Consider the following 144,179-nt stretch of genomic DNA (forward strand, 5'->3'; position numbering starts at 1 on the left):
GTGCTGCCATCACGGGAGACGAGTAGCGCATCTGCTTGATACGGTCGAATGACTTCTCGCATTCACCTGACCAATGGAACTTCGTTTCCTTCCTTTTCAGCGTCGCACGTTTTCCAGGTTTTCTCCGATAGGCATGCTGTCGAATCGGTGTAGCGTTGGGTTCCAAGCGCACATCTTGGCTTAAGGTATTGGTAACCGTTGGAAGGTCCCGACAAATGGAAACATTGTCTTGTATCAAAGTAGTCAGCTTTGCTCGCTGGGGGTTCAAGTCTGCTAGAATCTGGCCATTGGCCAACTTGATCTCCGCAGTCTTGACGTCATCACAGGAAATTGAGTGTCTCTCATTTTGGACCGGTCTCTCTGGAACTATCGGCAGTCTGTCAAAATAACCTTTTAGCAAATTGATGTGACAATACCTACGTTTCCTAACCCTATCAGGAGTGTTTATCACATACCCTGTCTCATTAATCCGTTTGCGCACAACATAGGGCCCGAAATACCTGTTCTGCACAGAACCCCGTTTAATGGGAAGGTACAGCAGCACCTTATCCCCTGGTTTAAATTCCCGACTCTTAGCCTTCCTATCAAACACTGATTTTATTTTGCTCTGAGCATGGCTGAGTTGCTTCCTAGCTAGTTCGGTCGCCGGCAACCTCCTATCCCTAACTCTTTTATTCATCAATACTCTCTCAGTTAACAATGTAGTGCGAACTGCCAACAATTTTGGATCAGCCCCCTGCTCTAGAATTAACTCTTGTCTATTACAAGGTAAATCCCCTCTATCAAAGACAACTGGTTCAATTCCCCTCTGCGGGAGATCAACAGGTTCCACCACATTTAATTCCTCAGTTGACTTATCTACCATATTACTGATAACCTCATCCACTCCAATTTCATGGCTCACACACGTATCAGAAAAATCACAAATATCCTCTGCGTCTTGTGCTAACCTACTGGTCATATCCCTAGTCATTACACACGCAGGATATTTAATCTCATCAACCTCACACTCTTCTATTGGTAACGTGCTGTCTTTAATTAACAGTTGGTCACATTTCGGCTGACAACACTGACTAGTCAAATCATTTCCCAACAAAACTCCTATGTTTTCAACAGGCAAGTCCTTCACAACACCCATAATGACTGGTCCCGTCACAAACTTCGAACACAAGAAAACCTTATGTAACCTGACAACCATTTTTTTCTCCAGTAACCGAGCTTAAAGCCAAACTATGTCCTGTATCTGAATTTTCAATACCAGCTAAACACTCTTGCGTTATCAGACTCTGGCTACACCCGGTATCTCTATAGATTGATATTGCCTTAGGACACAACTCTTGTTTCACATCACAAACCATACCAGTGGACACATACGGGTTTACTTTCTCTGCCATGGGACTAACCATTAACTCTCTCGCTAACGGAGCTGACCTCACTAAACCGACCACTTGCGCATTATCGCGTTTCCTTTTAAAACAATCCCCGATAAGATGGTTATCCTTTTTACAGTAACTACAATGTGGACGAAAAGTTCGTGCATTGGCTGATAATGCAGGTCTATCCTTACTTTGCCCACCAGGTGCATTCCTTGCCTGACTAGCTGACCAACTAGATGACTCTCCCCGATAGTTACTTTCCCGGGAAAAACCTGGCTGAAATTTCTTCTTATAACCCTGTTGTAAAGAGCTACCCGGTACTGCCTGAGCTTTGTGTATTAACACGTAATCATCTGCCACTATGCCTGCCTCCTCTATCTTTTTGACATCACGATCCTCTAAATGAATACGTAAGTTAACTGGTAATCCATTTTTAATGTCCTGTAAGATCAACAACTCCCGTAACTCGGTATATGACTCTACCTGATGAGAAATCACCCATTTATCAAACATCCCTGCCTTCTTAGCCACAAACTCACTATAAGACTGACCCTGCGTTTTTCTCAACTCGCTATACCGTAAACGATAATCCTCAGGTCGTAATTCATAAGCCCTCAACACTGCAGCCTTAACTAAGTCGTACTGACTTGCTCGCTCATCACTCATTGAATTATAAGCTATACTAGCCTTCCCCTTAAACTTAGACACGGCTAACAATGTCCACTTAGACTCCGGCCAATTTAGCTGCTTAGCGGCCCGTTCAAAAAGTTGAAAGAACATGTCTACCTCCTCGTCATCAAATACCGGCACTGATCTATAAGCCTCCGACATGTTAAACCCATTTCCGACTTCTCGTCTGACTTCTTCAGTATTCAACTTTAACTCATGTTCCACTTTTAATTTTTCTAGCTGGAATTCTCTATTCCTTTCTTCTTTCTCTCTATCCCTATCTTCTCTTTCTCTCTCTTTCTCTCTATCCCTATCTTCTCTTTCTCTCTCTCTCTCTATCCCTCTCTTCTCTCTCTCTCTCCCTTTCTCTATCCCTCTCTCTATCTTCCCTATCTCTATCTCTATCTTCTCTATCTCTAGGGTGTATACTACCAAATCAAATTCCATAGACGACAATAGTAACATATGCGGCTAAAACTCCTACCTGCAACGTATCAACCGACATAAACGCCACGGATATAAATACTACCACCCCTTACACTTAAAGTGAATCAGAAAAAAATGGGGGTCAAGCTGCTCGTTTCTGAGATAACGGGTAGCGTCTATGACTACCCTAGTTTCGCACAAAATTTGAGTACTTTTTTTTACAGGTACCCCATACATGTTTCAAGCACAAGGCTACTTGACACGTTGGTACTAGATGAAATAAAATTGCACATTTATTTTACCCAGATGAAACTATTATTTTTTACAACCAACACACTCACATTTATAACCAATCACAGGACTTGTGGTGTTCACTTCTCTATCAAAAGTTGGGTGCACCTCGAACTTTGACCCAGCCGGAAGTTATTTGGTATAGTACTACCTATACTGATAACATACATTTTTCAAAAAGTGTCCAGCTACGTGTGTTTATGACAACCAGGATCTGGTGTATTCTGACATAAACTGACAACCTCACTGAAACTGTTGTTTCTACAGTGCAACCTAATATAATGTACACCTCAAAAAGCATATATATTGCATATAGTTTTGTACAAATGCAATATGTCATATTAAACAACAAAATGTTTTAAAATAAAACTCCTGAAGATATTTACTTTCAGTTGGGTGTGTGTACTCAGGTATATATGTAGAGACAACAAAGATAGTCAGAGTACCTCTACCCCTTTAAAGAATGCCATTAAAACACATGCACTTGATTGACCCCTAGATTATGAAGACCTTAACAGGCACATCAAAGAAATATCAGTATTAACAAAATACACTGTCTGAGGAAGGAAACACAAACATGACTGTACCTGTATGAAGTAATGACTTAATGTCCTGAACATTAGTGTTGGGAGGAAATCCTGTATGCTGGGTGTGGGTGTCTTCAAGTTACCAGGTGTGGGAATTTCAAATCCATCGGCCATGCTGATTTTCATAATGAACCATCAAAACCATTGGCAGCCACCAATATTCCTGACTATATTTTATTTATAGCCTACTGTAGTTGGAGGTTTTAATAGTTGTGATATCTGGAATAATCATGCAGCTTTAACACATTTATTTTTGATTAATTACTGAAAAAAACTATTTTTAAATGACAAAATTACCCGAACATCTATTTTCTTGCATTATTTTCTAATCCGGATGAATACAATATGTACATTAGATGTATTCCTACAATCTGTAATCCAGCATTTTATTTAGCTAGTAACATTAGGTAATACTGCTTTAACAATAAATAAATTATCAACTTAATCCAAGGCAGATAATCAAATCTGAAAAAATTGGTTCTGAATCTAGTATAAACTCAAAATGCTTTTCATGAGAGCTAACTAAGTGATTATTAAGAAACAAAAATGATCTGGAGATCTAAGTATATGTTTAACAACCTTATTGTTATGTACAAATAAGAACAGAAGGCACAATAGTGACAACAAATTTAATTATGTTTTTGGTAAAGTTTTTCTTCAAATTTACTTTAAATTTTGCATAAAACTACAAATTTGTCTAAAATATAACTTAGCACCCTATAAATATGTCAAAATGACAATAAAAATCAACTTCTTTACAAATTTGAGTTTTCAGAATTTCATACATAAAAAATTAACAATGTTAATGGAAACTAAAGACATTAACCCACTATTGGCACATGCTATTTTTAATATAAAAATAAATTGCTATTAAAATCTTAGTTCAGGTTGCCTATATATAATACCATATTTAAGAGCAGTTGTATATGGCAAGTCAAATACCATGTAAAAAGAAATTATTGAAATCTTTACAGTATGAATTATAGGCCAAAACCAACTTTTCTTCAGTGCTAACTTTGATTCAAACTCCATTCAGAGCCATGTACAGAGATTATTGTCAAGGTCAAGGTCATTGTGAACTTGCATGATCCAGTGATGGCTAATTAATCAACCAGTATAGTTTAATTAAATAAAATGACAAAATCATAATATTTTTTATTATGCACTGAATATGTGCTATAGGGTGTATACTACCAAATCAAATTCCATAGACGACAATAGTAACATATGCGGCTAAAACTCCTACCTGCAACGTATCAACCGACATAAACGCCACGGATATAAATACTACCACCCCTTACACTTAAAGTGAATCAGAAAAAAATGGGGGTCAAGCTGCTCGTTTCTGAGATAACGGGTAGCGTCTATGACTACCCTAGTTTCGCACAAAATTTGAGTACTTTTTTTTACAGGTACCCCATACATGTTTCAAGCACAAAGCTACTTGACACATTGGTACTAGATGAAATAAAATTGCACATTTATTTTACCCAGATGAAACTATTATTTTTTACAACCAACACACTCACATTTATAACCAATCACAGGACTTGTGGTGTTCACTTCTCTATCAAAAGTTGGGTGCACCTCGAACTTTGACCCAGCCGGAAGTTATTTGGTATAGTACTACCTATATCTTCTTTTTCTCTCTCTCTCTCTCTCTCTCTCTCTCTCTCTCTCTCTCTCTCTCTCTCTCTCTCTCTCTCTCTATCCCTCTCTCTATCTCTCTCTTCTCTCTCTCTATCTAATGCACGTTCCTCTCTTTCGTACTCAAGCTTTTTAAAAGCTAATTGTTGTTCCACACTTAACTCATTTATCTCTATCTCTGGAACAATCTCACTGTCTTCCATAACAGGCCTATCACCAAAAACTTCCTGGATAATAATTGTCTTTATATCACCTAAGGTTTTAGCTGATGTTAAATCAATTTCTCGCTCACCCGCGATTTCAACTAACTCGGCCTTACGTGCTCGCTTAATCTTCACTACACTGAGCGTAGGCCTATCCAGCAAATTCGTATCCATGTTTAGATATGACGCACTTAATATTAATTAATTTTCTAGTGAACAACGTGCTACTTCTGGTTATTTGTAAAAATAATTTATAAAGCCCCCATTTACAAACAATACCTTTTTAAATATGCATGTCCCGTTTCAGATCCCGGACGAGCGCCCCAATTTTCTACTCCTGTCACGGGGATTCTATAATTCCCGTAACTGAATAAAACACGATTATCAAAATATCTCTCCTAACTGTATATCTATTAGATCTCTCTGTAACAGGCTGTTAAACCCTAGTATGGCTCGTCTAGGTATGATCAGAGATACGATCTTATATAAGTATATATTATTATAGCACGTTAGTTCTCTAGAAAACACAACAAAAACACAATACACTTTGGAATCTGTATTAATCTACGCTGACAAATGTACAGCCGTAGTAGTAAATTAATAACAGCAATAATAACAACCCAGAACTGATCACTTAATTAGTTAATCTCTAGGTGTCTAGTTACACAATATGCGAATTACTTCACCGTTACACCACACCCACACGTGTGATAATTGAGAAACGCTTACAGGATAAGTTAATTAATAAAGGAATTACAACACCATTCCTAACTGGTTAATTTATAATTAACCCTTCCTACTCGTTCAGTAACGTGTGATAATTTAGAACGCTTCTTGGGAAACTTAATTAATAAAGGAATTACAGCTCTATTCCTAACGGGTTAATTTTTAATTAACCCTAACTACTCATTCAGTAACCTTGTAACACAGAATTAATACAATACAATAAAGACAATAACCTACAGTTTACCTAGGGTCTTCTAGGATGACTGGCTAAGCTTTATATTACCAAATACTCATATAATGTTAGAACAAAAAGTCTACGATTTACTTCGTCAGATGACCGAAGACACTGTCTAAAGAATATTGGTATAATACAGTATTAAAATATTTAAAGTCACATCAATCACATCAAGGATATACATCGAGCAGAAATGATATTTACCAAGTCCTAACGGACTACGTTCGTGATCCCCTGGAGCCGTCCTAATTCGTTCTCCTCGATATCTCTAAAACACTAGCTATTTATTATAAATCAGGATTTTGCCTGGGAGTACAAGGCGGTACCTCACGTATCATCTCATAGTCTGACTCTACTAGAGTCGGTATTATTTCTCTCTGATCGTCAGACTTACTGACGCCATCGTCGCCAAAATCACGGTTGTAAAACCGCACTCGCAGAGGTATTACGTAACTACTCGCCACATGGCCTCCGCAGCTGGACTAAGTGCATATTGGAATGTCCGATCGAGGACGGTCGCGCAGAAGTCTTACGTAACAAGTTGCCCATCTGGGCTACGGGCAATAAACTGCACACGGCCCTCTAACACAAGTAAAATCGCCACAGGCGAAAACAATTTAAGAGCATGTACCGTGACAGTTCACTAAGCGGGTTTAATCCCGCGACGTTTGAAGCTGGTTTCCTCTCTAAATATCTGTGTGGTCCTTAGCCATATGTCTAACGCCATATAACCGTAATTAAAATGTGTTGAGTGCGTTGTTAAATAAAACATTTCCTTCCTTCCTAATCCCGCGACCAAAGCACCTGTGCCGTAGAAAATACAGTGGAGACTATTTTCTACGTCAAATATTTGGTCTAAGCCATTGTTTTAAACGCCAGGGTTGCAGGATGTATTTCTAAAAGATAATCAAGGCACTGTCTTCAGCTTCTTTAGACATTAGAACAACCAAGAATACACCGGGTTTATAGATTCTTAGCCAGAAACCGAAAAGTTCAACCAGACGTAAATAGGATGTTTTCATACGATGCAATTTTAAGACATTAACTTCACAAGCCAAATCACATTTCTGGTCAAAGTTTTGAAATATTTCTTTCAGTCGTCAAAAGTAGGACGATGGTCATCAGACTCGGAAAGTGGGGATCATTCTAATAAAGGTTATTGTTTGACCTTCACAAAAGAAGAAAGGCAGGTAATCCTCGATAATGGTTTCGTCGTCTTAAATTGGGTTTGATTGTTCCAAATGATTAGGGTTAATTCGGTATCACTACACTGACCAAAGATAGCTCATTAAGCAGTATTGTTATATAATCTCAGATAATAACGTTGTTTTCAACTTTATTTCCTGTAGAACAATGTCTGTTTATTTTGCATTGTAAATTGTAACCTTTATTTTCAAGCCATAAACGTTTTCAAAATTATTATCCTGCCCATCCGGCGTTAATAATTTTGTTATCAGGTCATTTATGTACTGCATATACGTCATGGATGCTTCTAATTAAAATTAGCTCCACTATTACTCTCTCTCTCTCTCTCTCTCTCTCTCTCTCTCTCTCTCTCTCTCTCTCTCTCTCTCTCTCTCTCTCTCTCTCTCTCTCTCTGTACCTGTCATCGCTATATGTCTATCTCCTCCCCTCTCTCTACAACTCTCTCTTCTCTCTCTTTCTCTCTCTCTCTCTCTCTCTCTCTCTCTCTCTCTCTCTCTCTCTCTCTCTCTCTCTCTCTCTCTCTCTCTCTCCCTTTTCTCGACCTAAATGACAGTAATTTAAAATGTGCTGATATGTTATCAAACAAGTTTAAGTTCAGTTCTTTATTGCATTAGGTGCAGGATCTAGCTCAGTTGGTTGAATCCTCGCTTGAAGTGCTTGCGTCTCAGGATCACCTCGGTGGAACAATTCAAATGATTGGGTTTTCTCGTTCCAATCAGTGCACCACATCACAACTGGTCAAAGAACCGTGATATGTGCTTTGCTGTCTGTAGGAAAGTGCATATCAAAGATCCCTTGCTGCATTAGGAAAAATGTAGCTGGTTTCCTCTGATGACTACGTGTCAGAATTACCAAATGTTTGACATCCAATATATCCGATGATTAATTAATCAATGTGCTCTAGCGGTGTCGTCAAACAAAGCAAATGTACTTTTATTGCATTAAGTTTTACAACTTATCGGCATTATAAAAATAGTAAGAAACATTGGTGAACAGTTACTTCCATAAATACATGCAGTCGACAGTCAGATAACTAGCTATATATAAATAATTAGTTCACTAGTTACTTTCATGTAAAAGATATATTAATAAATATTTGTAGATATTCAGTAATATGAATAACAAAAATGAAAAAGTATTAATAAAAAATAATAGTTGCAACTGTAAGAAAAGCGTATTAAAGAAGCACACCTTTCGGTTTTATGTCAGCAGGAGAACTGCACTCCCGCGACCGACTCGAAAAATCTGTCCTTCTACAAAAGACTTCAATGTATGTTTAGACAGTGGTGGTGCCATGAACTCATTAATTAATCACTGTCTGACAATCAAAACAGCCATACCTTTGGTGAAGTTCGGAGAAGGGGATGCGTATCACCAGCACCCTCTCCCTAGATCCGCGCCTGTGTTACATAGTCAGTGGTGCGTCGTATCGGGAAGTAACACATTTGGAAAGCTTTCAGACGTCACTGAGTTGATCAAACAACTTCTATGCCAGACTTCAGAGGCGTTGTTTGTAATTGACATATAATGAGTTGGCCCTGTTAATGGAATAGAAGTTGCGACATGTAGACACCAAAGCTGAAGCAGAAGCAATATTGCTCGATATACACGAAAAACTATCTATTAGAAAATTTAAGCAATCGATCCATGTGCATCCAAATATATTATTTTTTGCAGACTCACTTTCGTGTCTGCAAGCTTTACAGTACATGAAATTAAAGCATCCCTTGTTTGAGAACGCGATACGAGAGTGTTTTTAATCCATTGACAATAAAGATTTTACATTTTGTTGGATACCCAGCCATGTTAGTATTAATGTTTTTTTATTTATTTAAGAGCAACAAAAAGGCAGATTCTGATGCCGAGTCTGCTTTGAAATAACCTCATGCCAAGGTTGGTGTACCCTACAGTGATTTTAAATATTATATCAATCAATATATCGTTTCGACTTGGCAAGGTGATTGGGACGGTGCGGTTGCGAACAAGCTTCAATCTCTTAATCTAGTCGTGTGATAGTGGCAGTCCTCTTACAGAAAGGCTCAGGTGGTTTTGCCCGCATCGGCCACACATATTTGACACATTGTTTTTGTTTTGTTTAATTCTGTTAATCTAGTCGTGTGATAGTGGCAGTCCTCTTACAGCTCAGGTGGTCTTGTCCGCATCGGCCACACATATTTGACACATTGTTTTTGTTTTGTTTCATTCTGTTAATCTAGTCGTGTGATAGTGGCAGTCCTCTTACAGCTCAGGTGGTCTTTTCCGCATCGGCCACACATATTTGACACATTGTTTTTGTTTTGTTTCATTCTGTTAATCTAGTCGTGTGATAGTGGCAGTCCTCTTACAGCTCAGGTGGTCTTGTCCGCATCGGCCACACATATTTGACACATTGTTTTTGTTTTGTTTCATTCTTTCGTTCGATCGTTCATTCCCTTTTATCATACATCTTAAAGATTACATTATTTACGTATAAACCGAATTCAGTAGTTTCTTTTATTTCAAATTCTCGTGGATAAATCAGTGAAAGGTGGCCTGTTGTCATGGAATGATATAAGGTCGTCAATATAAAGGAAAGTGAAACTGAACGTTTAAGGTATATTTCTTTGTTTGGATTTAGCTAAATTAGTTAAATATTGTTTCTATTCCTGTCTGCACATCTCTCTCTCTCTCTCTCTCTCTCTCTCTCTCTCTCTCTCTCTCTCTCTCTCTCTCTTTCTCTCTCTCTCGTTCTTTCTCTTTCTGAACATACACTAGCAGGGTGTACGGCGTACCAAGTGAACGCTTTGTATCTCAAACTCAATTTTGTCGAACGTCACGCTATTTCAATGCAAAAACTGGGTCCCTACCTTTTTCAAAAGAAAAAAAAAGTTTTATATATTTTATAATGTGACCATAGGAAGTTATCCAATCGAAGTACCATCTTAACTTCGGTGCTACGATAACCTTCATCTTGCCGTAAGGTTAAGGCAATCACTGAACGCCACCGATGAGATGAAAGCAGCCAGTTAACTTTCTCTGTGCCTCAACAATATCAATAAGAATGTAGTAATTGGCACGTGACCCATCCCTCTACAGCACTTAAAATATGTCAACTAAATAGCCATGTTGAACTTCGGTGAATAGCTAAAGTGATGTCCATTCCATTCACTGGCGAACTCGGTCGACTAACATGCCACAGGTCATTCTTGAAGCCTCTCTAGTCAATCTGTATAGTAGAATTAGAAACAACACAAAAAGCAGTTAAGGCTTTCTTCACGGAAACAGCACATACGCGTATACTGGTACATTTGTGTAGGGTTGTCAAGCGACGCAATATTTTGTTACTCAAAATTAACATCACAAACGCACAATACACCTCCACTTGCACCCACACCCCCACACACATACGCAATATTTTGTTGCTCGTAGTTAATATTACACACCCACGCACGTTTGCACGCACGCACACGCACGCACACACACACACACACACACACAGAGATACACACATACACACCCGGTTGCTACGTTCTAAAATGAGAAGCAATTTTTTAAAACTAATTATATAGTTTTTTCACTCATGTTACAAGTATATTCCCTGAAACAAACAACATTGTAAACAAGTGAAATAGCTGGCTATACTCGTGTTCGCAAAGCTACCAGTTGTGGTTGACAGCCCTCGACTGACTGGTGTAACCGTCTGTCCAACACGGGACTGGTGTCATTTGGATCACTTGAAAATCACAAACAAACTTTGCTTTATCTGATTCGCTGCACCACAATTGAGACAACCTAGAATGCAATGCTCAAAATAGCTATTAACATAATATTGGTATTGGGTGGCATTAGATTTTTAATAACTAATTTATTAAATGCAGTGTTAATATTTGATTTATGGATTTCTAATTCATTACCTTACAAAATAGGTGCTCAATCTCATTTATAACTGAACATTTAACAAAAACATGTCTAACACGATAATCATGCCAACTGTAAGAAAACCGTATTTAGTACTATAAAAATACATACACTCATGTACAAACACACGAGTAGATGTTAGACATACCTACGTTTGATCACAATTGTAAGAGTATATTGGAAGGTGGCAAGTATTAATAAAGAAAGATTTATGAGATATCATGCGATTCAACTTGAAACTTTGAAACTTTATTTCGGTACACTAAGGCCGTCAAACGACAGCATACGAAGAAGTATTGTACAATAGTTATTTACCGTGACAAGATGACAACAGGAGTTCTTTGTAGAATATATATAAACATAATTCAAAATAGCTGTATACACATTTTAAAAATGAAGACACATTGTGACAAGACATTCAAATATAGCAGAGAAATTTTTACAAGTAAGTACTTTTAAAAGTATCAAATGATATTGAAGATGTTTATCTATGGTTTACTGAATTTACTTATAGTTTCAGAAATGAAATTTGACATTTTATGGAGGGTGCTTATGCTATTAAAATTAAATAGTTCTTTGAATTTAAGTGTGCTAGGTGTTTTTTTTAAAATAATAATATGGCGTTATAAGCCTTTTGCGTGTATTCATAAAATAATTACATTTAAATAAGTAGTGATATTCATCTCCAATATCATTTTCGCGCACAAGTTCTTTGAATTTAAGTGTGCTAGGTGTTTTTTTTTAAATAATAATATGGCGTTATAAGCCTTTTGCGTGTATTCATAAAATAATTACATTTAAATAAGTAGTGATATTCATCTCCAATATCATTTTCGCGCACAATGTACATAATCTGTTTTCCACTGGGATGCTTGCTATTCCAGCGTCCTGTTTCTATGGGTAAATAGTGATTACATGTTCTGAATTTCAGAAGGACGGTCAACAGATACAAAGCTATGTTATAAAATACTAGTTAATAGTAATCACTTCATTGTGATTGGGAATAGTCTGCTTTTTAATACCACAAAAGACTTGTCTGTTAACTCATTAGCAGGTGGACAACCTACCTGTAGACTGTCATTAGGCAAACACAGGCGTAAAAAGATCTCACCTTTGAACTCTAATGAGTTAATTGTGCCTTAATTAGACAGATTCAGTCTTATAAATAATTATGACCTGCAGAAATACTACAACTTTAGAAAATTGTCGACTTGTTCTGTTTTGTTAGCGGTTACGTTTATTATTGTTTTACTGTTGCGATGGCTTTTCACGTGTATGAAGACAACCCCACACCCGCATGCATGCGTCTTTTAGATGAAAAATGTCTGTCCGACAGTCCGTTCATCTACTGGAATGGAGACGAAGATGGCAGCGACAGTGGCTTGGGATCCCCTCTGTCCGAGTTGGAGGTATGTGGCTGTAAATTTAACTATTTTGAAATATTTTAAGCGAAATTTAAAGAATTCAATAACAAGTACAAAATGGGCCGACAACCCAAACTCGGTATGTCCACTTATGATTTTCAGAAAAAACTGATTTTAACGTTTGGCAAATTAAGAAAAAGCGAAAAGGAAAGCATTCTACTTATTATTTATATCTTAATATTGACAACGCTAAAAGATTATGGTTTTCTTTTGTTAATGAAATCGAAGACGAATTTAATTTTATTTTGGTTTGCCCTTTATATAATAACTTAAAACAAACTGTAAATCAAACATTTCTGGAAAAAACGTTTGTACTGAAACTTATTAAATTGTTTAATATTCATAATATTAAACAGTTACGTAATTTTTGAAATTTTTAATTGAATGTCACAAACCTGAGAAATAGCTATATTTAAAGTATTTAGAATAGAATAGAATAGATGTTTAACGACACCCCAGCACGAAACATACATCGGCTATTGGGTGTAAAACTGTGGTAAATGCTTACAGTATATTACTTGCATTCTCCTAGTATACTTGTGTTGTTTTTTTATCATCTACCACTGTTCACCTTTATATATTTGTGGTGTACTTAAATTGTATTCTGGTGGAATCATGTCAAAAATTACCCACACCTATATTTTACAATGGTTATTTTTACCTGCTTGGCAGACACTACACGAGTATCGGAACCAGTTACGAATAGTATTACGTCACAACTTGGAGAAAACCATGATACTTTGGCGACTGCAACGTTAGAGACACTAAACATTAATTTGTGGACATTTATGAAAATGCAGTTGAAAACAGATTAGTTTATGAATAAAATATGAAATTGGTAATACAACGAATGTTGCGTTTTAAAAGAGATTCAGTATACGTAATTACTCATGGGGATATAGCATATTTTGCATACTAATGAATGTGACAGGGTTGACAATCGATGTGGTGATCTAGTTCGGTGTTTACGTAGACGGCGTACGACTAACGATACATTTCTCAGTACATGTGTAAACCTAGCTAGTCGACATTGACGCTTTACGTAGTCGGCGTACGACTAACGATACATGTCTCAATACATGTGTAAACCTAGCTAGTCGACATTGACGCTTTACGTAGTCGGCGTACGACGATACATCTCTCAGTACATGTGTAAGCCTAGCTAGTCGACATTGACGCTTTACGTAGTCGGCGTACGACGATACATCTCTCAGTACATGTGTAAGCCTAGCTAGTCGACATTGACGCTTTACGTAGTCGGCGTACGACTAACGATACATCTCTCAGTACATGTGTAAACCTAGCTAGTCGACATTGACGCTTTACGTAGTCGGCGTACGACGATACATCTCTCAGTACATGTGTAAGCCTAGCTAGTCGACATTGACGCTTTACGTAGTCGGCGTACGACTAACGATACATCTCTCAGTACATGTGTAAACCTAGCTAGTCGACATTGACGCTTTACGTAGTCGACGTACGACTAACGATACATCTCTCAGTACATGTGTAAACCTAGCTAGTCGACATTGACGCTTTACGTAGTCGGCGTACGACTAACGATACATCTCTCAGTACATGTGTAAGCCTAGCTAGTCGACATTGACGCTTTACGTAGTCGGCGTACGACTAACGATACATCTCTCAGTACATGTGTAAGCCTAGCTAGTCGACATTGACGCTTTACGTAGTCGGCGTACGACTAACGATACATCTCTCAGTACATGTGTAAGCCTAGCTAGTCGACATTGACGCTTTACGTAGTCGGCGTACGACTAACGATACATCTCTCAGTACATGTGTAAGCCTAGCTAGTCGACATTGACGCTTTACGTAGTCGGCGTACGACTAACGATACATCTCTCAGTACATGTGTAAACCTAGCTAGTCGACATTGACGCTTTACGTAGTCGGCGTACGACTAACGATACATCTCTCAGTACATGTGTAAACCTAGCTAGTCGACATTGACGCTTTACGTAGTCGGCGTACGACTAACGATACATCTCTCAGTACATGTGTAAACCTAGCTAGTCGACATTGACGCTTTACGTAGTCGGCGTACGACTAACGATACATCTCTCAGTACATGTGTAAACCTAGCTAGTCGACATTGACGCTTTACGTAGTCGGCGTACGACTAACGATACATCTCTCAGTACATGTGTAAACCTAGCTAGTCGACATTGACGCTTTACGTAGTCGGCGTACGACTAACGATACATCTCTCAGTACATGTGTAAACCTAGCTAGTCGACATTGACGCTGTGTTGGGGCAGGACGTAGCCCAGTGGTAAAGCGCTCGCTCGATGCGCGGTCGGTGTGGGATCGATCCCCGTCGGCGGGCCCATTAGGCTATTTCTGGTTCCGGCCAGTGCTCCACGACTGGTGTAACATGTACTACCCTGTCTGTGTGATGGTGCATATACAATATCCCTTGCTGCTAATCGAAAAGAGTAGCCCATGAAGTAGCGACAACGGGTTTCCTATCTCAGTATTTGCATGATCCTTAACGATATGTCTGACGCCATATAACCGTAAATAAAATGTGTTGAGTCCGTCGTCAAATAAAACATTTCTTTTCTTTGATGCTGTTTAAAATGCTTATATTACTAACGTAACATAAATTAATATATAAGCTTATCATTCATTGCATATTTTAATTATTTCTAATAACTTGTTTTCGTTTCCGTTTACGACATTTCGCCGAGGACTGCCACAAGTTCTCGATACACGTTAGAAATGGGTATTATGAACACTTTTGTATGGTCTCTCTCTTGCAAAATCATTATAAACCGTGGTTATTCGGGGGATGCGTGTCACGTGACTCAGATATAATATGTTCCGTATATATATATTTTTTTCTGATTTAGGGACCGTCGCCTTAATTATTATTATTTTTGTTATTATTATTTTTTTATATTTTTTTTACAAAATATCTATAAGTGAGATATGGATGGTTGAATACAGAACTTTTAAGTAAACAATCAAATTGATATATTTTAAGATAATACTTTGTTGGGACATTAAAGAGGATAATGGTTTGTGCCAATACACCTTTAAGAGTTTAAACCTATAAGGAAACGGAAAGGGAGTGCAAAACAAAAAGGAAAACACTGTATTAGTTCTAAATATATTTACTATTCATAGAAACAGAAGGTAAATAAATGATAAACATTGGATGAAAAACAGGGCACACGCAACAAAATTGCCCTTCTATAATACAAATAACAGAGACAGCAGAAAGAAAACGGATGATGGTAATCAAAACGTTTACTTTCGATATCTAAACGTGGATCCGAGATAAATATTTTAACATTTTCATCAATACCTGTAGTAGGAGAACTAGATAACGGACAGGAAATACACGAAGAAAAACAGATATTCCTCAGGCCTGTTTCGTACATTCCGGGACGGGGTGATCTGGTCTGTTCCTCCACACTTAAAGAACACATTAAATTTTGGTCCTTCGAAATAACCCTTAAAATAATAAGTGAAACACTACTACCCGTCTCTTCAAATGCTCTAACATCTTTATAATATAACGAGGTTCCAATAATCAGCACATTCCCACTATAATTATGTTGTAATTTTGCAGTGTGTGCAATAATTGTCTTACTTATAATTACATAGTATTATTGTTTCCTGTTTGTCCTTCATTTGAAATCCATTAAGCGATTTTTGAAATATGATTATTTATAAATATTTTATTATGCCCCTCACTCGTCATAACCCCCCCCCCCCAAAAAAAAAAACCCCACCACAAAAACAACGAACCCCCCAAACCCCAATAACAGAAAAGAAAAGACCCCCCCCAAACAAAACAAACAAAAAACACAACCCAAAAACACCCCCCCCAAACAAAAAAACCCCACAAAAAACAAAAACAACAACAACAACAACAACAAACAATCAAAACAACAACAACAAATGAGGTATGGGTAAGAATTATATTGAAATTAAATATATAGAGTCGCTCGACATTTGACCTACTAAACTCAAAATCTCAAGAATTTGCAATCTGATTAAAATTAGCTCTACTAGGTTTAGCCAGTAGATCTAACGGCACTGCATGGACTCCCATGTCCAGGTGACATTTCATCTATAAATAACAATTTAAATATCGACCAATTACACTTCGCCTTTTATAGCGTTATTCGGGAGCATACAAATTCTAAAAATATCGGGCGAGACTATTTATGCAATAGGCGAACTTGTTGGTCTTAGTATTTCAACATTAAAAAAACAGGGGGGGGGGGGGGGGGGAAAGTGCAGTTATAAACTTTGGATTGTATACTAGTATAAACAGATTTTATGGCTATACCTTCACGGGTTTTTTTTTCGTCTTGAAACAAATTTTATATAAAATTTTATATTTCAATTAGTTTCCGGCATACTTCGTAATTCACCCGAATTATTTCGTATACCCTCGGCATAATCCCGAATGTTTTCAAATTCTTTTTCAAATCACTGGCATGATTTTGCAAGTAAGGTTTTGATTGGTCGAATGAAAGGTCAACTGGACATGAGCTCAAACGGCTGCTGTTAGATCCACATGTAATAGTGAAGCTAATTTTAATTAGATTGAAGAATTTGGTGACTTGTAATACACATTGAGGGTGCGGTTTTTTTCAGCGTTTTCTTACCTCCCCTGATAATGTCCTGAACCCACATTCAAGACGGAACCTTCGACCCAGACGCCGTCTGTTTACCAATAAGAGACACAGATGTGAGACAAATGACGAAGCAGATTCGTCTGACGAAGAGGATTCAAAATGCCGGAAACGAAGACGATTCCTCGCGCCACTAACGTCACCAGTTAGCTGTCAGTCAAGAGACACAACCGATACACTTTCCAGAGCGTTGCCCAGTTCCATCTGCGATGAATGTTGCGTAAGTTACTTTCAAATATTTTGATATAAATATACATGTATTATAAATAATGATGGAAGTAGTATAACAATATTGAATAGTCATTTTACATGTACCTGGAAAAAACCCGTGTTATATAATGTTTATCATCATCATCATCATTATCATGAGCAGCAGCAGCAGCAGCAGCAGCAGCAGCAGCAGCAGCAGCAGCAGCACCCACACCACCAACCTTATTATTATTATCATCATCATCATCATCATTATTACTACTATACTACATGTTGCTAATATACGTTTTACTATTACAGGTTAATTCCCTTCCCACAGTGAAAGGAACCAGTGATGAAATAAACAGTATTGATCACCATACTGTAAGTAAATTAATTGATTTAACTATAACAAACATGCATTGGTGTACTTTCTTTCACTTGTATACGTTCTAATACACTGTAAATACAAAAGTGTTATATTTATTATTACAACCCCCCCCCCCCCCCCCCCCCCCCACACACACATTGCTATGGTATATAATTATTAACTACATTTAGTAACTCCCTCTCGCAATCCAAACTCCTTTGAAAATATCGGTCTCACAATAAGTCCCTTTGTAAGTAGCACGTTTACGTTTCTTCTGGCATTCAGTGGAAACAGATTCGTGATGCAGGGCTTCTAGAAAACTTTCTTTTTAATCCACTAGCCATGGGATCAGTGATTTTAAAAAATGTACTAGCCATGATTTAAAATGCACTAGCCCTACTTTACTTCATACAATTTTACTAAATAATAGTAATGTCACCTAAAGAGGGAGATAGAGCTTAAAAACACTAGCATTGGGGGGTTGGGGTGGGGTAAGGATATTCATATTTACAAAATAAGACTGCAACATTTCACAAATTGTTTTTCACTAGCCGTCGGGTATGACAATAGTAGTTATTTACTAGCCCAACATTGAATATTACTAGTCATGGGAGTGGGGCTATCATAATCTAGAAGCTCTGCGTGATGTTAACACATCTAGACAAAACATTAATCATCCTACCGCTGCCACCACGTACATTTCAATCACGAGCACGCATAATGATGTCAAACGCGTCATCAGTGTTGACAAAGTACATGTATATCGGTACCTGTGTAAACAATCTTAATTACTTTGATGTCATACATCGGTAGCTGCACCGCATGATGGGTTTGAAAAGATTTTTCATCAGGCAATATGTCGAGAATTTAGCCGGAAAAGTCAGACAGCCTGTAGATAACTTGAAATATTCAATATGATATGATTACAGTGCATCATACAACGTTTGTACTATTATATGATGTCTGTTATTTAATCATTGTATTTTGTTTTAGCATATTAGGATTATTAACATAATATTTAGAATTTATAACAGTCTCCCATGAATATGTGAGAAATGTAACAAAAGCGCGTGTTTGAAAGCCGACAGTGGCTAATTACAAATAACGCGATAAGTTGTTGTTAAACAAACATCCTTAGTCTCATATATTATTTGCATTGTGTTTTCAGCTGGCTAATCTTCTTGGTGGGGAATACAAAGACATTGGAGAATTCCAGATTATCGATTGTAGATACCCTTATGAATACAACGGCGGTCATATTGAGGTCAGTACCCTTTTTTCTTCTTCAAATACTACACAGAATACTAAATGAGTTCTCATTAATACCGACCTCGCATTGATGAACAGAGAACACAACTTTATTACACCCACGCACTAGGCAAGACCATCTTTAATCAGTCCTGTCCTAATCTCCTCCGCGTTCGTACTTAAGGTCATACTGTCGCGGGCAGAACTCTGGAGAAATCAGAGGATGCTTGAACAATTTTCTGATCGAAGCACGACAAAATATTCCCATCTACATACCTGTACACCTGGTCTGAGTTCAGCCAGACCGAGCAGGTAAAAAAATAACGTCCGCTACACTGGTTTATGGTAAACCAAATATGGCCACGCCGAAAACCAATCAAAAGTTCGCGAAAGTTAGCGAAACGTTTGTTGGCTGAACTTGGGGTCGGTCCGAGTTCAGCCAGGCCGAGCAGAAAAACCGTCCAGTAGACTGGAGTACGCACAGTAAACCAAATGGCTATACTATGTCGGGATCCAACCTAAACGTTTGCTGACTTGGGGCCACGTCACTTCATACAGCAGTTGCAAACTTCATGCGCCACTGGAAAATAGGTAGACGCATTGTAACCGGAAAAGCCTTAAACAAACTCACGCCATATATGAATTGCAACATGTACAAATGTAATGGGGGGAAAAAGCGGATCTATCAACCACAGTCAGCAGTGAAGTATGAATCTACCGCAACTTGTTAGAGACGCGACCGGTCTGAGTCTTCGGCGACGTGCTCTGAGTGAATCTCAGCATAGTGTTTGACTTTCAAGACGAGCTCATGACGATTTTCATATAAAATACTAATAATTCTATCACATGGAACTGTGTGACAGACTCGAGATGACCGAAAGACATTAATCTCGCCTCGTACGAGACTTCCAGTGTTGGTCTCGTCTCGAGCGGGACTTCCAGTGTTGGTCTGTCTCATACGATCACTCTCAGCATTCGTGTCGTCACATGTGAGACGTCATAGTGGGCGATCTGTTTTAAAGGTGTATGTTCCACTAATAAACCATTTCAAGACACATAAACAATATACTACTTAAATGTTTAGCTTAGAATGTTAAATTCTAACGTGTAACGTCTAGTCTTTCGTCTCTCTAATTTGGATATATGTTTTATATAAATATTATTTTGTATAAAATTCAGTGTTCGGCAGAAATACAAAATATTGTGTTTTTGAGTTAGTTTGTATGTTTTTTAAAGAACAAAGACCTTTTGAACGAAGCACCATACAATAATACCCCCCCCCCCCCCCCCCCCCATCTTTACATAATGTTTTGTCGCTGTAAATTAGTAACTAATCACGTGACATTACAGTTGTTATTTAAGCTAGATTATGTTTCACAATGCTTTTAAAAACAAATTAAATCGGAGAAATGACAAACACGAGTATATAACTATTGTATCATAAAACTGTAAAAGGGGTTTATTTAATATTTGTACTTCGTTTGATATAAAGCCATTTATCATTAATATTAATTAACTACAATTGAGTATGCATAATTAGGTCCAAATTAAAATTGCTTAGTTTTGCGTTTCTGTAGATGTTACGCTGATTGTAAATAAACAGTGAGTAATGCTAGGCTCAGACTATCAACTGTCACGACGAAGTTGACCAACTCGACGGTAGCGTTGTAATTTTTTCCACTCCCAACTTACGACGGGTGCACTCCGATTAACGACTAATAGGTCGTAGAAGTTGATTACGTCGAGAATCGAGTGGTAAGACCGCTCAGACTAGCAACTGGACAGTCGTAGAAGTCGTGAGATCGGTGAGTTGGCCAACTCCGTCGTGACAGTTGGTAATTGGATTTGGCATTCAGCTCGCGGTATTTGTTCCAGGTTTAGTTATAACGTCTTTAGGCCATTTTAAATTAAATACTAGATTTTCATCCAACACTTTTATAAAAATGGGGACAGGAGGTGAAAGTTTATTTTTAGTTTATATTTTCAAAACATTGAAAATACAGTATATCCAGTTATATATATATATATATATATATATATATATATATATATATATATATATATATATATATATATATATATATATAATACAGTGATGATCAAAACATTGAAAATACAGTATATCCAGTTATATATATATATATATATATATATATATATATATATATATATATATATATATATATATATATATATATATAATACAGTGATGATCAAAACATACTAATTTGCTGACATTTTGTTTTCAGGGAGCGATCAACATTTATACAAGGGAAGGTGTGGATGGTTTTCTCCCAAAACATAAAATCGCAGACGACAAAGGACATTGGAAAACGAGTTGTTATCTTTTATTCAGAATCATCTGACAGAGGAATAAAACAGTAAGACTATATAAAATATTATATGATACATTTAAATATAATTTGTGGATGGTTGACATTGCCACACTTTATAGATTTTGACAACACACACACATACACATTATATATATATATATATATATATATATATATATATATATATATATATATATATATATATATATATATATATATATTAGATTACAAAGATATGTATATTTTAATTGAGCATCCCCAAATTAGGTTATACAAATAGGTTTGATATACATTGAAACTCATCTAAAAGGGATGGAGAGACTCTATTCTCTACTCATATTTAAAAGGAGCCTGAAAAATGCCTGGTTAGGAGGGAATTCCAATTTACCATATCGGAATGGAACGACAGTAATCAATTACAGTCTCAAACAGACTCACTTCTTGCTATTAATATTCATGATGCTAGCGATTGTGACTGTAACGAATTATTTGATTAACTCTTACTGTTGTTCTTTGTGAGGAATTATCGATATCTTTGTACGTGCTTTTGTATAACTATATTATCATTACTTTTGTTCTTCCCTTCTTTAGACTGATGTACTTACGAAATGCTGACAGGCGGCTTAACTTGGACAGATACCCAGAGCTTTTCTACCCGGAGATCTACCTACTTCACGGTGGATACTCCGCTTTCTTTCACCATCACAAGGTGAGTGATACCCATTTATCACATTGATAATATGCCTGATACATAACATCTGTCATACACTGTACCTACTAACAGTCATGGCCACATGGCGTAAATTATGCGGTTGTTGTATGTTAGTTCTATTTTGGTATTAAAGGTCCACACCACTCTTACAACAGTCAATGCATTTCTGGTTGGATCTTAGAACTTTTATTATTTTGTTTTTATTAAGTGGCGTAGGAAGGTGCCAAAAGGTGTGTGTGTGTGGTGGGGGGGGGGGGGGATACGTTTATATTTACACACTTTTACACCATTATAAAGCAAATATAAAGCAAAATATCTGAAGGGGCGGGTGGGGGGTGGGGGGGGGGTGGGTGGCGGCACATGCCCCCCTTGACCCCCGCTTCCTACGCCAGTATTAATTTTAAAATTATTATTTAAAAAAAATAGTTATATTTGTTTACTATTAGTGTTTAACGCGAAACTAACTTAGTTTTTGTAACCACTTTTAATAGTGAGGATGTTTAGACGTTCACAACTGTTAACCGGATCATTGAACATAAGTGTTTTACTTCAGATAAGATGTGAACATTTTATATTGAAGAATGCAGAAATAATCTGTTATTGATTACATACTCAGAAATGCGAGATAAGAATCAATTAATAAGTCAACCAATATACTAAATTTCAGCCAGAAAAAACGACTGAATAAGAACATTTAGCAAACAATGGACACTTCGGAAAAAAATTACGGTTTCTAGGTGACGTCACATTTTACTCGAAATATCTCTTGGAATTATCTTATAATTATATTCAATTTTGAATTGATTCATTCATTAGAATTTTATTTTTCACCAAATTGATAACAACAACAAAACAACAGAAACAACAACAACGGTATCCTCGAACGAATTCAAAATATGCAAAAATGTAATATTGAAATGATACATTTTTACAAGTTTTATTTATATTTTGTTTTCTTCTTCAGAAAATATGTTATCCCCGCCAATATGTGCAAGTGTATCATCCACGCCACTACAGAGATTTGCGTCACTTCCGGTGCAGGGAACAACGGGTAATGAAAGATTTGAAACGAGAAAGAAACGTCAAACTTCAGGATCTCTGTCAGTCTCCCGAATTTTGAAATAATATTAGAGCCAATTGTGCTGTGTTTATTTCCTAATTTGAAACAAAACAAATGCTTCTATTTTGCTTATTATATCGAATATTATAAACTGTGATATTGTTTATCAGTGTATGTTGACTGGTGCAGTAAATATTGTCTACTTATTTTTGCTAATAAATTATAAAATAAATAACGATACCTGTTTATTTTATATGATTATTTCAGTCAATCCATCTTCTTTAGTTTTATTACTTAGAGAAATTATACATATGAATACGTAATATTATGCATATACTAGTACACACACACACACACACACACACACACACACACGCATGAAACGTATGTCTGATGCCATACACTATTTGACTTTTTATGCTATGTCCTATTTTGACGTTTGCATATCTGTTTGGAAAAAGTCGTTCACAAAAGTTTCATCGTTTAGATAACAACGACGGACCTGAAAACTACATTCTGTGCTAATAACGGATACCTCTTGGATATGGTCATATTTCGCGAATATCTCTTTTTGTAACTGTTCTGACACTGATTCATGGGCGGATGTCATCACAGCTATCCGAAAGTCCATGTAATTATCATCTGAATGTTGAGATTATCCAATAAGTCTTGAGAGTGACAGTCCTCTTTATATACAAAACAGGAAGGATGTATAGTTTGGAAGGGTGGCTGTCCTATACACGAACGAGGATGGATGTAATTAGCATCTGAATGTTGAGATTATCAATAAGTCTTGAGAGTGACAGTCCTCTTTATATACAAAACAGGAATGATGTATAGTTTGGAAGGGTGGCTGTCCTATACACGAACGAGGATGGATGTAATTACCATCTGAATGTTGAGATTATCAATAAGTCTTGAGAGTGACAGTCCTCTTTATATACAAAACAGGAAGGATGTATAGTTTGGAAGGGTGGCTGTCCTATACACGAACGAGGATGGATGTAATTAGCATCTGAATGTTGAGATTATGAATAAGTCTTGAGAGTGACAGTCCTCTTTATATACAAAACAGGAAGGATGTATAGTTTGGAAGGGTGGCTGTCCTATACACGAACGAGGATGGATGTAATTAGCATCTGAATGTTGAGATTATGAATAAGTCTTGAGAGTGACAGTCCTCTTTATATACAAAACAGGAAGGATGTATAGTTTGTAAGGGTGGCTATCCTATACACGAACGAGGATGGATGTAATTAGCATCTGAATGTTGAGATTATCAATAAGTCTTGAGAGTGACAGTCCTCTTTATATACAAAACAAGAAGGATGTATAGTTTGGAAGGGTGGCTGTCCTATTCACGAACGAGGATGGATGTAATTAGCATCTGAATGTTGAGATTATCAATAAGTCTTGAGAGTGACAGTCCTCTTTATATACAAAACAGGAAGGATGTATAGTTTGGAAGGGTGGCTGTCCTATACACGAACGAGGATGGATGTAATTAGCATCTGAATGTTGAGATTATCAATGTCTTGAGAGTGACAGTCCTCTTTATATACAAAATAGGAAGGATGTATAGTTTGGAAGGGTGGCTGTCCTATACACGAACGAGGATGGATGTAATTAGCATCCTATGCACGATGCACGCGACAATGAGTCTTATATAAAAAGCTATAGTGACGGCCTTGTCAAAACATCATTTGGTCTCTATATTGTACAGAAATACGAACTAGCATAGCTACCATAGAAATCTCGATTTCTGCACCTGCTGAAAAATCAATGTCAATTAATACGATTCTGTTTATAAGTGTATCCTAATTCATATGCATAGCAGCCTGTGTATAACACCTGTACACATGTTCTATTATAAGTTTCCATACGTTTTAGCCATAGTAACTCTAATGCACCAGATAAAGTACTAAGACAACTCGCACTCCAACTAGTTGTTCACAAAGAAAAACCAATCTAAATGTGAGTGTAAGATGTTTCACAAGGCTAATTGTATTTGAACCAGAGAAAATTAATTCATCGAAAACTTGTAAATAGAGGGGCAGATATATAAAAAAAGAAAAAGAAAAAAAAGACATCTAGCAGATAGGGGTATTTTGGTCTATTAAGTTAAACAAATGGATGGATCCAAGAAGTCCAACAGACTGGTTAGCCGTCATCTTGAATTTAATGATGGCCGCCATGACAAAATATCAATTGTTCATATTTCGGCTTCTGAACCACATAGCAGATTGGAATTTGGTATATAGTGGTATTTTGGTTTACTATTTGTAAATAATTGATGGATCCAAGAAAACTTAGAAGCTGGTTAGCCGCCATCTTGAATTTAAAGATGGCCGCGATGACAAAGTATCAATTGCTCACATTTCGGCTTCTGAAGAATATATGAGATTGGAATTTGGTATATACGGGTATTTTGGTTTGCTAATTTCAAACATTGATGAATTCAAGAGGTCTGACAAGCTGGTTAGCGGCCATCTTGAATTTAAAGATGGCCACCATGACAAAATGTCATATGTCAGCTTCTGAACCACATAGGAGATTGAAATTTGGTATATACGGTTATTTTGGTGTGCTAAGTTAAAAAAATTGATGGATCCAAGAGGTCTGACAAGCTGGTTAGCGGCCATCTTGAATTTCAAGAGGGCCGCCGTCATGATAAAATATCAATTGCTCATAACTCGGCTTCAGAAGCACGTAGGAGGTGGATTGCGACAGGTAACCATACATTTCTAGGGACAAGGAAACTAAATCGGATACTCAAAATACATTTGGGGGACATCTTCAACTTGCCTATACATCTTCGACTTGCCTATACATCTTCCTGTCTATAATATAGCCACTGAGAAGTGAACTATCCCACAAAAACACAATTCCAAGAAAATTAGTGCCTCCAGCTTGCAACTGCATATGGCATGTTGACAATATATATATATATATATATATATATATATATATATATATATATATATATATATATATATATATATATCATATTCCAATATATATGGCACTATAGTACAATACTGAAAATGATAGTGTAATAAAAAATTGAACAGACCCTCAAAACACTCTGTGCTACAACTAACTCATTTTTGCCCATTTAACTTTTCAGCGGCTCGTCTTCTCATCACTTGATCTTGTTGATCTGACCCACTAAAAGATGCATTATCCTCCAGAAAGATTATTTGATACTTCCGACTGAAATGTAAAGTTTCTTCTTTCATTTCTGTAAAGTAGTTGTGTTTTAGGTTGTTTTAATAGAGATAGAAGCTCAAGGCAGTGGTTTGGCATGACAAGTTAGACAGGAACAAGATTTGTGATGATAATGTATTTTTTAAAAGTACACTTTAGAAATACACGAATCGTCAGGATGCGTGACAAGTCAGCACATTCTAACTGATCATGATCATACGCAGAACATTTGCTCGTCGTCTCCAAATAAGACGACAATTTTGGCTTGTGAGGATCCTGGCGACTTTTAAGGCTATATACTAGTAAAAACATTTAAATAGATGTGAAATATACTAAATTTCAAGCAAAAATAGAACAAAATAAACCACAAAACTCCCCAAACAAACAACAACAAACTCGTCCCCTAAAAATAAAATACCCCCAACACACACCCAAAAAGCCAAGCAAAAAACAACAAGAAGAACAAGAAACAAAACAAACGATAAAACGCCATTCAAAATTAAAGCAAATAAGCAATCAATCAGACGAACCCCAACCCCCATAAACAGAAATATGAAGTATTATACAGTATTGGAAGAAGAAAAAGTACCTTTAATTTTGATGCTGCATGCACCATAAATAAAACCAAATATAGACATATACATGGTTACTGACATTGCTTAATAGGACCAAAGGCCAAGCACAAACACAGACACATATATATACCGCCATTGCTTAATAGAACTAAAATCTCCAGGTGGTTACATCAAATAAAAATGAGGCCAATATCTCCCCTGCAATTTTACAAATTAACTAATTAACCACATTCTGTTTCTTTGATTAATACATGTCTATCATGCTCAGATATGGCTATTTAACATTTAACATTATTTAAACCGGAAGTGGGCTAGTCGCCATGTATTGAAGCTGGATGGAAGGAAGGTTTAGGACCATAGAAACTAAAAAAAACACCCCGAAAACATTTTGATGTAGACAAATCCAAAATGCAGCCCATAGCTAAAGAGAAAATCTGCAGTCAAAGTTATAAATCAAATTTTATACAAAGTTATCAATCAAGATTACACACGTGCGCACGTGCGCACGCACACACACACACACACACACACACACACACACCAACCTATCTATCTGTATGTCTGTCTGTCTGTCTATTTATTGTATATGGTATATTTATATTTATAAAATACAACACTTCCGCCTTATTACTGTATAACTAATGGTAGCAGAGAAGTAAATTGACTAAAGTGCATGATAGTGCCTTTAAAATGTACCCTTTTTTATATAAAATTATTTATGAGTTTGAAAATAAGTAAGACATCGGATCTTTGATAGGAATTGCACCAGCCTTTATAGTACACAACTGTGTTCAATGAGATCTCACTTTCCATGAATTATTTGTGCATACCGACTATTAATACATTGCCGAGGTGAAGTGACTTCTTAGCAGCCGTGAACAGGCGCATTGGGGAGGGGGGGGGGGGGGGGGGGGGGGTACCTCTAAAAATGAAAGATTATTTCCACATTTAGGCTGACATCACCTAGTTCAGATAATATTGTTGCACAAAGCAAGGACTGGCTATCATCACTACATATGTGATTCACCTGTGAAAAGTCTCTTTTTTCTGCATTTATGTTACTATGGTGGACAGTGTGTTATTATTTACTTCCTTGCTACCTCTTGCATGTGTGAACGCTCGTCATTTCCATCCAAAGGTGTTTTAGTTAAACGAGTATAGTTAAATCAGTTTAAGTTGTGTAAGTGTGAACATAGCTGATGATGTAATACGCAAAGCCATTGTAACACTTTCCAATCGTTCTGACCGTTTCTCCTCGTTTGATATGCACTGCCGCTAGCTTTCTTTGTACTTAGCCGATTCCGCACTTGGCAAGTATCTTTTTGCGCCTAGGTCCAATCGATTGCCGTACTCACATCGTGCTATATATTACGTACAGAGATGCATTCCCTAAATTCAACGGCAATGGGAGTCGCCATCGTTGTCACTCAACGTAAAGCTAGCTATATACACTGCGGTCGTGTATATAGCCTAGGTTAATAAGGTCTGTCTATCTACACAGCGGTTGGATTTTGGGGAGCACATGTTACACCTACTGATTTAATAATAGCAATTATCTCAAGTAGAGTAATAATACGTTTCTTCCATCGATTAACAACCAGATTTATTTCAAATAGTTTTGTTTCCAAACAAATATTTTAGTAGTATTATTGATATTAGTTGTGACCTTGATTCTAAGAATATTAAACAGATTTAGATTCCATTTCAAGTTGGGTAAAATTCCAACTGAGCTTCTTCTTCTTTAACTTATTTTTGTGTTTATATTGAATTAAGTTTCTAGCTACTAAAAACACACCTCAATTATCTGGGCTGTCTGTTCAGGACAGAGAGTTAGTTCTTAGTTGTTAGTGGTTGGTGAGAGAGAAGAGCGTGTAGTAGTCTTACACCTACCCATTAAGTCGTTAAAACTCGCTCTGGGTGGGAGCCTGTACCGGGCTGCGAACCCAGTACCTACCAGCCTTATGTCCGATGGTTTAATTATGACACCACCGAGGCCAGTTGAATTAGGTTTTTTATTGAGCCTATCAATACAACCTGAGATTTATTTTCAAGCCTGACAAAGTGTCAAATGTATTTAGCGTAAAGTGACCTGAAGATCTGTTTTTTAACTTCCAACTAAAAAAGAATCTATACCTCCAGCATACTGTGATAGATAAACTTTAACGTCAGAGTTATTTGTTACCATGACAGTTAGATTTCGGCACTTAAAATAAAAATGTAGGACGAAATAGAATTCCTTCGCCTGCATTCCCTCTTTATTTCAAACCAAGGTGATACGGTACAATTGATTATTAAAGATGATTTTATAGCATTATGAAAACAAATGGGTTATTTTTCACGTATTATTCTAGCCAATGAATGTACACTGTCTACAAATTATGGAAATGGAATGAAATGTTTGTTATTGTGTTTTTCAAAATCAACTGGAAAAAAAAGCAAGCCGGAACATTATCGGACACCGTAAAAACCAATGTGTCTTAATTAGTAATCTAATACACACTCTAGTTTAGTAGAATCAAGGAAATATAATTTAAAACCCCATGAGTAGGCGGCATGCTTCACTATGGGTTAATATGGTTTTTCAGTTTGTATCTAAAAATACTTAGACATTGCAAGTAATAAACAGAACATTTTAGTTATTACCAAAGAACGTTTCATTTCCGTTTTATATCAAGTCGAACTGGAATTACTGACCAAAACAAGAAATAATAATTTAAAAAAATTGTTTTTATAATTTTTTTGAAACGAGGTTTGTTTTGTGTAACGCCAACACTAAAGCATATTGATTAATCAATAATCGGCTATTGGATGTCAAACATTTGGTGATTCTGACTCGTAGTCAGCAAAGGAAATTATCTACATTTTTCCTAAGGCATCAAGGGATCTTTTATATGCACTTTCCCACTGACAGGAAAACACATACCACGGCCTTTGACCAGTTGTGGTGTACTGGTTCGAACGAAGTAAATACCAATCAGTTTAATGGATCCACCGATGTAGTTCGATCCTGCGACACAAGTAGGAAGCTCACGAAGACAAATCTTGATAAAACTTTCTTATAACTGTAAAACATTGTGGATTGGAAACTCTTTTAATATGTGTGGGAGATAGAACGCCTGTAGTGGAAGTAACCCGATGAGTTTTGTGTTTAGATAGAGACACGAACACGCTACGATCTTTCTGTTGGTATTCCATACTGCAGGTGCAACAAAGTTGAAACGTGTTCACTCGATCAAAGGACCGGGAAGACAACACCGGAGTAATATTATTGTGGTTACCCAAGATAGTTTCAGATCAACATGCTTGTAACACACAAATGAAAGTCATTCTGACTCCCTCCATCAGTCGATAATTTGACGACATAAAATAAGTTACATGTATAAAGAACCCCACCCCCCCAACAAAAAACAACAACCCACCCCTCAAAAACCAACAAACTAAAACACCCAAGAAAACCCCAACCAAGACCAAGAAGAAGAAAAGGTGAAAAGAATAATGAAAACCTAGATCCGTTTGTCTTTGAGTATAGCAGATTGCAGAGAAAAGGTGACATATACATACACACTTAAACGCATGGACACACACACACACACACACACACACACACACACACACACACACACACATACATACATACATACATACATACATACATACATATATATATATATATATATATATATATATATATATATATATATATACATACATTTGTAGGCTGCTGTTAAATATAGCGCCCCTTTGTGACAACCACGCAGTGTTTTACGCATGCTAAGTAGCAGTTTCAGAGTTGGTCTCTTTAGGAAAGTGTTCTCTCTATGTTTGGAGTTCATTCTAAATGATTTTTTAGCCATGAAATCCAATGGTGCAAATCATTTTTTTAAATATACCCAATATGATCCCCGGCCCTCAATTATTTGTTAGGGGTCAGCACGGAAATTAATTTATATATGTAAATGTTGGTAGATTTTAAAACTTTTTATATTGATTTATATCAATTTAAGGATGGCAAAGTCACTGCCAGTACGGACTACCTTAATTCACTGCCAGTACGGACTACCTTAATTCACTGCCAGGTACGGACTACCTTAATTCACTGCCAGGTACTAGTTCTCTTGATCTCGGTTTTTAATGGTTATCGCTCAGAAAGGAGACAACTGTACGTGTCCAAAGAATGATAAAAGTAGGGAACAGAGAATCCCTGATCTCGGACAAATCTTACCAAAGCTGTGAGAATAAGATGACTTTCTTACAAATGATGCCAACTACTTGTCTGGTTTTTCACATATAGATAGGACATCTATATTACAAAGGATACGCAGTATAGATATATGTTTGCTTCAGATCAAATGCAGATACAGACATCCATGCAGTTCAAATACAGACATCCATGCAGTACAGATACAGACATCCATGCAGTTCAGATACAGACATCCATGCAGTACAGATACAGACATCCATGCAGTTCAGATACAGACATCCATGCAGTACAGATACAGACATCCATGCAGTACAGATACAGACATCCATGCATTTCAGATACAGACATCCATGCAGTACAGATACAGACATCCATGCAGTACAGATACAGACATCCATGCAGTTCAGATACAGACATCCATGCAGTTCAGATACAGACATCCATGCAGTACATATACAGACATCCTTGCAGATCAGATACATACATTCATGCAGTTCAGATACAGACCTCCATGCAGTACAGATACAGACATCCATGCAGTACAGATACAGACATCCATGCAGTTCAGATACAGACATCCATGCAGTACAGATATAGACATCCATGCAGTACAGATACATACATCCATGCAGTACAGATACAGATATCCATGCAGTTCAGATACAGACATCCATGCAGTGCAGATACAGACATCCATGCAGTACAGATACAGACATCCATAACCTCTGTTCATTCCAAAAACAGCCTGAGCCAAGGTCTGTACAGCACGCTATCTATACTTCGTCGGGTATACAGGCACACGTGTCATAACTCATGATGCTGATGTGTGTGGTACCCATACTCTTTATTGCTACTAAATACGGGGATTCTTTATACTTTCGGCAACTTGCATGCACATTGCAGTATTATGTCAATGTCTGCCAGCTTTCCACGAGCAACTATACCCTTCCATTAATTGGGCTTTCAAAGTTTCAGATATTCAAAAAGATGCAACATCCATATACTGACAAGCCTCGTTCATGTTTACCATTTTGTCCCCTGGGTAGAGAGACAGACAGACAGACAGACAGAGAGAGAGAGAGAGAGAGAGAGAGAGAGAGAGAGAGAGAGAGAGAGAGAGAGAGAGAGAGAGAGAGAGAGAGAGAGAGAGAGAGAGAGAGAGAGAGACACACACACACACACAGACAGGGGGAGACAGAGACAGACAGAGAGAGAGAGAGAGAGAGAGAGAGAGAGAGAGAGAGAGAGAGAGAGAGAGAGAGAGAGAGAGAGAGAGAGACAGACAGAGAGAGAGAGAGAGACAGATGGAGAATAGTTTGGTTTATTTAACGACACCACCAGAGCTAACTGATTAATTATTGGCTATTGGATATGAAACATTTCATAATTCTAACACGTAGTCGTCAGAGGAAAGCCGTTACATTTGTTTCCAGTCAGCAGTGATCTACAGACAAGACAGCACACACCACAACCTTTTATATATCAGTCAGCAGTGACAAAACAACACACACCACAACACACACCACAACCTTTTATATATCAGTCAGCAGTGATCTGTTATAGGCATTTCCCTACACACAAGACAGCACACACCACAACCTTTTATATATCAGTCAGCAGTGATCTTTTATAGACATTTCCCTACAAACAAGACAACACACACCACAACCTTTTATATATCAGTCAGCAGTGATCTTTTATAGACATTTCCCTACAAACAAGACAACACACACCACAACCTTTTATATATCAGTCAGCAGTGATCTTTTATAGGCATTTCCCTACAAACAAGACAACACATACCACAACCGTTTATATATCAGTCATCAGGCATTAGTTAGGACGGGTGAAAGACCAATGGGTCCGTGATTATCATGCCTAAATAATTTTTTCTTACCATAGTTTGACACCCAATAGCCGGTGTATTTTTCGTGCTGGGGTGTCGTTAAACATTCATTCATTCATTCATTCATTCATTCATTCAAATATTTTTTTCTTTCTTTCTTTTATAATATTTGACATGTTTATATCTTATTAAGGTTCAAGTACACTATCCTTGGGACACAGTTCAGCAGCCTGGACTGCCACTCAAGACAGACAGGCACTGGACAAAATGTGTTATGTGGCTTTAGTTGGTTAATTAGCAAGCTATAGTCCATTTAAAAAAGTGAAAATAAATGTATGGTCGTCGTTCTAAAATTTTAAATAATTTGGACCACTATTGTTTCCGGATAGCTCGTCTAAACTATTTTTCAGTTTGGCAACCTAGGTGTCATATAGATGTAATGCCGCGGAGAAATGTGTGAAATAAAGTTCTTTGAAAAACAATTCCACGTATCAGACCTTTTTTCTGATGGTTACTAAGGGCTATCGTTGAACCAGGAAGTAATATATCACAAACAAATGTTTTCAGTTAATTGTGGCTAATCGAGTTAAAAACTAAATTTATATAAATTGAATGTGTTTGTAGTCGTCCTAATGTTACTGAAGAGTGTGTAAAAATGGCTTCTCATTGTATGCTTTGTTTGTATTGGTATTGTCGGGGTTTTTTTCTCGTTTTTTTTCTTCTCGTTTTTTGTTTGTTCTTTTGTAGTGTTTTATTTGTTTTGGCTGTTGTTGTCTTGGTGTCTCTAAATCTATAAATGTGTATTTGAAACCTTCGGATAACACACACACACACACACACACACACACACACACACACACACATACACACACACACAGATTGAGAGAGAGAGAGAGAGAGAGAGAGAGAGAGAGAGAGAGAGAGAGAGAGAGAGAGAGAGAGAGAGAGAGAGAGAGAGAGAGAGAGAGAGAGAGAGAGAGACAGACAGACAGACAGACAGACAGACAGAGGGAGGGAGAGAGTGAGTGAGTGAGTGAGTGAGTGAGTGAGTGAGTGAGAGAGAGAGAGAGAGAGAGAGAGAGAGAGAGAGAAACAAAAACACACACACACATGTGTGTGTGTGTGTGTGTGTGTGTGTGTGTGTGTGTGTGTGTGTATATATGGTTGATTAAATTGGTAGGTAAAAAATAAAAACTTTCTGGCCGCTTGGAAGTTTTGGTTTCATGGAGACCTGAAAGGGCGATTGATCCTGCAAGCGATCACGCCTCAGGCAGCGTCCATACAGGAAACACGGGTTTACAAGCTGGTCAGCCGCCTTCGTCTCCCGATATACACCTAACTACCGGTTTAACTGTGCGCCACTGTTTCCGCTTTCCGAAACTTAGTTATTTCGACTGTTATCTAGGATCTGCGCGAAATATCCGGAGATTAACCTCCATTTCCACGAGTCGGTGGTCAGCACTTGTACAAGTAGGATTGCTTTCAGCCCATTCACGGAAAGCTTAGATAGAAAAATGTCAAAACATCTCCGCCATAGATAGCTTATTTATATTTTTTGTTTTTTATAAATAAAAGTACAATGAAAAAGAAAGGTTTATTTAAAATGTGTGGAATACTGCATCTATGTAATCAATGGGAGGCGTATCAAAAGTCATGATATATACTCTTTTCTGTCTACGCATTTAATGTATTTTTTGTTGTTGATCGGTGGATGATATTAAACATTGAGTATATGGTATAATGGAGCCCCCAGTCAAACGTAATTTGTAAAGAAAAAAAAACTATAATAATAAAAAAAAAAATATGGGGAAAATGTAGAAAAACACCTGATAATTCAATTATAACTGTATGAATTTTGTGTCATTGAAGACACATAGTCCTCTTAAAAACAATATATGGTACATTTGTTTGAATCTTACAGATTTTTACTTACAATATTCATGTCTGTGCATCCAGTGCAATTCATGGATGCCCTAATATTTATTATTTATATTTGTTAACTTCAAGATATTGTCTTCATTTGACCGTCTCCGCAAGGCTCAGTGTGTAGGTGTAAACCATTTGCACCGACCAGTGATCCATAACTGGTTCAACAAAGGCCATGGTTTGTGATATCCTACCTGTGGGAAGTGCAAATAAAAGATCCCTTGCTGGTAATCGGAAGAGTAGCCCATGTAGTGGCGACAGCGGGTTTTCTCTCAAAATCTGTGTCCTTAACCATATGTCTGACGCCATATAACCGTAAATAAAATGTGTTGAGTGCGTCGTTAAATAAAACATTTCTTTTTTCTTTCTTTCATTTGACCGTCGTCGGTGGGCCTGATGCGCGGTCAGTCTAGGATCGATCCCCGTTGTTGGGCCCATTGGGCTATTTTTCGCTCCAGCCAGTTCGCCACGACTGGTATGTCAAATGCCGTGGTATGTGGTATCGTGTCTATGGGGTGGTGCATATAAAAGATCCCTTACTACTAATGGGAAACATGTAGTGGGTTTCCTTTCTAGACTATATATCAAAATTACTAAATGTTTGAGATCCAACAGCCAATGATTAATAAGTCAATGTGCTGTAGTGGTGTCGTTAAACAAAACAAACTTTTTTTTCTGTGCATTCCGTGTACATTTTTGGATGTCCTACTATTTATTGTTTATATTTATTAAGTTCAAGATATTGTCTTCACTTGACCGTAGGGACGTGACGCAGCCCAATGGTAAAGCGCTCGCTTGATGCGTGGTCGGTTTAGGATCCATTCCCGTCGGTGGCCCCATTAGGCTATTTCTCGTTCCAGCCAGTTCTCCACAACTGGTGTAACAAAGGCCGTGGTATGTACTACCCTACCTGTGGGATGGCGCATATAAAAGATCCCTTGCTGCTAATCGAAAAGAGTAGCCCATAAAGTGGTGACAGCGGGTTTCCTCTCTCTACATCTGTGTGGTCCTTAACCATATGTCTAACGTCATATAACCGTAAATAAAATGTGTTGAGTGCGTCGTTAAATAAAACATTTCCTTCATTTGACCGCCTAACGAATTCAGTTGCCCGAATGTGCGTCAGTTCATTGATATTTGCATTTAATTGAATGTTTGTTTTGATCATCACTACATTTACCATAGTTTGACACGCAATAGCCGATGTATTTACCTTAGTTTGACACCCAATAGCCGATGTATTTACCTTAGTTTGACACCCAATAGCCGATGTATTTACCTTAGTTTGACACCCAATAGCCGATGTATTTACCTTAGTTTGACACCCAATAGCCGATGTATTTACCTTAGTTTGACACCCAATAGCCGATGTATTTACCTTAGTTTGACACCCAATAGCCGATGTATTTACCTTAGTTTGACACCCAACAGCCGATGTATTTACCTTAGTACACCCAACAGCCGATGTATTTACCTTAGTACACCCAACAGCCGATGTATTTACCTTAGTTTGACACCCAATAGCCGATGTATTTACCATAGTTTGACACACAATAGCCGATGTATTTACCTTAGTTTGACACCCAATAGTCGATGTATTTACCTTAGTTTGACACCCAATAGCCGATGTATTTACATTAGTTTGACACCCAATAGCCGATGTATTTACCTTAGTTTGACACCCAACAGCCGATGTATTTACTTCAGTTTGACACCCAACAGCCGATGTATTTACCTTAGTACACCCAACAGCCGATGTATTTACCTTAGTTTGACACCCAATAGCCGATGTATTTACCATAGTTTGACACACAATAGCCGATGTATTTACCTTAGTTTGACACCCAATAGTCGATGTATTTACCTTAGTTTGACACCCAATAGCCGATGTATTTACATTAGTTTGACACCCAATAGCCAATGTATTTACCTTAGTTTGACACCCAACAGTCGATGTATTTACCTTAGTTTGACACCCAATAGCCGATGTATTTACCTTAGTTTGACACCCAATAGCCGATGTATTTACCTTAGTTTGACACCCAACAGCCGATGTATTTACCTTAATTTGACACCCAATAGCCGATGTATTTGTAGAAATGTGATGGAATCCTTTTCATTCCATCCAGAACTTTTATTACAATTTTTACCTGATACTGACTTTTATTCTAAATTTTAATTTGACCTTTTTGTGTTATTTGTATTTTTTTGCACAGTTCTTTGCACTGTGTTTTAATTTAACTGTTGGATTTTTATCTTCACTTACTGTTTGCATTTACCATTGTTTGACACCCAAAAGCCGATGTATTTTTCATGCTGGGCTGTCGTTAAGCATACATTACATTACATTACATCACATCACATCACATCACATCATATCACATCAACATGACATGACATGGCATGGCATGACATGACATGACATGGCATGACATGACATGACATGATATGACATCACATCACATCACATCACATCACATCACATCACATCACATCACACATCACATCACATACATTATATTATATTTCCAGTAGCCAATGTATATTTCATGATACGGTGTCGTTAAACATTCATTCATACATTTGGTCATTTGTCTCCAGGTATGTCGGTGGGTCCAATGGACTTTTTGCCATTCGAGCCAGTGCACCACGACTGGTATATCAAAGGCTGTGGTATGTACTACCCTGACTGTGGGATGGTGCATTATAAAATATTCCTTAATTCTAATAGGAAAATGTAGCGGGTTTTCTCTCTAAGAAATTACCAAATGTTTGACATCCAATAGCCGATGATTAATAAATCAATGTGCTCTTGTGGTGTCGTTTGAAAAACTTTTAGAGTCCGAGACTCAAGACTCTAATACAGTTTGAGACTTTAATGTCACGGCAACGCAATACAAGCTGTATGGTTGTGACGTCATTAAAGGTTTGAGTCTATACTGTAAAATGTTATAAGCACGGGACTGTCTAAGAGATGTCTTTCTTCAGTATTTATGTCGAAGCAGACCATTGTATACTAGTAATATGAAACCAGTACATAACTTGTTTCTTCCCCACTGCCCCCTTTCCTTTTACTCCTTTCAATCTCATTTCTTTCCGATCTGGCAACTCCTCCTATCTTTCAACTTATTTCGCTGTCCACCTTCACATCCCAGTCCTTGTCTCTCCAACCGCGACAGATGCTTGTCTCGTGTGGCTATATGTGCCACACACCTGTCATTCCCATCAGCTTTTAGCTGTAGGCTCAGTGTGTTCAGTAGTTACTTCTGACATTGTTAAGAGGTACTTGTAATCACCTACTATGCTCCGCTACTACCGACGGTTGTTAGTGAGACAAGTAGACGATGGTGTGAACAGCTCAGAAGACAGAGTTGGAGGAAACTGACAGAAAGGGTCGAAACAGTACATAACTTCTTTAAAGGAGTAGGATCCAGTTGAGCCGATAGAGCACCCGTTTAAGGTTCTTTGGTTCTCGATAGCCCTCGAAGACTATATGTCAGAATTATGAAATGTTTGACATCCAATAGCCGATGATTAATTTACCATAGTTCAATACTGGTGTAATGATCAACATACCATGGGGTTAGTGACAGGGATATATTTTTTTTAGGTACAAAAAGGGTGATAATACATTCTGTAGAATTTCAAAATAAGTTTCTTTCCTATGTTATTAAGAGACGGCAGGCTATTCAATATTTAATCATTTGAGTGGGTTTAAGTGACGTAGAAGACAGAACATTAACATTAGTGTCTGTGTGTATTTTTTCCTACTATATATATATTAGGGTTAAGTTCCACTAAACCATACCCTGTACATAAACTGGATACTTTTCTTTCTGTTCAGTTATTTATGTTCTAACACACTTTGTTATATATTTGGAAATGACGCTTTCCTTTGGGGTAAATAGAATGAAACGTTTGTGTGTGTATGTGTGTGGTGTGTGTGTGTGTGTGTGTGTGTGTGTGTGTGTGTTTATATGTATGCGTGTGTTTGTGTGTGTTTGTATGTGTCTGTGAGTATGTGTGTGTGTGTGTGTGTGCGCGCGCGTGCGTGTATGTGTGTGTCTGTGTGTGTGTGTGTATGTGTGTGTGTGTGTGTTTATGAGTTTGCGTTTGCGTTTGTGTATTTGTTTATGTTTATGTTTGTGTTTGTGTATGTGTGTTTGTGTGTGTTTGTGTGTGCGTGTGTTTTATATATGTGTATGGATTTTATGATTTGACCACACACTATTGACAAAACGGCTGCAGACCTATATAAACGCCTATCCACAAAATGTTTGGTCTGTCGGTCAACAAGAAGTTGATTTTTGTGTGATTTTCCGGACACATAGTGTAGCCGTTGATTACAAACCGCGCATGGCTTGTTTCAATCGACAACCTAATTAATCGGTCTGTGGTATGATTTACACAAACATACGACGATTCAGTTTGTATCACCGAACCGTAATATACACGACATATTTGCCAATAAACGGTTGAAATTATCCACTTCACAAACCAAATGTAAGTTGAGCAAGAAGAACAACGATAGAAGACCTAGCACATTTTAAACTACTAACTGCTAGTGTTAATGGTTAATGATCACACTTCGTCTATAGAGTGCGATTTATTAATCATCGGCTATTGGATGTCAAACATTTGGCAATTTTGACATATAGTCTTAGAGAGGAAACCCGCTACACGTTTCCTTTAGTAGTGAGGGATTTTTTATATGCACCATACCACAGACAGGATAGCACATACCACGAACTTTGATACTGGAACAAATTATAGCCCAAATGGGCCAACCGACGGGGATCGATCCTAGACTGACCGCGCACCAGGCGAGCTCTTTACCACTGGGGTACGTCCCGCCCCATAGAGTGTGAAAGAAAACCAGCTGCCATGACATAGGCTACCCCTACCAGTAAACAGCAAGGGATCTTTAGTATGTACTTTCCCATAAATAAGACAGTACATACCACGGTGTTTTATGTATCAGTGGTATGGCACTGATTAGGACCGGCGAAAAACCGAGTCCATCTCTGCTGACACTACGACTGACTTATAACCCACATGTAAAGAAAACCATCAGTTCGGAGATACGGACATGTAACATACAAGATATATACGCTCGTAATATAGTTCCATAATGTATAGAGTTGACAGTACAGACAAAAGTTGAACCCTCCCCCACAAAAACAACACAAAACCAACACAAAAAACTCCAACAACAAACAAAAAACCCAAGAAGAGTGAACAGCTATCTGTGTATTTTTTTTTTTTGAAGTAACAAGAAAAAAAGTATGGAACAATTGTAGACCAGTTGTCGTAATCTAGACCAGTCGTCTTACGCTTGTAGACCAGTTGTTGTAGTCTAGACCAGTCGTCTTACGCTTGTAGACCAGTTGTCGTAGTCTAGACCAGTCGTCTTACGCTTGTAGACTGGTCGTTCTAGGCTCGTAATCCAGTCGTCCTACGCCCGTAAACCAGTCGTCCTACGCCCGTAAACCAGTCGTCCTACGCTCGTAGATCAGTCGTCATACGCTTGTAGATCAGTCGTCATACGCTCGTAGATCAGTCGTCATACGCTCGTAGATCAGTCGTCATACGCTTGTAGACCAGTCGTCATACGCTCGTAGATCAGTCGTTATGCGTTCGTAGACCAGTCGTCATACGCTTGTAGGCCAGTAGTTATACGCTTGTAGACCAGTCGTTATACACTTGTAGACCAGTCGTCATACGCTTGTAGACCAGTCGTCATGCGCTCGTAGACCAGTCGTTATATGCTTATAGACCAGTCGTCATGCGCTCGTTGACCAGTCGTCAGGCGCTCGCAGACCAGTCGTTATACGCTTGTAGACCATTCGTCATGCGCTTGTAGACCAGTCGTCATACGCTCGTAGACCAGTCGTCATGTGCTCGTAGACCAGTCGTTATACGCTTGTAGACCATTCGTCATGCGCTTGTAGACCAGTCGTCATACGCTCGTAGACCAGTCGTCATGCGCTCGTAGACCAGTCGTCATACGCTCGTAGACCAGTCATTATACGCTTGTAGACCATTTGTCATGCGCTTGTAGACCAGTCGTCATACGCTCGTAGACCAGTCGTCATACACTTATAGACCAGTCGTCATGCTCTCGTAGACTAGTCGTCATACGCCTGTAGACCAATCGTGATACACTTGTAGACCAGTCGAAATACGCTCGTAGACCAGTCGTCATACGCTCGTAGACCAGTCGTCATACATTTGTAGACCAATCGTTATATGCTCGTAGACCAGTAGTCATACGCTTGTAGACCAGTCGGCATACGCTCGTAGACCAGTCGTCATACACTTGTAGACCAGTCGTCATAAACTTGTAGACCAGTCGTCATACACTTGTAGTGCCGTTGTCGTACTCTTGTAGACCAGTCGCCATACGCTTGTAGATCAGTCGTCATACACTTGTAGACCAGTCGTCATACACTTGTAGACCAGTCGTCATAAACTTGTAGACCAGTCGTCATAAACTTGTAGACCAGTCGTCATACACTTGTAGTGCCGTTGTCGTACTCTTGTAGACCAGTCGCCATACGCTTGTAGATCAGTCGTCATACACTTGTAGACCAGTCGTCATACACTTGTAGACCAGTCGTCATAAACTTGTAGACCAGTCGTCATACACTTGTAGTGCCGTTGTCGTACTCTTGTAGACCAGTCGCCATACGCTTGTAGATCAGTCGTCATACACTTGTAGACCAGTCGTCATACGCTCGTAGACTTGTCGTCATACGCCTGTAGACAAAATCGTCATACGCTCGTAGACCAGTAGTCATACGCTTATAGATCAATCATCATATACGTGTAGTGCCATTGTCGTACTCTTGTAGACCAGTCGCCATACGATTGTAGTGCCGTTGTCGTACGCTTGTTAAGGCTGTGGACAAATCAACCCAGCGCATCTGCTAATTGACCTTCGAAAGCAAGCTGACCACATTATATATTGGATACAAAATGATTTTTTTGATCGATCATTCACATATCTCCGTATGTAGATCAGACGTGGGTGATTAATACATAGCATCAGAGATTATGATTCGAGGCTATCTCGAACGTTGTTATTAGTTTTTAATCGACATTTGGCAAGACGATATGAAGGAATTAGCGGGGATAACCTCAGCGTGAAAAACAAGGTCAGCAGAGACACAAGGGGAGAGAATATCAAAATACACTAACAATTATATCAGCGCTCGGTTCTAATGCTATAAAACTGAGACAGAGCGAGAGAGAGAGAGAGAGAGAGAGAGAAGAGAGAGAGAGAGAGAGAGAGAGAGAGAGAGAGAGAGAGAGAGAGAGAGAGAGAGAGAGAGAGAGAGAGAGAGAGAGAGAGAGAGAGAGAGAGAGAGAGAGAGACTTTGAGAGAGAGAGAGAGAGAGAGAGAGAGAGAGAGAGAGAGAGAGAGAGAGAGAGAGAGAGAGAGAGAGAGAGAGAGAGAGAGAGAGAGAGACTTTACAGAACTCAAAAGTTAGGGCCGTACCTAGCGTAAAGTAACTGTGGACGGTGTGTCATAAATAAACAGGCCACTGTAATATAGTTTATTTTCTCTAATTCATATAAAAAGGGAAATTGTAATGTAAAACGTGCGTAGTACGTGGATATAGATACATAAATATTCTCCTTTTTGCCTTGTCCATGACAGGTAACTTAGAGCTTAGTTGGATATATGTACGAAACTAAATTAAAATTGAATAGATGAAACGATTGGGTAGGAGTTGCGGGATACCACGAACAAGGAAAATGTACATTTCTAAACTAAATAAGTTAAATGATTAGAAGTTATAACAGTACATTTCTAAACTAAATAAGTTAAATGATTACAAGTTATAACAGTACATTTCTAAACTAAATAAGTTAAATGATTAGAAGTTATAACAGTACATTTCTAAACTAAATAAGTTAAATGATTACAAGTTATAACAGTACATTTGCCTTTGTTACACACGTAAAATGTTCCCTATAAAAAATAATGTTAGTTTTGTTTTGTTTCTTGTGTCTTTATTTTCTTCTCTCTTTTATTTTAGTTTGCTTTGGGTCTTTTTTTTAGTTCTGCAGTGAAATAATTATTAAAATCTATTTATGTTTTGCTTTAAGTGTGTTTGCAATATGTCGTGCACTAAACCATTCATTACTGACAAGTTGGGGAAATGATTTGAAAAAGTTTACCATGATGACCAAACCGGTAATTAAAGTGTTTGTATCGTGTGACTTCCGACAAACCATAGAATCTAATAGTCATATTCTCTGAGGCGTTAACTGGACACCGGCTACTACAGAGTGCTTACGCTTGTCATAGTCATATTCTCTGAGGCGTTAACTGGACACCGGCTACTACAAAGTGCTTACGATTGTCATAGTCATATTCTGCCAGGCGTTAACTGGACACCGGCTACTACAGAGTGCTTACGCTTGTCATAGTCATATTCTCTGAGGCGTTAACTGGACACCGGCTACTACAGAGTGCTTACGATTCTCATAGTCATATTCTCTGAGGCGTTAACTGGACACCGGCTACTACAGAGTGCTTACGATTGTCATAGTCATATTCTCTCGGTCGTTAACTGGACACCGGCTACTACAGAGTGCTTACGATTGTCATAGTCATATTCTCTCAGGCGTTACCTGGACACCGGCTACTACAGAGTGCTTACGATTGTCATAGTCATATTTTCTCGGTCGTTAACTGGACACCGGCTACTACAAAGTGCTTACGATTGTCATAGTCATATTCTGCCAGGCGTTAACTGGACACCGGCTACTACAGAGTGCTTACGCTTGTCATAGTCATATTCTCTGAGGCGTTAACTGGACACCGGCTACTACAGAGTGCTTACGATTCTCATAGTCATATTCTCTGAGGCGTTAACTGGACACCGGCTACTACAGAGTGCTTACGATTGTCATAGTCATATTCTCTCGGTCGTTAACTGGACACCGGCTACTACAGAGTGCTTACGATTGTCATAGTCATATTCTCTCAGGCGTTACCTGGACACCGGCTACTACAGAGTGCTTACGATTGTCATAGTCATATTTTCTCGGTCGTTAACTGGACACCGGCTACTACAAAGTGCTTACGATTGTCATAGTCATATTCTCCCAGGCGTTAACTGGACACCGGCTACTACAGAGTGCTTACGATTGTCATAGTCATATTCTCTCGGTCGTTAACTGGACACCGGCTAATACAGAGTGCTTACGATTGTCATAGTGATATTCTCTGAGGCGTTAACTGGACACCGGCTACTACAGAGTGCTTACGATTGTCATAGTCATATTCTGCCAGGCGTTAACTGGACACCGGCTACTACAGAGTGCTTACGATTGTCATAGTCATATTCTCTCGGTCGTTAACTGGACACCGGCTAATACAGAGTGCTTACGATTGTCATAGTCATATTCTGCCAGGCGTTAACTGGACACCGGCTACTACAGAGTGCTTACGATTGTCATAGTCATATTCTCTCGGTCGTTAACTGGACACCGGCTACCACAGAGTGCTTACGATTCTCATAGTCATATTCTCTCGGTCGTTAACTGGACACCGGCTACCACAGAGTGCTTACGATTGTCATAGTCATATTCTGCCAGGCGTTAACTGGACACCGGCTACTACAGAGTGCTTACGATTGTCATAGTCATATTCTCTCGGTCGTTAACTGGACACCGGCTACCACAGAGTGCTTACGATTCTCATAGTCATATTCTCTCGGTCGTTAACTGGACACCGGCTACCACAGAGTGCTTACGATTGTCATAGTCATATTCTCTCAGGCGTTAACTGAACACCGGCTACTACAGAGTGCTTACGATTCTCATAGTGATATTCTCTGAGGCGTTAACTGGACACCGGCTACTACAGAGTGCTTACGATTGTCATAGTCATATTCTGTCAGGCGTTAACTGGACACCGGCTACTACAGAGTGCTTACGATTGTCATAGTCATATTCTCTCAGGCGTTATCTGGACACCGGCTAATACAGAGTGCTTACGATTGTCATAGTCATATTCTCTCGGTCGTTAACTGGACACCGGCTACTACAGAGTGCTTACGATTCTCATAGTCATATTCTCTCGGTCGTTAACTGGACACCGGCTACTACAGAGTGCTTACGATTCTCAGTTACACACACCTCCATACGTTTACCTCTCCAAACTTGAAAACGATTAGAAATAGCCACCGGCCTCGGTGGTGGTGTCGTTGTTAAGCCATCGGACATAAGGCTGGTAGGTACAGGGTTCGCAGCTCGGTACCGGCTCCCACCCAGTGCGTGTTTTAACGACTCAGTGGGTAGGTGTAAGACCACTACACCTTCTTCTCTCTCACTAACCACTAACGAACTAACAACGAACCCTATGTCCTGAACAGTCAGCCCAGATAGCTGAGGTGGGTGTGCCCAGAACATTGGATATAAGCACGAACATAAAGTTGAACTGAACTGAACAGAAATAGCGCGAAGTTTCGCCTACGCAATTAAGTGGCCACGATCGATTAAACAGAACCGTGATTCACAAACCGTTCTGCTGGAAATGAAGAAGGGGGGGGGGGGGGGGGGGGGGTGACTGTATTAACTATCATACATAGCTGCAATACATCTCAATATTAAATAAACCTACAAAAATATGAAACAGGTTTGTCTTGATTAAATATCCACCAATATCTTCAAAAGGGTCACGCGGATCTGTGGGAGGTTCCTTTCATCATCAAGTTTGTCGACAAGTTAGCAAACCGTCCACGCAATCAGGACCACCGTTAATACCCACGGGCTTATTATAGCAGCACTCGCGCATGCTGTTTAATATTAATGATGCAGAGTCGCCGTTCCATTCACTATTCGTGGATACTTTTCCCAATGTAGGGTGGAGCTATAGCCAACGCATTTCCCGTGCCAGCCTCTCCTAACGGTTAACGCCAAATTACTACGGTCGGATTTGGCGACTCTTTGTAATTTCCGTAAAGGTTTATCAATATATAGGCCTGGTCTACCACATAACACGGCCAGCAAAAGCAATACTCGGGACCACAGAGGAAATTTTTGTTTTATCGACTTCTCAATTTTGAAGGCACGGGTTCTGACACGTTGTGTTAGAGTAAGTTAAGTGGCCCGCCTGGAAGTGATTTTCCCGCCGCAACTTGTCTTCTGCCGCAGAAAGATATAGAACGTCACTGTGCATGCTACTTGATAAGAAGATTGGGAGTTAAAAAAAAACTGCAAAAAACCAAACAACATAACATGATCAGTTTTCGTCCATCAAAGGCCGTGATTTTCGTTCTCCTTGTCGTTTTTAGTGAAGGTAAGTTGATTATATTTAATCATTTAATCTGCCTTCAGCAATAAATTGAGTAGATTTAAAAAAAAAAAAACCCCACCAAAACAAAACATCATGGTACATATGATAGGCATATCTCGTTTTGTCCATTGCTATAACAAATGTGTCTAAGCTAGCAAGGTTATATATAGATATCATTTTTCACAAGACTAGATTAACGTTTAGCCAGAATATCCAGACAAGGGCCTTTCTGGACTGACGTCTGACAAATAGATTCTTTAACATTTACCCAGTCTCATTGATTACAAGTTTCATAGTTCGTATCGCTCAACTAAAACGTTAACACGTAATTTCTTATTATTTGCATCCAACAGCTATACGGGAACTTCTTTAAAGTGATTCGTATCTAGCAATTACATGTATTCATGAAATCTGGGTCTTTAAAATTTCCATGAAACAATTTACAAGGAAATACTACGAGTCTCGTTCTACGTCGGTAGATAGAGCGTTCTGTTCTTCCTGTTGGCTAGCAATCACGGCATACCTCTTAAGCTCATTGCTATTCAAAAAGTAGCAAATGCGATATAATGGCTTTCGTCTCTCACAAAATTAATCCGTTACCATGATATATCTGACGCAAACCTGTAACGTTGGAATAATGTCTAGTAACCTCGTAACCCCGTGTCTATCGAGAGATTCTAAATGTGATATGTATAAACATTTGTCTAAGATCCCTAGGATATGTACCTAGCAACTGTCCATGGTGTCCAGATATTGTTTTAAAGTGTAGTCTACACATGCGGAATGTGCTGTGACTTACAGTGTTAACGGTTTGTAGTGAGAGTGTCAACCAACTGCGCTAAAGCAAACTTATTTGTTTGACTTAAAGGTGTAGAATCTAGTTTTAACCCGTAAAAAATGGACACTAAGTTTAGTTAATTTACAAACCTGGAACTCATTTAAATTACAATAGTGTGGAAGAAGAGTTTGTGACGTTAAAACGGGAAAGATCCTTAAAAATAGATTAGAATTCGAACCAATAAACCGCTACTTCTCAGACGCACGTGCGTTTTTAAAAATGTGAAAAATGCATTGTTTGGTATTAGAAACACCAGGATGACCAGAAACACTTCGGTTCTACGGAAATGGATAATCTAAAGAATAAAATGTAAGTAATGTTTGATTTCAGTGATCGTAAACGGCTCTAATAGTGAAAAATATGCTGTAGTGTTTAAACACTAGAGTCTGTCCCTTTAACAGATTAATGTGTATTCGTTACCAAATTTCATGCGTTAAAGAATACATACCTTCCGTTATATTTAGAAGGAGTTTAAATTACTCCATCCCTCTGTGTCGCGGTGCAATAGGGATGGAATCTCCAGTAAAGGATCTCCTCGGGAGTGGCTGTCCTCCTACAGACGAGACACTAGATAGATATTCATGCAATCGACCACTATTTTGCCAAATGCATTGTGCAGAGATACGTCCCTGATCACGTATTACGGTTTCATCATTCAGATTAAGACAGTTACCATGCAGATCATAAATTGTTTCTATAAAAATTTTCCCAACGACGATAATTTTGTTTGTTTTTATTATTATACAGAAGACTAATTTTGGTTTTGACTCTTTTTTATTGTTAAATATTAATTATCCTGTCAAGCACCATGATTGATTAAAAGCAGACAAATTACATCCAAGCCTGAACTAAACGTATTATCAGCTGTCAGCACCTAGCGAGGTTGACAGCAAGCAGACCACTCCTCTCAGAAAGAAAAACTGTGTCAATTTGCTTTAAAATTACCTTTGCATCTAGTTGAAGAAGACACCATATTACTGCGCTTGTTGTTAGCTGTTTTTGATTTTAAATGTTATTAACCTGTAACTATATTATGCACTTACGATGATCATAGCGCTAAGATCGCTTCGGGAAACGTGGCCATGCAGCCCTCCTCCCGCATTACTTTAGGTTAGGTACAGCACCGATATCGTCTTGATTTTAAAAATCAAGCATGAAATATCTGGCATTGTCATGTTCCGATTTTACACACCGACACTCTGTCAGACGCAAGTGTTCTTAATGCCTCGATGGTGTCGTGAGATATATATATATATATATATATATATATATAGAGAGAGAGAGAGAGAGAGAGAGAGAGAGAGAGAGAGAGAGAGAGAGAGAGAGAGAGAGAATTTTAACAACTCAGTGGATAGGTGTAAGACTACTGCACCATCTTTTCTCTCACTAGCCACTAACAACTAATAACTAACCCACTGTTCTGGACAGCCAGACAAGATAAGATAGCTGAAGTGTGTGCCCAGGACAGCGTGCTTGAACCTTAATTAGATATAAACATGACAATAAGTTGAAATAAAATGATTATGACTGAACGGAACCAATCGTCTGTTTTGCGCCAATTTATCGTCTGCCACCCAAATATTTCTTCGTCGAAGGCAGAGTGTAGCTTGGTGGTAGAACACTCACATGAGATGCGATGGATTCTAGGATCGATCGACCTCAATGAACGGGTTTTCTCCGGAGGGCAAGTGCACTATTTTCACTTATTTACAGACTGAGCCAGATCCCGCCCTTTTTAAATGGAGATGTGGTCATACCGTTACAAAACGTTACATGGGAGGGAGGGGAGTGGGGAGGAGAAGTGCACTATTTTCACTTATTTACAGACTGAGCCAGATCCCGCCCTTTTTAAATGGAGATGTGGTCATACCGTTACAAAACGTTACATGGGAGGGAGGGGAGTGGGGAGGAGAAGTGCACTATTTTCACTTATTTACAGACTGAGCCAGATCCCGCCCTTTTTAAATGGAGATGTGGTCATACCGTTACAAAACGTTACATGGGAGGGGGGAGGGATGGGGCAGGAGAAGTGCACTATTTTCACTTATTTAATTATTGATCGGGGGCGGTACCTAGCCCAGTGGTAAAGCGGTCGCTTGATGCGCGGTCGGTGTGGGATCGATCTCCGTCGGTGGGCCCATTAGGCTATTTCTCGTCCCAGGCAGTACACCACGACTGGTATACCAAAGCTATCCTGTCTGTGGGATGGTGCATATAAAAGATCCTTGCTACTAATGGAACAAATGCTGCAGGTTTCCTCTCTAAGACTATATTTATCTCAAATTTACCAAACGTTTGACACCCAATAGCCGATGATTAATAAATCAATGTACTCTAGTGGTGTCGCTGAACAAAATAAACTGTAACTTTATTTATTGAACGAACCCCCATAGTCCTTACTCCATTTTTGATATGATTTGTTTTTGAAAATTGTATTTGCAATATCCCAGAAAGTTCGTTAGACCATCTATAATTAGACATCAATGCGAGAAGCATGTCCTATTAAACTGTTTTGTTCATTCCGCGGCCTTTTATCTCCCAATATCATATATCTCCCCTGTCTCGCTCCCAATTCTATTTCTTTTTTCCTGAAGGACTTAACACGAGATTGTACAAATTCAGAAAGACTAACCGAGGGAACCTTGAAAGACACGAGACGGATGAATGAAGTCAGTTTGGAAGTAAATCGGAAGAACGTTCTATAGACGTTATTGAAAGACGTCACTACAAATTGCTTTGTCGTGTCTCATCTGAACTATAATGGATAATAAATGTACAGCACGCCCACTTATATAATAATAACAAAACCTGGATAAAACCATGGAAAACAGTTCATGGGAAACATATATTTTATTGTCAATTAAGTGATATTGATATTTTCTTGCAGGCAAAACGACGAAGGAAAATGTGTTTTGTTTGCTAATATGCAGCATTAATCGAAACCATCAAAAATAAACAATTTCCTTCGAGTTTTTCTTCTCTTTTTAATTTTTTATAAAAGAATGATGTAAATTTGACGTATCCTGCGTTGGTTGTGTTATATATACAAGATAGTAATATACAGATACGCTTTGTTAGTGGTATACAATTCAATACTGACAAATCATAAAGTGTGAATAGCTTTTGTTACTAAACTATTCCAGTGAAACGCATATAAGAATATAATCCATTGGTCCGACGCCAAATACATGTAACAGTAATTTAAAGTATTTTTTCACTATTATAGCTGTTTTTGATCATTTAAATTAGACGTACTTACATTTTATTTTTTAGAATATTAATTTTAGTACAGTGGTTCTGATCATACAGGTTTTTGCAATACCTCAAAATGCATTTTTAAATTTTTTAAAAACGTACGCTCGTCTGAGAAGTAATGGCTATCGAGACAAGCTCTAGTTATTTTACATTCCCTGTTTAAACACTACAGACTTTAGCTTCTCTATTTTGTTATAATCTTATCCAAATGTGCGTTGCAGGTTTCTAACTAAACGTAGTGTCCATTTTCACGGGCTGAAACTGGGGTCTGTGCCTTTAAGTTGTTGAGTGAAACATTTCTTTTTGGGGAGTAAAACTTCCGACTGAAGTGCGTGCGGAATTGTAGCTCATTGCTAAACAAACAGCCCTCTGAAGTGCATGCAGAAGTGCTCGAAGTGAAGTTCATTGGTAAACAAACAGCCCTCTGAAGTGCATGCAGAAGTGCCCGAAGTGAAGTTCATTGGTAAAATGCATTGCTGAAGTGAGTGTAAGGATGATTTCCATTGGTAAAATATCGGACCAAAGTGTGTATGGACCCTTTTGTATATTAGTAAAATATCGGACCAAAGTGTGTATGGACCCTTTTGTATATTGGTAAAATATCGGACCAAAGTGTGTATGGACCCTTTTGTATATTGGTAAAATATCGGACCAAAGTGTGTATGGACCCTTTTGTATATTGGTAAAATATCGGACCAAAGTGTGTATGGACCCTTTTGTATATTAGTAAAATATCGGACCAAAGTGTGTATGGACCCTTTTGTATATTGGTAAAATATCGGACCAAAGTGTGTATGGACCCTTTTGTATATTGGTAAAATATCGGACCAAAGTGTGTATGGACCCTTTTGTATATTGGTAAAATATCGGACCAAAGTGTGTATGGACCCTTTTGTATATTGGTAAAATATCGGACCAAAGTGTGTATGGACCCTTTTGTATATTGGTAAAATATCGGACCAAAGTGTGTATGGACCCTTTTGTATATTGGTAAAATATCGGACCAAAGTGTGTATGGACCCTTTTGTATATTGGTAAAATATCGGACCAAAGTGTGTATGGACCCTTTTGTATATTGGTAAAATATCGGACCAAAGTGTGTATGGACCCTTTTGTATATTGGTAAAATATCGGACCAAAGTGTGTATGGACCCTTTTGTATATTGGTAAAATATCGGACCAAAGTGTGTATGGACCCTTTTGTATATTGGTAAAATATCGGACCAAAGTGTGTATGGACCCTTTTGTATATTGGTAAAATATCGGACCAAAGTGTGTATGGACCCTTTTGTATATTGGTAAAATATCGGACCAAAGTGTGTATGGACCCTTTTGTATATTGGTAAAATATCGGACCAAAGTGTGTATGGACCCTTTTGTATATTGGTAAAATATCGGACCAAAGTGTGTATGGACCCTTTTGTATATTGGTAAAATATCGGACCAAAGTGTGTATGGACCCTTTTGTATATTGGTAAAATATCGGACCAAAGTGTGTATGGACCCTTTTGTATATTGGTAAAATATCGGACCAAAGTGTGTATGGACCCTTTTGTATATTGGTAAAATATCGGACCAAAGTGTGTATGGACCCTTTTGTATATTGGTAAAATATCGGACCAAAGTGTGTATGGACCCTTTTGTATATTGGTAAAATATCGGACCAAAGTGTGTATGGACCCTTTTGTATATTGGTAAAATATCGGACCAAAGTGTGTATGGACCCTTTTGTATATTGGTAAAATATCGGACCAAAGTGTGTATGGACCCTTTTGTATATTGGTAAAATATCGGACCAAAGTGTGTATGGACCCTTTTGTATATTGGTAAAATATCGGACCAAAGTGTGTATGGACCCTTTTGTATATTGGTAAAATATCGGACCAAAGTGTGTATGGACCCTTTTGTATATTGGTAAAATATCGGACCAAAGTGTGTATGGACCCTTTTGTATATTGGTAAAATATCGGACCAAAGTGTGTATGGACCCTTTTGTATATTGGTAAAATATCGGACCAAAGTGTGTATGGACCCTTTTGTATATTGGTAAAATATCGGACCAAAGTGTGTATGGACCCTTTTGTATATTGGTAAAATATCGGACCAAAGTGTGTATGGACCCTTTTGTATATTGGTAAAATATCGGACCAAAGTGTGTATGGACCCTTTTGTATATTGGTAAAATATCGGACCAAAGTGTGTATGGACCCTTTTGTATATTGGTAAAATATCGGACCAAAGTGTGTATGGACCCTTTTGTATATTGGTAAAATATCGGACCAAAGTGTGTATGGACCCTTTTGTATATTGGTAAAATATCGGACCAAAGTGTGTATGGACCCTTTTGTATATTGGTAAAATATCGGACCAAAGTGTGTATGGACCCTTTTGTATATTGGTAAAATATCGGACCAAAGTGTGTATGGACCCTTTTGTATATTGGTAAAATATCGGACCAAAGTGTGTATGGACCCTTTTGTATATTGGTAAAATATCGGACCAAAGTGTGTATGGACCCTTTTGTATATTGGTAAAATATCGGACCAAAGTGTGTATGGACCCTTTTGTATATTGGTAAAATATCGGACCAAAGTGTGTATGGACCCTTTTGTATATTGGTAAAATATCGGACCAAAGTGTGTATGGACCCTTTTGTATATTGGTAAAATATCGGACCAAAGTGTGTATGGACCCTTTTGTATATTGGTAAAATATCGGACCAAAGTGTGTATGGACCCTTTTGTATATTGGTAAAATATCGGACCAAAGTGTGTATGGACCCTTTTGTATATTGGTAAAATATCGGACCAAAGTGTGTATGGACCCTTTTGTATATTGGTAAAATATCGGACCAAAGTGTGTATGGACCCTTTTGTATATTGGTAAAATATCGGACCAAAGTGTGTATGGACCCTTTTGTATATTGGTAAAATATCGGACCAAAGTGTGTATGGACCCTTTTGTATATTGGTAAAATATCGGACCAAAGTGTGTATGGACCCTTTTGTATATTGGTAAAATATCGGACCAAAGTGTGTATGGACCCTTTTGTATATTGGTAAAATATCGGACCAAAGTGTGTATGGACCCTTTTGTATATTGGTAAAATATCGGACCAAAGTGTGTATGGACCCTTTTGTATATTGGTAAAATATCGGACCAAAGTGTGTATGGACCCTTTTGTATATTGGTAAAATATCGGACCAAAGTGTGTATGGACCCTTTTGTATATTGGTAAAATATCGGACCAAAGTGTGTATGGACCCTTTTGTATATTGGTAAAATATCGGACCAAAGTGTGTATGGACCCTTTTGTATATTGGTAAAATATCGGACCAAAGTGTGTATGGACCCTTTTGTATATTGGTAAAGCATCCCACTAGAGTGCTTGTGGGATATAGTTCATTGGAAATATGTCTTCACTAACGTTCATTTTGAAAATGGGATATAGCGCATTAGTAAAATGTCTAAATTCAAATGTTCGTGGGGATATAGTAACGTCACTGATAAAACTTCACGACGACTAGTATATCAAAGACTGTGGTATGTGCTATCCTGTCTATGGGATGGTGTATATAAAAGATTCCTTGATATTAACGTAAAACAAGTATAGCGCGTTTCTTTAAGACTATTTATAAAAATTACCAACTGTTTGGCATCCAACAGCCGATCTTTAATAAATAAATAAATGTGATCTAGTGGTGTCGTTAATCAAACAAATTCTTAGTTTTATAAAACGTTTGTAATAGGTTATCAGACATATAGAGATTTTTCAGTTCTAATCACTAATTGTCCACGATTGCTATATTAGAAAGATGAAATGTTTTATTTAACAACGCACGCAACACATTTTATTTACGGTTATATGGCGTCAGACATATGGTTAAGAACCACACAGATATTAAGAGAGGAAACCCGCTGTCGCCACTTCACGGGCTACTCTTTTATATGCACCATCCCACAGACAGGGTAGTATGTACCACGGTCTTTGATATACCAGTCGTGGTGCACTGACTGGAATGATAAATATGCTATATTAGAGGCATTGCAATACAATATGTTAAATACAATTGGATAAGTCAATGTAGATGTTTTGGTCTTCAGCTTGAGAACTACAACAAGCCCTTTCTGATCTTTCACAACTTCGAGCACTATTCCTACTACCTAGTGCCCATGAATGTCAATGATTTATATTTCCCGCATGCGTTTCAAAGGGATTTACAAAACATATTGCCACACACTTTATGGTGTGTCAGTATTGCTTACTACTAACAAAACATATTGCCACACACTTTGTGGTTTGTCAGTATTGTTTACTACTACCAAAACATATTGCCACACACTTTGTGGTTTGTCAGTATTGTTTACTACTAGCAAAACATATGCCACACACTTTGTGGTTTGTCAGTATTGTTTACTACTAGCAAAACATATTGCCACACACTTTATGGTTTGTCAGTATTGTTTACTACTAGCAAAACATATTGCCACACACTTTGTGGTTTGTCAATATTGTTTACTACTAGCAAAACATATTGCCACACACTGTGTGGTTTGTCATTATTGTTTACTACTAACAAAACCTTCATTCAAGCTTCTGAGCCTATTTCACTAAACATCGTAAGTTTACGTCTACGACTAGCAGTTATACCGGGCATACGTTTACACGTGTTTGGCATCTATTTCACTAAACATCGTAAGTTTACGTCTGTAACTAGCAGTTATACCGGGTATACATTTACACGTGTTTGGCATCTATTTCACTAAACATCGTAAGTTTACGTCTACGACTAGCAGTTATACCGGACATACGTTTACACGTGTTTGGCATCTATTTCACTAAACATCGTAAGTTTACGTCTGTAACTAGCAGTTACACCGGGCATACGTTTACACGTGTTTGGCATCTATTTCACTAAACATCGTAAGTTTACGTCTGTAACTAGCAGTTATACCGGGCATACGTTTACACGTGTTTGGCATCTATTTCACTAAACATCGTAAGTTTACGTCTGTAACTAGCAGTTACACCGGGCATACGTTTACACGTGTTTGGCATCTATTTCACTAAACATCGTAAGTTTACGTCTGTAACTAGCAGTTATACATACATTTACACGTGTTTGGCATCTATTTCACTAAACATCGTAAGTTTACGTCTGTAACTAGCAGTTATACCGGGCATACGTTTACACGTGTTTGGCATCTATTTCACTAAACATCGTAAGTTTACGTCTGTAACTAGCAGTTATACCGGGCATACATTTACACGTGTTTGGCATCTATTTCACTAAACATCGTAAGTTTACGTCTGTAACTAGCAGTTATACCGGGCATACATTTACACGTGTTTGGCATCTATTTCACTAAACATCGTAAGTTTACGTCTGTAACTAGCAGTTATACCGGGCATACGTTTACACGTGTTTGGCATCTATTTCACTAAACATCGTAAGTTTACGTCTGCGACTAGCAGTTACACCGGCCACACGTTTACACGTGGTTGACATCTATTTATTAAAGAAAAAAAAAAGAGAAGAAATATGTGTACTTCTAACTGTATTTATTGTACTATAATTGAATTACGAATTGTGGTTTAGTCGTAAATTTACGCGCAAAACCAGGTTTACGATGGTTTATGAAATTGGGTTCTATATGTTACTACAACAGATTTTGCAATGATAACCTGTAATATCAACCTGTAGAAATGACACAGGGTGCATGACTCCAGGGCTTCCGTCAGATTTTGCAATGATAACCTGTAATATCAACCTGTAGAAATGACACAGGGTGCATGACTCCAGGGCTTCCGTCAGATTTTGCAATGATAACCTGTAATATCAACCTGTAGAAATGACACAGGGTGCATGACTCCAGGGCTTCCGTCAGATTTTGCAATGATAACCTGTAATATCAACCTGTAGAAATGACACAGGGTGCATGACTCCAGGGCTTCCGTCAGATTTTGCAATGATAACCTGTAATATCAACCTGTAGAAATGACACAGGGTGCATGACTCCAGGGCTTCCGTCAGATTTTGCAATGATAACCTGTAATATCAACCTGTAGAAATGACACAGGGTGCATGACTCCAGGGCTTCCGTCAGATTTTGCAATGATAACCTGTAATATCAACCTGTAGAAATGACACAGGGTGCATGACTCCAGGGCTTCCGTCAGATTTTGCAATGATAACCTGTAATATCAACCTGTAGAAATGACACAGGGTGCATGACTCCAGGGCTTCCGTCAGATTTTGCAATGATAACCTGTAATATCAACCTGTAGAAATGACACAGGGTGCATGACTCCAGGGCTTCCGTCAGATTTTGCAATGATAACCTGTAATATCAACCTGTAGAAATGACACAGGGTGCATGACTCCAGGGCTTCCGTCAGATTTTGCAATGATAACCTGTAATATCAACCTGTAGAAATGACACAGGGTGCATGACTCCAGGGCTTCCGTCAGATTTTGCAATGATAACCTGTAATATCAACCTGTAGAAATGACACAGGGTGCATGACTCCAGGGCTTCCGTCAGATTTTGCAATGATAACCTGTAATATCAACCTGTAGAAATGACACAGGGTGCATGACTCCAGGGCTTCCGTCAGATTTTGCAATGATAACCTGTAATATCAACCTGTAGAAATGACACAGGGTGCATGACTCCAGGGCTCCCGTCAGATTTTGCAATGATAACCTATAATATCAACCGGTAGAAATGACACGGGGTGTATGACTCCACGGCTCCTGTCATTGTTCCTAAATAATGAAGGGGAATCGTAGTCTAGGTCTTCTTGTTCCAAATAAAACAATTGTATTTGCATGATAGGATCCGCAGTGGGTCACCGGCTTAAAATAATTAACTGGTTTGATTAACTTTTAATGTGTCTACCTGAGGTGCTGGGATGGGATGGGAAAGTTTGTTTTACATGCCCATATATACTGAAGGTTCAGGCACTCCCACCACTAATCTCTGACTTCGCCAGTAGCCTATTCCGAGACGGGATGGTACCTGAGGTGCGAAGGTTCACCTGATCGAATCGCCCTTAAGTAGACCTCTTTTAACTTTGTTTTCTTTGCTCTGCCCAGTGTTGTACGACGGACACATGAATGACCTTAGTCATATCTTATTTGCGGGGCAATTAGTTTGTAATAATAAATAATTCACTTACATAAATCAATAGAATAATAAAATTATAAACAGTCGATGCATATAACCAATAAGTTAACCATTTAACACATGTTTAAATCCGCTGAAGGTTGAAGCATGTCTGTCTGGGACTCCACTCCTACCCCGCCGCCCCCCCCCCCCCCCCCCCCCCCCCCCCCCCCCCGACCGAACTCACAGAGGAATATTTTCAAGACCGGGGGATGGTGGTTGATAGAACGGATATAGAAACTGCATTTTTATTTTTAAAACTATAGCGTTAAAAAATTAAAATAAAATGGAATAATAAAACGTTACAGTAAGTATTTTTAAAATTCACATACATTATTATTGTTATTTAGAGAGGATAAAGTCGGTAAAGTCCACGGAGAAATACACTCTGAGTTATAGCTAGGATTCGAGACCAGTACCTACAAGCGTTTTAAAAGTGGATCAGAGATCGATGGTACATACAATAATTCTGATCCGTCTTAATCCCCCCAAAGTGTTAATCTACAAAATATCTGCTCAGCGACCATAATGTTGTGCGGGTTTTTAAAAACCTTAATTGCGGTTTGATTATTGAAATCTAAGTAGTGCTGCTGTCGGTAAAAGGAGTCGCTAAAACACGGATTTCTAAAGAACCAACTGTCGACGAGCGTGAAAAGAGCGCTGAATTGATAGCTCGTCAGTGGTGTTTTTCACTTTATAATGGTTATGAATGACCTAAACGCCGATTACTCGATGTGTGTACCCACTTTGGTGGTGTAGAGTTCAAAACATATGTTTTAAGGCCGATAGGTACTGGGTTCGCATCGCGGTACCGGCTCTCACACAGATGTTTCAAACGTTTAATATGAAGGTGTAGGACCTCCACAATGACATTTCTGTCAGTAGGCACTAACAACTGATTATTAACCCTTTTCCTGGTGAGACGGCCAAGATAGTATATATGTTCCTAGCACAGCGTGTTCAAATCTTAAATGACTATAAAGACAGTCACGTTAAAACAAAAATAATGTGCATCTGTGTGGCTGCGTGCATGCGTGTTAAAATGTTGTCAGCAATTCCCGTGACGAATTCAGAACTGATTTATTACCTAATAAAACGTTTAAATGATAAGCCGACATACAAATCCTATTTCAACAAAACAGTAAATTACTAATTGCATAACAAATTAAATAACGTCCTATAAATAAGCAACGTATCTGATATGTTTGAAACATGAATAAATGTATGGTCATGCGATATTTATTATTTGACTGCTGTGTCATATATTTTACAATGACGACGACTTCCATTTTTATCAACATACAATATAGCCGCCATACTGGCTTTAGATTGTACAGATATTATATCGAATAATGCGCAATTGCCTGTCAAATGTTTGTAAAAGGTAAACTTTCATCGATTAAACAGATATGATGGCATTTTTTTCTCCAGACGAATACTTCCAAGATGGCCGCAAACGAAATAACACATTTGTAATTTTCCAACATAGTGTAGGCGTGTGTGCGGGGATTGGTTTTTGTTAGCAAGGGTGAGATCTAGACCGTGACGTACGAAGTTTATATGGAGGGGGTCGAGACATGCTTCCAACAAAATATATTGAAAAAAAAGAAGAAGAAAGATAATATGCTTGAGCAAGGAGGGGAAGAAAGGAATTGTTTTATTTAACGACGCACTCAACACATATTATTTACGGTTATATGGCGCACACAAATATTGAGAGAGGAAACCCGCTGTCGCCACTTCGTGGGCTACTCTTTTCGATACAGACAGGGTAGTACATACCACGACCTTTGATATACCAGTCGTGGTGCACTGGCTGGAACGAGAAATAGCCCAAAGGACCCACCGACGGGAATCGATCCATTCTGAGACATAGTGATCTGTATTGTTATTACTGGATTTTACATTTTACAAGTATTTCGGAATTTTAAAAAATATACTTTGAGATAAAAACATTAGGATGACCTGAAGAACATTTGTTGTGACGTCATTGATATACTAAGTAAGGAAATGTAATTCGTGTATAATGTTAATCGTTCAAGGGCTCTGATGGCCAAACACAATACTGCGCTGTCTACAAAGTCAGGAATGTTTCTTTGAAATACATGTATTTGTGTACAAGACAGCTTAAGCGACATTTTAAGTATGTTTTGAAAACGGTTACACATGAACCACAGTAGAAGGAGTCTTATTTGAAGCAAGTCTCGGAAACATTTGCACATGAACGACAGCGAAAATAGTCTTGTGTCGCAATGAATATCTTTGGAAACAGAGATATTAAACTGATATTTGAGTTTAAAATGATTTATTTTCTTGTTTTATTTAATGACACCACTAGAGCCCATTGAATTATGAATCATCGGCTATTGGATGTCAAACATTTGATAATTTTGACATATAGTCTTATATGAAAAACACGCCAAATTTTCCTATTAGTAGCAAGGGAATATGCACGATTCCACACATGATAGCACATACCACGACCTTTGATATAGCAGTCGTGGTGCACGGACTGGAATAAGAAATAGCCCAGTGAGCCCACCGACGGGGGTTGATCCCAGACCTACTGTACATCAGGCAAACGCTTTACCACGGGGCTACGTCCTGCCCTGAGTTTAAAACGAAGTAGTTTTATTAAATAAATAAATAAATAAATAAATAAATAATTAAATAAAATTACAAACGGGCCTTTATTTAAGGTACCAATCGATCCCCGTCAGTGGACTCATTGGGCTATTTCTCACTCCAGCCAGTGCACCACGACTGGTACATCAAAGACCGTAGTCTGTGATATCCTGTCTATGGGATGGTGTACATAAAAGATCCCTTTCTGCTAACAGAAAAGTGTAGCCCATGAAGTGGCGACAGCGGGTTTCTTCCTTCAATATCTGTGTGATCCTTAATCATATGTCCAACACCATATAACCATAAATAAAATGTGTTGAGTGCGTCGTTAAATAAAACATGTCCTTCCTTTATTTAAGGTACCAATAATGTTGCGCACTATTTCCTCATTTAACCTCGCCCACCATTATTCAGTAAATTTACGACTTAGTCGGTGTATGAAATTGGCTTATTTTTACATTAAAACAACTGCATGCGGAACAAAAACCCCACATAAACCAGTACGTGTACTAATGTTAAGAAGAACATTGCGTCTCTGAAAACCAAAACTGTTTCATTATGGCTACAACATTCGTGATATTATACCAATCGGATTAGCTCTACTGAGTCCACGTGTAATAGTGGAGCTCATTTTAATTAGATTGGTCATATACCAAACGCCTTATATTTAGATTCCTATTTCTGTTTTCCTTCCAAAGATGACATCTTTTAATTACGGGGTGGTAGTTGAATGACGTGGCAGCCGTGTCGTGTTGTGGTGATCACCCGCCTACTAAACTCCGTTCAGTCGATACTTGTCACCCCTCGGGACGTTTAGTGAAATCAAATGAAACCGGTTATCTTCATTGTGAAAGTTCACATTGATTTTAGGTTTCTGTGTTCTGATTGGCAGGTTTTTTTTGCTATTTGTGTCTCTCTCTCTCTCTCTGTGTGTGTGTGTGTGTGTGTGTGTGTGTGTGTGTACGTATCTCTCTCTCTCTCTCTCTCTCTCTCTCTCTCTCTCTCTCTCTCTCGCTGTGTGTGTGTGTGTGTGTGTGTGTGTGTGTGTGTGTGTGTGTGTGTGTTTACAGAGTTTATTCCATGAAAACTAATTGTCACATTTACATTTGCTGTATACTCACGTGGCTTGAGTATAATTAGTAACATTTTTAATTTGTTGTTATTGTTGTTGTTGTTTATTCGTGCAATAAATTACGGACTGTGTTTTTGGTTACGATTTTTCAAGAATATTTAACAAAAAGAAGGAATAAAATTACAAAACAAAAGCCGAAATAATGTGTTTATAAATGAATAAAAGTGTGCTAAAAGTGGCTCCGAGTTTGATGACTGACATGCTATACGAAATGAAGATACATACATATAATACGCACATGGACACACGCTTAGCGTCCACACGAGCATGCCCACATGCAGTGTATTACACATACACATGCACGTAATAGTCATACCCACACTTTACGAGGTGTATCGGTGAATAGACCCACAGTTTTGGTCCTGGCTTCTCACGACCAAACCTGTTGAGATAATCACCGATACACCGAGTAAGTGTGGGTGTACGTGTGGGTATAACTGACGTATACCCCACTTTAGGACGAGTGAATGATTATTATATCAGTTCTAGGGCAAATATGATCAATAACTAGAAAGTAATAAACAATGAATGAAAATAACGTGGACCAGACTTTGTGACCCTCACATTTTGTTGTCAGTATTCAAACTGTTTATTTTATAGTTGTTCGTGTCGCACGTGCAAATGCGATTTGATGCAGTTTATCCTTGTGCGTTAGGGCTGTATCGGAATGTATTAGAATTCTGGGAGTAGTTATATTTTCTAGGGATGGGAACAGTGTGGAGGAATTAGGAAGTAAAATACCATCTCCGACAACATTTTGTATGTTTAAATCGCCTAAAAGCTATTTATGATATGTAAAACTACAAATAAAAATTTAATGATTTTTTTTTTTTTAAAGTTTGGGAATTTACTGAAGTGGGGTAGCTGACACCCGTACCACGCTAACTACAGCTCCGCACTTTGCATGCTTTTTAACATACGTATCGTGATATAAATATCTCATAGAAAGTGTTGTGAATGTTTGTAGATAGCTTATTCTATTGGTTGAAATATTACGAAAACATAATTTGATCTTTGTTATATGCAAACGTGTCACCAATCAAGAAAGAAAAGAAGTGTTTTATTTAACGACGCACTCAACACATTTTATTTACGGTTATATGGCGTCAGACATATGGTTAAGGACCACACAGATTTTGAGAGGAAACTCGCTGTCGCCATTACATGGGCTACTCTTCCGACTGGCAGCAAGGGATCTTTTATTTGCGCTCCCCACAGGCAGGATAGCACAAACCATGGCCTTTGTTGAACCAGTTATGGATCACTGGTCGGTGCAAGTGGTTTACACCTACCCATTGAGCCTTCCGGAGCACTCACTCAGGGTTTGGAGTCGGTATCTGGATTAAAAATCCCATGCCTCGACTGGGATCCGAACCCAGTACCTACCAGCCAGTAGACCGATGGCCTGCCACGTGTCACCAATCAAAGCCATTTTGCCTTATATTGTAAAGGCTAATTGTGACGGACGGCCGTGGATGTGAAAATAAGCCAGTGAGACCAAACGAACAACTTTGAAGACCGGCATTGGATTTGTTTTGTTTGTTTCGTTAAACTGACTGCATTTTGTGTGCATTTTAATTTGGAAAATCAAGAAGATTTTAACTGCAAGAGAAAAACTGTTTTTGGAGAGACAGTTACGCTACTGGGTCCCGCCAACACGGTTTAGAATACATAGTGTTGTATAATACAGGTGTACGACAGCGTTGCAACCGAACATGCTTTCCTGTCATGGACGGAGGAGCCGGCCAAGGCCGGCTCTTGTGCCCACGACAGGCGTGCGCTACAACAGCTTGTTCTGAATGTGCACGTAAAACCCTATGACACGACATGGCATAACCGAACATGGCAAATGTGAACGTGATGGAAAGTGTTAGTAGCAATCGTGCAGTCGTGTCCTTCTCCGAATGAACACGTCATCATCAAATGTAAGAAAAACAACGGAAATACCTTCCGGATTTCAATGTAAGTTATGCAAATAAAAGTTTGTTGTATTTGTAATTTTTGTTTGGTTTTGGTTTTGTTTCAAAACAGGTGTAGTGAAATGAAAAGTGTAGGTGTATCGGTAAATACACCTACATTTTTAACAAAAGAAGCCATGACAATGAGACCGGAAGTGGGGTATAAATACACATAGACATACTAATATACATATACAAAGGTATATAGATTTTTGTTTTTACAGATATACACATATGCATAAACAAATACACAAATGCATACATACGCACGCATAACGACACACATACAACAAAACCCAAATGCCCAGCACCCCCACCACCAAAAACCCGCGTGAAGCGAATGACATCATCCACATGGATTAATTAATGATGGACTATTGTTTGTGAAACATTTAATGATTCAGAGACGGGTGACCCGAGCTACATTTTCGTTTTTCTATTAGCAACAAAGGATCTTTTATATGCAAGTTCCCAGCACATACCATGGTTTTTATATACTAATCGTGGGACACTTCAGCACATACCATGGTTTTCATATACTAATCTTGGGACACTTCAGCACATACCATGGTTTTCATATACTAATCGTGGGACACCAGCACATGCCATGGTTTTTATATACTAATCTTGGGACACTTCAGCATATACCATGGTTTTTATATACTAATCGTGGGACACTTCAGCACATACCATGGTTTTCATATACTAATCGTGGGACACTTCAGCACATACCATGGTTTTCATATACTAATCGTGGGACACTTCAGCACATACCATGGTTTTTATATACTAATTGTGGGACACTTCAGAGGATGAGCACGAAAAAAGAGCAAATTGATTTATTAATCATTGGCTATTGGATGTCAGACCCCAACCTTAGCTAGATTATGCGCCCAGACAAAAAAAAGGATACACCTTTAAAATAAAAAAGGTATGTTGTTTGTATCATATTATTTGTTTATAAGAAAGTAATATTTTAAATTAAATGGCCGTCTAACCAAAAGTAAAATGAACGGTACACGACTGGTCTATGAACATATACAAAGTTGTAAAACGTTTGTGTTGTTTAACGACACCACCAGTGCACATTGTCTTATTAATCATCATCTATTGGGTGTCAAACATTTGGTAATTTGACATATAGTAATAGAGAAGAAACCCGCTACATTTTGTTTGTTTCATTAGTAGCAAGGGATTGTTTATATGCAGCATCCCACATACCACGGTCGTGATGCACTGGCTAGAACGAAACATTCCCAAATGGGCCACAGTCGAGGATCGATATTAAACCGATCGCACATGAAGCGAGCGTTGACCGCTGAACTACGTCCCGACCGGTGACATTCTATAACGTGTAGGGCTGCTTATTGCTGCTGCCCTCTAGGTGGGGTAGCGCATACAAGATGCCACTTACTGTTAACTGGCCATTGTTATGGATTTGTGGTTTTCATTTCATTATTTAGATAAAGTGTAGCCATTACAATGATTATATAAGCCCTTAATAGCCGCTACTTAAAAGTGGTTTAAGGTTTCAAGAACACAAATCCCTTTTCTTTTGTACTAAAATAATTAATTTTGTTTTAAAGGAGCATGATAGAAAACCCCCAACACAAACAAGATGACAAAATGATTAGTATTTATTAGGAAGGAAATGTTTTATTTAACAACTCACTAAACACATTTTATTTACGGATATATGACGTCAGACATATGGTGAACGACCACACAGATATTGAGAGAGGAAACCCGCTGTCGCCACTTCATGGGCTACTATTTTCGATTAGCAGCAAGGGACCTTTTATATGCATCATCCCACAGACAGGATAGTACACACCACAACCTTTGTTACACCAGTTGTGGAGCACTGGCTGGAACGAGAAATAGCCCAATCGGCGCACCAACAAGAATCGATCCTATATCAATCGCGCTGTAGCACTGATCTACGTCCCGTCTCAGTATCTAACAGAGATGTGTAGAAAAAAGGACAGCTAATCGATAGATTACATGGATTTGATAGAGCATCTTTAAAATACTTCTGATTCAGTGGGCTGTGAGGTGTGTTTTTGTTTAAATCTTAATTCTGAAGGTTTTCACCGACAGCTATCGTATCGATATGCAATACAAATCAGGGCCCTGTTCAACGAAATAGTTTTAATGTAATGACTTACGACGAGTTTTTGTGGCTGGCACACGTAAGCATTAGGTCTTAGATCACATTTATTTTCCCATTTGGTTGACCAAAATCCGGAAATATGTCCGCGCAAGTAGTGTTTGACTGTGGTTATTTCATGGCAGACAGCTTTGAAGTGGCAACTATTAGACTGAAGTTGACAGGGGAGGGCATGCAGTTTGCAAACATGTCTAACTTGTTGGTAATTCCGGCCCACGCAAAAGTAGTGTTCTTTGTGTAAAATGGGTGTACTCCGACCAGGTTTAGTGGGTGTGTTTGTTTAAACCAAAATCCTGGGAGAAAGAACTGGACAACAGGGGTTTCATTTTCAGTGTATGTTGCCCGCAGGAAGGCAAAGCTACATACAAAAATATATGGGCCTAATGATATTAATAAAAAATGCTATAGCAACTAACGCTATATAGGAACATATAGCGTAATTAATTGCGGTCTGTGGCCATTACAACGGGTACACAAAGCATGGTTTAGTACTCTCACGAGTTGCCCCCAACAACCGGTCATGCCCCTTTAACGGCAGAACGGGAAAAACGATCACCCAACTGATAAAGCCCTCCAAAGAGATACATTAGCGGGTAACTACGAGAGTCCAACAACGGCGGCTCCCAATAGGCAAAGTTCCAAGATGAGCTACTATTCGACAAACTAAATAGAAATTACTCGCTAGCTCCATTTCTCTTTCGATGAACCGTTCCAAATTATGCGCCAAAATTACATCATGAAAACGGCGCAATCTTATATTTATTTTATTTTATCACGCACACACACACGCACGCACGCACACAAACTGGCAACAGGAGCAAAAGTTACGTATGGTTCTTTGATTAGAACGAGAGAGAGAGAGAGAGAGAGAGAGAGAGAGAGAGAGAGAGAGAGAGAGAGAGAGAGAGAGAGAGAGAGAGAGAGAGAGAGAAAGACAGATAATCGTACAGAGACAGAGACAGAGACGGAGGAGAGAAAGACAGATAATCGTATAGAGAGAGAGAGAGAGAGAGAGAGAGAGAGAGAGAGAGGAGAGAGAGAGAGAGAGAGAGAGTATTGAACACCCGTAGCCACTACTTAGCTTACTCCTACCAATACAGCAGCAAGGGCTATTTTATATACACAATTCAATATGCCAATAACCTGAGAGCACGTCAGAACACAGACGTTGGACGTTGAAGCTTCAGAACGCTGACTACATGCAATTTGTATGGACTTAGTCTAGACGCTGGGTGCACACTGTAAAAGTCCAATAAGCACGGAGCGGGTTTATCTTTAAATATTGCTACGAGAAAGAAGCTATCGCAATGACTTCAAATGAGCACCAACGAACGTCCGTAACAATGCGCTGTTCAAATGTCTCGTCCTACCCATGCCGTGTTCGCCAAATCGTAAAGCGACTTTCATCAGCCGCGTTGACTTAGCGTGGACACGTAACGTCACGATTTCCAAAAAAGGGTAATTAATTTCCGGCGACGACGTGTCTTCGGAGCATCAGCGAGATCGCGCTGCTACAAAAGAACGGACCAAAGCATATAGCGTAACAAGCTCGTTGGCCAAATTCATTATTCTTGAACGGAAGTTCTAAAGGACGTCATATGCTGTTATAGAAAAGTCTTAATGATACCCATTACACGTCACATTGGGGAAAGTTGGACGAAATTACTTTTTGCCCCCCGACATGCTGTGTGCAATTATGACAGCTACACGAGTGAAATATAACATGTACTGTAGCGGCATTAGACCTGCGGCTGTGAGTTTCGCGCCATTAAACGATGTTAATCTTCTCGCTAATGAAATACCAAAATAACAAAATAAAATTTAAAAAAAACCCACACACATAAGCTGACAAAAAATCCCAAACCATTCACGTTTTAGGTAAATGGGTAAAAGAATGAATTAGGTTAATAATCGCTGTCAGTTGGTTACATGGTTTGCACTTGGGTCGTACTTAGCTGGGCGGGGTGAAATGGAAGTCGGTCTGGGTGAACAGAGACAGCTGCCTCCAGTAAAATACGAAACAATAGTTTTGTTTTGTTTTGTTTTAGTTTGAAAATGTCTTTTACGTCTAACTAGATAGGCTAAAGTTAAAGTTTGTTATGTTTAACGATACAATTAAAGTACATTTATTTATTACTCATTGGCTATTGGATGTCAAACATTTGGTCATTTAGACATTTAGTCTTAGAGAGAGTAACTGGATAAAGTTAAAGTTTTTGTTTAACGACACCATTAGAGCACATTGATTGGAGTCAGATATTTAGTATCTTTGATATATAGTCTTATAGTGGAAACTACATTTTTCCACTAGTAGCAAGGGATCTTTTATGTATGCATTTTCTCACAGACAGGACAGCACATGCCATGGGCTTCGATATACCAGTTGTGGATAACTTGTTGGTGTCTTTTTAGTTTATAACGAACAATGTATTAGTGTACGGTGATTCTAGTGTTACTGCCTCCCCCTCCTCCCTCCTTTCCCATCCATGTTATTTTAGGTTACATACGATCGTGAACTATGCTATTCTACAATATAGAACTATACGACATGTTAGTAGTAGTAACAGACACATTCAACGATTTTCAACAATACGATGGCCAATATCTAGCTCGTTGGTTGAGCGCTCGTCTGAAATCATTGTGTCGGAGGATCACAATCCCTTGGTCCACGACTAGAATATCAAAGACCATGGTATGTGTTGTCCTGACTGTGAGAAAGTACATATAAAAGATCCCTTGCTATTATTGAGGAAATGTAGTGGGTTTCCTAAGAAATGTTTAACATTCAATAGTCGATGATTACTTAATCAATATGTATCGTTAGGTATCGTTAAACAATAACCACAACGTTTCTACAACTTGAATTCAAATAAAACACATCGGAATAATGTAATAAAACCCCCATTGTGACAAACACTGATTGTTGATATACCTTATTTCTAAACAACAAACTCAACAATATAGTTTATGACCGGTGCTATTTGAATCGGCAGCAGTTTGTAAACTACTACTTTTAAACGCTTTCTTCTTTATTCAACCCGTAAATGTTTCTATTTGCTTGAATACTGATGGCCGAACTAAATTTTTACACCGGATTTGATTGTATACCGATGGAAAACACCTATGGTAGCTCGTGGCATTTGATTGTATAGCGATGGAAAACGCCTATGGTAGCTCGTGGCATTTGATTGTATACCGATGGAAAACACCTATGGTAGCTCGTGGCATTTGAGGCCACATTTAATTCACTACTAGGGGCGGGACGTAGCCTAGTGGTACAGCGCTCGCTCGATGCGTGGTCGGTGTGGGATCGATCCCCGCCGGTGGGCCCATTGGGCTATTTCTCGTTCCAGCCAGTGCACCACGACTGGTATATCAAAGGCTGTGGGATGGTGCATATAAAAGATCCCTTGCTGCTAATCGAAAAAGAGTAGGCCATGAAGTTGCGACAACAGGTTTCCTCTCTCAATATCTGTGTGGTCCTTAACCATATGTCCGACGCCATATAACCGTAAATAAAATGTGTTGGGTCCGTCGTTAAATAAAGCATTTGTTTGGGTTTTTTTAATTCATATGGTTCATTTCATTTTATTTCATCTTATTTCCGTGCTTATATCCAATTAAGGTTGAAGCACGCTGTCCTGGGCAATCGCACCCCTCAGCTATCTGGGCTGTCTGTCCAGGACAGAGGGTTACTTGTTAGTGTGTTAATGAATAGTGAGAGAGAAGAGGGTGTAGTGGTCTTACACCTACCCACTGAGTCGTTAAAACTCGCTCTGGGTGGGAGCCGGTACAGAGCTGTGAACCCTGAGCCTGTAGTCAGATGGACTAACCACGACACCACCGAGGCCGGTACCGGGCTGTGAACACTGTGCCTACCAGCCTGTAGTCTGATGGTTTAACCACGACACCACCGAGGCCGGTACCGGGCTGTGAACCCTGTACCTACCAGCCTTATGTCAGATGGACTAACCACGACACCACCGAGGCCGGTACCGGGCTGTGAACCCTGTACCTACCAGCCTTATGTCAGAGGGACTAACCACGACACCACCGAGGCCGGTACCGGGCTGTGAACACTGTACCTACCAGCCTTATGTCAGATGGACTAACCACGACACCACCAAGGCCGGTACCGGGCTGTGAACACTGTACCTACCAGCCTGTAGTCTGATGGTTTAACCACGACACCACCGAGGCCGGTACCGGGCTGTGAACACTGTACCTACCAGCCTTATGTCTGATGGTTTAACCACGACACCACCGAGGCCGGTACCGGGCTGTGAACACTGTACCTACCAGCCTGTAGTCTGATGGTTTAACCACGACACCACCGAGGCCGGTACCGGGCTGTGAACACTGTACCTACCAGCCTGTAGTCTGATGGTTTAACCACGACACCACCGAGGCCGGTGCCGGGCTGTGAACACTGTACCTACCAGCCTGTAGTCTGATGGTTTAACCACGACACCACCGAGGCCGGTGCCGGGCTGTGAACACTGTGCCTACCAGCCTGTAGTCTGATGATTTAACCACGACACCACCGAGGCCGGTACTGGGCTGTGAACACTGTACCTACCAGCCTTATGTCTGATGGTTTAACCACGACACCACCGAGGCCGGTACCGGGCTGTGAACACTGTACCTACCAGCCTGTAGTCTGATGGTTTAACCACGACACCACCGAGGCCGGTACCGGGCTGCGAACCCTGTACCTACCAGCCTTATGTCCGATGGCTTAACCACGACACCACCAAGGCCGGTGTAACACGGTTAACTTCCGATACTGTGGGTGAGAGTTTTGGTTGTAGTTTGTATTTATTATTACTATTTATGTGTTCCCTTATTTAGTTCACCTAGTGCGCGGTTGGTCTAGGATCGATTCCCGTCGGTGGCCCACTGGGCTATTTCTCGTTACAGCCAGTGCAACACGACTGGTATATCAAAGGTCGTGGTATGTGCTATTCTGTCTGTGGGTGGTGTATATGAAGGGTGCCTTGGAAAAGTATAGCGGGTTTTTTCTCTAAGACTATATGTGAGATTGACAGTAACACGGTTAATTTCTAACACTGTGGGTGAGGGATTTGGTTTCAGTCAAGGTTTATTAATCCATTAATGTGTTCCCTTATTTCTTTTCATCAGTATATATGCTTGAAATGTCTAATATTATAAAACAAAATATTATAAAAACTTAGAATGTTATAAATTGTAAAATAATAAACAATAGAAATCTTTAAACTTTCACCTAAATTAAAAGTGAAGGAAGATAATAGACATGAGACATTGATTGTTTTAGCTATTTCACCTACGTTTTGAGTAATTCTCCACTTTAGACCAATATTAACTCTAATACTACAACTAGGTCAAATATATGGAGAATATTTCATGTTTTTTTCTGTCAAATATGATTTATATCTCATCAGGTGAAGTTTGCGATTGCGCGACGAGTATGATATGATTGCAAACTTCACGAGATGAGATATAAATCATATTTAACAAGAAAACATAAAATGTTCTATTTATTATATAACTTTTGGCAATTTACCTTTATTTTTCAAATGCCAGAACCAAAATAGTTCCGGCTTTGTTACAGTGAAGATAACACTTTTTACAGTGACGATAACACATTTTAGAGTGAAATAGTACAATTTTCACTCTAAAATGTGATATCGTCACCGAATGACTGATAACACTTTTATTTCACCGATATTTTAAGATATTTCACTAAATGTTATATAATAAATATATTATACCTGCACCTCATACTTCACTCTCCAATATTAGCAGTGCAACAAGGTTAATTAAATTATTACTGTTGGGTTTAAGTATTTCTCCCAATTAGGATCCGTCACTGATGCGATGGTGCGGTTCTAAGTGTTTAAAGAAGGAAAAAACACGTTTTATCGGTTGACCAGTCACATAACACAAGTACCGGCTGAACCGCAGATGTATGGTTTCATCTCCAAATCGTCCAGTCTCACAGAATAACCTCCTTAGGGCTGTTCTAGATATAATAATACCATCACAGCAGAGATGACGAGTTATCTTAATACCCGTCACTCATAAAACATCATTAAATAATGACAAACCACTTAGAACTATTTAAATGGTATATCCGGGGGTGAAGGGCATAAGCGTACAAGATATGGGTGCGGGGGCACATTTTCTGGAGAAAATCCTCAAAACGATTGAGATATTCGGGCAAAATGTGTTAACTTGAGACCTTTTTATGATGTATTTCCATCATTCTACCCGCAAAATTAGTTGTAATCCATGTAAAAATGCATAGTGTTTGGCAGTAATGCTAATATAAATAAACGTTGTTATCCAGATTCGGTGATTTTCGTTTAATTCGGGCAAAACCCAGCCTGCCCTTCCCTTACAAAACTGGGATTCCGTGAGCCTATGGTTGGGGGAATGATCTATTGCTATATTTCTCTGCCGTCTTGTTTGTTAGGGAAGTGCATATAAAAGCGCCGTTTTCTGCTCTCATTCTGTAGAATAAATATCCCAATAGCCACCTATCAAATACCTCTTAGTCTCTGTTTACGACAATGTGCTGGGGTGCCGTCAACCAAACATTCCAAGGCGGGACATAGCCCATTGGTATTTAGTGCCCGCCTGGTGCACGGTCGGTCTAGGATTGATCCCCGTCGGTGGGTCTATTGGGCTATTTCTTGTTCCAGCCAGTGGACCATGACTGGCATATCAAAGGCCGTGGCCTGTGCTATCGTGTCTGTGGGATGGTGCATATAAAAGATCCTTTGCTACTAAGAGAAAACATTAGCAGTTTTCCTCTCTAAACCTAGATTTATACTTCACCACCGACTTTAAATTTGTCGGCGAGTAGTTGACTCGCCCAGTCCTGCTTCTGTTCAGACCTAATCCTCATTTTTTTAGTCAATTCAGTGTATATTTAACACAGTTCATATTACATTTGTCAGTCAATTCAGTGTATATTTAACACAGTTCATATTACATTTGTCAGTCAATTCAGTGTATATTTAACACAGTTCATACTAAATTTGTCAGTCAATTCAGTGTATATTTAACACAGTTCATATTACATTTTTCAGTCAATTCAGTGTATATTTAACACAGTTCATATTACATTTTTCAGTCAATTCATTGTATATATAACACAGTTCATATTACATTTTTCAGTCAATTCAGTGTATATTTAACACAGTTCATATTAAATTTTGGTGCGCGATTGTTCAACGCTTTTTAGTTTAACTAATAAAATACGAAATTCCAGTGTCGCATGAGGTCTGCAATCGAAAACGTATGAATTAACCGTAAGACTGTATGTTGAAATTACCGAAATGTTTGACATCCAATAGCCGTTGATTAATAAATGAATGTGCTCTAGTGGTGTCGTTGAGCAAAACAAACTTTTAACTTTAACGAAACATTCCTTGTATTTTTGTGTATGAAAACAATATGTCTGTACGCTCACTACAGAGACAAGTTCAGCCAGCCATTTACGCTACACATTAAACCGAATGACCATACTGGGAACCAATTAAAATAGTTTGCAGACGTTTGCATCACTCGCTGTCACTGAACACGGAGAAGCATTCAGGATGCGTCATAATGTAATGGGAGCTTAAAACGTTAAATAGCATGTTCTGTACAACTGATGCTAATCTCCCGTCCTGCTGTTGTGCAATGTTAAAGTAACTGACATTTGGAATATTGAGGGCAGTACGACGTGCTAGTTTAACTGGGTTCATATCAGCGAGTGGCAATGCCTAGCGATATTATGAGTGCTAAAGAAATCCTAGCCAAATGATCGAACGGACATGTGTTGGAGAAGATAACGACAGGAGCATGCCGATACAATATTAGTGTGTCCTTTTTTGACGCAAACGAATTCTGAAGGCGCAATAAAACTCTGAGCAGAATTACCAGAAATAAAAACCAAAATTCTGTGCCAGTATCATGCGCGCGTGCTTGTGTGTGTGTAGGTGCGCTCGTGCGTGTGTGCGTTTGTGTGTGTGTGAAAGAACAAATGGGAGAGAGAGAGAGAGAGAGAGAGAGAGAGAGAGAGAGAGAGAGAGAGAGAGAGAGAGAGAGAGAGAGAGAGAGATACGCAGCTATAAACGGGGAGAGTGTGAGGGTGGAGTTGGGTAAGGTGAGGCACTAAAAGACATGGGCTATGATATAATAGAGACAAGGATAGAGGAAGAGGGGCATTGACAGCTAAAGAGTGACAAATACAGAGACAGCCTGATATTCACACCGAGAGAGAGAGACAGAGAGAGAGAGAGAGAGAGAGAGAGAGAGAGAGAGATAGAGAGATAGAGAGAGAGAGAGAGAGAAAGGGAAGTATAGATGGATAGATGGGGAGGGAGGGTGTACGTGTCGATTGAACAAAAAATGATCACATGGTGTCAGCAGGATCGACTCTTGCAGGGAAATAATAGACGTTTGTATACCTCTGCTTTGTACAAAATAAAATCTACCATACATAGCTGATTCAGTTGACGAGCTCGGTTTTAAATTGGCCGTAATAATAAACCCCCCCCCCCCCCCCCCCGCCCCACAACTGATTGATCAGGAACGATTCCTTTATTGATGCACTGTGAAGTAAACAAATGGAAGACATAAAATTCAATATATGTTTTAGTTATATAAACTACATACATGTATATTTAGTTCGTTTTAATTCACAATATATATATATATATATATATATATATATATATATATATATATATATATATATATATATATATATATATATATATATATATATAAATAAAAATGATAAAAGAAAACAATATGTATTTAAAAAATAATTTAAAGAAATAATTATCCTTTTACATGTTTCAATCTTATCTTCAGAAAGGAACTGCTAAATAACTGCTAAATATATATATATATATATATATATATATATAAAATCATACATCAATTTTACAATCTTACAAATAATAATCTTCCTTGGTTATTTATTTGATTAAATTGATCGTTAAAAAGAAGTTGTAATAACATTTCAGAAAACAAATCATTCTTCCATATAATTGCAAAATTAGAAGAAAACCCATCATATCTGCTCTAGATGTTATTTATTACAATCCATGTATTCGTTATTTAATCTTCTTTCGTCTTACAAATTGCTGAGGATCCCTGCTATATGAGGAACTGCAACATATCATCCGCGTCCTGATAAATAATGGACGATTTTCTACTCAAATAGCTTTTCGATTGATTAGGCACATCACAAGCGACGTAAATTGTATAGTTAGTGTTGTTGTTAGCGGCCGCGAGAATTATGTAAGAGGCAGGCGTGCGGGTACAGGTCTATTTTTGGACAGTCGGAAATAGTCGGACAGTCGGAAATAGTTCGCCCATGCGTTAGCCGGTTCGGTTACGTTGTGGTTAAAGAACCGCAATCGGCTGGCAGATACTGGGTTCATACCCCGGTACCGGCTCCTATCTATTGTGAGTTTTAACGATTCAGTTAACCACTAACATAATATTTTTTAACCATTAATTCCACTGCCCTGGACAGGGCAACAAGGATTGACGAGGTGTGTTCCTAGGACAGCGTGCTTGTACCTTAAATATCAGAACAAACGAAAATATTTAAAACATTTTTAGTTAATAGTCGGAATAGATGTCCGACGCCCAGCCACTGGGCATGGGATAGACCATCTTCATAAATCAAGGCTAATATTCGTTCCTCGTATTCAGCCTTGAAAATACATGTCGTCAAGAAATCGTGCCACAAAATGCTTAAATTTCATTGGATGCGATGAGATCTGATTGCAACAAATCGCAACGCTCCTTACAGATTCCCTTGTTATGTAAACTCCATGTTGGCGGGCGAACACTGATATTGCTTTCAAGATTGTCACATGTTACCGATGCTGTGATTGGTCAGCGATGTCATCGTGTAAGGGACATAATCGGTGTTACAAATGTTCTTCCAATAGAGGGCGCTAGTAGTGGATATCGGTAATCTTGACTACATGTATCAAGGCTGAATACGAGGAACTAATATTAGCCATGATTTATGAAGATGGGGATAGACGTGCCTGAACCTCGTTTGGATATAGACCATTTCAGCTTATTTTCGTGCCTTATTTTCGTGCTTATGTCCAATTAAGGTTCAAGCACGCTGTCCTGGGCACACACCTCAGCTATCTGAGCTGTATGTCCAGGACAGTGGGTTAGTTGTCAGTGGTTAGTGAGAGAGAAGAGTGTGTAGTGGCCTGACACCTACCCATTGAGTCGTTAAAACTCGCTCTGGGTGGGAGCCGGTACCAGGCTACGAACCCTGTACCTACCAGCCTTATATCCGACGGCTTAACGATGACGCCACCGAGGCCGGTATTAAAGATTCATCCTAATTATCTGTTGAACTGTTTGTTTCAGTTAAAGGGACTATCTCTAGTTTTCAGTCCTAGCAAAACTTCCCGACTGTTCCCATCAACAAAATAAACGCGAATCCTGCCTTTTTTGTTGGTTATTTTTAAAATACTGTCTTACAGTAACATGTTTGACATATAACACATTTTACGGATAAATGCATTTGGAATGGCTCTTTGGTCAAACTATTTTAAATTTCCTTTCACCGTTGGAAGTAATAATAAATTCGTACGTGCAAAATTATTGTACACAAAAATCGACATTGAGAACCTACAAAACATTACGATATTCAGAAATTCACTGGTTATAGCAATTCATTCATATCCTAAGAAAGACAATGCAAGTAAATGGTAATTTTAATGATGTAAAACTATTTTATTTGCCGAAAACCTTTTAAAATGGCTACAAACTAAGGATAAAAACAGTGTCAGAATGACCATATGTTTGACGTCCAATAGCCGATGATAAGATTAAAAATCAATGTGCTCTAGTGGCGTCGTTAAATAAAACAAGCTTTACTTTACTTTACTTTAAAATGATAGTTTTTTTCCCCAAGCTCTGGAATAAGAAACAAACCGGAGACCTAGTTTATTCGTATTGTGTCTGTTGCTAATGGGATGGGCTGTCATTCTTAACACAAAATTTCTATACGTCAATGAACTGTCGGTGTATTTTTGTGTCTGTATTTTTCCCACACTAATCGCCTAGATACGACAATCGATTAAACAAAATGGTATATAATTATTTTAAGCATTTTCAGATTACAAATTTCAAAATTATCAATATTACTATATAACAATATTCAGAAGAGGTCCTTTAAGTAGGTAACATGGATTTTTGAAAACTGTTTTCATCCTACTGTATTGTAAAGTAAATGTCTAACAGCGTAAAAGAGCCAAGACAAGTAATGCTAGACTCAAACTACCAACTGTCACGGCGGGATTGGTCAACTCGCCGATCTCTCGACTTCTACGACTGTCTAGTTGCTAGTCTGAGCACTCTTACAGCTCGATTCTCGTCCTATACACCTCCCATGACAGAGTAGTTGTTCATTTCATTTGTTTGTGTGGCTGTGGCGTCCGGGTCATCGTTATGGAGTAGCGAATCAACTATGTTTCAATCGTACTTTCACACGTGTGATATTGCTGTGTGATACAAAAAAATCTACACATTGTTTTCTTTAACGAATGTGTAAAAAAAAAAAACTTCTACCAACCCAGAGGAATACTTTATAGAGGCGTGACATCACAGGGGTGCCTTTGAGATCGTCATATCCGGTTCATTACATTACAGCGCATGCGTCAATGCGGTTTTTATAGCACCGTGAATTTTGATTATGGTTAACTTACTTAGTGCGAGTGAACGTATTTTTGAACACAGATTATTTCCTTCCATGTTTCCATTTTGGCTTGGCAAATGGCTTGCTTAATTTAATAGGCCTGTTAAAATTTAGTGCTAAGACTGAACATGACCTAGAGTTGTTACCACATCTATCTAGGTCGAGTTTCTATTGCGACACGCCGTCGATGCAAATTGGCCTGTGGTTTTGTGGGCGCCTACCGGTGCATCGTCCAACCAAAATAGTAGAGCAAACAATTCAATAACGACCGATTGCACCTCGGGCGAGCGACCAACCACTGAGCCACAATAGCTGTAAATTAAATAAAGAGGCCATGTTACAATGTATCCACAGTTTTAAACTAGTATTACTTAGTTATCTTGTAAACTTCAAATGGCTTAGTAGCCTGCTACAAGGTTGTTTTTTTGTTTGTTTTTTTGTGTACTTTCTTGGGGGTCTTTTCTTTTCAAGTTTTTCTACTACTACTACTACTACTACTACTACTACTACTACTACTACTACTACTACTACTACTACTACTACTGCTACCACTACTACTAGTACTACCACTACTACTACTACTACTACTACTACCATCACTACTACCACTACTATTACTACTACTACTACTACTACTACTACTACTACTACTACCAGCACCACCAGCACCACCACCACTACTACTACTACTACTACTATTATTACTATTACTACTACTACTACTACTACTACTACTACTACTACTACTACTACTACTACTACTACTACTACTACTACTACTATTATTACTACTACTACTGTTACTACTACTACTTCTACTACAACTACTACTGTTACTACTACTGCTACTACTGATACTACTACTATTACTGTTACTACTACTACTACTACCACTACCACTACTATTACTACCAATACTACTACTATTACTACTACAACTATTACTACTACTACTACTACTATTACTACTACAAATATTACTACTACTACTACTACTACTACTACTACTAGTACTGCTACTACTGCTGCTACTAAAAAAAGTTTGTTTTATTTAACGACGCCGCTAGAGCACATTGATTTTTTTATCTTATCATCGGCTATTGGACGTCGAACATATGGTCATTCTGACACTGTTTTTAGAGGAAACCCGCTGTCGCCACATAGGCTACTCTTTTTACGACAGGCAGCAAGGGATCTTTTATTTGCGCTTCCCACAGGCAGGATAGCACAAACCATGGCCTTTGTTGAACCAGGTATGGATCACTGGTCGGTGCAAGTGGTTTACACCTACCCATTGAGCCTTGCAGAGCACTCACTCAAGGTTTGGAGTCGGTATCTTGATTAAAAATCCCATGCCTCGACTGGGATCCGAACCCAGTACCTACCAGCCTGTAGACCGATGGCCTGCCACGACGCCACCGAGTCTACTGCTACTACTACTATTACTACTACTACTACTACATCTAGTATTACTACTACTACTATTACTATTACTACTTCTACTACTACTACTACTACTACTTCTACTACTACTACTACTAAAACTACAACTACTAATACTTTTACTACAACTACTACTGTTACTACTACTGCTACTACTGTTACTACTACTATTACTGTTACTATTACTACTACCACTACCACTACTATTACTACCAATACTACTACTATTACCATTACTACTACAACTATTACTACTATTACTGCTACAACTATTACTACAACTATTACTACTACTACTACTACTACTACTACTACTACTACTGCTACTACTTAGTCTACTACTACTACTTCTACTACTACTACTATTTATAAGATCAGTACTCCTCTCACACACACCTCAATCACCCGTGCATTACACGTGCGGGCCTGCACGTCCACCGTGCTGCCCTAAGCACCCACACGATGGTCACTTTCCTCAATACACAACAATTAGTCGCTCTGAAGTCCGCACTGCATTAGTCCGAGTCTTCGGCCAGGTTTGATCATCTTGCAGTCTGTCCATTAGCACCGTACGTAGCTTCGTAGTAGATTATAATTAATTGTACGTTCGCGCCAAATCGTCTGGTGGGCATTTCTTGACAACCACTTCCAAGTTAAACGAAACACGGCAGATGGAGGCCCCTCGGAGTCGAGTAGCACTCAAGTGTTCAGGGTTTTGCCATCATTGTCACGTACATTTGTCATCTTGTAGCGTCAAAATAACCACATTGGTCTTGGGAAAAATCCGATAAAGGTTTCAGCGATGTTGCTGAAAAACAAATAACAATATAATAAGTTACCTGTGTAATCTTTTTTGTTTGTTTATTCATGTTACATGCAACTTGAAATGCAATTCTATTTCCGATGTCGGTCTGTTTAAGCACGTAAGTAATCCAATCGATTTTCTAATGGTATCGATGTTAAACTTGGTATATATGTGTATATCTTGTTCCCTGGAGATCCAAGATTAGGCTATAAGCTGTTTTCGTTGTCTTAGCTTATTAAAGCATCGATCCACTAAGACGCAACAGAAATGTTCTTTCACGTCTGCTTATGTACCCACTGTTCGTGTTTGCTTTAGGTAAGAGATTAGAAGAATAATTGATGATGATGATGATGTTGGTAATGGTACAGTTGTGTTACTTTTGTAGATAATTATCAAAATGGTGGCAAACGCACGTGGGTTTACATACATTCGCCATTCTATCCGTCGCAAAATCAAGACCATATTATCCTAGTTCAATAGCCAATTATTCTCCACCCATTCATCCCCCCTTCTCTCTCTCTCTCTCTCTCTCTCTCTCTCTCTCTCTCTCTCTCTCTCTCTCTCTCTCTCTCTCAACTCTAAAGTACTCTTTCTTTGGCTTTCCAGCCAGTGCACAACGACAAGTATATCAAAGGCCGTGTTGACGGCTGAAATGTTCTGGGTTCATACCCCAGTGCCGGTTGGAATCTGGAGTGTTTTAATAAATGTAAGGCCACTACACTGACCTCTGCCCTAATGTGCAATCGCGGGATTGGGGAAGGAGCATTCAAGATTTCTACAGTAAGGATACAACTTATTAAAACATGACACCTACATTATTCCAAACATTTTCCAGTTATCCGTCGAAAAACATGACACCTACATTATTCCAAACATTTTCCAGTTATCCGTCGAAAAACATGACACCTACATTATTCCAAAAAATTTCCAGTTATCCGTCGAAAAACATGACACCTACATTATTGCAAACATTTTCCAGTTATCCGTCGAAAAACATGACACCTACATTATTGCAAACATTTTCCAGTTATCCGTCGAAAAACATGACACCTACATTATTGCAAACATTTTCCAGTTATCCGTCGAAAAAACCAACTGAGCAAGATAAACACCCCAACAGGAAAGACATAAATTCAGTATTTATATTTATATATATATATATATATATATATAAATAAGAAACAAAAAACAACTGTAAATTAAAAATATGAACAACAATACAGCTGTCACGATCAACGTTGTATTTGTAAACCACCAACAAACAAAAAACAAACAACCCCGCCAAACTTGATCCCCTCCCATTTTGTAGGGACAACTTGAAATCATGTGATTACACACAGTGATGGGTGTCAGTAAACGACCACAGGTGACTGCTGGAATCTTCGCAAGGTGTGTAAACGGGGTGGGTGTGGGTGTGGGTGTGGGTTGAGGTGTAGGAGGCAAGAAAACAGAAAGGTCATTGTATCAGTATGGCTATAAGGCATATTGAACTTGATGCTTCCCATAATGTATACAACCGGCCTCGGTGGTGCCGTGGTTAATCCATCGGACATAAGGCTGATAGGTACTGGGTTCGCAGCCCGGTACCGGCTCCCACCCAGAGCGAGTTTTAACGACTCAGTGGGTAGGTGTAACACCACTACACCCTCTTCTCTCTCACTAACAACTAATCCACTGTTCTGGACATAGAGACCAGAAAGATTGAGGTGTGTACCCAGGACAGCGTGCTTGAACCTTAATTGGATATAAGCACGAAATTCAGATTTTTTTTTTTTTATACCAATAAACTAATTGGCCCGCATACCCGCACGTAGACGTCCGTGTTTACAGAGATACTCTTCATTCCTATTACAACATCAACCATAAGTTTAACACGGATAACATTCAAACCTGACCGACCTTTATCCTAATTAGTAATACTTCACAGATTTAACTCCCTTTTTTAATATCCGAACAAAATCGATCGGTTCCGACTTAGAGCTATCATGGTTTCGGAAACAATCAAGAATCGGTGTCATGTGGTTGTAATTTTAACTGCAATTAGGACCTCTATTTAAAGAAGTATGATCACTTTGTTGATATCTTCTTCTTTTTCCTACAAAATTAATTATGACTATGAGGCATGACGATATACATACACAGAACAATCTGCGGACAAAAAAACGGCTATGATTAGAAAACATAAAACATTGATAAAATATTTCGTGACTCTGATATCACTATTTGTGTTACAGATCATGTGACAATGACCGTATTCATGAACAGAATCCGTTAAAGTACGAGTTAACTAATTTACTGGCGAAACTTTTATAGCAGTATATGAAAAGTAGCATTTTGTGAAATCACTATAGATATTGATTAAACGATTAACGACGCAGAATCAGCTTTCTTAGCCGGAAGTAAAAAAAAAATATAGGCTGGATCGCTTAATATTTGAAATGGAGTCATTTAGGGATTTAGTATGATATTTTCCGTTGCAGAACACAATGGAAGCAAATGATATTGCCGAGGACGTGTTTTTACACATAACTTTACTAAATGAATCTTATAATTGAAGGCAATATCCGCAATATTACCATCATAGAAATCTATCTGTATTGAAACACATTGTTAATGGTCTCTTCACGGTCTATTTATGTCTGAGATGGGTACGCTATAACAGGCTGCATTTTAACGTTAACAAGATGAAAGTTTGTATAAGAAAAGATATTCCTCCTTTCAATCATATTGACAGCCTTAATCTCTTTACGATCTATATATTATAGTGTCAGCTAAAGTAGGTATTAAAACTTTGCACTGAAAGTGCTGTTAATTAGACGTAAATATATTACATTAACAAGTTTAATAAGTTCATCTGTTCAACAAGATTGGATATTTGAGGCTATTTTAGTGGTTCTTTATGATACACCAGCCTCGTCACGTAATGGTTCAATCCTGGTTTCCATTAAATCGGTAACTGGTTGCCGACGCAGACCAGAGAAAATAGGGCGGGACGTTGCCCAGTGGTAAAGCGCTTGCTGGTTACGCGGGCGGTGTGCCCGTTGGAATATTTCTTGTTCCAGACAGTGCACCACGACTGGCATATCAAAGGCCGTTGGGTAAAAAATGTGGGGTACGCCGTTTATAAGAATAGCTGGTGGAATGGGTCTCTATTTTTTTTCAATATAAAATACATGCATATATTTCCATGCGATATGCTGTTGGGCCATTTAATACTTCAACTTTCGTGTGACAATACCTTTAAGGCCGATGACGTAATTAAGACTGGCTGTGTATAAGATATTTAACGGAAAGAAAGAAATGTTTTATTTAGCGACGCACTCAACACATTTTATTTACGGTTATATGGCTTCAGACATATGGTTAAGGACCACACAGATTTTGAGAGGAAACCCGCTGTCGCCACTACATGGGCTACTCTTCCGATTAACAGCAAGGTATCTTTTATTTGCGCTTCCCACAGGCAGGATAGCACAAACCATGGCCTTTGTTGAACCAGTTATGGATCACTGGTCGGTGCAAGTGGTTTACACCTACCCATTGAGCCTTGCGGAGCACTCACTCAGGGTTTGGAGTCGGTATCTGGATTAAAAATACCATGCCTCGACTGGGATCCGAACCCAGTACCTACCAGCCTGTAGACCGATGGCTTACCACGACGCCACCGAGGCCGGTAAGATATTTAACGGACGCCGATTGACGCATACACTCTGTGACAGGTCTACAAAGTGGAACAGGTTTCAGCGTCCTCGACCAGATGCACATTCCACGGAGACCGTCTGCTATGGTTTTACTATAAATATCTGCTGTGGTTAAAGGGACTGTCCGGAGTTTGCAACCATTGTAAGATGTAACAGAGCCTTGTTGGCGACTACTATTTTATACAAAATATATTTTCTTGTTTAGAATACCAGTGTCTGTATATCGAATGTGTTTGCGGTCGTAGACTAATGTTTGTAGCACTCGGTTTTTACTTTAATTCGTGATATATATTTGTTTCTGTAAGTACGAAATTATTGGGCGGTAAAATCCGGTTTGGGCTACTAGAAGCATTAGGACAACAACAAACACGTTGTAAATACAGTCTGATATTTGAAATAAGAAAATGTGTTTAATTTGTATGTTACGTCTTGGAAAAGGCTCTATTGGTGGGAAACATTTTACAATGGTTGTAAATTCAGGACTGTCCCTCTAAGGACCGACCGCGCATCAGGCGAGTTTTACCACTGGCTTACGTCCCGCCCCAGGTAACTGAAAGTGAAGTGACGGTAGTGACCCTACACTTTACCACTGGCTTACGTCCCGCACCAGGTAACTGAAAGTGAAGTGACGGTAGTGACCCTACACTTTCCCACTGAGTTGTACTCTTAATCGAAATCAGTATCTGAATCCAAATGCGAACCCGTAACGTTTTCAAAAATTGAATAACTTAATTAATTACCGACGCGATCACCAGCAGCAGCAAGGCCTCTTTTACATGCAGCTTCCTACAAACAGGACAGCCCGTGCTGCAAATAATATATATCTCTGTTTACAGCCAGTTGGCTGCAAGAACTGTGGCGACACCGATGACAAGACCATTGGTCATTAAATGTGTTTGTGTTCGCTATCTCTGATTTATCGCCGAATTGTACACGAATTGAGTGGCTTTCGTCCCTAAATGGCCATTCACCACGGTCCCGCCGACCGTGGTGAATGGCCATTTAGGGACGAAAGCCACTCAATTCGTTGATTATTCAATTATTTATTTCGCATTGTACAGAGTTTAAATACCGGCTAGTAGAGAAAGAACATTATGACACTAAATGATAAACAGCCTCGGGGTTTTTACAAAGATTTCCAAGAGAGGCGAAATTGGACCGTTCAGCTAATTAATTAAAGCAATGTGACCATGGCGCGCTTATAACAGTAAATTAATGTGAAATATTAAGGTGTTTAAATGCAGATATATGAAATCGCCGTGGTTCCGTGAAAAGGCGATATTTCAACATGGGACTGCTCGTGATTGATGATGTTTAATAACGCCAACAGAGGGTGTTGTAGGTCACTGTGTCTTTACTTTGCTATTCATTTATCTTGGAATAGTTTCAGTATAATGTGGACCTTTCAGGCGCGGATCCAAAGGTTTGGTGTTAGGTGTGTGAACATCTCTCCGAATTGTGAAGTACTAGTATCGTAAACATTCAAAATGAACGGAATTAAAATAATTGGATATATATTTATTTTTAATTAAGTGGATGTCATATGGTATCTGGCTCGCTATTTCTGCGGAAGATTATTTATATATAGGGTAAACTGATCGTGAGTCGGACAGTCTTGAAGTTGTATTTCTGAAGTTGTTTTACCATATAACAGAATATTAAATAATAAAACAAGTTATTAAGATTAGCTGTTAACCGTACGGGTTTGCAGTTGTTTAATTTTACAAACCTCTAGAGCACACTGATTTATTAATCATCGCCTATTGTATGTCAAACATTTGGTAATTTTGACTTAGTCTTAGAGAGGAAACCCGCTACATTTTTCCATTAGTAGCAAGGGGTATTTTGTATGCACCATCCCACAGACAGGATAGCACATACCACGGCCTTTGGTATACCGTGGTGCCCTGGCTGGAACGAGAAATAGCCCAAGGGGCGTACCGACGGAATCGATCCTGTACCGACCGCATATCAAGCGAACGCTTTACTACTGGGCTACGTCACACCTCTTTAACACTAGAAAAAAGTTAGTCCCCCCTCAAAAAAAAAAAAAAAAAAATAATAATACAATTTCATATTCAGTAGGGTTATCGTGTTTTTCGGGCCACCCGATATAGGCTGAATTACACAGATTATATTGAACACTTTATTCTAATATTACGGCATTTGCATTTAGTAATGGATATATAACTGTACACGCATTTGCATATCCAGTGGCATAGCATGTTTGATGGATTTCGTGTGCTTGATCACCAATATCGGCTTAAAAGCAGACTTAATCGACTGAATTCTCTTTTACGATGTGTGTGTGTGTGTGGATCTTTATTAGATACTTCAGACATTTATAGTTTTTTTTCTGAAAAGAGTTTATTGCATACAGTAACTATTGTAGGATGCATATATGACTGACATATTACACAATTACGCAGATAAATTAGTTATAATGTAATGTATTGCTTAACTAATGTTGTGTATTGTAGTAAATTAAGGTAAAACTACGATGTTTATGAAAACAGACGAGTATGGTAAAGAAAATAAAAGAAGAAGAAATGAGAAAGAATAGAATAGAATAGAATACCATATTTAAACCATTTACATATTACATTGTATGTGAAATATCTTCCACTGATGTGTTACGACTGTTGACGACTCAACGACCTAGTCTTATGGATCATATGTTTTGTGTTTGTCTAATATGTCATTGTAAATGAAAATTAGATTCACTAAGGATACTAAACATCATTAATGTAGCGCCTAAAGCTGAAGAGATTTATTTATTTAATAAATTTATTTATTTATATATGTATGTATGTATGTATTTTTCATAGACAGGCTGCGTCATTCCACGTTGGTTTAGCATCTGATCTACGAAGGATCCACTGTAGACCGTCTGTGTACCACTAAACGTTTCTTTGCTTGCGTCAGTCTGCATGTAGAGTTCATTTCATTTCAACTTATTTGTTTTGTGCTTATATCCAATTAAGGTTCAAGCACGCTGTGCCGGACACATACCTCAGCTATTTAGGCTGTCTGTCCAGGACAGTGGGTTAGTTGTTAGTGGTTATTGAGAGAGAAGAGTCTTGCACCTACCCATTGAGCGTTAAAACTCGCTCTGGGTGGGAGTCGGTACCGGGCTGCGAACCCTGTACCTACCAGCCTTATGTCCGATGGCTTAACCACAACACCACCGAAGACGGTCCTCCGCGAGTCAAAAGTATTGGACTCGAGTACTCGAGGGTCAAACTCGGCCCGGACCCGAGTAACCAACACTTACACCAGATGATAATTAGACTAAGGAATAGAGTAAAATAGCATTATGCATCTTAATTCCATCGCTGAACATGGCTGCCAAATCATGCTATTGTATTGCATTCCACACATTCGACAATTTGTTTTCCGTCCATGTCTTATAGCCCTATAATGTAACTAGGGGTGTTGTAAAAACATTCGGTTATATTGAAAATAAGCTACGAAAGGTTCCACTTTCTTCAGTTAATACTTGGAGGAAGCGGTTGTCGTACTGGTATTTATTGGTCATGGTTTGGTCGATATAGAGTTTTTAACCACATTCGTTAACATTTTCGCCTATGGGATTTTATTTGGTATTGTGCAACCTGCAGTCGAGACTGCCCTGTCGTGATTGTTGTTTCGACGTGTCCAGCGACGGAAACGACTGGTTGAAGTTCTCATCTTGTTTGCTTTAATTGTCGTCTTCTGATAACAGCCTCGTCCCCGGGTCATCTAATCAGATCAGTGGGATCAAACCAATTAATTTCCCTACACCCGCAGCACTGTCTGTAACGTGACGTCAACTAGACAAATGCGAGCAGAGTGACACTAGATTGATCAAACCGAAAATCTTTCTCCGTTTCGTATCCCATCCCCTTCTACATTTGTGAAATTTTAAAATAGTCTAAGACTAATCCCTATATAGCTGGTTGACAGTGATGCTATAAATGTTATTATCCAGACTCTGTTTGGGTTTTTTCTTTAATTTGGGCAAATATCAGCCTGGCCCCTTACAAAAATTAGAGTCCGTACGCCTATGCTGAAAATAATATGTATTTTGTGTATTAAATTAATTGATCAAACTAAATATTTATGACTAAAATTTAAATTATATCGTTAACGAAAACTTACTCAAAAACAAATATGTATATTTGCATATAAAAATTACTTATTTGAATTGTATTTGGAGTAATCATTAGAGCCAGGTGGTTTTAGTGCATGGTGTCCACTAAACCAAGTTGTATTATTAAGTCAGTAAATCAACATATAATATGACTGGTCTGATCATATACAATTTGCCACTCAAACTTTGTCACCAAACCTCGGCGTCATGATGGAGTCTCGGTAAATGTGTACTCTTTTTTTTTTCTTTTTCCCCCAACATGTCTGGCTATACGAAGTCTAGCAATGCACTCTTTACCTTTAACGATGCGCGGTCGGTCTGGGATCGATCCCTCTCGGTGGGCCCATTGGGCTATTTCTAGCTCCAATCAGTGCACCACGACTGGTATAGCAAATGCCGTGGTATGTGTTATCCTGTCTGTGGGATGGTGCATATAAAAAATCCCTTGCTGCTAATTAAAAAAGAGTTGCCCATGAAGTGGCGACAGCGGGTTTCCTCTCTCAATATCTGTGTGGTCCTTAACTATATGTCAGACGCCATATAACCGTAAATAAAATGTGTTGAGTGCGTGGTTAATAAAACATGTCCTTCCTTTTTTTTTAACCTTTAAATACATTTGTATATTGTATTTTTTTAATAACCTCTGTAGTTGTCAGTCTGTTAAAACGATTACTGCACTATTTGGACTTCTGGTGCATATATACTCTTCAAAAAAGTAGGGGAACCTGAAATATTAATGTTAATATCAACTATTAGACCGAACATACGTTTTGACCACAGACATCCTAGTAAAGAACGTTCAGGTCTGTTTATGAATAAACCATTTCCTTCCTTGTGTTGAATGTGAAGACTAGAAGTAGCGCTACCTGTAATTCCTAACGAGTGGCTCGGCTTGAGAAAACCTTGCCTTAAGACACAGCTTATCCTTATCTAAGTAGGAAGATCGCCGGCAACACAAGACTCCCTCAGAGGAATCTTTACTGTAGAAAAGGTCTTCCCGTTTATAACGCAAGTTGAATCTTTACTATAGAAAAGGTCTTCCCGTTTATAACGCAAGTTGAATCTTTACTGTAGAAAAGGTCTTCCCGTTTATAACGCAAGTTGAATCTTTACTGTAGAAAAGGTCTTCCCGTTTATAACACAAGTTGAATCTTTACTGTAGAAAAGGTATTCCCGTTTATAACACAAGTTGGCAAAGTAAAGTCTATCGTTAAAGAGACTGTCCCGAGTTTATGTCTATTGTAAGATATATTCGACTAACAGATCATTTTTGATGACTAAAATGATATATGTATATGTATACACATTTTCGTGTTTAGAATATCAGTGTCTGCATAAATAAGACGTTTGTAGTAGCCTAAACCTGATTTTATCTTCCAATAATTTCAAACGTACGACCCCCCCCCCAAAAAAAAACAAAACCCAACAACAACCCAAAACCCCCACAAAAAAAACTACGAAGTTATATGAAAGATTACTGCTACAAACATTAGCACACGACCGCATATCAACTGGATATAAAGATACAGGTATTCTAGAATAGAAACGCTATATAATGTGTAATATTAGTTGCCAAAACAATTGTGTTAGCTGGAAACATCTTGCAATGACTGCAAACTCGAGACAGTCCCTTTAAGGAGTGAAGCACACACGACGACTTACGTCGATTCCATAATGGCCAATGAAACTAGTTTTGAAAAAGAAGTCCACTGGAGCACATTGAATAATTAATCATCGGCTATTGGATGTCAAACGAGCACTCAACCGACTGAGCTAAATCCCGCCCCCTTTTTGAAAAACGTTACGTCTGTGGAGGACGAGTCACGTATTTTACCGCAGTCAAATAACTGGCTCAAACTACGCGTCTGAACTTCTCTTACCGCAGTCAAATAACTGGCTCAAACTACGCGTCTGAACTTCTCTTACCGCAGCCAAATAACTGGCTCAAACTACGCGTCTGAACTTCTCTTACCGCAGTCAAATAACTGGCTCAAACTACGCGTCTGAACTTCTCTTACCGCAGCCAAATAACTGGCTCAAACTACGCGTCTGAACTTCTCTTACCGCAGTCAAATAACTGGCTCAAACTACGCGTCTGAACTTCTCTTACCGCAGTCAAATAACTGGCTCAAACTACGCGTCTGAACTTCTCTTACCGCAGCCAAATAACTGGCTCAAACTACGCGTCTGAACTTCTCTTACCGCAGTCAAATAACTGGCTCAAACTACGCTTCTGAACTTCTCTTACCGCAGTCAAATAACTGGCTCAAACTACGCGTCTGAACTTCTCTTACCGCAGCCAAATAACTGGCTCAAACTACGCGTCTGAACTTCTCTTACCGCAGTCAAATAACTGGCTCAAACTACGCGTCTGAACTTCTCTTACCGCAGTCAAATAACTGGCTCAAACTACGCGTCTGAACTTCTCTTACCGCAGCCAAATAACTGGCTCAAACTACGCGTCTGAACTTCTCTTACCGCAGTCAAATAACTGGCTCAAACTACGCGTCTGAACTTCTCTTACCGCAGTCAAATAACTGGCTCAAACTACGCGTCTGAACTTCTCTTACCGCAGCCAAATAACTGGCTCAAACTACGCGTCTGAACTTCTCTTACCGCAGTCAAATAACTGGCTCAAACTACGCGTCTGAACTTCTCTTACCGCAGTCAAATAACTGGCTCAAACTACGCGTCTGAACTTCTCTTACCGCAGCCAAATAACTGGCTCAAACTACGCGTCTGAACTTCTCTTACCGCAGTCAAATAACTGGCTCAAACTACGCGTCTGAACTTCTCTTACCGCAGTCAAATAACTGGCTCAAACTACGCGTCTGAACTTCTCTTACCGCAGCAAAAATAACTGGCTCAAACTACGCGTCTGAACTTCTCTTACCGCAGTCAAATAACTGGCTCAAACTACGCGTCTGAACTTCTCTTACCGCAGTCAAATAACTGGCTCAAACTACGCGTCTGAACTTCTCTTACCGCAGTCAAATAACTGGCTCAAACTACGCGTCTGAACTTCTCTTACCGCAGCCAAATAACTGGCTCAAACTACGCGTCTGAACTTCTCTTACCGCAGTCAAATAACTGGCTCAAACTACGCGTCTGAACTTCTCTTACCGCAGTCAAATAACTGGCTCAAACTACGCGTCTGAACTTCTCTTACCGCAGCCAAATAACTGGCTCAAACTACGCGTCTGAACTTCTCTTACCGCAGCCAAATAACTGGCTCAAACTACGCGTCTGAACTTCTCTTACCGCAGTCAAATAACTGGCTCAAACTACGCGTCTGAACTTCTCTTACCGCAGTCAAATAACTGGCTCAAACTACGCGTCTGAACTTCTCTTACCGCAGTCAAAATGCCCAGAAATGCTTTCATTGTGTTTGGTTTTCTTAAATTCTCAACACACAATAGCAAAACACGACGGTACCCAAAGGGTCACAACAGGGTAGGCAGTTGCCACCTCCTAAAATATAAAAAAAAGTCTTGTTGTTTGGTTTTTGGTTTACAGTTGATTTTATGATTTATTTATTTTTAGTTTTAAGAGTGACCGTTTCGTTTAGCCGAAAAATGGTTAGAAAAAGTTCATGACATGTCTGCATGACATTGTATTTTTGTGCTGGGGTGTCGTTAAACATTCATTCACTTCTGTCACTAACGCTTGCTAGACTAATTTTTAAGCTATACATTAAACTGAATGACCATTTCTGGAAACAGTAAAAATAGTTTACAAAGGTTTTGCCAACAAAATAATTATAATAAATTTTTTAAAAATAAAACATTTAAAAATGGCTGGTTGAACGTGGACCTTATTTTACTATGCCTTCATTCATTCTTGCTATCGTCAAAGTTTTTATTTATTTTACGCTAGATGCATGGATTCCTGCAATATAATAAACGTAAACATACGTTATTGATATACGACCGGCTCCCACCCAGAGCGACCGGCACTCCCACCCAGAGCGACCGGCCTCGGTTGTGTCGTGGTTAAGCCGGCTCCCACCCAGAGCGACCGGCCTCGGTGGTGTCGTGGTTAAGCCGGCTCCCACCCAGAGCGACCGGCCTCGGTGATGTCGTGGTTAAGCCGGCTCCCACCCAGAGCGACCGGCCTCGGTGGTGTCGCGGTTAAGCCGGCTCCCACCCAGAGCGACCGGCCTCGGTGGTGTCGCGGTTAAGCCGGCTCCCACCCAGAGCGACCGGCCTCGGTGGTGTCGTGGTTAAGCCGGCTCCCACCCAGAGTGACCGGCCTCGGTGGTGTCGCGGTTAAGCCGGCTCCCACCCAGAGCGACCGGCCTCGGTGGTGTCGCGGTTAAGCCGGCTCCCACCCAGAGCGACCAGCACTCCCACCCAGAGCGACCGGCCTCGGTGGTGTCGTGGTTAAGCCGGCTCCCACCCAGAGCGACCGGTCTCGGTGGTGTCGCGGTTAAGCCGGCTCCCACCCAGAGCGACCGGCACTCCCACCCAGAGCGACCGGCCTCGGTTGTGTCGTGGTTAAGCCGGCTCCCACCCAGAGCGACCGGCCTCGGTGGTGTCGTGGTTAAGCCGGCTCCCACCCAGAGCGACCGGCCTCGGTGGTGTCGCGGTTAAGCCGGCTCCCACCCAGAGCGACCGGTCTCGGTGGTGTCGCGGTTAAGCCGGCTCCCACCCAGAGCGACCGGCCTCGGTGGTGTCGCGGTTAAGCCGGCTCCCACCCAGAGCCACCGGCCTCGGTGGTGTCGCGGTTAAGCCGGCTCCCACCCAGAGCGACCGGCCTCGGTGGTGTCGCGGTTAAGCCGGCTTCCACCCAGAGCGAGTTTTAACGACTTAATTGGTAGATGTAATATCACTACACCTTCTTCTTTCTCAATAACCAATAACAATTAATAACTAACAAACTGTCCTAGACAACCAGCCCAGAAAGATGAGGTGTGTGCTCAGGACAGCGTGCTTGTGTGTGTATATATATATATATATATATATATATATATATATATATATATATATATATATATATATATATATATATATATATATATACACACACAAGCTTAACAAAATAAAGTAATAAATTTATGCTTTAATCTACAAGAAAAAAGTCGGTGTTAATCTTTTGCTAAAGCAACAGCCGGAACGTAACTAATTGAACTCGCGGGGTCCTCTCAACATGTTTGTATGATAAAATGTCATTTATATAGACTTCTGGTCGCCTTAATTAAAAATTGAAACGACCAGATTGGGTTAGTTACCACACAAAGGCCAATTTCCTCTAAATGTCTGTAAAGGAAATTCTAACTTTGGCCAATAAATAAGACGTTGACTGGGTTAGGCTCCACAACACTACACTGTAGGATATACATTAATTATTAATGTTGAAATTAAGGGATAAGCAACTAGTATCAAAGAGGTGCTTGAACGTCTGTGTAATATTATCCTTTAGTGATCTTGAACTAGAATCGTTACACTGTGAAATATTATCCCCGTCTTCTCCTGGTTACATTCTAAATAAAAGAGGGGCGAGACGTAGCTTGACCCGCGGTCGGTTTAGGGTCGATCCCCGTCAAACAGCTATAGTTTAAAATGCGCTGAGATGTCGTTAAACACAATATTCCAATCTGTCTCTCTCTCTCTCTCTCTCTCTCTCTCTCTCTCTCTCTCTCTCTCTCTCTCTCTCTCTCTCTCTCTCTCTCTCTCTCTCTCTCTCTCTCTCTCTCTCTCTCTCTCTCTCTCTCTCTCTCTCTCTCTCTCTCTCTCTCTCTCTCTCTCTCTCTCTCTCTCTCTCGTTATTACAATTTATTCTTGTCTTAACATAGTTACATTTTATAGGTTTACATCAGTCTGATCCCAATAACACTATTTGTAGTATATTACTTCACGTAGCCTTAGTACAGTAACCTTAATATACCATTAGTACATCTTTATAGGTCTTCTCATAAGCTTTTTGTACGCGCTTAAAGAAGTCCTACCTATTCTTTACGATTAAAGATACTGCAATTGAAATCAATGATTTATAAAATAATCGCTCGCATCGCTCGCGTCGCTCGCGGCCGGTTCGGATACAGCTTTAGGGGCGCGACGTAGCCCAGTGGTAAAGCGCTCGCTTGATGCGCGGTCGGTCTGAGATCGATCCCCGTCGGCGGGCCCATTGGACTATTTCTTCTTCCAACCAGTGTACCACAAGTGGTATATCAAATACTATCTGCTAACCTGTCTGTGGAATGGTGCATATAAAAGCCCATAAAATGGCGACAGCGGGTTTCCTCTCTCAATATCTGTGTGGTCCTTAATCATATGTCCGACGCCATGTAACCGTAAATAAAATGTGTTCAGTGCATCGTTAAATAAAAACATTTTCCTTCCTTCCTTTCTAATGGAAAAATTTGCGGGTTTCCTGTACCTAAGATTGTGAGTGATGAGTGATTGAATGGGAGAGAGAGAGAGAGAGAGAGAGAGAGAGAGAGAGAGAGAGGGAGAGAGAGAGAGAGAGAGAGAGAGAGAGAGAGAGAGAGAGAGAGAGAGAGAGAGAGAGAGAGAGAGAGAGAGAGAGAGAGATTCAGACGTATTACACCTGCCCATCGAGTCTCTCCCATTACGGGAGACGATACTGCGGTGCGAACGCAGTCTCTCTCAAGCCTTGAGGCCAGTGACTTGACCACTGTGTACGCCACTTAAATCCGTGCGGCCGATGACTTGAATCGTGCCTGAGAATCAAACACGACGCTTTAACAAGCTTGTTATCCAAGCAGTCAAAATCAATTTGTGTGTGATACGCTTTACCGACTTTCTGTTCGGCTTCAATCGGATAAATCGCTCCTATTCCACTTCGTTTGATATCACGTTCATTTATTATTATTTTTTTTTATTTTTTTTTGGTCGGGCGGTTACGTCGAATTTGCTAAAGAACGGACCACTAAGGTAATTATGAAGGACTGGTTTTTCTCTGAGACAATAGCATTATTTTAAAGAACAGTTTGCCAGGCGAAGAACTAAACATTATATATACATGTTGCCAGAGCCACGTACCGTTACGATAACCCTCTATATCGGAAATTAATATCACTTGCTGATTTGTGTAAATGCAATTTTACAGAACACTGAATGAAAACTGAGATATGAAAGTCCTGTTATTAATATCGCAGAATGTGGGTGTATTTATAATAATATCTGTTAACATTTGCCAGTGCTATGTGTACCGTTACGATAACTTTCTGTTAACATTTGCCAGTGCTATGTGTACCGTTACGATAACTTTCTGTTAACATTTGCCAGTGCTATGTGTACCGTTACGATAACTTTCTGTTAACATTTGCCAGTGCTATGTGTACCGTTACGATAACATTCTGTCTAGTGATTTTGTATCACTTGCTGGTTTTTGTAAATGCGATTTACAAAAGATCACTGTATAAGGACTCGCATATGAATTCCCGTTATTAATATCGTAGTGTGTGGGCGTATTTAGTGTACTGAATTATTCCTGACCATAGTTAGAACTAATAATGATTACTTGTTTCCTATAACCATACTCGGATTGAACGTGGCCAGTTCACGTTAACGTTCTTTGGCTTTAGGCAAATACATACTTTTATCGCAAGGTCTACAACATTCTGATGTTATCGCTTTCAGGTTATTGCTATAGCATGCAAACACTGAGAGACAACAAATGTTTAGTAGAATTTAAATACAGTCATTAAAACGAACTTCGCTCTCAAAAGGAAGATGTTTCTGTCCTGATGAAACTGACGGTAAGACATCCAAACAAACTAAAACACTCTAATATGAGTAGCAGAAACATACAAGATGATTATATATCTGCCTCTAACATAGTCAATATCGTACCTCTGCACATGACTGATACAAAAAGAAGTTATAATAGTAAAAACCTGTTTTGTTTAACGACACCACTAGAACACATTTATTTATTAATCATCGACTATTGGGTGTCAAACAGTTGGCAATGTTTGACATATATAGTCTTATCGAGAAAACCCGCTATATTTCCCATTAGTAGCGATGGATCTTTTATATGCACCGTCCCATAGACACATACTATGGCCTTTGATATACCAGTTGTGATGCACGGGCAGGAACGAGAAATAGCCCAATGGGTCCACCGACCCCTAGATCAAATCAAGAACGAAGTTTTAGACAGAAATACTATATGCAATATGTAATTCACTCTCAGCTTCAGTTCAAGTAAAATATGTATATATATTTTTTAAATCGCTATATTGATAAATTTCAAGTTAGTGTATATTTAACATTGATCAGCCATCAATTCCATGCTTCGTTTTGATCACGTCGTTTCCATTGTCATTACAATTCTAACGAGTTGGTTGTTTTGCCTAAATAATGAACAGCTTAAAACGAGAATAATTACGACGTTTAAACGAGCATATTAACCGATCAATACCGATGTTGACTCTTGATAAAGAGTTTGTATCAATGCAAACACTATTCCGACGGTCCCGCCACCGTTTACACGTAGAGAAACACGAAGACCTCTGGCGTGGCTTTTCAGGGTTCCTGGTATATTTATCAATTCATTATAGCATTCGGAAATAACCAGATGGTTCGTTACTGGAATATTAATTATGATATAACGGTACGTGCTAAAAGGTCAAGCACGTGAGAAAAGCTACGTTCTCTCTAAACAAGTGGACCGTAAACAGAAGACCGATAGGGGTAGTGTAAAGACCAGACCTGTTTCCGACCAATACCCGCAGATGTCGTTACCCACACGTGGTCCGAAGAGCTTCATTGTTTTATGACCTGGCGGCAGACACATTTTATTGGTTGTTATTTAATCGACGTGAATGGTTGTTAATGATAGATAAACATGTTCTTGGAGACGATACCTCATTTTTGTCTAGACACTTTCTGTTGATGTTTAAAAAACCCAATTGGCCACTTTTTCATTCTGAATTGTATTATTTTAATTTTAATATTTTACTTCGTTTTGATATTTAGTAGAATATAAGTAAGCTTCTTTTATGCCATACCATATAAGCTATACCTCATCATATTTTAAAAGCTATCTTAGCGCTACGAAATCGTAAAACCATCGTCGGCTATGATGTCACTATGGCGTGTGTAATTCACACCACTTTTTTCCCATCACGTTTTGTATTTGCATATCGTCTCATATCACCTGTAAAAGACTGTATGGGTGTCCACTCCAATATGAGTGCCCCCCCCCACCCCCCACACACACACACACCCCAAACCCCACACCCCGCGTGTAAAATCCTGTCTACGCAAATGTGTCAGATGAAGTCACGCCAAGCTACATCAAATCTTCTTCTTCTTCTTTTCGTTCGTTTGTTGACTACATATCGAGGCCAGCAGTGACTATGAACGGTAACTGTTCTCTTAGTCCAGGCCCTTGGGGATATTATTGTGCAGATTTGTCTACAAGCATGAAATTTGGCACAGATGTAGATCAAGACATGCTGAATTCATTTTTTGAGGGCGCCAAGGCCGGCGCTCGTTGTGGCAGCCATATAGGCGAAATCCAAAATGGCCGCCGTTCGTTACTTGATTTGGTCATAACTTCAAAACTATAAGTCACAGGATCATATAGATGTATAGGTTTTCGATGACAAGGAATCCAAATATGAACCCTGTTTTGAGATAGGATGGCTATTTAGACAATTATGTGGCAATAATATCTCTATGGGCATAATTTTAGGCTAACTTTTACAGCTTCAAAGCCCTCCAAAGGGGAATTTGTCACAGGATGAGTTTCATGGCACTGCGTTGAGTACAACTAACCACCTCTCAGCAGATAACCATGGAGTACTACGAGATCCGATATACAGCTGGATTTCTCTGATACATCTGTGCCTCACCTTCCTGACTCATATACAAGCATACACCCAGTACAACTAAACAACACGGCCTTGTTCGCACCTGCAGCCATCAACAACCAGCTTCGGCCCTATCACAATCTGGTACAAACAGCAAAGATCAAAGACGAATCCAGGATGGCACATGTCGCTACAGTCTTGCAGCAGGACACACTTCCAGAAGATGAAATCATCACATGGTCAGGGTACAACTCTCGTCAAATGAACGATGACTCTCTGAAGCCAAAAACAGTTATTGGAGTTCTCCCTCTCTTTCCTGAAAAAGCGGCCTCGCCTGCAATGATAAACCATGCAATGCAACTCACTATGCAAGGCACAGAGTTTCAGAATCCTGGGCAGGTTGGTGTCCTTGGAGCTGATCAACCAATATATGCTATAGCAAAGCAACTACAGTGGGCATTTCCAGATATTATAGGAGAAGATAAGTTGGTTCTATTGATGGGAGCTTTGCATATTGAAGACAAAGTTCATCTAATGATCGGAAAGTTGCTACGTGATTCAGGGTGGACTACAGTACTTTCTCAGGCACAGGTTCTAACATCTGGTCGGGCACAGTCAGCACTCAATGAGCATCATATCAAGGGCACACGGTATGCACATCAAGTGTCACTGATGTCTCTTTACATCCTAAAACAGAAGGCATACACTGCTTACTGTTCTAATATTCAGGGGCCACCTGAGCCACAGGAGATATGGCACCGAGTGTCTAGAACCGAAAATCCACAGTTCGAGTACTGGTCTACAATCATGGATCTTGAACTTTTGATGTGTCGATTTATCCAGTCTCTACGTGAAGGAGATTTTAATCTCTATGTCCAAGTTTGTGATGAGCTCTGTCCATGGTTTCATGTGATGGATCACACAAATTATGCACGATGGTTGCCAGTGCATGTGCGGGATATGGTCCAGCTGCCAGATAAACATCCTGATGTATATGCTGAATTTTCTCAGAGGAAACATCGTCGTTTTCAAAAATCACAACACAGTTCAGTCCTCATTGGAAAGGATCAATCTCACGAACAGTCCAATAAGAGTATGCAGGCACACGGCGGGGGCAGCTGGGCTATATGAGAATCCTGAAGCACTCACCACTTTTCATGAGGCAGGTCCTGACTGCTCGCGGTGTGTTGAAGAGTTTGAAGCCATCCTAGACACCACATCTTCGAACACTGCTCATCATGAAGAAGCACACAGTGTGCAGGTTAAGTTTAGAAAGGATGTTCTGGCATTTGTTTGAGACGGTAGACCAGTGGGGCAATCCATTCACGTGCAAGTCAGGAACTTGTTGCTCTTGACACACTAGAAGTTATGGAACAAGAAGTTGTCAGATCCCTCTGTCGGGTCCATGAAAGGTGGCGAGGAACATTCATAAGCAATATGTTTCACAAACATATTTGACAAAAGAACAGTGCCAGTGTCAAACACTCTCCCGACGGAATAACATTCTGGAATTTGCCAATCGTCTGACTCATAAGAAAGGCAAAACCAGCAATGTACAGAAGAGAACTATGACTTTGATGACACAACTCTTCTTGTCACTACAGTCTCGTCCAGATGCAGACAATGGCAGAGTCTCTTTCACTTTGAAAATCAACGAGAAACCACCAAGTTTGGCAGATCATGGATCTCTACGGTCAGGCTGCAAATATGACATTGTGAAGTGCATCAAAGCACCAACAGGACAACACACGTTGGAGTGAAAACAGCCACAGTTTGTTGTGATGGATTGGGGCGCAGCCGTTGTGCATATGGTGCGTCCTACATCAGCAAAAACCTTTGCTGAGGATGCTACGAAACACATGATCAACATTCTTGAAGTCTCAGATAACCCCAAACCTTGAACGTTTTAGATGCTGTATGGGACAACCTACCCAGATGTCAGCCTGAAGTCTCTGACACATCAGCGACGTGGCATGGGTGCACGTATAAGGATTGGGGATGGCCGCACGTGCATACCAAAGCATGACTGGAACAATGGATTCCTCAAAAATGAGGATAACAAAAAAAGAGTTATTCCCTTTTCCTCAGTGAAGAGATTGTCAAGAATGATCTTGGTGGAAAACTCCTTCTCAGTACCAAATATCAGAGCGTTCTCTGTAATAGGCCATATGATGTATCCGGTCTGCACCACCCTGTAACCACAGCGAGGGCAGACACAAGGATATGTCTGCACCTGAAGCATGCTGTTGCACATGGACACCAAAGAGCCTGTATTCGTACAGTTGATAGTGATGTGGTTGTCCTTGCGATACGCTTCTTTCTTCCACACTTTGGTCTCTCGGAGCTGTGGGTGAACTTCGGTACTGGGAAAAAACAATCCGTGATATTCCCATCCATGACATCTCCTCCAGTCTTGGGGCCTACTAAGTCTCTGGCATTGCCACTTTTCCACGCGATTACAGGATGTGACACGACATCTCAATTCCTTGGATGTGGTAAGAAGACTGCCTGGGCATCTTGGCACAACACACCAGGTCTTACCGAAACACTTGTGGCACTGACCCACTGACCCAAACATCTTCAGCCCTAGAGTCTCAGCACATGGAGAACCTGGAACGATTTGTCGTTGTCATGTACAGCAAAGACATGTGGATTGGCCAAAGTGAATGAAGTTGAGGCATCATCTTTTTACAAGTGGCAAAAGGACTCTGGAGAATATACCCACCCACATAGGCTACTTTGTTTGGAGCATATCAAGAAGGCATTGTTGCAGGCAGGGTTTTACTTGGAATCAGGCAACGTCAGTTCAGCAGGAAATTCCAGACTTCAGTGAATGGGGGTGGTACAAGGATGACCGCGGTGTCTGGATGCCACATTGGACAACTCTTGAAGATGCTAGTAAAGCCTGATCCATCCTTTTGCATTGTGGTTGTGAAAAATCATGTACTGGGAACTGTAAATGCAGTAACGCTGAAGTCCACTGCACATCTCTTTGTAAGTGTGAAGGTGGATGTGTGAACAATAATGAATAATTTGGCATAAATTGAAAGCTTCAGTAGCTAAACTGGCCATATGACTTTTTATATCTCAAAACAGAGTTCATATTTGGATTACTTGTGGTCGAAAACCTATACAAAGAGTCATTATTTATGATCCTGTGACTTATAGCTTTGAAGTTATGACCAAATCAAGTAACGAACGGCGGCCATTTTGGATTTCGCCAATATGACTGCCACAACGAGCGCCGGCCTTGGCGCCCTCAAAAAATGAATTCAGCATGTCTTGCTTGTAGACAAATCTGCACAATACCCCCCCCCCCCCCCCCCCCCCCCCGCCGTAGCTCCCCAAGGGCCTGGACTATCTGTAGATCACTTCTTGTGCCATACAGCTTCTTCTGGAAAGTTGTTGTAGTTGTCCAGGTAGTCTCCCTCAGCTGCTGTAGGTTTATGCAGTCTTGGATGACATGTTCGGTCGTCTGTTCTGCTTCTCCACAGGAGCACATGGAATAAGGTACCAGCCGGAACCTCTTATGCATATGCTGGTTCAGCCTGTTGTGTCCAGTCCTTAGTCGGAAAATGATGACCTGTTCCTGACGGGACAGCAGGTAATAATCATGCTACATCAAATTATCGCACCACGTCAAGCAACAAGCAACCATAAATACATTCATTGTCTTACACAGAGAAATACCTCTGATGGAGTCTGCTTGGAGTCTATGAGCAGGACGGACGTGCTTGGACCACGTTTTGATAAGCAATCCAAATTCCTGGAACGTTGACAGACATGTGTTCAAGCCATAGTATTTAGCAGTTTCTTACAACTAAATGATTTGGATGAATAAATATAGATGTGAAATTATACAAAATATGGAAGCCATGTCTTGGACACATCCACCGTGAAATTCAGTTCAATTCAATTCAGTTCTTTACTGTACGTAAGGCCATGAGTCCATATATACAAGAACCCATATATTGACATGTTGTGACCAGTTGTTCAAATGTAGCGAGTTTTCTCTCTAAGACTATATGTCAAAATTATACCAAATGTTTGACATCCAACAGCCGATGATTAATAAATCAATGTGCTCTTGTGGTGTCGTTAAACAAAACAAACTTTAATCTTTTCTTGACACAGGCGTGTAATAACAGACACTATGCAGACAGACAGAGACAGACAGACAGGCGCATTCTGTATTTACGCTTCACATTGTGTACAGATAAACAAAAGAAAGAAAGAAAGAAATATTTTTATTTAAGGACACACTCAACACATTTATTTACGGTTATATGGCGTCAGACATATAGTTAAGGACCACACAGATTTTGAGAGGAAACCCGCTGTCGCCACTACATGGGCTACTCTTCCGATTAGCAGCAAGGGATCTTTTATTTGCGCTTGCCACAGGCAGGATAGCACAAACCATGGCCTTTGTTGAACCAGTTATGGATCACTGGTCGGTGCAAGTGGTTTACACCTACCCACTGAGCCTTGCGGAGCACTCACTCAGGGTTTGGAGTCGGTATCTGGATTAAAAATCCCATGCCTCGACTGGGATCCGAACCCAGCACCTACCAGCCTGTAGACCGATGACCTGCCACGACGCCACCGAGGCCGGTAGATAAACAAAAGAAGAGTTCTACAATAATAGTACAGCAAGAAAAGTACACAAGCCACTCCTATGGAGGAGCCTAAAGCTGTATTGCAACCGGCCTCGGTGGTGTCGTCATCGAACATAAGGCTGGTAGGTACAGGGTTCGCAGCCCGGTATCGGCTCCAACCCAGAGCGAGTTTTAACGACTCAATGGATAGGTAGTTTTAAGACCATTACACCCTCTTCTCTCTCACTAACCACCAACCAACTAACAACTAACCCGCTGTCCTGGACAGACAGCTCAGATAGCTGAGGTGTGTGCCTAGGACAGCGTGCTTGAACCTTAATGGACATAAGCATGAACATATGAAAAAAAAGAAATTAAATTGCACTGCAATATCGCAAAGTTGAGAATTTAGACAATTAGGTCCCTGGGCTGTGCTTAGCAGGATGGACACTACCCAGAAAATACGAACAAAAAGTGTCATTGTTCAGTTTGAAAGAGCTCCTTTTGTCTAGCTGAAGAAGACCTTATATGTCACAGTGTCCTGCCTTTTAACACCCCCACCCCTCACCCCACCCGTCCCACACACAGGCTAAATACATCCTGTAAATACTTTACGATATACGCCAAAAATATCTATTTTGGCTTAGAGCTTTAGGGTGTATTTTTTAATCAATCAAGAATCAAGAATTAAAAAAAAAAACCCGATAGAACCAGGACTCAACATTCTAACAGTAACACCGAAGGAACGCAATTCAATTTGTGCCGCGTTACAGTTTGTTGGCCAATCACTTGCACTTGTTTGAGACTGAACAGAGTGTCACCAGTCGAACGTTACGCTATCTGGGTTGGACACTGTTTCGCGTGTTTCCAAATTAGAACTGGTGTTGGAAGAATTGCACATGTCTTGCTAGTTCATTCTGTGTGTACTGGTTTTGACAATTAAAACAAAGTCAATTCACAGGGCTTTTAAATGTTGTTTCTGAAATTAAAGCTGACATCTCCGAGGTTTATACTCTGATATAAAATATATTTAATTTAAACTGGTTATATCTGGACATGTAATCTAAACACTGTTAGACACAATATATACTCTTCAAAACAAAGTAGGGCAACCTGAAATATTAATGTTAATATCAACTATTAGTCCGAACATACATTTTGACCACAGACATCCTAGTAAAGAACGTCTGTTTATCAACACACCGAAACACATTCCATAGTTTGCACGTTCTGTTGATCATACAGTTGTTATAGTTTTGTTGTTAGTCATTTTTATTGTTTGAATTTGCGATTTACTGATAAAAAACGTCAACTTTCAAATTTCACTTCTTTGGTGGTCATAAACCTACAGTAATACTGAACTACCGGTTGTAATGATTGCCCAATTAATTCACTATTATCATATAACCATTTCCCACAGCTAATATACCTTACAATTTTGGCAATTGTAAATTCTTATTAGAGTTCCCCTACTTTTTTGAAGAGTATATTTTGACGAGAAGTGAAATCAACTCAAGATAGTGTCGGCGGTATGGGATGCATATATTCAAAACACAACCATACAATACAATGCAATACAACGCAATGCAATGCAACGCAACGCAAAGCAAAGCAACACAACACAATACGATACATACATGCAATGTACATACATAACTTGAATCTTTGATAGAGGTCACCTTTATCCTAACCTTAACTCTAACTAAAATGGCAACTTCAACCTTAATTATAACACTAACGATAACACTATACTTTATTGAACATGTATTCAAAATATTGATATCGAATATTGTTAAATAGTGTAATCATTTACCCTAATTCTAACGATTGTGGGCAACACATTCGAAGTAAGAACAAATCTTAAATGAGCTATGCTGTAGCCATTTTAAAAGGTATTCGACAAAAGAAATACTTTTACATTTTCTATCTTAGAACATGAAAATATCTATAATCAATGCGTTTCTGGACATTGTAATGTTTTGTAGTATGTCAATGCTAATTTTTGTCTAAAATAATTCCATGCGTTCGAATTTATTGTTTCTTCTAATGGCCAAACAAAATTTTAAATAATTCGGCCAAAGGCCAGTCCAAATGTATTTAACCATATAGTTCATTATAATATTTAAAGGGACATTCCTGATTAAACTTACATATTAAATATATTTTCTTGTCTAGAATATCAGTGTCTATATATTCAATGAGTTTCTAGTCGTCTTAATATTTGTAAGTAGCCCAAATTGGATTTTGTGTTCAAATAATTTCGTACGTACGAAAAAACAATATGTTAGGAAATAAGTTTAATATACAGCCACTAATATTTTATGCAGAAAAATATATTTGATATGTAATTACAATCGTTAAAAAGTCTCTGTTAGTCGATAACATCTTAAAAAGTGCAGCAAACTCAGTAATGTCCCTTTAATACTTGTTTAGGCACAATAATGTTTTGAAAGATCGGGGAAAGCAGAATGTGTGTTTTTGTTTATATATGTAATTACAATCGTTAAAAAGTCTCTGTTAGTCGATAACATCTTACAAAGTGCAGCAAACTCAGGAATGTCCCTTTAATACTTGTTTAGGCACAATAATGTTTTGAAAGATCGGGGAAAGCAGAATGTGTGTTTTTGTTTATATATTTTTAGAGGGAGGGTGGAGCGGGCGGAATGCTAGCTAGGACTGAAAACTCACGATATTCCCTTTAATTTGAATATCATCATTGACACTGTACAACCCTGAGCCCAACTCTGACCACCTCCCCATCTGTGACCATGACCCATGACCATGACTCCATATTAATCATTGTGTTTTACAATGACGTTCGACTATATTAATAAACGAACGTTAGCAAGACGATCGCCCACACCAGATCAAAGGCCACAAACTGATCATCACTGCCTATGGGATATGTTCAATACCTTGTTTATTACTAATGTGATAGTAATAGCAGATAATACCTCACTTTTCATCATCGTGCAGTATAACTATAATAAGGCGGTCGTATTAACGTGATCATATCTGACAAGGCGCGCTTGCATGTGGCAAATATGGCGGAGTTTGCAGATTAGCAGGGAAAAAGCTATCAACAATTTATTAATTTTCCTGCTCTGAGAGTCCTCAGGGTTGTCGGAGAGCTCGGCGTACGCGGAATATAATTGAAACAGATGTCCAGTGTTAATCTATGTTAGTGAGTGCACAAAAACTAATATGATCGCGTTACGGCGAAATACATGACAGGAAAGAGAGTAGTAGTGTTCGTGTAAAGTGATCCTACCTGGTGGACCGGCCTCGGTGGCGTCGTGGTTAGGCCATCGGTCTACAGGCTGGTAGGTACTGGGTTTGGATCCCAGTCGAGGCATGGAATTTTTAATCCAGATACCGACTCCAAACCCTGAGTGAGTGCTCCGCAAGGCTCAATAGGTAGGTGTAAACCACTTGCACCGACCAGTGATCCATAACTGGTTCAACAAAGGCCATGGTTTGTGCTATCCTGCCTGTGGCAAGCGCAAATAAAAGATCCCTTTCTGCTAATCGAAAAGAGTAGCTGTCACGGGGATCCTATAATACCCGTAACTGAATGAAACACGTTTATCAAAATATCTCTCCTAACTGTATATCTATTAGATCTCTCTGTAACGGGCGGTTATACCCGCGTGTGGCTCGTCTAGGTATGATCAGAGATAAGATCTATATATAAAGTATATGTAATATAGCACGTTTAGTTCACTAGAAAATACAACAAAAAACACTATACACTTTGGAATCTGTATTACTACTACGCAGACCAATGTACTGCCGCAGTAGTTAATTAACAACAACAAAAAATAACAACCCAGAACTGATCACTTAATTAGTTAATCTCTAGGTGTCTAGTTTACACAATATGCTAATCGCTTCACCGTGACACAACACCCACACGTGTGATAATTGAGAAACGCTTCCAGAGGAACTTAATTAATAAAGGAATAACAACTCTATTCCTAACTGGTTAATTTTTAATTAACCCTTACTACTCGTTCAGTAACGTGTGATAATTGAGAAACGCTTCCAGGAGAACTTAATTAATAAAGGAATTACAACTCTATTCCTAACTGGTTAATTTTTAATTAACCCTTAACTACTCATTCAGTAACCTTGTAACACAGAATTAATACTGGTACCTATCACAATAAAGACAATAACCTACAGTTTACCTAGGTCCTCTAGGATGACTGGATAAGCTTTATTTATATATATATATATATATATATATATATCTATATATATATATATATATATCAGAACGGTGAGCCTACAGTATACTGCGTCAGATGACCGGCAGCACCGTCTAAATAATATTGGTATAATACAGTATTAAAATATTTAAAGTCACATCAATCACATCAAGGTTATACAACAGAGCAGAAATGATATTTACCAAGTCCAAACGGACGAACGTTCCCTGGAAGCCTTCCAATATGTTTCTCCCTGATATCTCTAAAACCCTAGCTATTTACCATGAATCCGAATATCGCCTGGGGGTACATCGCGGCACCGAATCCCTACAAGTGCTATTTCCACAGAGACCAAGCGGTATATTTTCTCTTAGATGGCCAGAGACTCAATGACGCCTAGTCGCCAAAATCACGGTTGTAAAAACCGCACTCGCGGAGGTATTACGTAACTACTGGCGACCTGGGCTTAAGTGCATATTGGAACTGCACACGGCCCTCTAAAACAATTAATATCGCCACAGGCGAAAACAAAATTAAGAGCATGTTCCGTCACAGTAGCCCAAGTAGTGGCGACAGCGGGTTTCCTCTCAAAATCTGTGTGGTCCGTAATGATATGTCTGACGCCATATAACCGTAAATAAAATGTGTTGAGTGCGTCGTTAAATAAAACATTTCTTTCTTTCTTTCCTACCTGGTGGTTGGTAGGAATTTGCCCTGTTAGCTCAGTTGGTAGAGCACTGGACTTGCATAATTCGCATAAACTCGCATAGATTGTGAAAATGACCTTGTGTATAGTGCTCCTACTTGGTGGTAGAGGGAAGTCCCCCTGTTAACTCAGTTGGTAGATGGTATAGCACTGGACTCGTATACCGACGGTCCCTGGTTCGAATCCTCACCAGTGGAGGTTGAATTTACTGTTATAATAGATTGTGATAATGACCTTGTGTATAGTGCTCCTACTTGGTGGTAGAGGGAAGTCCCCCTGTTGGTAGATGGTATAGCACTGGACTCGCATACCGACGGTCCCTGGTTCGAATCCTCACCAGTGGAGGTTGAATTTACTGTTATAATAGATTGTGAAAATGACCTTGTGTATAGTGCTCCTACTTGGTGGTAGAGGGAAGTTCCCCTGTTAACTCAATTGGTAGATAGTATAGCACTGGACTCGCATACCGACGGTCCCTGGTTCGAATCATCCTCAGTGGAGGTTGATTTATCTGTAACAGTAGATTGTGAAAATGACCGTGTATCCATTCCGTTTCACTTTGTTTTAGTTTTGGTGCTGTATCAACATAAAAGAAAAATATTATAACGAGCTCGGGTTTTCTCGTTCCAACCAGTGTCACGCGATTGGTGCTGTACTGCTTCGTTTATGGAAAAATACATTAAAAAAAGTCTTTACTGCTTTTTCGGCAGGAGGCTCTCTCTCTCTCTCTCTCTCTCTCTCTCTCTCTCTCTCTCTCTCTCTCTCTCGCTCTCTCTCTCTCTCTCCCTTCCTCTTTCTCTATCTCCCTCCCTCCCCCTCTTGTCTCTCTCCATCCCTCTCTCTATCTCCTCTCTCTCTTTCTCTCTCCCCCTCTCTCTCTCTCTCTCTCTCTCTCTCTCTCCACTCTCTCTCGCTCTCTCTCCTTCTCTATCTCTCTCTCTCTCTCTGCTCCCCCCTCCCTCTCTCTCTCTCTCTCTCTCTTCTTTTGCTCTCTCTCGCTCTCTTCTCTCTCTCTCTCTCTCTCTCTCTCTCTCTCTCTCTCTCTCTCTCTCTCTCTCTCTCTCTCTCTCTCTCTCTCTCTCTCTCTCTCTCTCTCTCTCTCTCTCTCTCTCTCTCTCTCTCCCTGCACCCACCACAGGGTTGAAAATAACAATATATTTATATATATTTAGACACCAAATAGCCGTAGTCTAAAATGATGTATTGAAGGGTTGGTTAACTAAATATTCCCTTCCTTCCTTTCAATATACCACCGACTGCTTTCCCTTTCACTTCACGATTCCGGGCAGTGTAAGCGATCCGAGGAGATGCAGGCAAAATAACTGCCAGTCGCGGCTTAATACTGACACGAACGGACGATAAAGGGAAATACACGGTATCAGACACTGGCTGTCGGCGATTTGTCTAACACGCAGGCAATCACCGACAGTGTAGTCCTTACCAATCGAATTAGTTCTGATGTATTGGACATTTACGTGTCTTTAACCGTCGACTACTAATTTCATATGTAGACAGTAAATACCTTAATTTCCACTTCTTTCGTATTTATTTTCTGTTGATTTTTTCCCCAGTCAAGCTGTTTAAGAGTGCATATTAGAAAATAGAAATGCTTCCAGCGTTTGCGTCATTGGAATGACTGACAGACGAACGGATAGGATGGGCGATGTTATGCCTGCGTTATATCATTGACGCACATCGTAAACTGCAGTTGGCATTGGTAAACCGGCCTCGGTGGCGCAGTGGTTAAGCTATTGGGACTACAGGCTGGTAGGTACAGGGTTCGCAGCCCGTTAACGGCTCCAACCAAGAGCGAGTTTTTAAGGGCTCAATCGGTAGGTATAAGGTCACTGCACCCTCTTCTCTCTCACTAACCAACTAACAACTAACCCACTGTCCTGGGTGGACAGCCCAGATAGCTGATTTGTGTGCCCAGGACAGCTTGCTTGAACCGTATAAGCACGAAAAATAAATTGAAATGAAATGGCATTGGTATTTTTATATTTAAAAATGGTATGAAAAATGACAGTCTGATATAATGCTTCTGCGCTTCTGCACGTGCTATTAGCAGGGCCGTAGCTAGAATGTTTTGTAGGGGGTAGGGGGTGGGGCAGATGAATTTTTGGAAAGAACGAGAATGGAAGGCGCAAGACACTAGGCGTCCGGGGGCTTGCCCCCCCCCCCTCCCCCACCCCCAGGAAATTTTGGAATCTAGAGTCTCTGAAATGCCATTTGGCAGCAATTTAATGAGGGTACACTCTTAAAACGTCAATATCTATAAGCAGTAACAAAAAAAGAAGGTTTGCCCACCCCCACGCTAGCTACGGCCCTGAATAGCTACCATTGTCTTAAATTTAAATCTGAACAACAAAACCGTAATACATGGTCATGGCCGCATTTCTGCACAATACAGAGTCGAATGGGAATTTGACAAAATAGTGGTTGATTCTATGGATCAAACCCTGTCTTAAGTTTATTTTTATGTGCTTATTTTATCTTTATATCAATTTTAGTACCCTTTCATTATCCGTGTTCTCTATATACGAAGACCATGTAGTTTGTATGTAGTTTATATTTTCGTTTTGATCGAATGACAAATGACTACAGCTACGAAGTTCGTGTAGTTCGTACGTGGTTTATTCTTGTGTTTTAGGACCATTTGAAAGGTTCTCAATTCTTAACAAATGGCAAATGACTACTGTTACGCAGGTCGTTTAGTTCATGTTTAGTTTATGAACGTGTTTTGTGATCATTCTGACAATGCCGAATTGTCAAAACTATGACAAGTGACCTATTGCTACGGGACCGTATCCGTGTAATTGTTTAATCATTCAACAGCTCCATTATTGTCATATGACCTACCTCTACTCAATGTATGTAGTTCATAATATATAGTTTATGCTTGAGTTTTGTGATTGTTCCAAAGGTTCTGAATGGTCAATCGAATGACATATGACCTACTACTGTTTAATTCATCAAAGTTGCTCTATCGTGGTTCTGTAATAATAATCTTTGGGGGTGGTGTCCTATGATGTACTCACGCGCGCGACAAAATTGTTTGCTGTTTCTTTTCTATTTCGGGCCAGTTGTATCTGTACTGAATACAGCTCGTCTTGTATGGCCATCTTTTGTCAAACATTCGGACGATTCAGTACGATTAATTTCTAAAAGAACTTTACAACGCCCATTAATTTATCATCCATATTTTAGCACACACTAAATGCCTACACGTCTTGGGTTTCTATACATATTAAAATAGCAAAGAAGAAAGAACGTATCGAATGCACATAACGCCCACTGAGAACGCACTAAATCTACGTGCAGTATCAAATATATGGGATATGTACTTGGTTAGTTTTTGTTTGACGCCCCCTGATAACGCACTAAATCTACGTGCAGTATCAAATATATGGGATATGTACTTGGTTAGTTTTTGTTCGACGATAAATTAATAGTCTAAGCACCCCTCCACCACCCCCCCCCCCCCCCCCCCCCCCCCCCCCCCACACACACCCGAAGAAAGAGAAGAAGAAAAAAGAGAAGTAAATTAAAACAAAACATATCGTCTAGTAACAACCTTTGATATTTTAAAAATGGCCGACCAGCATTGTGGCTGTTTGGATAGCTGCCTGGTTGAGTATTTGGATGGCTGGATTGTTGAATGGTTTGCGTTGGTTGGCTTGATTGTCTAGGTGGCTTGGTTTGGTGACTCGGTTGTCTAGGTGGCTTGGTTTGGTGACTTAGTTTTCTAGGTGGTTTGGTTTGGTGACTTCGTTGTCTAGGTGGCTTGGTTTGATGACTTAGTTGTCTAGATGGCTTGGTTTGGTGGTGAAGCCATCGGATTTAAAGCTGGCAGGTACGGGGTTCACATCTCGGTACCGGCTCTCAATCAGAGAGAGAGAGAGAGAGAGAGAGAGAGAGTTTAACGACTCAATGGGTAGGTGTAAGGCCACTACATCGACTTCTCTCACACTAACCACTAACCCACTGCCCTGGAAATACAGCCCAGATAGCTGAGCTGTGTGCCCAGGACAGTGTGCTTGAACCTTAATTGGATATAAGTACGAAAATAACTATAAACCAATCAATCAGTCAATATGTATTGTACAAAAACGATCCAAATAGAGCCGATACGAAATACATACAAATAAAAATGTGTTTTGTTTAACGACACCACAAGTGCACATTGATTTATTAATCATCGGCTATTGGATGTCAAACATTTGGTAATTTTGACATATATTTTATTAGAGAGAAAACCGGCTATTTTTTTTCCATTAGTAGCCAGGGATATCTTACATGCACCATCCCACAGACAGATTAACGCATACCACGGCCTTTGATATACCAGTCGTAGTGCACTGGCATGGACGAGAAATTGATTGATCCCGAACCGAACGTGCATCAAGTTAGCGCTTTACCACTGGGCTACGTCCCGCAGACCATACACATCACAAAGAACAAATGGAATGAGGTTTTTATTTGACTGCTGGGTCTTTCCCGCCTGTTTACGTTGTCTGTCAGTCTGTAAGAACTACAAGTATTTGTTTGGCAAACCATGTTTACGCCCATGGTTAAGTGGTGAGCACATGAACAATATTCATTTCATTTGAACTTAATTTCGTGCTTATATCCAATTAAGGTTCAAGCACGCTGTCCTGGGCAAATACCTCGGCTATCTGGGCTGTCCGTCCAGGACAGTGGGTTAGTTGTTGATTGGTTAGTGACAGAGAGAGAGAGAGAGAGAGAGAGAGAGAGAGAGAGAGAGAGAGAGAGAGAGAGAGAGAGAGGTGTGTGTGTGTGGGGGGGGGGGGGGTGTAGTGGCCTTACACCTACCCACTGAGTCCTTAAGAACTCGCTCTGGGTTAGAGCCGGTACCGGGCTGCAAACCCTGTATCTACCAGCCTGTAGTCCGATGGTTTAACCACGACACCACCGAGGCCGGTTCCCGTGGTCACATGGACAGTATTTCACAACTCGGCCATCTCTGGTGTCAGAAAATCAACGACTTCCACGAGCAATTATCTCGCAAATCATTAGTCCACACTGTCTAACGCCCAGTGCCGGCTAGTTTATCAACGCAGATCAGTGGAAACTGATCTGTTTAATAATGCTATGTCATTCTCAGGGTGTTATTAGCAATAAGTGCATAAAATAACGCATTAATGACTCTCTTATTGTCAAATGGGAAGGGCTACACCACTGCACGCTATTTGATTTGTACATGAGTCTGTAAAAGGGGTTGTTATGTAATATGTCGCCTTTTAACCTTCACCACCCTCCCCCTCCACACCCACCCATTTTTAAAACATAAAACAAGGCCGAATACAGCAGTCAATAAAACTGTATCCCAACCGGATGCGAGCGATTATTTTAGAAATGATTGATTTCAACTGCCGCATCCTAACCGCACGCGTCTGGTTAGGATACAGCTTTACAAAACAGAAAAGGAAATGTTTTATTTAACGACGCATTCAACACATTTTATTTACGGTTATATGGCGTCAGACATAGTGTTACGGCCCACACAGATATTGAGAGAGGAAACCCGCTGTCGCCACGTCATGGACTACTCTTTTCAATTAGCAGCAAGGGATCCTTTATATACATCATCTCAGAGACAGGATAGTACATACCACGGCCTTTGTTACACCAGTTGTGGAGCACTGTCTGGAACGAAAAATAACCCAATGGGTCCACTGACGGAAATCAATCCTAGACCGACCGCGCATCAAGCGAACGCTTTATCACTGGGCTACGTCCCGCCCCTCACGAAACGGCCGCTTCAAACTGTTCCCTAGATAATTACTTACCAAATATTCGTTTTTAAATTACCAAATCTAAACATTTTATCTGTAGTCCTTCACTTTTTCAATACTATGGAATTTACTACAAATTATTTATTTCTGAGGCGATTGTTTTCGAAACTGAACACAAAAATAGTAATTTTAAAAATTTCCCAAAGACTTTTAACTTTTCTTCTTACGTCAAACCAAACTGAAACTATTTACAAAATATATGTTTGTAGGAGGATAGGACAGACTATATAGTGTTTATGTCTACGTCGAATTTTTTTTTTTCTACTTGATAAAATGTTAAATTTGTGTTTTCGTTTCTTCTTCAGGTTTAACTGAAGATTCCAATGAGGAAGAAGACACAGTTTCCAGGCAGAGGCGGTCCTACTTCATGTCGAGACTGGGCAGAGGTTTGAACATGCTCCGGCTAGGCAAGCGAGGCCTCAATATGTTGCGCCTGGGTCGCTCGTCTCTAGACGCGAACGAGCCACAGGACGATGTGTTAGACTGGTTACACAACGTGGTGCAAAACGAGGAGATGTTACACGATCTCGGATACGACAGTGCGGTACGCCGGAAAAGATCAGTGATTGATTTTGAAGTTCCAAAAACAGAGGACGCCGATTTGGAAAATCAGCATCAAGAGGAAGAAGAAGAAGAATGGGCGAAGGATTATTTAGAAAATGGCGTTGATGAGGATGATGAGGATGATGTTGGAAAAGATCTCAGTGACAATGGCGATGAATACTATGAAACTGATAAGCGTGGACTCAATATGTTACGGCTTGGTAAACGACCAATGAGCATGCTGCGTCTTGGAAAACGGCCAATGAGCATGCTGCGTCTTGGGAAGCGACCAATGAGCATGCTTCGGCTTGGGAAGCGACCAATGAGCATGCTGCGTCTTGGAAAACGGCCAATGAGTATGCTACGTCTTGGCAAGCGACCAATGAGCATGTTGCGGTTAGGAAAACGACCAATGAGCATGCTTCGTCTGGGCAAACGACCAATGAGCATGCTAAGATTAGGAAAGCGACCAATGGGCATGCTAAGATTAGGAAAGCGACCAATGGGCATGCTAAGATTAGGAAAGCGACCAATGGGCATGCTAAGATTAGGAAAGCGACCAATGAGCATGCTGAGGTTAGGAAAGCGACCAATGAGCATGCTGAGATTAGGAAAGCGACCAATGAGCATGCTCCGTCTTGGAAAGCGAAGCGACGAACAAGTCGACAACAAAGTTGATAACTGATTGGCGAGGACGTTTGTTGTTCTGAGTCGTTCATGTGGCACTCACTAGAGTTTTGTAAACTGGCAATATTTGTCATCTCCCAGAATCATCGGTTCCTGTTCCATGTTCCTGAAAAACTAATGTTGAACTATTTCAATAATGACACAAAAAGTAGTCTCATCAACACAATGTAATGGGACACGATTTAGGCTGTTACACACTATCGCATTTGTCTAGCGTTCTTATAACTTTTCTTATTAGCCTTCTGACTCTGAAAAAAAGAAAGAAATTTCGCACAAGGTATTATGGAAAGACAGTAAATTTATGAAAAGAATTCAGTTAAATGTAGAATAACATCCAATAATGTTACATGGTATGCGAGTGGTGTGAAAAAACCCATAAAGCAATATTTTCTTTTCAAGTCGACCATTAAACCGACACTTGTAAATTCAGATTCATTTTGTACATTTTTGTTGTTTGGATGAAATATATGATATTGTTTTATGTAATATGCAGTTGGCATCATTACCACGATAAACTAAAACAAAATGTAGTTGCTTTGACATAATAATACTTATTTCTGTGACGTACCGTAAATCGGTTAGTAGAAGCTCGGGGTCACTATCAGTGTTCGTAAAACTCGTCTGCTGTTTGATATCAGTCTTATTGTCGAGGTCCATCACTGCAAGCAACATGTCTTGAAGACATTTGGGGCGGGACGTAGCCCAATGGTAAAGCGATCGTCTAATTTTGGGCCATTGGGCTATTTCTCGTTCCAGCCAGTGTACCATGACTGGTATATCAAAATCCGTTGTATGTGCTATTCCGTCTGTGGGATGATGCATATTAAAGATCCCTTGCTACTAATGGAAAAATGTAGCGGGTTTCCTCTCTAAGACTACGTCAAAATTACCAAATGTTTTACACCCAATAGCGGATGATTAATTAATCAATGTGCTCTAGTGGTGTCGTTAAACAAAACAAAACAAACTATACGATGAGGCATACGGTATAACGTCTCGTCTCAGCCAGTGCACCACGACTGGTATATCAAATGCCGTGGTATGTGCTATACAATCTGTGGGATAGTGCATACTAAAAGATTACTTGCTACTAATGGAAAATAACATATAGGCCTAGCGGGTTTTCTCACTAAGACTATAATATGTCAAAATTACCAAATGTTTGACATCCAATAGCCGATGATTAATAAATCAATGTGCTCTAGTTGTGTCGTTAAACAAAACTTAATTTTTGAAAGACATTTAACTAACAGTCGGCCATATTAATACTATATGGTGAGGCATACACATGTATGTTATCATGTGTATGAATAACTTTACCGTGGTATATCATGTATTAAATATTGTATGTTTCAAAGTCGGCATACTTTGAAGGATTTACGGTATGTTGGTGGTCACCTTTTGCCAAATGTTGACCTCGGCGACGCTGTGTTTATCTGGTTTAAAGCTGTATCCTAACCGGCCGCAAGCGATGCGAGCGATTATTTTAGTAAGCATCGATTTCAATTGCCGTATCCTAACTGGACGCAGTTTATTTACGGTTATACGGCGTCCGACATATGGTTAAAGGGACATTCCCGAGTTTGCTGCATTGTAACATGTTTCCGACTAATAAAATATTTTTACGATTAAACTTACATATTAAATATATTTTCTTATTTAGAATATCAGTGTCTGTATATTCAATGTGTTTCTGGTCGTTTTAATATTTTTTAGAAGCCCAAACTGGATTTTGTTTTCAAATAATTTCGTACGTACGAAAAACCAATTTTAGGAAATAAAATGAAATTTAACCTAGTACAAATATTAGAACGATCAGAAACACGTTTAATATACAGCCACTAATATTTTATGCAGAAAAATATATTTGATATATAATTACAATCGTTAAAAAGTCTATATTTGTCGATAACATCTTAATAATTGCAGCAAACTTGGGAATGTCCCTTTAAGGATCACACAGATATTGAGAGAGGAAACCCGCTGTCGCCACTTCATGGGTTACTCTTTTCCCACAGACAGGATAACACATACCACGGCCTTTGATATGCCAGTCGTGGTGCACAGACTGGGACGAGAAATAGCCAACGGGGATCGATCCCAGACCGACGGCGCATCCAACGAGCGCTGTACCACTGAGCTACGTCTCGCCCCCTACACATCTGAGATGCGATAAGTTGCAGGAAAAGTTTGTTTAAAGTGTGTAATGTTTAACGACACCACTAGAGCACATTGATTAATCATCGGCTATTGGATGTCAAACATTAGGTAATTCAGACTCGTAGTCAACAGAGGAAACGCGCTACATTTTTCCTAATGCAGCAAGAGATCTTTTATATGCACTTTCCAACAGACAGGAAAGCACATAACACGGCCTTTGACCAGTTGTGGTGAAGTGGTTGGAACGAGAAAAAAAACAATCTGTTGAACGGATACACTGAGGTGGTTCTGTCTTGCGAAGCAAGCACCTCAGGCGAGCGCTCAATCGACTGGGCTGAATCCCGCCCTAGGTTGCAGGGATGCTCGCCGTCATATGATTGGTGGGTTTTTAACCTCAGGCAGTGTATAATATATCAAAGGCCGTGGTATATACTGTCCAGACAGTGTTAAATATAAAAGATCCCTTGCTGCATTGAAGGTAAGAGTAGCCTATGTAACAAAAGCGACAAAACCAGAGCACTGCGACAGAATTACCACATCAAATCCAGTAGTATGTGTTCTTCTGTGTGAGAAAAAAAGTACATATGAAAATCGTTTGCCATAATGCTAGGATCAAACTACCAACTGTCACGGAACGCGGAACTGTTTTTATGTGCCCATATCCAACTAAGATTCAGGCACGCCCAACCCGGACTTAGCCTCTGACTTCGCCTGTGACCAATTCCGTGACAGGAGGGGGAGGGTAAGTTTGAGGTGGGGGGAATTTGGAAAAATTTAGCAAAGTTGAGAATACCATGTCCGGATAAAATTAAGGCCAAACAAAAAGTTTGACTGCTCATCCAAAGTTGAAGGTGATTGGAGCAATTTAGACGGACTGCCAAAAATAAAGCGTGCCAGGCTGTTTACAAAAAAAAAAAAAAAAAAAAAAAAAAAAAAAAAAAAAAAATTAAAATGGCGGCCAAAAAAGTCTGACTAAGTCCATACTCACGGAGATGAAGGAGGTTGGTAGGTGGGCGCCGCCAAAGGTGTGCCGGTACGCGGAGGCTGCTAAACTTCTGGCGATGGGACGGAAGTCTTTCCCCGAGATGGTCTTTAAGACGCGGTGTAAATTCGGGTTGTCCATCTCTTGAAGTAGTAGCCCTTGGTGGATGGTCACACTGCGTTTCGTCCCTCCTGCAGCTTGACGCGATGAAAGGAAAAGTCCCCGTCAGCACGGCTTGCTGGTAAGTGCTGGTAAGCCTCGTGCTTGGACATGCTAATAAGCTTGCGGACGTCCTCTAAGTTTAGCGTGACAAGTCTAGCTCTGTTGGAGACGGCCGGCCTGCAGTGACCACTGCTCAACTTATTCAATGTCGGGTTTCGGCGGCTGTGACCCGATGTACGCGACTCGGTACTCCAACAAAGCTCCATAAGTTTCGATCAGTCCCCCCAGGTGTGTGTGTGTGTGTGTGGGGGGGGGGGGGTAATTGGAGCGAACAAAGGCACACGTCTTGACGCATTGCAATACAAAACTAGAGTGAGTGTAGAATGATGACTGTCACGGAGCTGGCCAACACACCGATCTCTCGACTGTCCGGTTGCTAGTCTGAGAATCTTACAACTCTATACTCGTCGTATACAAGTCCTACCACCGACTAGCTATTAATCTGAGCTGCACCCGTCGTTGATAGCTGGGAAAAGTACAACGCAACCATCGAGTTGGCCATCGAGTTGATAGTCTGAGCATTAGATCCCTCATCTATGATGAAGTACCCTGCTTGGAGTCCAGGGAGGAGCAAGACAGAATAAGTTCATATAATATACTAATAATAATGACAAATAATAACTCTCTCTCTCTCTCTCTCTCTCTCTCTCTCTCTCTCTCTCTCTCTCTCTCTCTCTCTCTCTCTCTCTCTCTCTCTCTCTCTCTCTCTCTCTCTCCCCAAAATTGCCACATCATAGGCCCTGGTATGTACTGTCCTGTATATGGGAAAGTGCATATAAAAGATCCACTATGCGTTATCGTTAGCACTAACTCATGTGGCGGAAGCAGGCTTCCTCTCCTCTCTGTAGACCATATATGTCGCAAAGGCATCCCAACAACAAGAAAGAGAGTATACACATTAAAAAATATGTATTTCTACATATTGTTGTACCGCAACACTCTAAAGGCGAAACCATACCATACGAGTGCGTCGTACGAGAATAACTAATTCCATAGCAACTGATGAAATAGTAATGCTTGTCCTGTCCCTGTCGTCAATTTTCGCGCGAGGGGCTCATGTCGTGTTTCAACGCCTTTAGATACAACTGAGCGCACATCCCCCTCTACGCCACATGTTGCACGTGCATTACGTGTTGGAATACTGGACATTTGAGCCCAGGTTTTTCCTTGAATGCTTGCACAAGCCCAACACTGTTTAATACAATAAAGTTTCAAGTTTGTTTTGTTTAAAGACATCACTTGAACACATTGTTTTATTAATCATCGTCTATTGAATATCAAACGTCCCGCATTGTTAGAACAACTAATAAAGTCCGTAAACCGGCATTTCGTTCCTTTTAACCATACCACGCTTGCCTCCAAATAACCGCAGGGAGGGTGTAGCTCATTGGTACAGCGCACATCTAGGATCGAATCCCGTCGGTGGACCCATTGGGTTATTTCTCGTTCCAGCCAGTGCTCCACAGTGTAACAAAGGTTGTGGTATGTACTATCCTGGTTGTGAAATGGTGCATATAAAAGATTCCTTGCTGCTAATTGAAAAGCGTAGGCCATGAAATGGCGACAGCGAATTTCCTCTCTCAATATCGGTGTGGTCCTTAAAACCATATGTCCGACGCCATATAACCGTGAATAATATGTGTGTTGAGTGCGTCGTTAAATAAAACATTTCCTTCCTTCCAAATTACCGCGAGAAAGTAGTTTTAATACTTCAAGCAGTTTTGGCGACGTTTCCGGTCATTTTGTTGTGACAATGTCGACTGTACTTAGACTTGTCAATCGACTATCGACTGTCCACCAATGGCCGATAGTGATAGACTTCGAGTTACGTCGGCTACGTTCCCTAATATGTAGGTGGTTTTGGCCCTAGTTTCATCCTCGTAGAACGGAGCGGTACGTAGCTCAGTGATAAAGCGCTCGCCTAGTGCGCGGTCGGTCTTGGAATGATCCCCGTCGGTGGGCCCATTGGGCGAATTCTTGTTCCAGCCAGTATGACCGCGCATCAAGCTATCGTTTTATTACTGGGATACGTCCCGCCCTATGGTCAGATTATTCCCACAGCTAAAAGCTGATGAGGAATGGCAGGTGTTTGGCACGAATAGCTACAAGAGACAAGCACCTGTTGCGGTTGGATAGACAAGGACTGGGATGTGTAGTTGGACAGCGAAAGAAGTTGAACGATAGTAGTTGCCAGTTCGGGAAGAAATTAGACGGAATTCAAAGGAGAGAAAGGAAAGAGGGCAGTGAGGTGAAAAATAAAATAAAATAAAGGAAATCGCAGTAAATATGGAGTACCCAACCTGTCTCCGGACCTCAATCCAATTGAACACGTGTGGAATATGATGCAGCTATCCATTTTTCACTGCCAGGTCCAGACACACCATCTGGACTGTGTCTTGCAATTTTTCTTTCATTAAATATCCAACTGTTGCATATTAGTGTTGTTTGGCGATTAAGGCTAGACAATCTGGAATTCGTAACCCTTAACAAACATTGAATAGTATTTCCCTCAAATGTTCACATAGATTCAACACTTCAATTAAAACACACAACAAATAACGTTCATAACATTCCTTTTGTCCTCAAACAGCTGTAAACATCTTAAATTAATAAAATAAAAAAAATAAAAAATAAAAATGTTTTATTTAACGACGCACTCAACACATTTTATTTACGGTTATATGGCGTCAGACATATGGTTAAGGACCACAAAGATTTTGAGTGGAAACCCGCTGTCGCCACTACATGGGCTACTCTTTCCGATTGGCAGCAAGGGATCTTTTATTTGCGCTTCCCACAGGCAGGATAGCACAAACCATGGCCTTTGTTGAACCAGTTATGGATCACTGGTCGGTGCAAGTGGTTTACACCTACCCATTGAGCCTTGCGGAGCACTCACTCACGGTTTGGAGTCGGTATCTGGATTAAAAAAGACCGGCCTCGGTGGCGTCGTGGTAGGCCATCGGTCTACAGGCTGGTAGGTACTGGGTTCGGATCCCAGTCGAGGCATAGGATTTTCCTTTCTAAGCCTATATGTCCAAATTACCAATTGTTTGACACTGAATAGCCACTGATTAATAAATCAGTGTTTTAGTGGTAGGGGTGCAACGATACGGTCAAAACCGTATTGCGATATATTGCGATATAAGAAACTGTATTGCAATATAGTTGATATTATTTAAATTTAATATTTATGGGTTGGGGTTTTTTTTAATGAAAACAGAAGGCATAACTTTTTAATGATCTTTATTAGTTTCAGCTGTCAGGCTAAATGTTTTAGGCCATAGTTTTATTTTTTTAACACAATACTAGTCTACTAGAACACCGGTGTGACAGTGTCAAACTATTTATAAATTGTCACATTCGGAAATCCGAAAAGCGCGCCAGGAACGGCTCGGGGGAGTGGGGACCAAAACTGGCGGCTCAACCGCCAGCGGCGGTCCCTTCTGCGACGCCGCCCCAAGCCCAGCCTGAGTCGAGGAAACCAGCTACGCCGGAACCGTCGACCACCGAGAGGGACAGACTCAACACCGCAGTGTGTGAGACGCCCCGTAAAGGGCCTCCATCGCCGACCACTACGTGGCCCAGACAAAACTGGCCGGTGTCCCCGGTACTGCCAGTTGTCAAGCCACCGGCCCGATCAGCCGCCGTTGAAAAGAGGAAGGCCGTCGCTCAGCCGAGCGACCACCTGACAAGGCCCGGCCTCCTCCAACACCCGCACCGTTCCCCTCCGACTCGGAAGCCGTCTGGAAAGTTCAGATCGGGAAAATCAGGTCCGGCTTCCTGAAGTTCGTGCAGGAGGACACCTCGGATTCGGCATCACTGATGGGCGGACTAGTGAAACCAGAGCTAAAACAACTGCCTGGTGGAAGCGCTTACGAGCTACACACCATCAAATCTACAGCTGGCAAGACGGGGTTGGTACTAACTCAGCGCCGAGAAGGAGTCTACCGACAAGCGGTCCTGGTTAGAGAGATGGATAGCCACACCATCCACAGGATCGTCAAGGCCCTTTTCGGCAACGACTACCGGAGTGTCATAACCATCCTCGCCGACCAGAGATGGAAGCACTTCATCCCCTCCTTTGCCGGTTCTCCGCTCATCGGTTCGCCATAGGCCAACCCCCAACGGCCTTAACGAGGCCACTCACGTGGACATATAGATCGGACTTTAAACATTAGACTTTCGTTCAAAATTTTATGTAGAAATTACTTCTTTTTTGAAAATATTATTAAATAGTCCGACCCTCTTTTCTTTCTCTTATTTATGTTTGGACTGTCCTAATATGCTCCAAATTATATAAATATTCGGCCGAGCAGTCAATTCTTTTTATTTTTGGCTTGTAATATATATATATATTTTTAATTCTATTAATTTTTTACTAATTGCTATTTTCAAAATTCTGCCCATTTTCAACACTACCCCCTCCTCCTCCCCCCCCCCCCCCCCCCCACACACACACCCCGAGTCAGGCCACCGATCTTATCGGAGGTCGGACTCGGAATGGGCGTGTTCGAAACCTAGTGGTATATGGGCACGTTAAACTAGTTCTCATCATCATTCGGAAATCCTTACTATCGGGCTTTTCCGTTGCTGCTCGCTTGACACGGAAATGTACGTAATGAGTGGCAATGTTTCGGCAGATTCTCATTTGTTGGTTTATTTCTTTGAAGATGATAGTCGTAGCCGTATTCCAACGTAAATGGACAATGAATGATAATGTGTAAGTAAAAAAACATTTATTTGTAATTATCGTTAACTGGTTATTTTCATTGGACTTTTAACACGTTTTGTTTAGAAGTTAGAATCAAGTATAACCGACCTATCACTTCGTATACCAACAAGTAAGCTAACTACGCTTGACGCGATTGTTACATTTCCTGTCATCACCAATTAATAAAATGATGTGGTTTTTGTTTGTTTGTTTGTTTGTTTGCCTATTTCAAGTCAAATAAGATACAAGGAAAAAAATACATATAAAAATCGCGATACGCAAAACTGTACCGCGGTTCGTATCGAGCTGATCAATTATCACAGTATACCGGTTTATCGTTGCAGCACTATTTAGTGGTGTCGTTAAATAAAACAAACTTTAACTGTAACGTTCTTGTCAGTGGGACGGCGTTATTCGGCACGCTTAGCCTAAACGGCGACTGCCGGTTTTCTTTGTTATCCTGCTGACAAAATGTCGAAATAGCCACGTATGTTAGACATCTAACTAGACGTAATTGGAAATGTACGGAGGTAGTGTTAAACAAACATTTCTTTCTAGTCGTTCTTTCCGTTAAGAGGATCAATATTGCCAACACTTGTGAAATACTAAACACCAACCGTAATCTACGTTTTAGACTTTTCTATGGCCGTCCTTGAACGAGGCACTCCAGTACGTTCTTCAATCCGGAACATCCTCTTGACAACTTGTGCGTCACAGATTGGCTACTCGAGTAACGATAGCACACACGCGACATCCCACACTGCTGAACGCAACAACAGTCTGCGACAAAAACCGTAATGGGGGAAAGAGTGTCGTCCGCTGACATAGGGCCACCCGTTTGTTGACTTGGTGTCATACGTATTGTCCTTACACAAACTACTGACAAATTGGTTTAGTCATTTCTTTTCTCAACCACGCGAAATGACAATATTGTCATACTTTTTTTTTCGCTATTTTTAATACTAAAACATGTTTGGTGTCTGTACAAACAACAGCGAACAGACCCTTCGGTGGATGGCATCAACCGATCTCGGTGCTGTCGTGGTTAAGCCATCGGACATAAGGTTAGTAGGTACAGGGTTCGCAGCCCGGTACCGGCTCCCACCCGGAGCGAGTTTTAACGATTCAATAGGTAGGTGTAAGGCCACTACACCCTCTTTTCTCTCATTAACCACTAACAATTAACAACTAACCCACTGTCCTGGACAGTCAGCCCAGATAGTTGAGGCGTGTACCAAGGACAGCGTGTTTGAACCTTAATTGGATATAAGCACGAAAATAATTTGAGAGAAAGAGAGAAAGGATGGCATCAGTCGAAGGTTGTCCTTCACTTGGATGAAGGTGTTTTCTCTTTGTTAGCTCGTCTCACTAAAGTTCAAGGAAGTTAGAGCTGGATGATCGTGCTTGAACCTTGAATGCACAGGGGTAAAGTTAGCTCACTTGGTTAAACAAATAATTGAAGCATCAAAGACCTCGTAACATTACTATTTAAAATACCCCCGAAAATGTAATTTTATTACTGTGTTATGAAAAACAAATAGCGAGTTAGAATCGCAAGTAATTAAGTGCTTGATAATGATCAATAAAATGAACTCTTTAATTTTTGTTTAAATTTACCAAACGTTACATATATAAGTAAGTTATCATGCTAATCACCCAGACAATAATAATACTGGGATGTTGGGGGTCAAGTTGCCATGCTAACAACCCAGACAATAATAATACTGGGATGCTGGGGGTCAAGTTGCCATGCTAATCACCCAGACAACAATAATACTGGGATGCTGGGGGTCAAGTTGTCATGCTAATCACCCATACAACAATAATACTGGGATGCTGGGGGTCAAGTTGCCATGCTAATCACCCAGACAAGAATAATACTGGGATGCTGGGGGTCAAGTTGTCATGCTAATCACCCAGACAACAATAATACTGGGATGCTGGGGGTCAAGTTGTCATGCTAATCACCCATACAACAATAATACTGGGATGCTGGGGGTGAAGTTGTCATGCTAATCACCCAGACAATAATAATACTGGGATGCTGGGGGTCAAGTTGTCATGCTAATCACCCAGACAACAATAATACTGGGATGCTGGGGGTCAAGTTGTCATGCTAATCACCCAGACAACAATAATACTGGGATGCCGGGGGTCAAGTTGTGCACATTTTATAAAAATTCGGTTGGCACTGTCGGATTTGTTTGACAAAGTTAATTTTGTCACAACTTCAAACATAAAGTGACCATTGCTTTTCTAAATTTCCCAAATCTAAGATCGACATTTATTTATTTTATTTATTTATTTATTTCAACTTATTTTTGTGCCTACGGTTCAAGCAGGCTGTCCTGGGAACACACCTCAGCTATCTGGGCTGTCTTTCCAGGACAGTGGGTTAGTCGTTAGTGGTTAGTGAGAGAGAGAAGAGGGTGTAGTGGTCTTACACCTACCTATTAAGTGGTTAAAACTCGGTTTGGATGGGAGCCGGTACCGGTCTGCGAACCCAGTACCTACCAGCCGTATGTCCGATGGCTTAACCACGACACCACCAAGGCCGGTACCTTTCAGCAAACTCCTATCATGTTCAAGGCAACACGCCTTGTTCAATGTTAATGGTAGGATAATAATATTGGTGTCAAATGAAAGCTACGATAGTGTAGAATTTGAATATGTTGGATGTGTTCGTGTGAAAAGGACAATATTGTAGAAATTGGGATGTTTTATGCGAAGTCGCAAGGGGAAGCGAGGTCTGGTCACATACTGAAGAAGAAGAGGTTTGTTTTATTTAACGACACTACTGGAGCACATTGATTAATTAATCATCGGCTATTGGTTGTCAACTATTTTGTCATCAGAGGAAACCCGCTACATTTTTCATAATGCAACGAAAGATTTTGTATATGCATTTTCCCACTGACAGGAAAAAACATACCACGGCCTTTGTCCAGTTGTGGTGTACTGGTTGGAATGAGAAATTTTTTTCAGCTGAATGGATACACCGAGGTGGTTCGATCCTGCGACGAAAGTACCTCAAGCGAGCACTCAACCGACTGAACTAAATCCCGACCCGGTCACGTAATGATGACTTAGTCATAGATCTCTAGTGGATATCCTACAGTAAGGAATGTCATGCGGACCAGTAGATCATAACTTTTGATATGATATATTATACATGCGTTATAACTGACGCATGTTAGGGTATTTTGGTGCACAAAAATTAGAAGGTATCGATTAGGGCATGACGTCAACGAAAAAAGGGCATTGTTTCATTGTTACCAGTTAGTTTCATGTTTAGAGCATATTAAGGCTTCCAAAAACATAATATAATAGCGTTGAGGTGGGGATGGAGGGATGTGAAGACGGAGGGTGGGGTTGCAGCATCTGTGTATTTTCCTGCACCCAGCCGGCATACTCGTCCCCTGCCAATAGAGCTGGTCTGACCTATAACGGCCTCAGTGGTGTAATGGATAATCCATAGGCCTTAAGGCGGGAAGGTACTGGGTTCGCATTCCGATACCGGCTCCAACTCAGAGCGAGTTTAACGACTCAGTTGGTGGGTGTAAGGCCACTACACCGACGTCTCTCACACTAACCACCAAACCACTGCCCTAGAATCTAATATAGTTGGATATATAAGTACAAAAATAACTATAAATCAATGAATGAAAACATCACTACTGATCGCCAGTAGCAGGTGGTTACACACGACTCTTAATGTTGCCAAGGGCGGGACGTATCCCAGTGGTAAAGCACAGCGCTCACTTGATGCGTGGTCGGTCTAGGATTGATCCTGTCGGTGGACCCATTAGGCGTTTCTTGATCTAGCCAGTGCATCACAACTGACCGTGGTATGTGCTATCCTGCCTGTGGGATGGTGTGTATAAAAGCTCCCTTACTACTAATGGAACAATGTGTCAGGTTTCCTCTCTGAGACTATATGTCCGAATTACCAAATGTTTGACATCTAAATAGCCGATGATTAATAAATGTAAGTGGTCTAGTGGTGTTTTTAAACAAAACTAACTTAACGTTGCCAGAAGCTGCCACTAAAACCTCTCCGAATCGAGCAGACTAAATCATTATGAAAAGCTGATTGGACAAGTGTAGGTATGCCATACAAATGCAAGAGACAAGCACCTGTCACAATTGATTGGACAAGTGTAGGTGTGCCATACCAAATGCAGGAGACAAGCATCTGTCACAGCTGATTGGACAAGTGTAGGTGTGCCATACCAAATGCAGGAGACAAGCACCTGTCACAACTGATTGGACAAGTGTAGGTGTGCCATACGAAATGCAGGAGACAAGCACCTGTCACAGCTGATTGGACAAGTGTAGGTGTGCCATACGAAATGCAGGAGACAAGCACCTGTCACAGCTGATTGGACAAGTGTAGGTGTGCCATACGAAATGCAGGAGACAAGCACCTGTCACAGCTGATTGGACAAGTGTAGGTGTGCCATACCAAATGCAAAAGAAAAGCACCTGTCACAGCTGGGATGTGGAAGTGTACAGCAAAGGAATGTTTTAAAAAGAGGATCTTTTAGAAAATCAAAAGCAGAGAACGGAAATGGCAGTGGATTAAAAAGATAAGCGTACGAGACGGGGAGGGAGGGTGGGGTGGGGTGGGGGGGGTAACTGCCCTCCCCCCTGGACTGGAAAAATCCTAAACTTTTAAAAGAGATGCATTTCTTTCAATCTTAGTTACAATTCATGTAAAAATGTGTAGTGGTTCGTTTGCAACCTTATATAGCTGTCTGGCGGTAATGCTGATATGACTATTTAGTTAGTTTGTTTTGTTTAACGACACCACTAGAGTACATTGATTTATTAATCATCGGCTACTGGATGTCAAATATTTGGTAATTTTGACACAGTCTTAGTCTACAATTTTTTCCATTAGTAGCAAGGGATATTTTATATGTACCATCCCACAGACAGGATAGCATATACCACGGCATTTAATATACCAGTCGTGGTACACTGGCTGATAAAATGAATAAACGTTGTTATCCAGATTCGAGTATTTTTGTTTCAATCAGGCAAAACTCAGTGTGCCTCTTACATATATGGGAGCCCGTACGCCTATGATTGAAAACGAAAGTAATAGTAAATATAATTTTAAAACACACGGGGAGGGTGCTGAATTTAGCGGCAGACTGCGCGCCTGGATAGAGATGCCAGGGTTGTAGGATCAACACTTCTCGACAGACTCATTGAGTTTTCCCGTAAAAGCCAGTGTCCCACGACTGGTATATCAAAAGCCGTGGTATGTGTTGTTCTGTCTGTGGTAAAGTATGTATGAAATATCCCATGCTGCTAATCGAAAAATGTAGCCGGTTTCCTATGATCATTACCCGTCAGAATTGCCAAACGTGTTTCACATCCAATAACCGATGATTAATTAATTACGGTAATTTTCTCCAGTGGTTTCGTTAAACAACTAGTTTCTACCGTGAAAATTAACACCACGTTTGGTTAATCTACAAACCAGTAACGCATTTAGAATGAATAAATGAATGAATGGATGAATGAATGAATGGATGAATGAATGGAAGTTGAACTACACCCCAGCACAAAAATACACTTCGGCCATTGTGTGTTCAAACACAGGTAAGTATATGTAACCTCGGGTAGTGAAGACAACAACAAGATTTGTTTCCACAGGTTCATTTATTAATGATGATCATATGAAAACCTGCAATAACAATAATACATTTCTTATAATCGTGTTTAAATAAATATAATAATAATAATAGAGATGTTCAATCATTCACATTCACTCACACATCCATTCATTACAAACACCTGTGCATGTACATGTCTATATAAAAACATATTTCATACATTTGTCTTATATGAAATAAAATATAACAGTCTGGTATTAAATATTGAGTTAAAATATGTTATTATAAAACATTCACTTACCAGACATCTCGTTCTAGTTTGCACTAAAACTCATGTGAAAATATAATAGTTATCTTTGACTTTGCAGTCGTAAATTGAAAGATGTTGTTCAGATCAAAGCAGAACAAAGAATGAGATCGGGTGTGGTTAATTTGGCGGGAACAGGTGGAAAAATACCCAGCATGCAGTGCTACTGTCCTACGCGTCACTGTATTCAGTCAACAGTCACCTGTCACTAATTACACGTGCCACTGAAAACATACCAACCCAATATCCAATCTAAACCAACCAACCGATAACATTACCCTCACTATTAATATATAAACTAATAAGGTAAGTGACTAACTACAAACAATTAATGCCCTAAATATCTAATTAATAATATATTAAATAGCAAAAACTACACTTGGTTACATATATGAATATTGTTATTTACATTAAAAACAAAAATATATGTAATTATGTAAACACAATATTTCGATAAAGTTACAATAGAGTTAAACAAGAATCTGTGACGTTAAAATGAGGATAGAGAAGCGATTAGATTAGATTAGATTAGATTAGATTAGAAGTTTAACGACACCCCATCACGAAAAATACATCGAAACTTAAGTGATGAGCAACCTCAATATAAAAATTCAACAGTTAATTTAAAACACAGTGTGAGGAACTGTGCAAAAAATATGAATATCACAGATCGATAAAATTAAAATTTAGAATAAAAGTCAGTATCATGTAACAATTGCAATAGAGAAGAGATGGTCTTCTTAACCTTTCGAGCGTACGTGAGTTTTGTTTTTTGTTTTTTAAATTAAAAGTGCATTCGTGGTATTAGAAACACGACAATGACCAGAAACACTTCGGATATACGGAAATGGATAATCTAAACAATAAAATCTAAGTAGGCCTAATGTCTAAATTATCAAAAACTGCTCTAATAGTTAAAAATACGCAGATGTGTTTGAAAACCAAGGTCCGTTACTTTAACTTGTAAAATGTAAATCACATGGATGCTCAATTCTGAAAAACGTAATTCGCCTTCGTATGAGCTAAATGTGTTGCTGTGAATAGACTAAAAATCATTCGTTCCATAGAGCCAGTTTTTGAGGAAGCGGAGGCCTACGATGAGTTTTCCCTCCCTTCAATGTGTGTTGTCAAATATTACGTAAAGGTGGTGATAGCTTTGTAAATACCGCATCATGCCATTAATGCACATTAAAAATGGATAGAAAACATTCCCAAGTTGTCGATTTTAAGGCCGTTTTTACTTTAGAACATATCGCAATTGTAGGAAAAAAGTGAAAGATTAGTTTAAAGAAGTGAAAAACAGAGTGAAGGACACTAATGGTTTAAAGGTGGAGTCTCGCCTTTTCCGAATATAATATATTTTATTGATACAAACGACAAAGCACCAATTTTGATAAAATAACACTATACTGTTACATTATTAATAGTTCATACAACCGTCAAAGCCATTCAGAAATAACTGTCGTCATTTTAAAACATAATTTCTTTAAAGTGTTTTCACACGAAAAACAAATGCAAAAGGAGAGACACATTAAAAATAAGCAACATCATCACTGAATACAGTTCCATTGTCAGGTTTAAACTCACTGTCCTGGGCACACACCTCATCTATCCGTGCCGTCTGGACAGTCCAGGGGTTAATCGCTTGTGGTTACATTAGACAGTCCAGGGTTAATCGCTTGTGGTTACATTAGACAGTCCAGGGGTTAATCGCTTGTGGTTACATTAGACAGTCCAGGGGTTAATCGCTTGTGGTTACATTAAACAGTCCGGGGTTAATCGCTTGTGGTTACATTAAACAGCCCAGGGTTAATCGCTTGTGGTTACATTAGACAGTCCAGGGGTTAATCGCTTGTGGTTATATTAAACAGTCCAGGGTTAATCGCTTGTGGTTACATTAAATAGTCCAGGGTTAATCGCTTGTGGTTACATTAAACAGTCCAGGGTTAATCGCTTGTGGTTACATTAAACAGTCCGGGGGTTAATCGCTTATGGTTACATTAAACAGTCCGGGGGTTAATAATAATAATAATAATAATAATAATAATAATAATAAAATAAAATGAAATGAAAATAATAAAGAGACATATTTTTTTAATGTAACCTTTGCGTTCTAATGTATCACTTCTAGAGTTCGTCCCATCATTCTATAAAAATGTTTTTTTTTTGTAAATAATTTCATTTTGATTTAACGTAAGAAGAAATAACAAAACAATACTATTTTTGTGTGCAATTTACAAATCAATCGGCTTAGAAATAAATAACTTCTAGTAAATTCCATAGTATGAAAAAAAGGCGTTTCCCGTGGGACGGACTATAGGTTATAATTATCCATAACCGTTTAGTCGTTGAAAGGTAACTAGCGTGGAATCAAGGAGGGTTTGGCCCCTTCACCCGGTGGCTTAAAAGCAACAAGTAAAGCATCATTAATCACTACTGAAAACAGAACAAATATCTATATTTAGGTTCGATGTTGGCGGATCTTAGATTTTCGCTACATTTTTCCATAAGAAGCAAGGATTTTTTTTTTATATGCACCACCCCACAAATATCATAGCACATACCACTGCCTTTGATATACCAGTGGTGGTGAACTGGCTGGAACGAGTAATAGCCCAATGGGTCCACCGACGGGAATCGATCCTAAACCGACTGCACACCAGGTGAGCGCTTTACCACTGGGCTACGTCACGTCCTTTAAAGTTTACGTTTAAACGTCGAAAATGTCAATGGCTAAACGAAAATGTCAATGGCTAAACGAAAATGAACTTTAAAAGAAGCAACCTGTTAAGTCTCAATTGTCGGGTGTGACTGGACCGTGATGTCTCGCACTTTTAGTTCCGCATCTGTCCATGATCTGATAATGTATTTACGCAACCACCCTTCAGTGTCATATCTGGTACCATTATTTTACAAGCACTTCCAAGACTAAGAATATTTCGAGAGTCCTTCATAAGATCGAGTTCTCTCTTCAAGCTGATGACCTTTCGATCCTGTCCTTTCGACTGCTGTGCAAATAAAAGATAATAACATTACTTCGTCCTGGACAAGCATGGGCCAGGGAGATTTTTTAAGAAATGCTTTTTCACTCACGTCGAGTTTGCCCTATTCTAACCAGCTGAGATTCTTTGAAGCTGTCTTTGCTGTCGCATGATTTAGGACTTTATTATACAAATTTAATCTGTGTCGCCACAGGGACGTTCATTTGGGGACTTGACTTTCTGAGTTGTCAGTGGAATTTTGGACAATGACCTGACATTGATCATGTAGACAACAAGAAGCCATTGAAACCCAATCTTGCTGGGCAAACCTTTCCTGGAATATATATGCTCAAGATGTATAATTGTTGTCTCGATAATATTAAAGTTAGTTAGTTTTGATTTGTTTAACGATACTACTAGACCACTTTGATTTATTAACCATCGACTATTGGGAGTAAAATAGTTGGTGATTGTGATACGTGCATTGTTGCCATGAGCAGTAAGTGGTGTTTTATATGCATTTTCCCACAGTCAGGACAGCACATACAATGGACATTGATATACCAGTGATGGCGCACTGACTAGGACGAGAACAAAAAGAAGATGATATTGAAGATACATGGTCTTAAAAATCGTATGGTACTTTTAAAGGGACAGACCCTAGTTTCAAGCCGTGAAAATTAACACTATGTTTAGTTAAAGGGACAGACCCTAGTTTCAAGCCGTGAAAACTAACACTATGTTTAGTTAAAGGGACAGACCCTAGTTTCAAGCCGTGAAAACTAACACTATGTTTAGTTAAAGGGACAGACCCTAGTTTCAAGCCGTGACAATTAACACTATGTTTAGTTAAAGGGACAGACCCTAGTTTCAAGCCGTGAAAATTAACACTACGTTTAGTTCATCTACAAACCTGTAACACATTTCGATAAAGTTACAATTGAGTGAAACGTGAATCTGTGACTTTGAAATGGTGAAATACCGTCTAAAAATAGACTAAAGCTCGACTCCATAACCGTTACTTCTCAGACACACGTGCGTTTTTTAAAATATGAGAAATGGATTTTGTGATATTAGAAACACCAGGATGACCAAAAACACTTCAAATGTATGGAAATGAGTAATCTAAAAAACAAAATCTAAATAAAGTATGATTTCAGTTATCAAAAACGGCTCTAATAGTCAAAAATATGCGTAAACTGGGGTATGTCCCTTTGATTGAAACGTTGCTGTGTATGGTGGGGACATTATAGCTATTAAGTGAAGTGTGGTTAATCTCGTATACATACGAGAAATGCATCTTGGGCGAGAGATTAATTGCTTTAATATCTTTGGATTTGTTAAGAAAGTGTCTTTTGGGGAAAAAAAGTATCAAAGTGGAATGCGCAGGTCATTTGCTGGACCATTCTCGTTGTAAAGCTCTTAGTTGAATGGGAGATACCAGAATAGTATGTCATTAAAGGTCTTTGATGAATAACATTTCCGATAATTATACGTTTTTTCTGAAGACGCTAATTAGATTGGCCCCGTGAAGTAATTACAGCGACAAATTGTAAATATCCTTTCAAAATCTGTCTTTGAAGAAAACAAATGGATGAATACAATCAAATGGTGTCTTGTTAAGAGACGCTCATGTAATTGCAATGTCGAAAAGACAGAATTTGGTTTTGGAAAACAAAATCCTAACAATTTAAAGGTCAGGTAACAATAACAAGGAATCAACTTTGTGTTGATTTGAGGGCCAGGAAAATATCACGGTACATTCTGGTCACACATTGAAGCGATTAATTTAAAGCTCAGGGAATTCAGTGCAACTGGAGCCTTTACAGATCTGCATAAATCGCGCCCTGATACGATTTTAAGTTAAGTGGAGAAGGATATATATATATATATATATATATATATATATATATATATATATATATATATATATGTTATTACCAGAGTGTTTTTCGGTATCGTCAATATCATATATTAGGAATAAAAATTGTATTTATATAGATACACATCGATAGATACTGCAGCTTCAATACGAGAGAATGCAGCATTAATATATAGATACACATCGATAGATAGATAGATAGATAGATACTGCAGCTTCATCTATATATTAAAGCTGCATTCATTCGTGTATGTATAATTAAAGCTGCATTCTCTCATATATCTATACATTAAAGCTGCATTCTCTCATATATCTATACATTAAAGCTGCATTCTCTCATATATCTATATATTAAAGCTGCATTCTCTCATGTATTTATATATTAAAGCTGCATTCTCTCGTGTATCTATATATTAAAGCTGCATTCATTCGTGTATGTATACTTAAAGCTGCATTCTCTCATGTATCTATATATTAAAGCTGCATTCTCTCATATATCTATATATTAAAGCTGCATTCATTCGTGTATGTATAATTAAAGCTGCATTCTCTCATATATCTATATATTAAAGCTGCATTCTCTCATGTATCTATATATTAAAGCTGCATTCTCTCATATATCTATATATTAAAGCTGCATTCATTCGTGTATGTATAATTAAAGCTGCATTCTCTCATATATCTATATATTAAAACTGCATTCTCTCGTGTAACTATATATTAAAGCTGCATTCTCTCATGTATCTATATATTAAAGCTGCATTCTCTCATATATCTATATATTAAAGCTGCATTCATTCGTGTATGTATAATTAAAGCTGCATTCTCTCATATATCTATATATTAAAACTGCATTCTCTCGTGTATCTATATATTAAAGCTGCATTCTCTCGTGTATCTATATATTAAAGTATGACCCTGGAGGACAAATTCACGGTGCACAATCTCGCGAATGTCGAAGAAAACAACGAGCATGCTCTTGGTCGCGCTTCTGACCTGCCTCGCCTTCTTCGGTCTCGGAGAGTGCGGTCTCTTCCACTGCGAACTCTGCTGTTTGGTCTCTGGGTCGTATCCGTAGACCCAACTCTCGTCACCGGTGATGATCCTCGACGTGAAGGTTGGGTCATCCCGGGTCTGTTGACGGACTTCCTCGCAGACTCCCACACGGTGTTGCTTTTGGTCGGGGTTCAGGAGCCTGGGCAGGAACTTGGCAGCGACGCGGTGCATGCTCAAATCGGATGTGAGGATTGCGTGAACTGTTCCAAATGACATGTTGACGATGTCAGCAACTTCCTTGATGGTGATCCGCCGATCCTGACGCACAATTCGTTCACTTTCTTCGACATTTTTAGGGGTTGTGCTCGTGGATGGTTGCCCTGACCTCTCGTCATCCTCCAATGACGTTCTACCCCTCTAAAAGCGAGAAAGCCACTACAAACACCTCGCCCGGCTCATTGCTTCGTTGCCGTAGGCTTGCTTACGCATTTCGAGGGTCTCCGTTGCCGATTTCCCGAGTTTGACGCATAATTTGATGTTTGCTTTCTGCTCAAGTTTCAGGTCCATAGTGAAATCGTAAATAAGCATGTGCACGTGCTCACAAAATGCGTGTAACACAGATCCCGATATTGAACGCGCGACGTCACGTAGCATACTGAATAACGAAAGTCACTGCTCACTCCTGCTGCACGTGCATGACCATGTCGCGCTCCGTTCGTTCGCAACAGTCTCGGAACTTTTTGATGGTACCTCGTATATATTGAAGCTACAGTCTCTTAAATATCTTTAAATTAAAGCTGTCGTTTCTCGTTTATGATATCCATATATAAAAGCTACATTTGCTCGTGTTTCTCTATATTAAACTGCAGTCTCTAGTGTATGTATATGATAAAGAACACAGTTAGACTACCTGTTCATGTTTCATACAAACACAAGGTTGTCCTGAGTATATCCCATTCATCAGATCATCCATTTGTCAAACAGTTACAATAAAAACAAACAAATTAACACTCCCCTTTCTAAATTTCCGGGATCCGCTCCTGCCAAGTAATTATCGAGTATATTTTGGTAGCGCGCAGTTCTTAAATTAGCCCACTCACCAAAATAAAAGACTACCTTTGAAAGATTTTTATGCCAGTTATTAAGCGCGACGACAAGACGATGTCTCCGCACTAATGGACTGAACGAGTTAACTGGCAATATAAAGCGTCAGAACGAAGGCGACCGACACTCATTTCTGTGATTAACAGTCGGTGTTAAAGAGACTACAACTCGCAACTACCGCACACTGGAAACTAAACGCCGCAAGACAAAGCCGTTTTCGGACGGGACACAGATACGCCGCGGTGCACACCGGATATTGCGATCAGTAATACGCAACCATTTTGATTCATGGCCAGTATTTTGAGACCGATTTGGGTTTATGTTATTATAATTACTAGTATGAAAATAGAAATAAGGTTTATTGTATACACAAATAAAATAAGTAAGTAGGTATGTAACTAAGTAATTAAATAAATAAGTAAACAAAGGTTGCAAGAATTGTTTCTGATTGAATTGGTGGTGTTCTAAATTTTCGTTAAAAACAATTGAAACCCACAGAGGACGATCGATCTTGTGACGTATCGCACCTCGGGCGGACAATGAACTACTGGCCTACATCCTGACCGTTTTAACAACTTTAACTAGCAGGAAATGGTTTGACATGGACCAATCAGATCGCCATGTCTGTAGTTCACTGGAGATAATGAAATAGCATACGTTTGAGCTAAAACATTAAAATGAAGAAACTGAACTTAAAGAAACAACATTAATATTAGACTTGAAGAAAGAAAAACAAATGTGTTTTTTTTAGTAGTGATAACAACACTTTATCGATCTAGAGCGGCAACAAATGTATAATGTTTGTCATCAGCGTGCTACCACGTCTGTTATAAAGTATAATAAAATACAATTTAATAATACATATCAGGTTCGTTTCATTTCTGTCAGAGTATCATAGGAAACACTTTCTTTGTAATTTGAATAAAATGTTTGAAAAACAAAAACTGACGCTAACATTGTGATATGGAATATCGACCCGTCAGCTATTTAAGTGCCAAAAAACCCCCACAACAATACCATTGGTTCTTCAACAATATGATGTAATATAAACCAATACATTCTAAATCATTTCACGACAGGTGGGACAATGAAGAAATAAGTTTGTTAGACATCACTCGCAACTTTGCCACGTTGTCACCTCCTATTATTTTGTTTCCATCTTCTCCACCTCCTCCTTTTCCTCCTTCAATTTCTTCTTCTGCCTCTTCCTTCTTCTTCCTCCTACTTCTTCTCCCCTCCTCCTTCTCTTCTTTCTCCTCCTGCTTCTTTTTATTTCTTTTTCTTCCATCTACGCCTACTTCTTCTTCTTCTTCCTCTTCTTCTTGTTTCTCTAGAAGGGTGGTGTACATTGTTGTTCTTTGAGTAGCTAAATTTGCGACGACGTCATCTCAACTGGAATGCTAGAGCGTGGAACCGGGATCACGAAAGCTACTAGAAACAACCGTTTATCTTTAAACAAGAACAAACCTTTCAGATTAAGTGATGCAAAGTGGCTCGTGTATATTAAAAACACGTCTAAGAGAGACAAGTTTACACATTATTTAAAACATACTTTTATTATATATATATATATATATATATATATATATATATATATATATATATATATATATATATTCCTTCATATCAGGGAACGTCGTTCTCTTACTATGGTATTTACTAAAAGTTATTTATTTCTAAGCCGACTGTTTTCTAAATTGCACACAAAAATAGTATGGTCTTTTTGTTGTTGTTAATTTCAAAACATTTACTTTTCTTCTTACGTCAAATCCAAATGAAATTATTTACACAAAAAAAAAAACCCTCCAAAAACAATGTTCATGGAGGCTGGGAAGGACTATATAGATTATTAGAAAAAAAAAGAAAAAAAATATAACAAAATTGGACACATCAAATTTAAGATTTGCTGATCAAAACTGGCATATGGTTTTATGTTACTAAACAGTATACAATTGTTGGAGATGAATTCCATTATTAGTTCCTTTGCAAAACATACCATGTCGTTTCATTTATACGTATTTTCGTGCTTATATCCCATTAAAGTTCAAGCTAGCAGCTAGCTTGAACCGTAATAGAATAAAAGCTCGAAAATAAGTATAAGTGAAATGAAATTGTATTTATAAGCATAAATAATCCTTTCAATATAGGTGTTCTGGCGCACACCTCAGCAGCTCTGTGGGCTGTCTGTCCAGGACAGTAGTTGAACTGTTATTGGTTAGTAAGAGATACATCGATGTAGTCGTTAACTTCGCTTTGGTTGGGAGCCGATACCTGGGTGCGAACCCAGTACTACCAGCCTACCAGCCTACCAGCCTTAATTCCGATTGTTTAACCAATTAAATACACCACCGATGTTAGTTTATTCCATTTGAAATAAAGTGTTGTTTTAAGTTAGGCGAGTTGGTATGGATTTATTCAACCATTGTCGTAATCGTCTATACATCTTATTCCATTTCATTTCAACTTATTTTCGTGCTTATATCCAATTAAGGTTCAAGCACGCTGTCCTGGGCACACACCTCAGCTATCTGGGCTATCTGTCCAGGAAGTGGGTCAGGTGTTAATAAACCCGCTATGGGTGGGAGCCGGTACCGTTGCTGCGAATCCTGTACCTACCAGCATGTAGTCCAATGGCTTAACCACTGCGCCACCGAGCTCGGTTATACATCTTAAGCATTGCAGTCATTCAAAACTGACTGAAAAATAGATCTGCTGATGACATCACTTTAAGGGTAGGTTTCCTTCGGTGGACTAGGAGCCCCGTCGCAATTTAAAGGGACAGACCCTAGTGTTTAAACACTACAACATAGTTTTCACTATTACAGCCGTTTGTGATCACTGATATCACACATTACTTGTAATTTATTGTTTAGATTATCCATTTCCGTAAAACCAAAGTGTTTCTGGTCATCCTGGTGTTTCTAATACCACAAAATGCATTTTTCATATTTTTAAGAACGCACGTGCGTCTGAGTAGTAGTGGTTATTGATTAGAGTTCTAGTCTATTCTTGAGGATATTTCCCAGTTTTAACGCCACAGACTCAATTTTCACTCTGTTGTAACTTTATCCAAATGTGTTACAGGTTTGTAGATTAACTAAACTTAGTGGCCAATTTTACGAGTTGAAACTAAGGTCTGCGTCTTTAAAGATTACAGTATACTAATACATTAGTTTTGAAGCGAGTGTTTGACAGCACACATTCTTAACTACTGTTAATATAATAATTGGGCTTTCATTTTTGTGGACATTCCGATGACTGAGCAGTTACAGTCAAATCGATGGAGTAGGTTCGAATCCTACCAATTATTTCGTGTTTTTAAATGTTATTTGAAAAAAAAAAGTCTCTAGAAACTTCCGTGTTTTATGTTCGAAGATAATGGTTGCTATTTGGCCTGAAACTATTTTGATTTTTTTTTAAACCTGCACTGTTATTGCAAATCCATTTCCGTGCAACTGCAACAACGAATTCTTATAGGTAATAAAACAACAACTATGTCCATTTTCTGGTGCAATAAAGCTTAGCTTTATTGACTTAAATACATAAATGAATTTTGTCACCATGTCATAATCATTACAAAAGAAGATTTTTGCTCTCCCTCACTGTATCTTTATATCGTATGCGGTTATTGCATATGGAACAATTCGTTACGTGAGCACCAGTAATATTTGCAATATTATTGTAAATTAAGGTTTATCCTATCTCATTTGGAGCTGCAAAACCTGAATGCAATAACTGTCGAAAGAAGATATATCGCGCTTTCTTCATAACAACGGGACAATTATGTATTATGCTTGGGTCGTGGATATTGGACGAGCTGCGCCCTAACGGACGTCATTAAGATCAAAGTGTATTATGAACATGAATAGGAAACTTTACTCGTTGGCATTCTCAATGAAAGCGACTTTCTGGGGTAATTAGTTAGAAAATTGCGTTTTACTATTGGCATACCCAAGCAGAAAATATTGAAAACATTAATCACGATCCTTATGCTAATATAAGGCTGTGGCGAAAGAAATGTTTGGAACCAACAGTTTATGTTACGTTATGAAATTCTGTTCTAGAGGAAAGGAAAGAACGTTTCGCTGATGTTACCTCGGCACATGTCAAACTTTGCGTCGGCTGTTTGATGTCTAAGATAATAACTATTGACGCTTAAGGCGCCGCCATACGGTACGAGTGCGTCGTACGAGAATAGCGACAAGAATAGCCACAAGAATAGCCGATTATGACAAGACGAACATTACGATTTCATCCGTTGTTAAGCAGTCGGCTGTTCTCGTACGAGGCATAAGTGTCGTGTGGCGTTGCCTTTAGTTTAGACTGAGAACTAGAAACCGCATAGACTACACCTACCGAGTAGCAGCTGGAGTCGTTTGTCACGCACTTTACCGTAAACATGAAAATAAAAATAGCATGTTTCATTCATATATATATATATAACAAAAAAAGAAACTTCCGATTTGTACATATAGTATTTGTTGTGTTAAAGAATTCATTGTGTAATGAAATTATATAGGTAGTATTAGCCTTGAGCTGTATTATCAGGATTCATGAATTTTATCGATTATTTTTGCACTGTTAATCGTCGACAACGTGAAATTCAATTTGCACGTGCATGCATGGTTCGGCATGTCCCGTATAGTATTCAGTCAATTTGTTTTACTTGTCTTACTGACATTGTTGTCAAGTGAACGAAAAAGCTTCAAAATTTGTAAAAAGAATTAACGTTTTTTACATTGTAGCATTTTTAGTATGCCAAGAATACCCAATAATTTACGCGAACGGGCGATTGGCATGCTTGATGCTGGCATGTCGACAGAAGACGTTGCAAGGCATGTTGGGAGTTCTAGTCGAGCGATACGAAATCTTCGCGTAAGATTTCGAACGACAGGAAGCACCAACGACTTGCCACGTCGTGGACGTCCGCGTGTTACAACGCGTGGTCAAGACCGCTATATCATGAACACGCATTTGCGCAATCGATTCCAAACTGCCACTGCTACTGCTGCTAACACACCTGGGCTTCATAATAACCGAATCAGTGGGCAAACTGTTCGTAATCGTCTGCGGGAGAACGGTTTACATGCAAGATGTCCTTACGTCGGATGCGTTTTAACGCAACGTCATCGTCTAAATCGTCTTAATTGGGCACGTGTACACACTCGTTGGATACGGCGACGCTGGAATACCGTTCTTTTTTCGGATGAATCCAGATTTTCTTTACAACGTGGTGATGGCAGGGTGCGCGTCTACCGTAGGAGAAATGAACACTATGCTGACGGTTGTGTTCTTGAACGAGATCGTTTCGGGGGTGGGGGTTGTGTCATGGTCTGGGCAGCCATTGCCCATGGTTATCGTTCACCACTAGTCGTCATTGATGGCAATTTAAATGCTCAACGTTACCGCGATGACATTCTCGCTCATCACGTCATTCCTCTCTTCCATAACAACGCCAACATCTCGATTTTTCAACATGATAATGCCACCTCTCATACAGCTAGAGACACTGTAAATTTTCTTAGGACAAATAACATTGATTTCATTGATGACTGGCCCGCCAAAAGTCCTGATCTCAACCCCACCGAGCATGTCTGGGATAGTCTGGACAGACGATTGAGGCGTCGTCCCAACCCACCCGCTAACGTCAACAAACTTCGTCAAGCGCTCATTCGGGAATGGAACAATATTCCACAGGCAGAAATCAACACTTTAGTCAATTCAATGCGCCTGCGATGCACTGCAGTGGTCATTTCAAGAGGTGGTCATACCCGTTATTAATTTGTTTATTTTTTTTTAACCCCTACCACACTTGGTCAAAATTTCTCCCAGTTTCTGTTAACCTATGGCCATGATTTTTGCACCAAACGATGCATCATGGAACACTCTTTAAACGCATATATAACAATTATTCCCCCGGTTTGTTTTCATCAAGTTATGTTCAAGCAAAGTTAGCGGAAGTTTCTTATTTTGTTCAGTGTGTGTGTGTGTGTATATATATATATATATATATATATATATATATATATATATATATATACATACATATATATATACATATATATATATATATATATATATATACATACATATATATATATATATATATATATATATATATACATATATATACATACATATATATATATACATATATATATATATATATATATATATATATATATATATATATATATATATATATATATATATATATATATATATATATATATATATATATATATATATATATATATATATACTAGACAAACAAATGCGAAAACACTAACACAAAATACAATTCGCAATGTTTGTATAAAATACAGAGTTAATGGGACACTGAATGCCAGCAGTGAGCGAGTGGCTGCCAATAAAACGGATAACGTCATGACGACTTTGGTTGCAGTCAGTCTTTGCTGTTTAATTAGAGAGGGCAGGACATAGCCCAGTGGTAGATCGCTCGCTTGATGCGCTGTCGGCTTGGATCGGTGGGTCGGTAGGCCAATTGGTCTCGATCCGCATAGGTGGGCTCATTGGGTTATTTTCCGTTCCAGCCAGTGCGCTAGGACTGGTATATCAAAGGCCGTGGTATGTGCTATCATGTCTGTGGGATGGTGCATATAAAATATCCCTTGCTACTAGTATAGCGGGTTTCCTCTCTAAGACTATATTGTCAAAATTACCAAATGTTTGACATCCAATAGCCTATGATTAATAAATCAATTTGCTCTAGTGGTGTCGTTGAAAAAATACAACTTTTGCTTGCTGTTAGAGTTAGTGTAATCCCTTAGTTTTTGTTATCAGTATACTAGTGATATCAAAACGTACACATGTATGGGTTGTATAAAGACCAATTCGTACTTTGTTTGCTGTTAGAGTTTGGTGAAATCCCTTAGTTTTTGTTATCAGTATACTAGTGATATCAAAACGTACACGTGTATTGGTTGTATAAAGTCCTATTCGTACTTAGTTTTTGTTATCAGTATACTAGTGATATCAAAACGTACACGTGTATGGGTTGTATAAAGTCCAATTCGTACTTAGTTTTTGTTATCAGTATACTAGTGATATCAAAACGTACACGTGTATGGGTTGTATAAAGTCCAATTCGTACTTTGCTTGCTGTTAGAGTTGGTGTAATCCCTTAGTTTTTGTTATCAGTATACTAGTGATATCAAAACGTACACGTGTATGGGTTGTATAAAGTCCTATTCGTACTTAGTTTTTGTTATCAGTATACTAGTGATATCAAAACGTACACGTGTATGGGTTGTATAAAGTCCAATTCGTACTTAGTTTTTGTTATCAGTATACTAGTGATATCAAAACGTACACGTGTATGGGTTGTATAAAGTCCAATTCGTACTTTGCTTGCTGTTAGAGTTGGTGTAATCCCTTAGTTTTTGTTATCAATATACTAGTGATATCAAAACGTACACGTGTATGGGTTGTATAAAGTCCAATTCGTACTTAGTTTTTGTTATCAGTACACTAGTGTATCGATCACGTATACCAATAGTGATATCAAATCAAAACGTACACGTGTATGGGTTGTATAAAGTCCAATTCGTACTTTGCTTGCTGTTAGAGTTGGTGTAATCCCTTAGTTTTTGTTATCAGTATACTAGTGATATCAAAACGTACACGTGTATGGGTTGTATAAAGTCCTATTCGTACTTAGTTTTTGTTATCAGTATACTAGTGATATCAAAACGTACACGTGTATGGGTTGTATAAAGTCCAATTCGTACTTAGTTTTTGTTATCAGTATACTAGTGATATCAAAACGTACACGTGTATGGGTTGTATAAAGTCCAATTCGTACTTTGCTTGCTGTTAGAGTTGGTGTAATCCCTTAGTTTTTGTTATCAGTATACTAGTGATATCAAAACGTACACGTGTATGGGTTGTATAAAGTCCTATTCGTACTTAGTTTTTGTTATCAGTATACTAGTGATATCAAAACGTACACGTGTATGGGTTGTATAAAGTCCAATTCGTACTTAGTTTTTGTTATCAGTATACTAGTGATATCAAAACGTACACGTGTATGGGTTGTATAAAGACCAATTCGTACTTTGCTTGCTGTTAGAGTTGGTGTAATCCCTTAGTTTTTGTTATCAGTATACTAGTGATATCAAAACGTACACGTGTATGGGTTGTATAAAGTCCTATTCGTACTTAGTTTTTGTTATCAGTATACTAGTGATATCAAAACGTACACGTGTATGGGTTGTATAAAGTCCAATTCGTACTTAGTTTTTGTTATCAGTATACTAGTGATATCAAAAGGTACACGTGTATGGGTTGTATAAAGTCCAATTCGTACTTTGCTTGCTGTTAGAGTTGGTGTAATCCCTTAGTTTTTGTTATCAGTATACTAGTGATATCAAAACGTACACGTGTATGGGTTGTATAAAGTCCTATTCGTACTTAGTTTTTGTTATCAGTATACTAGTGATATCAAAACGTACACGTGTATGGGTTGTATAAAGTCCAATTCGTACTTAGTTTTTGTTATCAGTATACTAGTGATATCAAAACGTACACGTGTATGGGTTGTATAAAGTCCAATTCGTACTTTGCTTGCTGTTAGAGTTGGTGTAATCTCTTAGTTTTTGTTATCAATATACTAGTGATATCAAAACGTACACGTGTATGGGTTGTATAAAGTCCAATTCGTACTTAGTTTTTGTTATCAGTACACTAGTGATATCGAAACGTACACGTGTATGGGCTGTATAAAGTCCAATTCGTACTTAGTTTTTGTTATCAGTACACTAGTGATATCACAACGTGCACGTGTATGGGTTGTATATCAGTACACTAGTAATATCAAAACGTGCACGTGTATGGGTTGTATATCAGTACACTAGTGATATCAAAAAGTAGACGTGTATGGGTTGTATAAAGTCCAATTCGTACCTTTCTTGCCGACCTCTTTGTGAAACTGAATTTCTTGTTTATTAGGTAAACTAAACAAAAATTAACGAACGCGTACCAAACTTTAATATGAACTGTGTTAAAAGCACACCAAACTCACTCAAAAATTAGGATTAGGTTTTGAACAGAAGTAGGACTAGGCGAGTTTACTCTCCACCAATAGTCAGCGGCGAAGTTTAAATCTAGCTTAAAGCGAGTTGTCTAGTGTCTACAAAGCATACATATAATAAGATAATACGTCTTAGGCTATTTGTGTTTACAATTCATTTTAAAGGGACATTCTGGAGTTTGCTGCATTGTAAGATGTGTCCGACTAATAAAATACTTCTACCATTAAACTTACATATTAAATATATTTTCTTGTTTAGAATATCAGTGTCTGAATATTCAATGTGTTTTTGGTCGTCTTAATATTTGTAAGAAGCCCAAATTGGCTTTTGTCTTCAAATAATTTCGTACGTACGAAACAAAATCTGTTTAGGGTATAAAATGAAATTTAACCCAGTACAAATATTAGAACGATCAGAAACACGTTTAATATACAGCTACTAATATTTTATGCAGAAATATGTATTTGATATGTAATTACAGTCGTCAGAAAGTCTCTGTTAGTCGATAACA

The 144,179-nt window shown here is 39.3% G+C and overlaps 2 protein-coding genes across 2 annotated transcripts; one reads left to right on the forward strand and one right to left on the reverse strand.

The window, feature by feature from the left end:
- The first annotated feature begins 45,910 nt into the window (after positions 1–45,910).
- LOC121381001 (myomodulin neuropeptides-like) lies at positions 45,911–114,170 on the forward strand. Its single transcript, XM_041510073.1, has 2 exons — positions 45,911–46,347; positions 112,716–114,170. The coding sequence occupies exons 1-2, from the start codon at positions 46,287–46,289 to the stop codon at positions 113,636–113,638; spliced, it is 984 nt and encodes a 327-aa protein (XP_041366007.1). The 5' UTR covers positions 45,911–46,286; the 3' UTR covers positions 113,639–114,170.
- A 19,212-nt stretch (positions 114,171–133,382) lies between these two features.
- On the reverse strand, positions 133,383–134,078 carry LOC121381792 (protein GVQW3-like). Its single transcript, XM_041511147.1, has 2 exons — positions 133,962–134,078; positions 133,383–133,928 (listed from the first exon to the last, which is right to left on the reverse strand). Exons 1-2 carry the CDS (start codon positions 134,076–134,078, stop codon positions 133,383–133,385), a joined length of 663 nt encoding a protein of 220 aa, XP_041367081.1.
- Between the last annotated feature and the right edge of the window lie 10,101 nt (positions 134,079–144,179).

The sequence above is a fragment of the Gigantopelta aegis genome, chromosome 9 (genome assembly GCF_016097555.1).
Source record: "Gigantopelta aegis isolate Gae_Host chromosome 9, Gae_host_genome, whole genome shotgun sequence".
NCBI classification, from domain to species: Eukaryota; Metazoa; Mollusca; class Gastropoda; order Neomphalida; family Peltospiridae; genus Gigantopelta; species Gigantopelta aegis.

What these genes read in the sequence shown, in the direction of transcription:
- LOC121381792 (XM_041511147.1), bottom strand. Translation starts at nt 134,078, where the DNA reads ATGGACCTGAAACTTGAGCAGAAAGCAAACATCAAATTATGCGTCAAA. An exon ending in GCAACGAAGCAATGAGCCGG is followed by an intron (nt 133,929 to 133,961) that starts GCGAGGTGTTTG and finishes TCTCGCTTTTAG; the next exon opens with AGGGGTAGAACGTCATTGGA.
- LOC121381001 (XM_041510073.1), top strand. Translation starts at nt 46,287, where the DNA reads ATGATCAGTTTTCGTCCATCAAAGGCCGTGATTTTCGTTCTCCTTGTC. An exon ending in CCTTGTCGTTTTTAGTGAAG is followed by an intron (nt 46,348 to 112,715) that starts GTAAGTTGATTA and finishes TTTCTTCTTCAG; the next exon opens with GTTTAACTGAAGATTCCAAT.